This window comes from Acanthochromis polyacanthus, chromosome 9 (assembly GCF_021347895.1).
Source record: "Acanthochromis polyacanthus isolate Apoly-LR-REF ecotype Palm Island chromosome 9, KAUST_Apoly_ChrSc, whole genome shotgun sequence".
Taxonomy (NCBI): Eukaryota; Metazoa; Chordata; class Actinopteri; family Pomacentridae; genus Acanthochromis; species Acanthochromis polyacanthus.
The window spans coordinates 13,335,787-13,479,965 of NC_067121.1; the positions used below are offsets into that span (position 1 = coordinate 13,335,787).

General features: G+C 41.1%; 4 protein-coding genes across 7 annotated transcripts in view; 1 reads left to right on the forward strand and 3 right to left on the reverse strand.

Annotated features, from left to right (window-relative positions):
- Positions 1 to 1,846: 1,846 nt before the first annotated feature.
- On the reverse strand, positions 1,847 to 16,185 carry blvra (biliverdin reductase A). The gene is made up of 7 exons (XM_022220507.2): positions 15,991 to 16,185; positions 15,075 to 15,198; positions 13,464 to 13,583; positions 7,518 to 7,615; positions 7,042 to 7,149; positions 3,053 to 3,221; positions 1,847 to 2,488 (listed from the first exon to the last, which is right to left on the reverse strand). The coding sequence occupies exons 2-7, from the start codon at positions 15,191 to 15,193 to the stop codon at positions 2,233 to 2,235; spliced, it is 870 nt and encodes a 289-aa protein (XP_022076199.1). The 5' UTR covers positions 15,194 to 15,198; positions 15,991 to 16,185; the 3' UTR covers positions 1,847 to 2,232.
- Positions 16,186 to 18,646: 2,461 nt separating this feature from the next.
- Positions 18,647 to 25,905, forward strand: LOC110970251 (cytochrome c oxidase assembly factor 1 homolog). Its single transcript, XM_022220506.2, has 5 exons — positions 18,647 to 19,031; positions 22,239 to 22,345; positions 23,739 to 23,890; positions 24,947 to 25,023; positions 25,582 to 25,905. Exons 2-5 carry the CDS (start codon positions 22,252 to 22,254, stop codon positions 25,715 to 25,717), a joined length of 459 nt encoding a protein of 152 aa, XP_022076198.1. The 5' UTR covers positions 18,647 to 19,031; positions 22,239 to 22,251; the 3' UTR covers positions 25,718 to 25,905.
- A 448-nt stretch (positions 25,906 to 26,353) lies between these two features.
- Positions 26,354 to 115,626, reverse strand: LOC110971125 (E3 ubiquitin-protein ligase RNF31-like). Of its 4 annotated transcripts, XM_051953322.1 has the most exons (25): positions 115,402 to 115,626; positions 114,902 to 114,992; positions 111,519 to 111,719; positions 109,694 to 109,840; positions 106,815 to 106,970; positions 104,535 to 104,591; positions 102,836 to 103,034; positions 100,491 to 100,653; positions 94,836 to 94,969; positions 94,202 to 94,374; positions 93,538 to 93,771; positions 93,261 to 93,446; positions 92,971 to 93,135; positions 92,689 to 92,874; positions 83,880 to 84,086; positions 83,615 to 83,788; positions 77,690 to 77,788; positions 76,738 to 76,827; positions 74,977 to 75,091; positions 69,086 to 69,198; positions 50,859 to 50,969; positions 48,039 to 48,087; positions 32,625 to 32,721; positions 30,727 to 30,892; positions 26,354 to 28,221 (listed from the first exon to the last, which is right to left on the reverse strand). In XM_051953322.1, exons 3-25 carry the CDS (start codon positions 111,714 to 111,716, stop codon positions 28,171 to 28,173), a joined length of 3,270 nt encoding a protein of 1,089 aa, XP_051809282.1. In that variant the 5' UTR covers positions 111,717 to 111,719; positions 114,902 to 114,992; positions 115,402 to 115,626; the 3' UTR covers positions 26,354 to 28,170. The 4 variants fall into 4 exon arrangements, with proteins under 4 accessions (XP_051809282.1, XP_051809283.1, XP_051809281.1 ...); XM_051953323.1 differs by lacking the exon at positions 114,902 to 114,992 and having other exon boundaries at positions 30,727 to 30,823; XM_051953321.1 differs by lacking the exon at positions 114,902 to 114,992.
- A 17,262-nt stretch (positions 115,627 to 132,888) lies between these two features.
- Positions 132,889 to 144,179, reverse strand: part of LOC110972337 (potassium voltage-gated channel subfamily B member 2-like) — a 28,221-nt gene continuing 16,930 nt past the window's right edge. The window contains exon 2 of the mRNA XM_051953350.1: positions 132,889 to 140,188. Within this exon, the coding sequence (XP_051809310.1) occupies positions 138,170 to 140,188 (2,019 nt within the window). The 3' untranslated portion in view covers positions 132,889 to 138,169. The remainder of the gene's footprint in view (positions 140,189 to 144,179) is intronic.

Sequence of the window (144,179 nt, forward strand, 5' to 3'; positions counted from 1 at the left end):
GGTGCTGTCCCACCAACTGGTTCAATCTCCATCATGTCCACTGTGGGATGCTGCTGCTGCTGACTTTCCTCCAGCCCACTGCTTCCAGCTGCCCATTTCCACCAATCTACTCTGCATCACCCTTACTAGACTTGATATGCTCATCTGTGCACTGTTTGGGAATTTTTCTACCAGCTATATATGTAGTCTATTTAATGCCAGAGCTTTACACCATAACAGTATGAATCAGTTTCAGTGTTAGCTTGGACTTTGCATGTTCCTTGCCCCCCCCCCCAAAACTGTTGGAGAGATCCATCCATCCATTCTCTATACACTGCTTTATCCTCACTAGAGTCGCGGTGAGGCTGGAGCCTATCCCAGCTGACTCGGGTGAAGGCAGGGGACACCCTGGACATGTCTCCAGCCTGTCGCAGGGCTACGCATACAACAGTCACTCTCACATTCACACCTACAGGCAATCTAGAATAATCAATTAACCTCAGCATATTTTTGGACTGTGGGAGGAAGCCGGAGTACCCGGAGAAAACCCATGCATGCACAGGGAGAACATGCAAACTCCATGCAGACAGATCCCAGGCCCAGGGATTTGAACCAGGGATCTTCTTGCTGCAAGGCGAAAGTGCTAACCACTATGACACTGTGCAGCCCCTGTTGGAAAGATGCTGTGTTTAAGCTATGCTCTCTCTTCGTTGGTGCACATGCATGTGCATAGCCTCTTTGCACACAATCCTCCAATCAGGTCTTCCCAGATGCTGTAAAAAGCATCTCTCCCTATCATAATTCATATATTTCTTAGTTTATTGTCCCTTCATCATTAACTGCTGACTTCTGTCTCAGTCATATGATATTGTCACAGCTTCTAGCTGGCACACCAGCTCCAGTCATGAGTATTTTATCAGTTTTTGAACACAGCAGCTTTTCTTCTCACAAGACGTTTTCATGACATAGAGTGGCCTTCAGTACGAAGTGAGCGTGTGAGAACATGCAGTGCTCTTGCATGGATCTATGTGTGTCAGCAATGAGTGTTGGTGTGTAGTGAGTGTAAGCTGCTGCAGTTTGCCCTCTTTTGACCTGGTTCTTTCATCTTTGGTTCATCCTAATTCATAGTGTGGGATGATGTTTCATGACCTTCTTATTGGTCAAAACAGCTCTTTTTTTATCTTCAAAAAAATCCTGGATCCAGACGGTGATCTGGATCACCTCCAAAATCTAATCGATTGTTACTCTTGCTCTTCCGGACATCCTGTAAAAATTTGGTGAAAATCCGTCCACGACTTTTTGAGTTATGCTGTTAACAGACAAACAGACACACACACACACACACAGACGGACAGACAGACAAACGCCGGTGATGACATAACCTCCTGGCGGAGGTAATAAAATGTGCAACTTAATCAGGAATGGTGTACTATGTTTTTGTTAGTACTTCATTGTACGTGTTTTTGCAAAATTCTTAAAAACTACATTAAAAATCCCCACTGAAATGAATGGAAAGCTGGCCAGCCAACTGACAAAACCCCCTCCTTTGCCATCTTGTTCTGCTCCTGCTCTGGATTACTGTGCTCTGAGCCCTGAAACCAAAGCAGCTGTTCTTATCTGTGGAACAGAGCCTTCCAGCATAACCTTGAAACAAAGTCTTCATCATAACTTTTCACCTAGTGCACCTCTTGCATACCTCCCTTATCCAGTATTTTTTCATCATCAGACAGTGTAAAACATTAGGAATATGATTCTATAAAAGCAAGCAGTTTGTACAAAAACAGTATAAAAACTCAATTTAGAAATATCATGGATATCCCACAAAACAAATGTTACAGTGGCAGGACAGTAAAAAAAAATTCCAGCAGGCCATCAATATATTTTATTTAGAATGTAAAAACAGTTTCTCTCGGAAAAAGAAAAACATTAAATATAAGGCAGTTGTTTGATCAAGGTAATAATTACGGCCGAGATGGCACAGCAAGTGTAGCATCCTTGCTGGATGCTGGAGACCTGCTCTATATGATGGTAGTATGTATTATTCAATTAAATTGCTCCGCTTTAGATAAGTAATAAATAGTAACTATATTGCTCTGCTTTAAATGAGTAATACATTGCAATATTCACTAGTGTGATAAAGTAATAATTATTTTAAGCTTTCCACAGCCAGTACAAAACTTAAAGGCCACCGAGAGGAAAAACAAAGAAATTCAAGTTCAAAAAAGATGGTGGTCAGAAACTGGACAGACCCATTTAATGCTGGCAAAGTTGTTTTATCCTCTCTGCCAGTTCCAAGCAGTGCAGGATTCTGACTTTCTCTTTCCGTAGCTCCACAGGATTCACTTGGCCTGCCAGCTTGGCAGAGAAGTTAATCAGGTCTTGCATGAAAAGGCCCACAGCTCCTCTGGGTGCAGGAGGGATTTGAGTCAAAGTGCAAGAATCAAACTGAAAGTTGATGTTCTTAGCCCTGGGGAGGCCTGGTCCTCGTTCCTCAATCCACATCAGAGGTCTACATGGAAACAGGCAGAATTTGATTTCAATCATGTTTAAATCCTTCTTGTGTAATTTACTCGTTTCCTCCTCCATGCACTCATTTACTTTCATGATAGAGACCGGAACACACCCCTAATCAGGAGCCTTCAGAATGTCCCTAATCTGAAAACCCCCACTTAATATCTTACAAACTGAGTCCATTTCACAAAATTCAACAACAGAAGAATACAAAACTGCAAAGACATTGAGGCTGTACCCAAACATACAACATAGAAATGTTTCAGCTGGGGTAGAGTGGATTACAGAATTAGATCAGACATAGCTCCAAAGTTATTTTATTTACAAACAGAACATTTAAGTAGAACTGAATATTTTGTTTTTAGGGGTTGAGCAACAATGAAAAAGGACTGAGGGTGGGGCTGAAGAATTTAGCTGAGGCTTGGATTAAGGAGCAGTGTCTGCACTTCTGCAATCAACACACCCACTCATAGAGAGAGAAGGAGAGAATGGGGGCGGAGTGTCCCAACTAGGTAGGATGTCTCTATGGTAGACATACATACAAAGACATGTCCTCTCTTACCTGTTGTCAGAAGTTAGTAGTCTTGCCGTCATCTTGCTGTAACTATTAGGAATGTCCTCCTCCATGGTTGCGGCAGTTACAGACAGCTCACCAAACAAATCAACCAACCAGGTGAGGCGAGCAATACCACTGAATGCGAGGAAACCAAATCCAGGCTTCAGAGTGCCACCTTGAACAATAAAAAAGCAGTATACCTATTATTATTACATAATTACCTTCTGTCCTGTATCGGATTTGTAATTAAAATATATTCAATCAAATGAAACCACAATTAAACATATTTAAACACTGAACCATCTTTAGCATCTTTCAATGCTAAAGATGCTTTTTCACTAAAATTTCCAGAAATTTCCAGAAATAATCAGGGGCCTCATTTATAAAACATTGCGTAGGATCCATACTAAAGTTTGCGTACGCCGAAAATACGAAAAGGGCGTATGCCCTTCGCCCCTGATTTATAAAACTTTGCGTAAGCACAGCTGCATGCAATTTCTTGATAAATCAGACACCAGCTGGAAGATTGCACAGGTGGATCCACCTCACATTCCGCCCACAACACACCCACATTTTTACCATGAATGGTCAATGCAAAGTAACTCATGAATGTATCTGTATATAAATAAGCTGCTGATCCACGGCATTTCACGCAGCGCCGGCCGGCGTCTTTTCACTGCTGTGTGTCAGGATGAATGAATCATGTGTTGACCCAGGCCACCCTGCCACTAAATTTGTTATGATCATGTCCGATGTACAAATAATTTGTACACTGATTGAATGTACATTTTTTCGGTTCACATAGACAAATTCATTTTCACTCGGGGGTTGTGGTGTGAAGCATGTGTGCCTGTACAGGGCTGATTAATGGTTGGACGCTCATCCCATTCGGCCGCATATGGATAAATAAACAAAATTCTTTACTTTTTTTTTTTTTGCCTTTTTACTGTGATAGTTGCAGTGAAGAGTGACAGGAAATGGGGAGAAGACATGCATAAAAGTGCCGTGGGCAGGAATCGAACCCGGGCCACTGCGTCAGAGACCACCCCTACAAATGGGTCTTCTGCTTTCCCCGATGAGCCATACGGGCGCCGGGTGATTAGTAAGCAAAATTATTTAATAAAGATCACCGCACCGGCCCCAGATACCGGCCCTTCGGTTAAATGACCGAATGAAATAACGTTCAATCCGCCCCTGTTGATATATGAACATAGTTCTGCAAATACGGTCGTCGGCCGAATGACGCACTACAGGAACATCTACAACAATGAGGGTTTATGATTATCCGGCTCTACAAGTCTAATATGTGATAACAATAAAGGTTTGAGATCAATCTGGTTTCAATTCGCCACTTCACCCTCCGGCACTGCCGTTCCCTCTGTCTCCAAAATGTGCTTAAGCAAGCATCAAAGTTGGCGCACCGGTGCGCACATTCTCACGCCAAGTTTTTTTTAGAAATCACAACGAACACAGCGTACGCCACTTTCTACGCAAAGTTTGTGATTTACGCCCTGTTTTGTGCGTAAGGAAGCATCAAGAATTAAGGTTGGCGCACATTCTCACGCCAAGTTTGTTTTTATAAATCACAACCTTTGCGTAGAAAGTGGCGTACGCCACTTTCTAGCCCTGTTTTGTGCGTACGCAAGCTTTATAAATGAGGCCCCAGAACCTTCGGCTCATTAGGGCTGAATGTTTCAGGAAAAACATTAAATTTCTGCAGCTATTACATAATTAAATTTTAAAGTCAGGCTCCACTTTAAAGCTTGATTTCTACTACTGCCTTAAATCTATGCAGAGCCAACACAAGTGATCCATGCTGTTGGCAAGATGTATTTTATCTTAGTGTCAATCAATATGCTGTGCAAACATGACATATTTCTACTAAGAGGATGTTACGGCTACAGGTAATTGTGTGCCAACTTGTTTCTGTGGTGGATTCCTTTTGGACCTTTGTATGGGAACCCCAGCCGCCAGTCATCTCAGCTGATGAGTCTGGAGTAGAAGACCTGCATTCCAGCCCGTTATCCCCACCTCCCGACCTGTCTGATTGGGTCACCACCCAGTTCCCTCCACTTTCATCCAACCAGTCGCAGCCATCCTGAAGAGGATAAATCTGCAACCAAGCTCAGTCTGGGCGGCTGGGATTTAATCTGGTCAGTTTGCCACGGTGCCTCTTTGTGTTACTGTGTGGTCCGTACGTTCCGTAGCCACTGAGGGGTGACTATGGAAATTCAAACTTCTGTTAGTGGCTGCTATTTTGGTGAGGAGCTGGACTGCTTTGGGTACAAAGCTGGCCCTTCTCCTCTGTGGCAGTGGAGTAGTTGACCGTAAGGAAGCCACTCAAATGCGTAGAAGAGAGCATGTGAGGAGTCACGGGTGGTCCGGTTTGCCAGTCTACATGTCAACTGTTCATACACTGCAGACAGTGTTCTGAGAGGTAGTCCTATAATTTTTTGAGCTTACAGTGACAGTCCTCTGCAGGCGGTTTCTGTTTTGGAGTCTGATGGAGTAGAACCAGCAGGTGATGGAGAAGGTGACGGTGCTCTCTATGAAGGAGTAATAGAATGTCTTGAGAATGTTCTTATTTACTCCAAAAGAGTTGAGCATCCTTAGGAGATATTGCCTCTGGTGACATTTCCTGATAATCTCCTCTGTGTAAGAGGAGAATTTCAGCTGGCTGTCAAAGATGGTACCCAGATATTTGTACTCCTCCACAAGCTCAACGGGCATTCCATGGATGGTGGTGGTGACAGCTGTAGCCAGCACCATCTGCTTATTGGAAAAGGTCACAACTTTGGTTTTTTTGTTGTTGTTGTGGTTTTTTTTTTTTTTTTTTTTTACATTCAGCTCCAGACAAGAGGCATCACACTAGTCCACAAACTCCTGGAGGACTCAGCTGTGGGACTGAGAAGGTCCTGACAGCAGAGACAGGAGGACTGTCATCTGCATATTTGACCAGGTGGGAATTGAGCTGTGTGGATCTGCAGTCATCTGTATAGAGGATGAAGAGTAGCGGAGACAGGACACAGCCCTGAGGAGAGCCAGTGGAGGTGTGTTGTAGATTAGAGAAGATGTTGTTGACCTGCACCCTCTGTGATCTGTGGGTTAAAAAGTCCAGTATCCACAGGATGAGCTGATCTCTCGAGTTCTCCTCAGGGCTATTGTCACATCCTCTATGTTGAAGATGAGTGTGCAGTCAGTGGGTTGATGTGGTCAGCAGTCCTAATCTCTTCCAGCTGTGCGGTGTTGTCTCTTTCAAGTCTAAATTGCTCCTGATGACAAACACCTGCAGCTCTGTCACCATTGGTGTGTGAATGGATGAATGTGAAACACAAAGTGCTCTGAGCATCACTAAGGTAGGAAAGTGCCATATAAGTGCAGACCAATATTCATCAGTCCAAAAATCTTTTTGGCTGTCATTTTTCCCACAAATTACTAAAAGAACAATGAGTCTGCAGCAGCCGATTTTTAGAAATGGATGTGTGAGAAGTGCAAATGCAAAGTTCATGTTCTACAATGACACACGTAAGCTTAGTGAAACATGTAAGCAAGTCCAATTTTTAAAATTCCTCAACCTTAAAAATACTACCTCTCGAGCAGGGACCGTATTGGGGCTAATACTGTCTTTCAGAAATAATTTTAGATAATTGGTAAATTCCAAATATAATGCTAATTTTATATTATCTGGTTTTTGGGGCACCCGCTGAACACTTATTGCACTCTAGCTTTCACAGTGCAGAATAGAATGTCACTTTGTCTTTTCATAAATGCAGTGAGGGCCTCACATGCTTGCACAGCTGGACAGGGTGCCAAAACACAACAGAGAAGCTCAGATTCCAACACACACACAATAGGAGTTCTTATTTCAGTCCTTATTAAGGACATCATTATGCCACTGTACATTCACATAGCAAATACTTATATAGAAGATCAAAATCTTGTATATTTCACTTTTAAAACTCAGAAGTATCACAGGAAGCAATTCCATCACCTACCAGTAAAATGAAGACTTCCTTCCTGCAGGACTTTTCCATCTACTGTTTTCTTCAGTTCTTTGTAATCTTCTGTCAGCAGCTCTATGTGTTCTTCATGGAGAATCAAACCTGACAAACACACGTATACATGTTTAATGAGACACTAGAATTAGACACACAAATTCTTTTAGGTGCGATGTTTCTGCAAAATGTCACTGAACGAAGTGTTGATTTCAGTTTTAAGTTGTCATTTAAGAAATGCTATCAGACACCGTGAATCTTCAGTCCAAACAGTGGCCTTGGTGTTCCACGGTGTTCTTGCACCAAAATTATGTCAACAATATAAAGGAAACTGTAATTAAAACAAATTGATTAATTTCCAATTCTCAGAATATGTCGCACACCTGAATTGCTTCACCTTTTGAGTACTCTGAAAGCATTCCTCTGTACTTTACAAGGAACATGCATGCATGTGAGTACTTGTAACTTAAGATTACCTTTTTCCTCCGCTAAATCGTAGAGTTCCACAGCAGCCTTGTAGTTCATGGTCATGGGATACTCAACACAGACATGTTTCCCTGCCTGTAGAAACATTCTGAAGACGCAAGAGGGAGTGTTTTTGGTCAAAGTTAAGACAACAGATATTCAGTTCAATTCAATTTTATTAATATAGTCCCAATAACGGTTCAAATTGTCTTAGGACGCTTCTTGAACCCATTTGCCTGAACCCCCAGAGAAAGCCCTAAGGTGACAGTGGCAAGAAAAAACTCCCTTTTCACGGGAAGAACCTTTTGGACCCATCAGCTGCTGGGTTGAGAGGGACAGAAGAGGTAGAGAGGGTGGGGGAGCGGGAGGGGAGCGGGAGGGAGGGAGGGGTACAAGTAACATATAACACACAATTGGAATAGAAATACTGATTAGAAATTGTCAGTTGTGCATTCTGAATCAAATTACAAACGTATTCTTCCTAAGTAAATTCTGGAGAATAAAGCAGAGCAGAGTAGGGTTGACTCATAGTTTTAATCACACTCTTGACCTTGTCCTGACTTATGGCATAGAAATTGAAGAGTTAACAGTATTTCCCCAGAACCCTCTTCTTTCTGACCATTTTATGATAACGTTTCAATTTTATAGTAAAGGATTGTTTAGCAGCTGAGAACAAATATCATTACAGTAGGTGTTTGTCTGACAATTCAGTATCTAAATTTAAGGAAATAATACCCTCACTGTTTACTTCAGCAACATTTACTGATAAATCAGAAGGCAAATATTATTATTTTACCCCCACAGAAGTGGATTATTATGTTAATAATGCTTCAGCCTCACTGCGTACAACTCTTGATAGTGCTGCACCTGTAAAAAAGAAAGTTATATCTCAGAGAAGACTTGCTCCTTGGTATAATTCCCAGCTGCGGACTTTAAAGCAGGCATCCCGAAAGCTGGAAAGAAAGTGGTATTCCACTAATTCAGAGGTAGTGTATGTGGCTTGGAAAAATAGTCTAGTAATCTATAAAAAAGCTCTTCATAATGCCAGGACAACTTATTATTCATCTTTAACAGATGAGAACAAGAACAACCCTAGGTTTCTCTTTGGCACTGTAGCCAGGCTGACAAAGAGTCAGAGCTCTGTTGAACCTTGTATTCCTTTAGCTTTAACCAGTAACAACTTCATGAGCTTCTTTACACATAAAATAGTTATGATTAGAGATAAAATTAATCTGGCCCTTCCTACAAATGTCACAGATGCTTTTGAATTGGCTGTTAGACCTGATGAATCTTTAGAATTCTTCACTCCTATATGTCTCTCTGAACTAATTTCAACAGTTTCTACATCCAAACCATCAACATGTCTTTTAGATCCTATCCCAACTAGACTCTTCAAGGAGATTTTACATTTAATTAATTCTTCAATGTTAGATCTGATTAATCTCTCTCTAGTAACAGGCTATGTACCACAGGCTTTTAAGGTTGCTGTCATCAAACCTTTGCTTAAAAAGCCCACTTTAGATCCAGATGTGTTAGCTAACTATAGACCGATATCCAACCTACCATTTCTCTCTAAAATTCTGGAAAGAACAGTTGCAAATCAATTATGTGAACACTTACAAAGGAATAATTTGTTTGAAATGTTTCAGTCAGGCTTCAGAGTGCATCATAGCACAGAAACAGCTCTGGTGAAAGTTACTAATGACCTTCTCATAGCATCAGATAATGGACTAGTCTCTATACTTGTTTTGTTAGATCTTAGTGCAGCGTTTGACACAATCGACCACAACATTTTATTACAGCGTCTAGAACATTCAATTGGCATTAAAGGGACAGCATTGGACTGGTTTAAATCCTACTTATCAGATAGGTTCCAGTTTGTGCATGTCAACAATAACTCTTCTGAGCCTACTAAAGTTAATCATGGAGTTCCTCAGGGTTCTGTCTTAGGACCGATACTTTCCACATTATACATGCTTCCTTTAGGCAATATTATTAGGAAGCATTGTATTAACTTCCATTGTTATGCAGATGACACACAATTGTATTTATCTATGAAGCCAGATGAAACTGATCAGTTAGCTAGACTGCAAGATTGTCTTAAGGACATTAAAACCTGGATGACTTTTAACTTCCTACTGCTAAATTCAGACAAAACTGAAGTCATTGTATTTGGCCCCAAACATCTTAGAAACTCGCTTTCAAAGCAAATAGTTACTCTGGATGGCATCACATTGGCCTCCAGTACTACTGTGAGGAATCTTGGAGTTATTTTTGACCAGGACATGTCCTTTAACTCACACATAAAGCAAGTCTGTAGGACTTCCTTTTTTCACCTGCGTAATATTGTAAAAATCAGGAACATTCTGTCTCAGAGTGATGCAGAAAAATTAGTTCATGCTTTTGTTACTTCCAGGCTTGACTATTGCAATTCCTTATTATCGGGTTGTCCAAATAGCTCTCTCAAACATCTACAGTTGATCCAAAATGCTGCTGCGAGAGTACTGACAGGAGTTAGCAAAAGAGATCATATTTCCCCTATACTTGCTTCTCTTCACTGGCTTCCTGTTAAATCCAGAATAGAATTTAAAATCCTTCTTCTGACATATAAAGCTCTTAATAACCAATCTCCATCATATCTTAAAGATCTGATAGTACCTTATTATCCTAGTAGAACTCTTCGCTCTCAAGCTGCAGCTTACTTGTTGTTCCTAGAATTTCTAAAAGTAGAATGGGAGGCAGAGCCTTCAGTTATCAGGCGCCTCTCCTGTGGAACCTGCTCCCAGTTTGGGTTCGGGAGGCAGACACCCTCTCTATTTTTAAGACCAGGCTTAAAACGTTCCTTTTTGACAAATCTTATAGTTGGGGCTGACTGGGTGACCCACAGGGGTTCGGCTTGTGTCTTCATTTGCACAGCTGACTCCCTCTTGGACGTCCCTTCGTTCTGCCTCTAGTCATGCTGCTATAGGCCTAGGCTGCTGGGGGACTTTTCTTGACGCACTGAGCCCTTCTCTATCTACCTTTACATTTAATATGTATACCGTTATTGCAGTACATTCACTCTGTTTTCCCCTGTGCTATTTCTCCTAGTGTCCCTGGTCCCAGAGCTGGATGCTTCAGATCTGCGGTTGATGTTCCACCAGCTGGTCCAGTCTCCACCATGTCCACTGTGGGATGCGGCTGCTGACCTTCCTCCAGCCCTCTGCTTCCAACTCCCTTTTTCCACCAGTCAGCTCTGCATTGCCTTCACTATACTGTTATGCTAACTTACATACTGTTTGAATTTTACTGCTAGCTATATATGGAGTATATTTAATGTCAGAGCCGTACATCATAAGAGTAAATTATGAGTCAGTTTTCAATGTTAGCTTATACTTTGTCTGTGTCACATATCCTGTCAAGCATGTATCCAAATGTGTGTTGTGTTTTCCTTGCTTTCCCACCCCTCCCTCTTCTCCCATCCCTCCCCCTTGCCCTCTTCTGTCCTTCTCAACCCGCCCGGCCAGCAGGCAGATGGGTCCCCCCTATATAGAGCCGGGTTCTGCTCGAGGTTTTTTCCCTGTTAAAAGGGTGTTTTTCCTTGCCACTGTCGCCTTTGGGCTTGCTCTGGGGGTCAGGCATATGGGTTCTGTAAAGCGTCTTGAGACGATTTGACTGTAATTGACGCTATATAAATAAAATTGAATTGAATTGAATTGAATTGAATTGAATTGAAAATGATTCCTCAAATCGAGACCACGATCCAAGTCTGGACCCAGACTTCATCCTATACAGATCCAGACCTATAATCAATAAATTGTAAAGAGTTGTTAATTGTGACCGGACACTTCTATTTTAACTGGCACACCTTTTCTAGTGTTTATGGTGTTGGTTTAGTAGATCAGAGTTAACAGATATGAAGGTGATTTTCAACTTTCTTTGTGAACTCAGATTTTCTGCTTCAAACTCATCCACACAAACAGTAGCGTTGAACACATCATTTGACTCGTTTTCTGCACAAAATGAACCGAACTTGTGCGCTGCTGCAGTGTACAGGTTGTTTCAACGGAGAACAGTCAGGAATATAAAAATGTATGACAGTAATAAGTACTACTGCTGCTGCTGGAAATCCTGCAAGACAGGAAAGCTGGCAGAAAAATGTTAAATGTGTGTGATGTATTTAATTTACTTGTCTATGCCGCTGATTATTTGTAACTGACAGCTGTGCAATTAAACTATTAAACTTCATATATTGAAACATGATATTGTGTTGAAAGGCATTGAGGTCTGACACTTTCTCATATTGAAGGAAATCACTTTAATTTGTGGCCATATCAAAGTGAAACTAATGCTACTGATCAAATATTCTCTGTAATAAAAACTAATACACTAATCAGTTCTCTTATTTGTATTCTATCAGTGCCAGTACCACCAGCTTAAACAGACCAAACATAAAAGTATATTTTTTATACTATATATGTACAATACACCGCAGATCTCCGCCTGTGTTCCACCAGGACGGCTATATTTGTTGCACAGGTGCTCACTTCCGCTTTTGATGCTGTAACACATGTCAAGGGAAGACTTTGATTATTCTATTAATCGCCAACTTAATCGTAAGAATACTTAATTACTAAAATAATCGATTGCTGCAGCTCTAGAGCAGACTTATGCAGTGTTTTTTGACACACGGGCCAATATGTCCACGATGCTCCATTTTCCCGATTACCTTACACTACAGAGTTACAAACAGCTGAGTGTGCTACACATCCAATAGATACAGCACAACATTACTGGCAACCTCAACATTTGGCCTGTTGAAAGCTACTCTGTGTGGAGTATAACAAATCATCCAGTAGACTGAAGATCTGCTCCATTTTCCCTTTTCTCCAATACGTTATGTTATTTGGTAATTCAAACAGTGTGGTGGACAAATTAGAAATTCACCAATGATTTACTAAAAACAGTTTGTCTACTGCTGCTGAAAACCCGTAGTGTGTTAGATAAAGGGAGAAAAACAGGATTTATTCTGAAAGTAATGATGGCCAGCAGGTGGATTACAAGGTACAAAGTACTTGTGACATAAATTTTGTCTACCTGAATCCACAAGAGCCTGCATGAACCCCTATGAGGATGTTCAATTGCAACCCAAATTTGGGATCCATGGACTGTTCGCACGGCAAGCACACTTACTGTAACCCTGCCAGGACAACAAGTGGTGCTCAAAACAAATGTATGGTATGAGGAAAGACTGTGCAGGGTGATTCTCCATTATCCACACCTTTATAATTTATCATTAAAAGAGTTGGAATTGAAAGAGTCACTGTCAGACTTTGGAGGAGCATTGATTGGCTAGCTTTGATTTCTACATGCTTTCCATTGACAGAGCTGAAACACAGAAAGAATTCCTACTTTCTCTAGAAATCTGTGCTATGTCCTTTCACTGTGCTTGACACACCTCAAGAACAGTCACATTAAGACGATGCTACAGCATAATCTATAACCGGCTGCAATATCCATGTGTTTTTATGTGTTCAATATGAAGGGTATGAGCACATGCATGTAGCAGATTGTAGTATGAATAGAACTGCATCCAATTTTAGTTTTTAAAAGCCATATTGGTCTGTGCACATGGATGCAGAAAACATGGACTTGCCCCTATTTAAATTATCTGGCTACTATTAGCAGCTTTGTAGATGGAGGCAATTGATTCTCTGTGGTGACCCCTGAAAGGAAAAGCCGAAAGGAAAAGAAGAAGATTAGCAGCTTTGTGATCATGCTCATGTCTGAGTTCTGTGAGGTAGTAACTTACGTGCAGTGGTTCAACAATCATCTATCACACTTACTGCTGTTTTTTCTTTGTATCTTGAAATACCTTCATAAGCAATCATTCACAGATTGATTCGCTGCACAGGCTTGTTTAATGTGGCACAGATCCAGTGAAAAGACTACTTCTTGTTGCATATTAAAAGCATCACCTGACATTGTCTTCATGGGACACATTCTCAGTGCAGATGAACGCCACATGAATATCTCCTCTGCTTTTGGCCATGTCCTCTGAGATCTGGCTCACTCCCTGCTGATTGTCCAGGCTTCTCCTGTTGGCACAAACACATTGGGGAGAATGCTGCTTTAATTAAAAGCAGGTACAGCGAACCATGTCTGACAGAATACTTCATTTAAGCTTCAGGTTTCACGAACTTTATGTGAAAAAAATGGCTAAATTTAGAAAAGATCTGATCTATATGTAGTGCACTTTGGTTTGTACAAAGTTTTACCATGACAATGTAAATGTTTGAAGAATTGTATGTCTCAGTTAATCTACTGTGTTTTAGGACTATGAAATGCTATGAACAACAATAACGAAATTGTACAGTCAATGGCTCTATATAGCTAAACCTAGCACAGTCTAATTTCCATGCTCTGTAGTAATCTAGGTCTGCACTCAAATATGGTAAACAGTGCCTATAAAAAATATTCATTTTCCTTGCAAAAATTACTTAAGCCCTGTCAAGTTGCCAAGGTATATTAAGTAAACAGTCCTTTTCACGTCAACAGATTCTCAGGTGCATAGAGGTCTAAGCTCTAACTTGACCACTCCAAAACACTCACATTGCGGTCTTTAAACCATTTTTATTTAGCTTTGGCTGTATGCTTCAGGAGGCTGCACAGTGGAGTAGTGGTTAGCACCTTTGCCTTGCAGCAAGAAGATGCTCTGGGCCTGGGATCTTTCTGCATGGAGTTTGCATGTTCTCCCTGTGCATGCGTGGGTTTTCTCCGGGTACTCCGGCTTCCTCCCACAGTCCAAAAACATGCTGAGGTTAATTGATAACTCTAAATTGCCTGTAGTTGTGAATGTGAGTGTGATTGTTTGTCTGTATATGTAGCCCTGCGACAGACTGGCGACCTGTCCAGGGTGTCCCCTGCCTTCGCCCGAGTCAGATGGGATAGGCTCCAGCACCCCCCACGACCCTAGTGAGGACATCATAAACCCTGGACAGCTCGCCAGTCTGTCGCAGAGCTACATATACAGACAAACAAGCACACTTACATTCTCACCTATGGGCAATTTAGAGTCATCAATTAACCTCAGCATATTTTTGGACTGTGGGAGGAAGCCGGAGTACCCGGAGAAAACCCACACATGCACAGGGAGAACATGCAAACTCCATACAGAGGAGAAGATGCCAGGCCCAGGCCCAGATTTGAACTGGGAATCTTCTTGCTGCAAGGCAAAAGTGCTAACTACTACACCACTGTGCAGCCCTGATCAACACAATGTTAGTGTAAATATACATTTTAATTTAAATACAGTACATATGAGAAAATGAAGATCTTGACTTGTTTATTTTTCTCTTTAAAAAGAAAAACAATCACAAAGGATCGATAAGAATACAGTTGAAGTACTGGATTGATAAGCAGTATTGGTAAAAGTTATAGCACTGTTAAAATCTAAATAAAACACATGTATGGATACACATAAGACTATTTTCTCTTAATTTCAAGGAACAAAAAAAAAAAGAAAGATGTAATTTCCCCAAACTTCTGCATATGTGTGTTATCAGTGCTTTGGACCTTGTGTGTGTTACCTGGATATGAATCCTTTGACAGCAAGTTTCTCTGCAGGACTGCCAAAGGTTGGAGCCAACATGTCTCTAATCCTGACCCAACCTGCTGTGCCGATACCAACCACCACTGCTCCAAACATACTGACTAAGAGACAAAGAAATACAGTTTGAAAAACAGTTAAGTGACTCCACTTGGTCATGTGAAGTGAACCAGGTTTATGCAGGATCATAACAAGATTTGCTGAAATACTCTAGTTATAGGAAATCTAAGACCACACGCCCCAAACCAGCAGAGAAGTTTGTCGACAAAACTTTGAAAATAAATTTTTAATGTTGAGCTTATTCAATAGTTGGATAGTAGCCTAATCCAACATTAATAAACAGCTGTAAGTCAGAGTTTCTCAGGATCATGTTTTTAACTTCCTCCAGGAGTGAATGCATGCTGTTTTTTTCTTACTAATAAACATATTTGTACAGAAAACTTCTTTCAGTGACATTGTGCTGAACAGATTAGTCACAGTCCTGACTAAGGCTGCCATTGTACAGATAGGACGATGGCAGAGAGGAGTGGCCTTTCGTTTTATGTTTTTGAAATGTTAAAGTTGTGGGTCAGGTTAACAGCAAAAATCTTCCAGCATAGATTTTAAGATTCCGGGTATCAATGCAGTACCGTCAAAATGATTCATAACAAGCAAGCACACGTGTGATGTAACCTTCTTAAGTAACAGACGGAGAATCATAATGTTGACAGATTAACGTCAAAAACGGAACTTTGCTTCAATGCAGCTGCTTCTAATCTGATGTCCACTTTTCATCAGCAAGTCAAAGGTGGTTCCTGTACAGGAGATTAGAGCTGATCAACTGTTTACTGTGTTCAAGTCGTTCAGTAGCACCGAATCACTGATAGCAAGCTAACGACATGCTGCTGATTTCTTACCTCACTCAACGTAGCTCTGCCGTAACGCACACGAACAAATGCAGATATTATCTATGTTTGTCGATATAAATGACCAAGACTAAGATGAACGGCGTGAAGCTATCAACAGCCCACGAGGTTCTGTAGTTGAAAGTGACTGTCGTTCCACAAGGTGCGCTTGTTTTGTTGCGCAGTTCAACCCACGTGCAGGGGCGGAGCTAACGCTACAGCCCCCTTTGAATTTCAGTCTTGTGATACCAAACACGACTTACAAATGAGATGTAGTATACAGTGGATAGTGTACTTTTAAAAAAAACTGTTTTACTAGAAGCAATATGTCAAAATATATAATCCAGCTTTGTTTATCTTGATGCCTGCTGTAGATGTAATGTATCAAATATTTGTTTAAACCTATAGACTAAGTCAAACGCTTTGTTTGTTCTGAAAATGGAGCAGAAACTGCCATTAAGCCCTACTTATATAATCAGATTAGTTCAATGCTCAGCTCATTCACGCTATGTGTGCTCTAATTTGTCTTATGTTGGTTGGTTAAGGTAACTTACACAAGGGGAAATCAAACTATTTTAACCCAATTGCTCCTTTGGCAAGTCTGTGAAGACAACAGTGCTAAAACTTTGTAAGAGCTTTAATGCTGACAGTAGACTGCTTTAATGCTAAATAGTCCACAGTCATATAACAACTTTTAAAATTATCTAGGACCTTCAAATCATTAGCAAAGTGCTTGCCATTCACAAATTCATACACACTCCCACCATGGCAACAGAACTGCTCACCTGTCAGTGTCTTACACAAATACACCTCAGCATGTGGAGCTTCAACTATCAACCTTGGCTGCCTATAATAATTCTGTACACAGTGAATAGTCCTTCTATTTAATTGTGTGAGTCCTTTCTTCATGCTGTTGTCATTCAAATATATCAAGATTATTTCTCCTTCCTTTTAATTTCTTTCTTTCTTTCTTTCTTTTACCATAATTAAGCCATTTAGAAAAATTAAATTGTTCTTTAACAGCAAGGCAAGTCTGCCCTCCTTACTTACTTCATCATCTGCAATATTTAGAAAAATGGTGAAAATTCCACAAACAATTTCACTTCATTTAACAAGAAGACTGTAAATGACCTCCATTTACATAACACCTTTTAACAATAGGTGGACTGTATAAAGTGTGTTACACTATGTTTCTCATTCACCCACTTACACAAACACTCACACACTAATGGACCAACCAAATGAGACCAGAGATTTGCAATTCATTATCCATACTGAATTAACCTCTGGTATACTAGGAATGTAACAGGAGCATGTTAAATCAAGGTATGAATGTTTTCCTTAAAGACAAAAATTCGAGAATATGTGATGTGCAAATGTAGCACAAGTTAGGTGTTTTAATATCTACAGACCCCAGAATCAGTGTGAGACACACCCACAGGCATCTGGAGTGCAGATAAGACAAATAATGACTGCCTGTCCTTTACTGTGTGTTCCAGATAATTATGCAAATGCCATTTTTCGTTATTGTGAAGAGGCGTTTTGCTTAATTTTAGTAAAGCTGCTTTTTTACTATTGCAAAGGCCTATTGTGAGCATTATTTGGTAGTTTTGGAATATTTTTATTATTTAGAGGTGCAATAATCCAATTTTCTAGAATATGACTGTTCCAGATAATTATGCAAGTCAAATAAAAAATTACTTTTGCTAAATATTAAAATTACATTTACATCCATTTATACTGAAAAAAGATGATATGTGTTCATTTTTAATTTTTTTGCAGTGGTAGCCTGAAGTTTAGAGAAGTGGAAGGTCCTCGCTGCAATCCTCAAACCAGCAGGATAAAATTCTGAAGATTACAATATAAGTAAAAACCATAAATTAAGAATAGTAAGACACTAAATAACCTTTGACTAAAAAGACAGCAAGCAGACAATTTTCATGCCCGAGATTTAGAAATAGCTAAATAAATTCAAAAGCTTAACATGATACTGTGCAGCTAGTTAGAGATATTGGTCATCAACCTTTAATCTTGCTTTTTTTTTTTAAGAAGGCTAGATTAACTTAAAAATTGCCCACTCCATTGTTGTAACTTCAGTTGGTTATGGGACATTGTAAAAATCCTGGAAAATGATTTATTGAAAAGTGTGGGAACCCTGTTCTTATTTTTCTTTATTCATTCTTTATTTTTGTTCAAATGTCATTATTTGTTTTTTTTTCATTTTAGCATTAGTTTTTCTTATTTATTCATCATCATTTATTTATTTTGTCTATTTGAATATTGTAAATATTAAAGATTGACAGTATAATATCTGTGCGTGTATAGCTATTTCTTTATTACCTATCTACTTAATATAATTTTTATATGAGTTCAATGGTTTTAATTATTCTTAAGTAAGCAGTAAAAGAAGTACATCTCTGACGTTTATAACAAACCAAGCTGTTCTAAAATCGGTTGAAAATTGAGCAATCTACAGTGATTTTAAAATCCATGCGCCATTGACTTTAATGTTATGAGTGATCGAGCAGCCCTGTCCCAAGATGGCCGCCATGTGGCGACGTCGCACCTCATAGGCTGACAGCACTCATGAACCATCTAGTGTTTGTATCTATGCAGGGAACGCTGTGATGCTGTGAGATCGCGAGATTCAGTGAGAGTGACGAAATTCAACATGGCGGTCCCCAGCTGCTAGATCAGAATTAAACAAATCGCCCTTTTTTCCTAGACTTATTCAGATTGAAAAAACAACCTAACTCAGTAGCTGTCACACCACTTCCCGCTTCGGTGTTCTGGCTCGTCAAGCCAACGACGAGCGGCTGTTGAAACTGTTAAAAACATCACTTTCCACCGCGTCCACCGGCTCGGACCCCGAGGAGGAAACCATCACCGTCTCATCATCGCAAAGTTCGAGCACTTCCAGCAGAAAGTGCTCGTAAGGAGCAAAGGACGGGAGCTGAAAGACACGTCGTACGGGATGAACTACCAGTTTCTCAGGGAAATCAACGAGAGGCGCAAAGTTTTATACCCCTTCATGAAAGAACACAGGCAGAAAGGTAAACGAACTGCACTGGCTGTGGACAAACTGTACATAGATGGGCAGCTATTTCGGGAACCCTCCATTACCCCCTGGCTCTTCGAAAAAATAACGCAATAATGATAATAAGAAGGCTTAAATGCTTAATACATCACTGAGTAATTTATGCTAGAAAACGTAATAAAAAAATCACAGGTGTAAATGTCTCACTCTTCTTATCTACACACCCCACTGGAGAACTCCCTCCTGCTTTTCTCTATCTCCCTCTCTGTATGTCTCCCCTTACCCCTCTCCCCTCTCACACACTCTCTCTCACACCCTATGTACCCCTTATGTTTATTGTGCTTGTATGTTTTATAATGTGTTTGTTGTTATTTTTTAAGGCAATGTTGTGCTATTATATAATGCATATATAGATTCTGTCTTGCTGTATACATCTCTCTCCAACACCCACAGCTCACAGACAGCTCACAAGGACACACACAGACGTTATTTTATATTGCTACATACTCAATGACTGAACTTCTCTCTCTATGTTCAAGTTAAATATCATAGCCTGGAATGTTCATGGCATACGCTCACAAACAAAAGAGTTAAAATCATCAATTATGTCTCTATTTTAAAAGCAGATATTTTGCTCCTCCAAGAAGCACATTTACTACAATCGGAAGAAAAATCTCTATTAGATCCAAATTATGATATCATCTTTTCATCTTGTTATAACAGAAGACAAAGAGGGGTCTCCATTCTAGTGCATAAGAGATTACCATTCACTTTAAATAGCACAGTAACGGACTCAGAGGGCAGATATATTATTATCCAGGCAACAATCTTTCATAAATTATATTCAATTGCAAATCTGTACGCCCCGAATAATGATGATCCAGCCTTCTTTCACGCTGTATTCTCTTACTTACACTAGATCGATCTAATAGTCCAATTTTGGGGGTAGGGGTGGCAGATGGGTCCTCTTGCCCCGGGCTGCCTGGATCGGTCCTGGCGTGCTGTGGGTGTCGGTAGGTGCTCCCTCTTGTTCTCGGGGTCCGTGTGGTACACGGTGGCCCCGGTTGCTCTCTGGGGTTGCTGCCCTGTGGCTCCTGCTGCCCGGAGGGTGGGGCACCTTGTTAACTTGGCCCTGCCGTGCCGTGATAGAGGTTCAGGGCTTCGGGGTCCTTCACACTTGCATGTGCATGTTTGATCAGGTCTCACCAGCTCCTGTCGAGTTCCGCTGTTGAGCAGTGATGGGACCCACCAGAATGTGCTGAGACTCTCTCCAGAGTCTAAACTCACACTAAACCCATTCTCTCTTTCTCTACTATCTTCTTCTGGCCTATTCCACTCTATACTGCCAAGACATCCACAACTATGGTGTTCAATACTGTTTATTTATTTATGTTTGGCTTTTCTGTTTTTTGTTTGTTTTTTTTAACTGTTTTTTTTGTTCGTTTGTTTTATTGATGGGTAATTAATAGTCGGGAATAACACAGCACCTGACATTCTTCAGATGTAATAGCACCGCTTGCTAGTCCTTGTCCCTGTCCGTCCTGTTTCGTCCTGTCCACCCTTTGTTTCCCTGCACATCACCACTGAGGTGGAGCACTGCCCTCCCTGGCTCTTAATAGGGAATTCTAATAAAGAATATCAGCTTAGCTTTCAGGGAGGGCTGTGATGGTCACACGCATGCACTAAATAATAAAATATTTGGCTGCAAGACTAAAATATGCATTAATCTCATAAAATGTTGACACCCCTTCTGTGGAGAATTAGAATAAATGCAGACAAAAAAGTAGGTCATTTAGCTGGCAAAACTGGGAGAAGAAGCAGCTTCTGTGTAGGCCCAAATATCATCTAAAGAGGTTTTGTTAAAAGGTGATGCGATAGTGGTTGTTGAAGAATAGCAACTGGATTAGATGAATTGTCATGGAAAATAAAACAGGGACACATGATCCTCAGCGACTCAACACACATCCTCCACTCAGAATATGAACTCTTGTTAGCATGCAAATGCTTTCAGAGCCACCAGATACAAAAATAATAATTTTAAACTTTCATTTGTCCTTCATCCATAATACTCTTAAATAGACAGCAACAGCCATTGCATCCCTTGGTTGGAGTAGCAGACACCTCTTATCTTTTGACCTTCTTGTTTTATATCCTTGGTTTTTAGATTACTTTTTATTTTGTATTTCTTACCTCTAATCTTATGATCTGATTCAGTTTTATTTTATTGCATATTACCCTGTGCCATTTGGTCATATGTCATGTGCAATTTCATTCTGTGCAATAAATTCTGTAGCACTTTTTTGTTGACTGATGTGTCATGTATGGTTGTTTTGTGTTTTTTATGTGTTTGTTATGTATGTACAGCTGCACCCAGCAGTTTTAGCCTAAGCCAAATTTCCTCTGTGACAATCAAGTTCATCTCATCTCCTCTCATCTCCTCTCAAGAAAGAGCCCGTGCAACATGAATGTGGACTTGTGGAGTGATGTGCAAGGCAAATTCAGGACTAAGGTTTTTTTTTTCTTCCCCCTCCTGCTTTTTCAATGTTCAGCTGCAGAATTGGCTAAACAAATGGAAGAGTAGGAGCAGGTGTAGTTTGTCCTCCGGTAACTTGTAGACCTAGTAACCTTGAGCTGGAAGCTTCAATATGATATAGTTGTTCAAAACAACTGGATTAATCCCTCTTACTTTCAAGAGTCTCTGCAGAACTATTACAGTCCATTTTGACAGCAGAGTTTGTTGTCAACCCAACTGAAGCATGGCAGGAATGGTAGTTAAGAATATTGCATTGAGATGAGCTGGTGTTCTATGAGACTTTCCTTGACTGCTTGCTTTGATGCATGTGGAATTGAGACTTCTTTTTGAGGAGATGACTTGTACAAGGATTTGAACTTCTCAAAGAAATTTTGAAGGTTGGAATTACAAGGGAAAGGCTATACAGATTGGAGTTGTGAATGATAAATGAATGGAATGGAGAGGAGTTTGAGGAATAGACATGACTGCATTTTTGTATGTTGGTGAGTTTGGCTGCCTGATGGTTCCATGACTCTACTGGTGGTCAGTATGGCAGTTTTCCGGAATGCCATGAAAATCTGATGGGGTTGGGCTCTTTTTTTGTAGTTATGAAAACCATTTTGTTGGAAAAGACTCACAGTACCATATTACAAAATTCACATGAATGTTCCACATATATATGTATTTAACATTAATATCATTCTCTGTCAGGAACAAAGCAAAGATGAGGGTTTCAACCAGTCAGCTGCAGCAGCTCACCATCTTTACCACAGTGCTGACCGGTGGAGGGGTTGGCACCATGTACTATCTACTTCAGAGTAAGAACAAATGCAAATTTTTTGTTGTGGGTTTGGTTTTGTGTTCCACTTACTTCCTGTTTTATTTGTACCTTTTCTTCCACCTTTTTTCTGTGTTTCTGTCCATTTTTTTATTGTGCTTTTTAGTTTTGTCGTGGTTTCTCTTATACATCAAGAATATGTAGATGTTGAATAAAACGTCCAGTGACACTGTTGCGTTTTATGATAGACATGATATTTTATTATAAAAGGACAGCATCTGATCAGATACCATGGTGGAGAATTTCAGAGCAAATAAGAAATCCCGCAAGACAAAGGGCCGACAGTCATTTTATACCCTCTGGTAAAGGAGGATTACAACATTTGGTGTCTGTGAGAAGTCAAAGTACAGGATACCTCCTCCAATCAAGGCCCTGGGTTCTGTGGGCCTCAAAGACCCCCATCTTGGACATTCGAGCTCCTTGACTTTGTGCCATACCAGATAAGGAAGCAGGGAGCGTTTTCAAACCAATCCCCATAGACTCCCATCCATGAAGCTCCTGGAGTGGGAGCCCCAAAATCAACATAGTATAAGATTTCTTGAGCTGCAAAACACATTCCAATGAAATGAGCACCTTATGTCTTCAAGTTCCCTTTGTAGTAAACAACTCATGATAAGCTACTCATCTCAGATACTAGAACAGGCAAAACAGATTACATTCTACTAAAGTAATGCATGTCTCAGATCAGATACTACATTTTTCATCTGTGTGAACCATGTGTCTTTTGTTTCTTCCTTTGTCACTTTGTCCTGTTTTTCTACCCTCCTATTAGACCTCCTGTTGTCCTACCTGAATTCTTCCCTATGTTCATCATCTGTCTCTGGTGTGTACATGTAGTTCTTTGAACCCATTTGTGTTTTTTTGTTGTTTTTTTCTTGCTATAGTTTGTGGCTTTGTTTCTAGTCTGTATATGAAGTGAATGTGAGCTTTATCTGTGCTTTTGGAAAAAGTGGAGCTTTATAGATTTGAAAATAGCTCTGTATTTCCATGTGTCTTGCTTACAGCTCAACTGACATATTTACTCTATATTGATTTTTGAGTTCATTTGCTTACTGTTGTCATCTTGTAGAGAGCGTACTGTTATTTCTAATGTTCCTGTAGCACCGCTGGATGATGGCAGCAGCCCTGTCCTGCTGCTCCTTTAGCCTCCGACCCTTGTATCTATGGTTAAAATGCTTTTGGTACAATGTCAACACAGCCTGAGTAGCTAATGCAGTGATGTTGTCATGAGCCACACCAGTTGTGGCTTAGTTGCTTCTGCATATTGAGGTGCTGAAAAAAGGTTGTTAAAGCAACATTTTTTTTGTGGGCAAAACACAATAAAGTAACATTTTGTTCACACCCTTGTACCTTTCTGTCTCTTGTACAATTAGAAAAAATTGCTGAGTCAGGCTACCATAAACTGGCTTTGCAGGAGCTGGAATCATGTCCATTTGCCATGGAAAGTCTGGGGGCTCCACCTTTAAAAGTTCATAACATCCATCTGACTGACAGAAACAACCGTATAGCTCAACACACTGCACAGGTACTGTGTTTTAGAAAATCATCAAATGTTGTCGTTCAGTTTGTACAGTAAATATAAAAATGTATTATCCTACCTAGAGGAATGTTGGTAGAAGACTGTTGATCATGTAGGTTAAAACATTTATATTTATTTTACTACTCAAATCACTCTCTGATGCTTATTTCTAATGTGACAACTGCACGCTAGAGCTCTAAAACTTCAAACTTGATTCATTTAAATGTGATTTTTAAGAAAAGCATTTAGATCTGACACTGTCAATGGAGGATGTGACGAAATAACTTTAGTGAAATTAAAGATAATGATGAAATCTTTTCCGTAAGAAAAACCAATAGACTAATCTATTTCAAATAAGTGTCTTCTTAGTAGCTGGAGTAGAGGCAGTGTTTTTCTGCATTACCACCATAGAATGTATAAGAAAGATGGACATAGCAATCGGCCCTGAAAAGTGAAGCCAACCTGGAAGTGTCAAAACCTGCAATACAACCAAGTGGCTCAAAAAACGCTGACTCCACCACACACCAATTCAAAACCCCAACATAACAGACCAGAGAAAGATATTTTTTAAGTTGTAATACTAATGTTCTTCATGTAGATTAAAAGATTAAACACCCAGAATATGACCAAAGTTAAATTTCAATGTTTTGATTTCAATGTTATAATCAATTTCTGTTTCACTATTATATCACTCTACAAAGGAAGATAGAAATCACTTGCAGTTTAAAAAAACCCAACAAAAAACCTCTTATCTTCCCCCCTCACTATCTGCGTAACAAGCTCTGGAAAGTCTTTTATACATGCTGATGACATTTCCCATGAAAGGTTATTGGTCCGTATGCAGGATATTTGAATGCACTGATCTTAAACATAGCCTGGTCTGGAGCAGGGTAGGTGTATGACAAGTTACTGTGGACATATGCTGTGGTAAGATGTGAACCACCATTTTAGTACCAAAAACCAAGAATTAAACCAGAAGTTACCTCGCTAACCTCAAATGTGTACATGTCTGTCATTGTGTATAGGCAACTAAACTAGTTTCCCCCTTGCATTGTGTTGCAGATAAAGATCCCTGTAACTGGGTCAAAAACTGGGGGCTATTTGTATACTACTTCATTTAGAGACCCCGATACCAACAGGTGAGTACACTGCAGATGATGGTAGAAATTGATTTTTGTTCAGTTTATTGTAACAGCTGTGTATTACATAAATAACTGTGGCTCGATTTTCATAGAAATAGAGTGTGACATGTTAACATCTTTGTTCAGCAGATTGATGTGGCATACTGTCATTAGTGTGGCAGCCAATACTTAAAGAATTTGGTATTTTATGGAGATTGTAATTGGCTTTTCCCGCCTGTGTGGTCAGTGCTTGTGTCATACTGCTGTTTTATACTGTATGAAAAGCTTCTCCCTCAGCATCAGTATGAAACACACGTGAGAAAGTATGTCTCGTGGAAATTTGCTTTATTGGCACATATTGACAAGTAATCATTTGATCCTCTTTAAAACGGTGCATATTAACACAAGTGATGTATTGTAACAACACCACACAGAAAATTAGATTTTTCAGCCTTTTATTTCCATATATCACGGACAACCCTGGGATATGTGAAAATCTGATACACTCATAGCTTCTAATACAGCATTGCCAGTTGGTTTGCACCATTCCTGATGTGTGTTTGTCCCTCTCTGCAGTTGGAATCTGAAGCAGGCAGTTCTGAAGCTCAGGGAAGGACAGATCATTGACCTGCTGAATCCTTCACCAGTCGCATCACAAACCCAAGCAGCAGAGAATAGACAGGGTGTAGAGACAGGGGACTGGCATAAATAAGTAGTCATGCTCAAACAGGTCCTACAATACAGACATGTTCTTAAACCGACTCTTGTTTTGATGTTGAGTCATTGCTGTTTTAGTAAATACCTCATCTGAAGTTATGACATCTGTGAAAACTATGATGTGTCCAAGGTCTGGACATGCGAGACATTGCCAATAAAAATCACTTTGGTGTTGAACATAAACTACCCTCTAGTCAAAACCTTTTTTAGACCAACTGGCAGAAGAACGTTTGTATGTGTGTGCTAACAGCAGCATACAGACCTGGGGTTTCACTGACTGAACAACTCACTACTTCTTGTGCAAATGTACAGAAAGCACATACATGATGAAGGCGTTTTTGTGACACCCTGGTTCTTATATAGAACTACACAGACAATCTAGTTTATACTGCTGTGAGCTCATTGTTTTCAGACACAAGTGTTTTAATCTCTAAAAAGTTTCCAGAACAGAAAAGCATGATTTGTGTGTGTATTATGGTCTTCAAACTTTATGTAGCCACCAGGATTTCATAATGTAAAATGTAATGGCCTTTTCTTATTTATCTTATTTCCCACTATTTCACCTTATCAGGCCTCCGTTTCTTGACTCACATGTTCCTAGCAGTCCAAATCACAACACAGCAATCGCTGATTCTGTTGCCTTCATTTGGATGGTTTATTGTCACTCAAAACTGAATCACAAAACATTTGAAATTCTAAAGAGTGATCTAATGAAAGGTCAAAGACTGTATACATACGCATTTAAACATTTTTTTGTTTGTACAAACAAAACTCAGTCCCACACCTTCATTTGCTCACACCTATTCATCATTTAACTAATTGCAATACATCTCAAAATTATTCAAAATGTTATTACACACCAACTCAGAAGCAAAAGGATTGATTTACCTCACTTCAGTATTTTAGAAAACTGAAGACATAATTTGCAATTAGCACAAAAAAGTGGCTGCAACATAAGAAAAAAATGCTGTAAAGAAAACCCTGAAACAAGACAACAAAAACAATCTTAAATCTCCCTTTAGCTGTGTACTAATGAGCACAGGCCTACTGCTTTAGATGACTAGTTTAGAGCATATACTGTATGTAAAGATAAACATAGTCTTGGAGTCTGGAAAGTAAAGCCAAAGCAGAAATGTCTCCAAATCAGCATTCTTTCTGACAGCAAGCAGGGGTCAGAGTCCTCTGGTTGCAAAAATAAGTCAGATTTTATACTGTAGACATGTATAAGAAAAGGACAATGTTACTTATTTTAATACTTTGCAAGCATTTTCCTGATGAGGTTGTTATTACTGAAGTTATTTTAATCTCTACCTGCACAACATGGACACCTCCCACAAGAAGCCATTTGGCAGTATCTTGTTAAAAATGTGTAAGTCCTTTGTCTTTGAAAGAGAGTTTACTTTGAGCAGGCAGAAAAGAGCCGTTCAACCCTGGTGCCACGTTCATACTTTTTGTATATCAATACTTTGCATGTGAGAGACTGTGACTTTATTAGTATAATAGTTGATCTGCTGTGTCATTGTCAATAAAACAAAATGGTGATAAATGTGCATTACAGGCAAAATTCATGGCAATGTAATTTTTGGACTGCTGCAAGTATTGTGGTGTCACTGTTTCTTGAAGTGAAACTAGTGAGTTTGGCAGATATTTTACATTTAACTTAGGCTTCCTGGTTAGCTGCTGCAATGCAAATCTGCTCCAGCTCAATTGATGAGATCAAATTCTGTCAACAGCCCAACCACTGACCAATCGCATCCATGACCGTGCCTACAAGATCTTAACAGGGGCAAAAATAAAGAGTGTACAACGACAGAAAACATTTTCATTTATTACCACAGTTACTTGCCACCTCAATACTTTCCCTGATATTAGCATCAAGATTTAAACAACAGCTACAAACCAGTTGGACTAATCGTTGAACTGTACTGACTCGTACTGATTTCCCAGATTATTCAAAGTGCACATTTCTGACCAAATTGATCTCAAGAACAGGCAATTTCATGCTTTCCATGAAAACTCACACTATTTTTATTCATGTGCTAATATAATTGCACAAGGCTTTCCTAGTCATCAATTAGCCTTTCAATGCGAGTAGCTAACACAATGTACTTTTAGAACACAGGAGTGATGGTTGCTGGAAAAGGTTCTATTTTAAAACACTGGCTCATAATTTGAGAAAAAGGTAACAGCAAAGCCTCATTATGTTTAAAAACTACATTTTTTTAGTTTACTTTTTATCAGAGCTGCTACCACAGTCTATACATATCTCATTTGACAGTGAGTCACTGATCAAGTGAAACCAAAAATACTCAGGCAGAGAAATATTAGCTAACATTAATAAATACAAAACCTGGAGGGGTATCATTGCTATCTTGTCTTGTGCTGCTGGGTTTTAAGTTGAAAGATTAACATACTTGCAGCAGCAGGAAACAGGAAGTGAGGCATTTATTATTTCTTGCGTGGCACCTTTTCACCAAGTGGCACTTCATCCATGAGTTTCTGAAGGGAAACCACAGGGAAATATTACTGTATCAAAATGAAATATTTTCCATATAAATTCACACAGTTTTTTTCTAAACGTTCCCACCTCAACATTGTGATTTTTTTCTTTCTGTAGGTGGAAGACGAATTAGTATGATGGAGAAATTCCACATATGTGAGCCACAGGGAAGCTAAATAATACATTTGGCTGGTGACTTGTCCAGGGTGTCCCCTGTCTTCGCCCTAGGTCACCTGGGATAGGCTCCACCCCCTGTGACCCGAGAGAGGATTACGCGGTATATAGACAATGAATGGATTTAAAGGGCTCTGCTATTAATGACAGATTTTTATCCTGAGGAGAGGAATCTGGAAGTGTTTTTTAGGGCCGACTGTTGAACATAACTCACGGCCAGATATTTCATAGCTCCTAGTCTAAATCAAGTGTGGGGTAGTAATAGCCATACATAAAACTTAGCTTTAGCTGAGACAAAATTGAAAAATTAAGTTGAAGCAAGATAAAGATAATGAAAGTAGAATAAGATGTGTGAAACCCAAGACAAATGGAGTTAGGTTTAATGTGAGCGATGAATGTGTACCAAATTGGAAGGAACCTGACTTTTTCCACAGAGGAAATAAAATGATGGGAGACATAGTAAATCTGTTAGCATTGGCTGCCTGCACACTACAGCACAGAAGATGACAAATGATAATAAACATCTGCAGCATGGATCTGCATATGCTGAAAGATCTCAGTATAGTGAGAAAAAACGGGTCTGAACTTTCTTGTACAAAGCCTCCATATTATTAGTCCTGTCCAGCTTAATATCTATGTGGACACTGAGGTGCAAATAATTTTCAACAAAATCCACCTCTGTTCCCTTAAGGATGATGTGGTCTGGATTAATCCTGTAGCTCCTGAAATCCAACACTCTTTTTAACACTCCACAAACCTGTCTACCACACTCCTGTACTTTGAATCTTGTCCCCTGCTGATACAGCCCACCAAAGCAGAGTCATCAAAAACTTCTGCTGATGGTGGAACTGTGAGATGTATCCGAAGTCAGAGGTGTACAGAGTAAACAGAAAGGGAGACAGGATTATCCCCTGAGGTGCACTCATGCTGGTCATTGTGTCTGGTCAGGGTGTGTCCCTGGGATAGACTCCTACAGAGATCCCACAGAGAATTAAGCAGTGATGGATGTATTTCTGTACTTTTGTAATTTGGTAAATCATCTCCCAATGGCTCTAATATTTGGGATTTCTCCATTACATATGTAAACCTTAAAAACCTTAAAAAGTATTATAGATTGAATCAGGTGTAATGGGATGGAAATAATGATGATGCAAAAATGATGAATGAGAAGAAGTGTTCTAAAATCAGTAGCAGGGTTAGTATAATAACTATGATAATTGCGATCATACTATAATAACTGACATGAAGCTACTTATAGTTTGGTCTCTAATAACAAAAACACAACAGCTGGAAGTGCAGCAGGAACTGTGACACACAGCTCATGGAGGCAATGAGTTAGACTTACACCTTCCAAAGATATCACTGTATGGTAGTCAGGGGTGAAAGTAAGCCGGAACGGTCTGGTACTGTGTACCGGCAAAAGATCTGGTGGCGGTACGCCGCTCTTCCACCGGTATCTATGGGTACGCTGCCCGGCTGCCTGCTATCGACCATTCACTCGGCAGTGCGTGAGTGCGCATGTGTGTCTACTGTCCGCAACACAGCGAATGCTATGGACAATAGCAGCCAATAGCAAGTAGTATTTAAAAATGCATTAAGTTAGAGCGAGACGAGGGTTTTGGTAATAGTACCGGCAAGAATTTAAAACTACTTTCACCCCTGATTGTAATCATAGATCAATATCCATAATTGCCTCTTAACTCCTTAACTTGCCAGAGAATCACTGTACAAGTTTTCTTCAGCATTAGCGTGATAGCTGTCTGCACATCCATTGTTTTTATCTGAGTGGGGGCTCAAAGTGTAAGACTTTGTAAACTTTTGCTAAGGCCCTCTGGGAAATTTCAGCATAAATCTCAACATATGTATGAACAGGTAGCTTTAAAATCTGCTGATCATCGTCAAGTGAAAATGAATAATCCTGAGACGAATATAAATGTTTGAGCCAAATTGTATCATAATCCATTAAACAAATGTTGAGATATTATTAAATGAAGAAATTTGTGTCTTTTCTTTACAACTATATCAACTATACATTCAATCTTCTTGAAACCCAAGGAAGTACAATGTCAAGGTGGAAGTTGTTTGGATGAACGGCGACCAACATCTATGATGTGAAAAGCAAAGGGAACTGTATAATATACATGATGTATATCATGTTTGACAGTGGGTACTGTGCTATTTTAACGCAAATACACAATACTGGGACATAATCTGAACAACACCATTTGTACTTGACACACGACAAAAAAATGTGTACATCTGAACAAGAGGTGTCTAGCATTGTCAAAAACATAAGATCACATCAGTCATACATATGTATACACACTTACTTCGAGCAGTCTGCAGTAGTAGGTGAAAGCGTCCTCTCCGTCTCTGTGGGCATCATCCACTTTGTATCTCCTGCAAGCCAGCAGCAGCTCAGTTGAGCTGTAGAGGGGGGCAGGGTCAATGGAATAACTGTTGATCAAGCTGACCAGATACTCCCGGTAATGCTTCCTGGATATCGGTACAGCAAGCCGTTAGCATTGTCATACAGCAGTGTAACGGTTGAAAAGACAGCATGAGATTCTATGATGCTACCTGTTAATGGAAAATTGTGATTTATTTTACAGCCTAGTTCATTTTTTTTGTAGCTTTGGCTATGATTTTCACAGGATATGCAAACATCTCACATACTGTAAGATCATTCAGCACATTCATCTTCTGTCTAATTACAGTGACTGTAAAAAGTATTAACCCCTCCTTGGAAGTTTTTACCTTTTACAATTTTTCAACATTGAATCGTAGTCCATATAATTTTTTTTTTTTTTCTAAAAAAAAAAGAACCTACAAAAAGGTCATGTCATGTGAAAAGAGTTTTCTACAAAGCCAAGTGAATTGATTAAAAGCAGAAAAATTCAAATAAGTATTACTCCCTTCAAGTCAATGCTTAGGGTTGTATGGTGCACCATCGCCTCACAGCTAGAAGATCCATCCTGGGCCTACGGTCTTTCTGCATTCTGAGTTTGCATGAGTGAATGTGAGTGTACTTGGCTGTCTGTCTTCCTATGTAGCCCTGTGATAGACTGGTGGCTTGTCCAGGGTGATGGAAGTCAATACTTAGCAGATGCACCTTTGACTGCAGTTACAACACTGAGTCTGCATGGATAGAGCTCAATGAGCCTTGCATATCTGGACATTGACATTTCACCCTATTGTTCTTTTAAGTGCTCAAGTTCTGTATTACACAAGGATCATGAGTGAACTGCACTTTTGAGACCAACCAGAAATTTCCAGTTGGACTGAGGTCTTGTCTCTGACTCGGCCGCTCAAGAACATTTACCATGAAAAAATTCCTTTTGACTAAATGCTTTGGGTTATTGTCTTGCTGGCAAGCAGATATTTTCCAGAGTCTCAGTTCTCATCCCGACATCATGATTTTGCCAAACCATACTTCACAGTGGGAATGGGGTGTTTGTGAGGATGTGCAGTGTTTGGTGTCGTCAGCTTAGCATCTATTTCGAATTAGATGAATCACTCTGAAGAGAGCAAAATCCTATTTTACAATTTATATTTTAAATTTATTGATATTTGTAGAATTCTGTTTTTCATTTTTACATGAAAGAATCTTTTTCTTAGTACATTTTTTTTGTCAAAATGCCCAATTGAAAATGATTCCTTGCTAAAAAGCAACAAAAAAGGGGGAAACTTCCAGTGGAGTGCATGCTTTTTTATTGGTGCTGGTGCTTCCTTTCATGTATTTGTAATAGTTCACACAAGACTACACAGTGATGGCACTAAAGATGCTAGTCAATCCTGACAGGTTAAATGCTGGGCTACTAACACAACAGGTTTGGATCTCACACAGATTTCACCAGCTTTTGATGCAGGTTGTTTTCTGTGATGAATTTGTATGCTCTTTTAAAGGTCCAGAGTACCAAGTAGCTAGTTTAAACCAATTCTAATATAGTGATGTAGCTAGTCTGTTGGCTATATGTCATTTCACTAATAAATGAAGGAATCTGTATGTCTGTTCTTTGCCTTTCGCAACAACTATTTGTTGTTGTCACATCATTTGGCACATTGGGCAGGTGTATTGCTGGGATTCCTCGACATTCAGTATCTAGCTGGAAGTTACTTAGGTGAGTTGTTGGTCATTTCTTGGCTAAAAGTGGTTTTCTGTTAAGCCTCCACAGCAAACCTGTGGTGGATGGTAAGAGCAAATAACCCTGTAAGAAAGCCATCATACTCGCAGAGTCCAGCATGTCCAGGTTGGGTCTGAGCTCCACAGGCGGAATCTGGCTGCTGCCCTCCCTCATCCTTTTGTTCTATTACTCCACAAAGTCCTGAAAAAAGAAAGGGAAAAGGTTATAGTACAAGACACAAAAAAGAACAAAATGAGACCCATAAACTCTATAAACTCTTACAAAACCAAATGCTTGGGAAAGGATATTATGCATCTAATATTTTCGAGATATATTTTTACTGTCAGGGTTTATTCCACAGCTTAAGTTAAATTAGGCTAGTCTAATTAGGAATGAAAAGTAAAGGGAGGACCACTATTTTCACAAATGATGAGCTCTCTCAGAAAATGCTATAGAAGATAGTAAGTACAAAGAATAAAACAGAAGTCTAAGAAAAAAACTCAGTGATTAAAATTAGAATCAGAAAAATTGAATTCTGAGTTTGTAGTTAAAAACATGGTTAATGCAGGCAAAATGTTGATTTTACATGAGTTTTTGCAGGTTCAAAGGGTCCCAGAGGACACCACTTCATTAATTAAAGAATCAAATGCGAGATTAATTACTCAGGAGAGCTCTGCCTTGAAAGTGGCATCACGTCAAGCACCCAAGCATCATGTCAAAGTCAGAGGAGTGTCATCTGGGAAAATAGGGCAGCGACTTACTAGAGAAAAGGTAGACTTATTAGTGTTCTATTTGCACGAGATTAGTATTACCTCGGGACCAATAGTGATTTGTAATAACTGTGGAGAATGTCTGTGATCTTAATCCAGTACGAATGCGCCATGCCTGTCATTTGTAAAGTAAATATTCCACCACAAATTACGTACCATATTTCACCAAACACCGACGTCCTGTGATACTGAATACTAGTCCGTGCAAATCTGCATCTCAGTGATTGGGGGGGTATTTTAGTTGTACTTGTTTTTATTGTGCACCATTTTCCACCTCCATCCCAGTTGGACTATGGAGGCTGAGGTGGAAATTATTGACAGTATTTTAGGCCTATACACAACAGGCCTACAGACCACAACAGGCAGAAACCGCAAAATCTGATCAAGAAGAAGAAGGAAATTTCGGAGAATACTGAAATGAATGACATGCGTAGCAGCATGCGGTAAGAAACATTTTTCTAGCCGTATCATTCAACAGGCTTAATACGAATGCCCTGACAGCCCATTACCCCGACAACACAGCCCAATGTTCTGAAGTCACGTTGCTGCTTTGACTTATTATTGTTGCCATGATGACCATGATACCATAATAAAAGTGATCATTTTAGCCCAAACCACAAGCTTTCCATAAAACTAACCAAGTGATTTTTGTGCCTACACCTAAGGAGACCCTAACAATATGTCATGATCCCTCCCTTCTCTGTGCTGTGCCCTTGGCCCTCTGACGATCCAGGCCAATGGGACACAGCTGCTGACGGAACGCAGCTGTGCCGGATCATTAGTCAGTGGCAGTGAAAACCAGATTTGCCCCAGCAGCCACCACTGGTTCATTGCCTCTGCTGGCTCCCTGCCAGCCGCTTCGCCCAGGTCTACTTAGTCTCCGGACTCCCCCCTGCCTGCTCAGTCCTGCCTGGCTCAATCCCGGAGCTTGCCCCCTGTGTCCCTGCCTTGGCTTCGGCTGCAGGAGTGCAGCGATCTCCACTGCACTCCTGCAGCCCCTCCTTCTCCGCTGCACTTAGCAGCCGCCTGTCAGCAGCTCCGGCGTATGCCGACACAGACTGATGGCCTCTGAACCGATCTGCTGCATCCCTGTTTGGACTTTTTTGAGTGTGAGTCAAGCCGTTTGCTTTTGTGTTAGGTCTTAGCCCATGTAGTGGCCAGTTTTGTTGTGTATTCTTGGTTTCGTCGATTTCTGTATGGAGTTTGGTGTGCTTTTGTTTATCCAGCGGGTGTCTTGTGTTTCTTTAATAAACTCCTTGGTTTAAGAATCAGTTTTGCCTCCTGATTGCCTGCAAACACTGCATCTCATCCCAAACCTTCTGGATTGGGTTTAGGTCTGGTGACTGTGGAGGCCTGGTTATCTGACGCAGCACTCCATCACTCTCCTTCTTGGTCAAATAACTCTTACAAAGCCTGGAGGTGTGTTTGGGGTCTAGGGCTGGCCCGAATAGTGGTTTCTGGTCTCCGGATATTCGGGCCCTATTAAAGATGAATATCCGAATATTCGTTCCGCCCTGTAATGTCCGACGGGGGTTGGTACAAAATTTGCTTTGTACAGGCCATAAATTGATGAGGTGACTTTTATTCCTAAATAGACAAATCCAGATGGGGACCAACGAAAAGGGGCAGAGCAAGTGGGAGACCAGGGCAGGTCGGGGGTCAGGGGCATTGCCTCAGATTTAGAACAATTAATCTTATAGCCTGAAAACTGACTAGTCACTAATTATTTCCACAGCTCTCTGCTTTTTCTTAAGATTAGTGGAGAAAGAAATTGCAAATCCATGAATAACTGCTTTGGCAGTCTCCCACAGAAGGTTTGGGGATATGTCAGGGGTATTGTTCTCTGTAATAAAGTAATTGAACTGTTCTGTAAAATATCGTTTAAAGTCCGGGTTTTTAAAAAGATGATTTGGGAATCGCCACTGCATCCTAGGGCGTTGTACTCTGCTGGATAAGACCAGAAACACTGGCGTGTGATCACTAATAAGAATATTACCAATGGAGCAAGAAAGCACCTTCTTTTTTTTTTTTTTGAATTTTATTTATGAGCTTTTTGTTTTACAGAACAAGAGACATACAATATCAAACGAACAAACAAACGAACAAAACAAACAAACAAACAAAAAAATACATATACATATATATATACGCACTGCCACACAGTACAGTAAAGGAAGGCCAGAAGGCCAGAGTTCATGCCAGACCAAAAACAGAGTTCATAGGGGATGACAATAAAATATTATATGTCTTAGAATACGTTGAGGATCCAGGTGTAAAGTCCAGAAGATTGATTCCAGGCAGATTTGTGTTAAGGACAATGAATGAGGAGGAATATAGCCATTCCAAACTGAAAACAAAATATAAGTTACAGAGGTACAGTATGTAGGAAGACATACCTGTGCAGTCAACAGTTTATTTTTTCCTTCTTTATATAATCAATAAAGGGTCCCCAGATCTTCTGAAACTTAGGTTGTGAGTTAGACAAAGAGTATCGTATCTCCTCTAAGTATAGGCAAGAAACCACGTCATTTAGCCAGGCATTAAAGCAAGGAGGTGTAGCTGATTTCCACTCTCTCAGAATTGCTCTCTTTGCTATAACCAGGCCAAAACTTAAAGCTTGTTGAAGGGCTGGAGGAAGGGTTACCGAGTGTGCAGAACAGCCCAAAATAACAACAAGACAATCAGAACAAAGAGTTTTTTTATATATATATGACACTGTATAGTTGAAAATGTCTTTCCAAAAACTTTGAAGTAGGGGACATGACCAGAACAGATGAGCCAAAGTCCCATCTGCAGTTTTACATCTAGCAGATACACTGGGGTACATTTTATTTAATTTGGTCTTAGAATAGTGCAAGCGGTGAATGACTTTAAACTGAATCAGTTGAAGTCTAACATTAATTGAACAGTTTTTTATTACCTGCAATCCTTTTACCCATAAATCATCTGAGATGTTAGCACCAATATCTTTCATCCAGGCATCCTTTAAGAGAAAAGATGGGGCTGCAGTAGAAAAGAATTTGACCAAGTTTTTATCGACTGTTTTGAGGTGGGAGATTTTTTCATAAGATCATTAAAATTGTGCTGTTCATCGTGTCAAACTGAGGAATGGTGCATCTAATAAAATTTCTTATCTGGAGGTAACGAAAAAATGCCCTGGTGACAAATTAAATTTCAACTGCAGATGATCAAAAGATGCAAAGCGGTTGTTAATGTATAGATCTTTAATTGTTGTCAAACCTTTATCTGACCATTGGGCAAATGAAATGTCCATCAGACCTTCCAAAGCCATTTGGCCACATGCCTTCCCATTAGGGAATGAACAAATATCCATCTTAATTTCCTCTACTGTAAAATCTGCATCCAATTCCTGCCTGGCAGCCTCTTGAAGGATCGGTATTTCCAATGTATTGAGAAAATCTGCAACATCACTATCCGTTGCATTTGACTGAGAGGAGTACAACTGGCTGAAATGTTCAGCAAATATGTCATTAATTAGCTTTGGACTGGTTATTAGTTCTCTAGTAGAAGAGGATATTTTATGAATTGCTCTTTCAGCTTGTACAGCTTTTAGTTGCCTTGACAATAACTTATCGGCCTTATCCCCTAACTCAAAGTGCCTCTGTTTAAGTTTTTGAATTTGGATCCTAATCTGGTCCCCAAGAATTTCATTGTATTCCATTTTGATTTTTAAAATAGAATCAAGGGTGTCTGACACTTTAGATTGCCGGTATGAATCTTCTAAGGTGGATAATTCTGACTCAATGGCAGAAAGACGGCTCCGGGCTTGCTTTCTTTTTGATGATTGGTAAGAGATTATGTTACCCCTTTTTACAACTTTAAAGGTCTCCCAGAGTAATGAGTCTGAGACAGCGTTATTATCATTAGTCTGGAAAAAATCAGAAATTTTAGCTTTCATGTATACACAGAAGCTTTTATATAAAACAAGTGAAGGGTTAAATTTCCAGTTATATGTTCATAGGGGCTGATCAAAATTAATTTTAATGATAAGTGGAGCATGGTCTGAAATTAATATGCCACAATGGGATGAACCAACAACATTTGGGATGAGGTTAGAACTGATTAAGAAATAATCCAATCTGGAGAAACTATTGTGAACAACAGAAAAGAAAGAACACTGTTTGTCTAAAGGGTGCTGGTGCCTCCAAACATCAACCAGGTCGTGAGTTTCCATAAGATTATTAAGAATCTGAGTGGACTTTAAAGTAGCAGCAATTTTAGATGAAGATCTGTCTAGCTTCGGGTTTAAGTCACCGCCAATGATGATATAGTAATTATTATAGTTTGATATAAGATTGAAGACTCTGTGAAAAAAGTCTGGGTTATCAAAGTTAGGCGCATAAATGTTTAAAAGAACTAATTCGTAAGAATTTACTGTACCGGAAACAAGAAGAAACCTCCCGTTTAGATCACAAGTCACAGATTTAAACACAAATGGGATCGTTTTACGAATGAGTATGGCAACCCCTCTGGCTTTAGAAGAAAATGTTGATTGGTATACCTGTGATATCCAAATAGACCTTAACTTCCTCTGTTCTACTGGTCTAATGTGGGTTTCCTGAAGGAAGATTATATCTGATGACATTGATTTTAAGTGTGTAAATACCTTAGCTCTCTTAACAGCACTTCCAAGGCCTCTACAGTTCCAAGAAGATATGGTGATGGGACTTACATCTGACCTGGATGTGTCATCCTGCATTTAAAGTCTATGTTACAAAGGGTCAGGTCTGACATGGTATACAATACAATCGGCAGTGCGACACACAACAAATAAAAACAAGACCCAAAAACAAAGCACATGAACAGGCTGCACAACCCAATACTTACTTAGGAGGCTGCTGGGTAACGGAGCCCACTAACCCTAGAGTCTAAAGATACACACGTGGACAAAATTGTTGGTACCCCTCAGTTAAAGAAGGAAAAACCCACAATTCTCACTGAAATCACTTGAAACTCACAAAAGTAACAATAAATAAAAATTTATTGAAAATTAAATAATCAAAATCAGCCATCACTTTTGAATTGTTGATTAACATAATTATTTAAAAAAACAAACTAATGAAATAGGGCTGGACAAAAATGATGGTACCCATAACTTAATATTTTGTTGCACAACCTTTTGAGGCAATCACTGCAATTAAACGATTTCTGTATTTGTCAATGAGCGTTCTGCAGCTGTCAACAGGTATTTTGGCCCACTCCTCATGAGCAAACAGCTCCAGTTGTCTCAGGTTTGATGGGTGTCTTCTCCAAATGGCATGTTTCAGCTCCTTCCACATATGTTCAATGGGATTCAGATCTGGGCTCATAGAAGGCCACTTTAGAATAGTCCAACGCTTTTCTCTCAGCCATTCTTGGGTGTTTTTGGCTGTGTGTTTTGGATGGTTGTCCTGTTGGAAGACCCATGACCTGCGACTGAGACCAAGCTTTCTGACACTAGGCAGCACATTTCTCTCCAGAATGTCTTGATAGTCTTCAGATTTCATCGTACCTTGCACACTTTCAAGACACCCTGTGCCAGATGCAGCAAAGCAGCCCCAAAACATTACTGAGCCTCCTCCATGTTTCACCGTAGGGACAGTGTTCTTTTCTTCGTATGCTTGGTTTTTGAGTCTATGAACATAGAGTTGATGTGCCTTACCAAAAAGCTCCAGTTTGGTCTCATCTGTCCAAAGGACATTCTCCCAGAAGCTTTGTGGCTTGTCAACATGCATTTTTGCAAATTCCAGTCTCGCTTTTTTATGAGTTTTTTTCAGCAGTGGTGTCCTCCTTGGTCGTCTCCCATGAAGTCCACTTTGGCTCAAACAACGACGAATGGTGCGATCTGACACTGATGTACCTTGGCCTTGGAGTTCACCTTTAATTTCTTTGGAGGTTGCTCTGGGCTCTTTGGATACAATTCGAACGATCCGTCTCTTCAATTTGTCATCAATTTTCCTCTTGCGGCCACGTCCAGGGAGGTTAGCTACTGTCCCGTGGGTCTTGAACTTCTGAATAATATGAGCCACTGTTGTCACAGGAACTTCAAGCTGTTTAGAGATGGTCTTATAGCCTTTACCTTTAAGATGTTTGTCTATAATTTTTTTTCGGATGTCCTGGGACAATTCTCTCCTTCGCTTTCTGTTGTCCATGTTCAGTGTGGTACACACCTTTTCACCAAACAGCAGGGTGACTACTTGTCTCCCTTTAAATAGGCAGACTGACTGATTATGAGTTTGGAAACACCTGTGATGTCAATTAAATGACACACCTGAGTTAATCATGTCACTCTGGTCAAATAGTTTTCAATCTTTTATAGAGGTACCATCATTTTTGTCCAGGCCTGTTTCATTAGTTTGTTTTTTTAAATAATTATGTTAATCAACAATTCAAAAGTAATGGCTGTTTTTGATTATTTAATTTTCAATAAATTTTTATTTATTGTTACTTTTGTGAGTTTCAAGTGATTTCAGTGAGAATTGTGGGTTTTTCCTTCTTTAACTGAGGGGTACCAACAATTTTGTCCACGTGTGTAAAACTCTGCAGCCACTTCCACAACTCCTCCATAGTAGAAAGAAAAACATAGTTAAGTGTACCCAAATGAGAGGCCAATAATAGACGTAAGATGTCCCAGAACTTAAGGGAAAATATGAAAATAGATTAAGTCACTGAACAAAACTAATTAAATATACACCAGATGAAAGGATTATGCGCAAAATAAATATTATAAGTCAACTTAAAGAGCTGGTATTAATACTTTCACAAAGCATAAAGAAACAGTTCAGAGCACAGTTCACTGATATTTATCAGGTAATCGCAGTAAAAAAAAAAGAAAAAAAAAACATCTCCGAAAAACCGTCTGAGAATAGGAAAAAAAAAATTGGTACTTGAACAGCTTACTAGACACTCCAAGCAAGATGGTTTGGCAGAATACCAAATAGTGTATATTTACATTCTTTTAACTGTAATAGCAAGATCGAAAATAGTAATGTATTAATGAAGCTTGAGAAAGAAGACGTCAAAATTTTGTTACATGAGTCATATTAAATGTCCATAAGGGCGCTAACAAAACACGGTCAAAAGATAAGTGTCTTAATCAGAGATTAGAGAGTTGGCAAACCGTTTGGCGTCAGCTGAAGATTCGAAGATGATGGTTTTGTTGTTGTAAATGACTTGAAGTTTGGCTGGGAAGCGGAGCCTGCACCTGGCACCAGTGTCGGTAAGCCTCTTCCTCACAGTGTTGAAGGACTGGCGCTGGGATAAAATCTCGGTGGTGTAGTCCAGGTAAATGGAGATTCTCTGCCCCTGGTATTGTAGCGGTGCCTGTTGATGGGCGAGCCGAAAGATGTTACCCATGTCACGGTCATTATGTACTTCGGCAATTATGATTCGTGGACGCTCATTAGGAGATGGTTTAGGTCTTAAGGAGCGGTGTGCACGATCTATTATAACCGGCTTGCTGAAACTGTAGTTCGGGGATCAGACGTGACACAAACTCGGAGGGATTGCCATTTTCTTGACCCTCTTGAATACCAACGATCCTGATATTGAGTCTGCGGGAGCGCCCCTCCTTCACCTGTAAGTCGTTGCAAGTAGCTTCCAGTGCCGATATCCTAGCGTCATTTGCTGTTAATGCTTTGTCCATACCATCCATACGCCATTTAGTTTCACTGTGTTCCCTTTGAAATGTTGAAAGGGTAGAGTCAATGGAGTCGAGACGACCCTCCATGGACTTCTTTAAATCCGCCATGAGACAGGAAACTTTCTCCAGTTCAGCGCCTTGTTTAGCAATAGCGGCTAAGATAGCCTCGTTGCTAGCGGCCGATGAGTTAGGCTGAGACACTGTCTTGAGGCTGTCGTCTTTCTTCGGAGACATGATGCAAAAAACTACGGTCTAGAAGTTGTCCTGTATTTCAGTGGTTTAACCGGAGATGAAATAAAGCTGGATACAGTCTTTAAGGCATTAAATATAAAGAAGAGTGCAGAGCCACCACAAAACACGTCTACTCCATCACAGCGCACGAGCGCCCCACAAGAAAGCACCTTCTGAAGGCCATATTCAGAGATGAAAAAATAATCTATTCTTGAGGATGACTTATGAACTTTAGAATAAAATGTATAAGACTTATCATTAGGATGAAGAGTTCTCCATACAGCAACATAATGTATGTCCTTGCAGCAGCCAAGTAGAGATTGGGCTAGCCCTGTATTAGACTGTAATGATCAACTGGATTTATCTAAGAGTGGGTTCAAACAGCAGTTAAAATCCCCAGCTATCACAGAGGATTTGACCATCCACTTAGAGAAGGTAGAGAAAACTTTAGTGTAAAAATCTGGGGCGCGAATAGGCGGAGCATAAACATTTAAATAGGAGACAGGTTCTCCATATAGAGTCCCTTTAATCATATCTGCCTAATGTGTCAGCTTCGGCCTCCACTTCGGTTAAAGGGAAGAACTTATGAACTAGGATAGCTACTCCCCTGCTTTTTAAAGTGAAAGCGGAATAAAAGACCTGGCCTACCCAATCTGTCTTCAATTTTTTACAGTGTTCGCTATCATTTAAATGAGTCTCCTGAATCAATGCGAGCTGTATTGTCTCCTTTTTTAAGTAGTTAAGTATATTCTTGCGTTTTATTGGGTCCCAGATCCCATGGACATTCCAAGAGCACATTCTAATTGTTGTATCATCAGCCATTATTCCATTCAGTACATGTAATAGATCTGCCTGACTCCCTTGTCAACATGGTAGTGTCCAATACAAGCCTTCTGACCAGGAGGAAAGCAAAAAATACAAATACAAATACATACCTCTTAAGTGTGGGGAAAAACAAAACCTGAAAACACCCCCTCCCACTCCCCAGATGTCCCCCCAAACGGGACATCTAGAAAAATATGCATTGAGCATCTTACCTAACCTAAACCAGTGCTCCACTTAGCAACGTAAATAGATATACAAACATCAATATAAGCCTACACATATATAACTATACACATGTACACACATATATATTTGCATACTGTGCATAAAATCTGACAACAGATACTTAGCTGGGATGTTATGTGAACTCACCACTCAGTGCTTGAGTATAGTAATCAAAACGGAAAGACATTAGAACAAGTCCGAGAAGGTCTAAAGCCAATCTGTTAATCACCCCGCGCTACTGTAGTGTGAAAAAGGTCCAGTGAGCTATGGAGAAGTGGTCTTCATCTTTCATTTTCGTTGGTATCGAGCGCTCCACCTGCTTGGAGTGCCGGGGCTATGGTATCCATATAGAATTTCTCTGCATCCTCCGGTGTAGTAAAGCTGTACCTCCTGCCATTGAATGTGATCCGCAGCCGAGCTGGGAACAGCAGACTATATCGGATGTTTGCAACGCGGAGTTTTTGCTTAATATTGGTGAAAGATGCTCACCGCGAAGCGACGTCGGTTGTGAAGTTTGGAAAGATGTGTACCGCGTATCCTCGAAACGAGAGTGGGCCTTTCTCCCTAGCCAGCTGAAGGATGTGCTGCTTCATTCTGAAGTGATGTACCCAAACTATCATCGGTGTTGGGGGGGCATTTGGGCCGGAGATTGATCGGGAGGCAAGGCAGTTTGCCTGGTCCAACACCTCTGGGCCGTCTTTGATATTCATACCCAATGTCACGGCAAAGAAGTCAGTCACAAAATCCGTAATTCGTGATCCCTCCAAATTCTCTGGGATACCCAGTATGCGCAGATTCTGTCTCCTGCTCCGTGACTCGAGGTCCTCCGTCTTAGCTGTTAGCAACTTGTTGCATTTCTCCAATGTCTCACTTTTAGCTTCAAGAGCAGTTAGCCTGTCGTCACATTCTTGTAGTGAAGTTTCAACCACAACCAAACGTGAGGCATATGAATCGACAGTAAATTGTAAAGTGTCCAAAGACGAGCAAGTTTCAGCTCGAAAGGATTCGATAAGCTCAATTACTGCTGAGATGGAGCTGCCATCCTCAATGTCGCTGAGTCCAGCAGGCGATGCGGGGTTAGCTCTCTCGCTAACTTGTCGAGTAGTAGGGCCCATAGTACCTCGAGCTGAGCGTTCTTGACGAGAGTTTCCTTTCCCAGACATATTGTGCTGTGTCTCAATTTGTCCAGAGATTAACACTAGGAAGACTGCGAGGGGATCTACTGGTGTTTTATTACCTTTAAGGACTGAAGAGGGATCATTTAATCCTCCTGTCCTGCTCTGTCTGCCCCGGAATGTGCATTATGCTAATCATGTGGCAACTTCTTGCAGGGAGAACAGTGGAAGGTGTTAACGGTGTGTGTGGGCGGGGGGTGGGAGGAAATATGCTCCCCCTTCCCAGGGAGGATTCTCCTCCTGCCCTGGGATGTGGACTGATCATTACGCTAATTATGTGGCAGCTTCTGGTTTTACCCAGCACACATCTTTCAGCAAGCCTCCTTAGCATAAGCCTGAACCCTACTCAGGTTCCATACCTTATAGTTGTTGATCTGTGCTTGTTTACTGGTGACAATGCACTGGACATAAATTCTAAATTTTTTGTATTGTACTGTGCTTTCAATTTATTCCGATGTTGTAAAACACCCTGTGTACTCGTACTGTGAAGGGTGCTATGCAAATAAAACTTTACTTACTTACTAACCAAGAGAAATTAGCCAAAAAGGAAGAACTAGCTTTTACAGCAACTGAAACTTCATTGCTTCTGACTCTGCCCTTCTTCTTGAAAGCTTGAATGTTCCTGGGTTTTTCTGTAAATATTTTGCATTGCTTAGGATGGATAACCACATATTTATCTTTTTTGTTGAGTGCAAATAAGTAAGAGACACAAAAATAAGAGGATGAAAAATGCTTATTCTAATAGTTTATTTATATTTTTGAATCAACACTGTAGAAAGCACAAACAATATTTACACAATTTACACATTTACCGTGTGTGTGTCATCACACAACTTTTTCAAAACTGGTCTGCGCAGACCTGGCACTCCCATGGCACTTCTCTTTTGCATTTGCCACACGTTAACTTGTAGCAATGCACACATCGAACAGTAGCAGGGTTCTTTTTGCACCGGTGATGGACTTGGCACTTCTGCCTTTTGCCCGGTTCCACTGGTGTGGCGGCCTGTTTGCGAAGATGGTTTTCCTTTCCAATCTTCTTTGATGTCACATAAGACTCAGCCAACTCACAGGCAAGCCGCATCAGAAAATCTGGCCGCCTTTCCGTCCTTCCTGTGCAGGCTTGATATAGCACATGGGCATTCAGGGCTGCCATGTCAACCATATTATAAAACACACTGACAGGCCATCTTCTTGTTCCTGCCCGTACGCTGTACTGCCGCACCATCTGATCCATGGCGTCCACACCGCATTTAGTGGAGTTGTACTGGGTGATGGTGCTTGGCTTTCTTTTGCGGCTGTCCTCAGTCTGAATCACACTGTGCATGCTGCTCATAACGTAGACTGTCTTCTTCCGGCTGGCTGCGTACACTGTCAGTGTTGCATCAGTTGTTGAAAACACCTGAGTGCTGAACTCACTTTGCTTTATCTCTCGAGCTGAAGGGGGAATTTCTCTGCGAATTTTATTGAGTGTCCCAAGAATGGTAGTTTTCCGGCTGCGTAATTTTCTTGCAAGTGAAATTGATGTGAAAAAATTGTCCGTCGTGACAGTTCTGCCCTGATCAAGAAATGGTCCCATCAACTTCATTACCACACTCTCAGACAGTCTCTCCTCTTTGGGACGGCCAGGTTCTTTGCCAACATATGGAAAGACATTGCAAATATACTTTGATTTCAAGTCACACGCCACCCAAAACTTGATACCAAATTTATCCGGTTTTGTAGCAATATATTGCAGAAAAGGGCAACGTGTCTTTGATGGATAAAGTTGTTCATCGATTGTGATGTGCCGACCAGGTCTGTAGAATGTGACACAGTTCTGTCGAAATGATTCCCATAATTCGGAAATAGCTGCAAACTTGTCTGTCTGCACTCGCTCAGCCCGTGTGTTCTTGCTATCAAACCGTAGGTGCTGCATTATGTCTTTGAAGCGGTCGCTACTCATTGTTTCCATAATCCGTTTGTTTCCATACATCTCTGACCAGTTGTCAGACAATGATGGAACCTTAGTCACCCCTCGCCAGATGACAACTGCAATGAAAGCCATTAGTTCTGGAATAGCCATGAACCAATCCACAGTCTCTGTTTCCCTTGCATGCTCAATTGTGCATGCTTGAATGGTACGAAGCATCTGGAGAGTGAGAAAACAGAGGAAGCTTTGAAGGCGAGTTTTGATCCTTATTCTGGCTTCATGTGTTGGCTCTCCTTCTGCAGCGTAAGGTTCAATAGGAGCGAATTTCAGATGTCGTCCAACCTCTTCCTTGCACCACACTGTGCCATCTTTTGCGGTCTCCGTTAGTGCGGTATCCAGCCGTTTTGTCCTCTTCTGGGGAGGAGGAGCGTCTTCCTCTGCAAATTGAACAAATTTATATCGTTAGCAAAGACAAATGTACCAATGTAGAAAAGAGTCAAATTATATCACATCTTTTCATTGTTCTGTTTGTCTCTATTCTGAACTCTGTCAGTATTGTGGCCCTTGGTTCAGAAGTTCACATTTTTTGGGCTCCTTCTGTGAAAACATTGATGACCTCTGATCTAAAATGTGTCATTTTTTATCTAGAAATTTGTAAAAAATAAATAAATAAATAAATAAATAAAATAAAATAAAAATCTTGAAGTTAAAAAAATATTCCCCAAAAGAACAAAATCTTTGAAATTAAATGTGAAGTATTCTGAAACAGAAATTTGATGTTTGAGAAATCTTACCCGAAAACTGCTCCGAGTCAGAATCTGACTGAAGGTCTATGTCCTCTCCATCAGAGTCAAAAGCGCTTGTTTCAGTCAGAATCATTTGCAAAGCCTGCTCAGTAGTGAATCTTCTCTGCATCTTTTTTTTGGAGAGGTCTTGGAGCAGATGACGAACTGGCAGGTTGTCCACTGGGATCTTGTATGTCTCATATAGCTAATGTAGCTAATGACCACAAAAGTGTTTTTCAGACTTTTTATGCCAATCCCCCCTGGGAAGGGGGAGCATATTTCCTCCCACCCCCCGCCCACACACACCTTTCACACCTTCCACACCTTCCACTGTTCTCCCATCCAGAAGCTGCCACATAATTAGCGTAATGATCAGTCCACATCCCAGGGCAGGAGCAGAATCCCCCCTGGGAAGGGGGAGCATATTTCCTCCCACCCCCCGCCCACACACACCGTTCACACCTTCCACTGTTCTCCCTGCAAGAAGTTGCCACATGATTAGCATAATGCACATTCCGGGGCAGACAGAGCAGGACAGGAGGATTAAATGATCCCTCTTCAGTCCTTAAAGGAGTATCCTAAAAGCATAGTCTTGCGAGTGTTAAGTAAAGCCAGCTAAGAAAGTATAGTTGAAGTTTTCGCAATAATTAGAGAATAAATGTGCTGGAGCTGGTAAAGACATGTCTACCTCGTTGCCATGTTGCCTTTAGTTCTTAAAGTAATGATGGACTATTGTTTCTCTTTACTTAGCTGACTGGTTCTTGCCATATGGATTCTAAAAGTTGTCAAACAGGGCTGTCAACTGTGTGTACCAACCCTGTTAAGAAGGCAAGAAATTCCACAAATTAACCTTGACAAGGCACACAGTGAAAACCATTTCAGGTGACAAGCAACAAGCTCACTGAGAGAAGGCCAAAGGTTTGCAAAGCAGTAATGAAAGCTAAGGGTGGCTACTTTGAGGAATATTGATGCTCGGTTTGAGCTTCAGCAAGTTGTCTTGACCATGACCACATGCCTAAATACATCTTGTTAGTTGCTGACCAGTAAATGAAAATGATTTGAAACACAATATTTGCCATATCACATTATTATTTTGTTGCATACTCATTAGTGTGACACATGGTACCACGATTACCACCCAGCAGCATTTATTTAACTTAGCTGCAGTTCAACTCCAATGAAACTATCAGGTAATCACTCAACATAAAGATGTACTCATAAATGATAATGTATTATTATTATGGCACGTTAACACATAAATTAATTAACATCGACAATTATTTTTATAGCACATTAGTGCAGTTCTTTTATTATTATTATTATTATTATTATTATTGTGATGGACTGGTATGTTGCTGATGTTGACATTTCAATTTTTACTGCTTAGTTCGAGATTTACCTAATGTCAGTGAACATGCCATGTTTAGTTAGCTCACCTCTGACTGGTTCAGAGTCAGCAGTAGTATGTGTGTTGCTCCGTGTCGATGTGTGTTGAACGAGAAAATAGTATCTGTCTGCTGGCATAACCTTCTTGAGTGAGAGAGAGCTGGGAACAGCAGCTAATTTTGGAGCTCGGTTATATGGTTATTGTAGTTATTTTGTCATTGACTACGGCCCATAGTAGCCTGTGTGAAGGTTCAATAAATGACCAGAGAACGAGATAAAGTCTCACTCATTCAACACAGAGGGTCACTACAATATTATAGTGAAAGTCCGTTGCTCACTGGCTCTGAATACAGACAAACTATGGATCACAGGAGAGCTGAATGATGATCAGGACTTGGGGTGGACATCGTCATATTTCACACATACAGTGCACTAGAAATTTGATAAATGTTTTTGTACTCTGGTCTCTAAACATTTCAAAGTAAAGAAAATATTTTACATATCATGACAGGAATATAAAAAGTTAAAATGCAAAGTAGGGAAGGAGACGTGCGTGGGGTTTTTGCCTACCTGTCTGTGTTACAGGAGGAGGTTCAGAGTTGAAGGCTACTCCATTATTCTGTGTGACAAAGAAACATGATTTCTTATTACACTGGCCCTGAGGTGCAAAACACAACATTAAACAGAACTATAAATCAAAATAGAGAACATGTTTTTTTTAATAAACACATCACATTACAACATTAAATTCCCATTAAATTCCCATAGATAGATGTGGGGCTCAGAGCTCCACACAGTCCAACACTCCAGACAACCCCTGCCCAGAGACCCAGCTCACTATACAGGAGAGAGACGTTAACAGGCTATTCAAGAGGCAGAACCCCCGCAAAGCAGCAGGACCTGACTCTGTCTCCCCCTCCACCCTGAAACACTGTGCTGATCAGCTGTCTCCAGTCTTCACTGACATCTTTAATGAATTACTGGAGACATGCCATGTTCCAGCCTGTTTCAAGACCTCCACCATCATCCCTGTCCCAAAGAAGCCAAGACCCACTGGACTTAATGAGTCGCTCTGACCTCTGTGGTGATGAAGTCTTTTGAGCGCCTTGTGCTTCCCCACCTAAAAGCCATCACAGACCCTCTTCTGGACCCCCTGCAGTTCGCCTACAGAGCCAACAGGTCTGCAGACGACACCGTCAACCTGGCTCTCTACTTCATTCTGCGGCACCTGGACTCAGCAGGAACCTACACCAAGATCCTGTCTGTAGATTTCAGTTCTGCTTTTAACATGGTCATCCCTGCCCTGCTCCAGGACAAGCTCCTCCAGCTGAGTGTGCCTGCCTCCACCTGCAGATGGATCACAGACTTTCTGTCTGACATGAAGCAGCATGTGAAGCTGGGGAAGCAAGTCTCCGAGACCAGGACCATAAGCACTGGCTCCCCTCAAGGATGCGTTCTTTCCCCACTGCTGTTCTCCCTGTACACCAACAGCTGCACCTCCAGGCACCAGTCCGTCAAACTCCTGAAGTTTGCAGATGACACCACCCTCATCGGACTCATCTCTGATGGGGATAAGTCTGCTTACAGACTGGAGGTAGACAACCTGGTGACCTGGTGCAGCAGGAACAACCTGGAGCTCAACACCCAGAAGACAGTGGAGATGGTGGTGGACTTCAGGAGGAACACAGGCCCCCGTGCTCCCATCAAGCTCTCTGAATCCACAGTGCTCACCGTGGAGTCTTTCCGCTTTTTGGGATCCATCATCTCCCAGGACCTGAAGTGGGAGATGAACATCACCTCCATAACCAAAAAGGCACAGCAGAGGATGTACTTCCTGAGGCAGCTGAAGAAGTTCAACCTGCCAAAGACTATGATGGTCCACTTCTACACGGCCATCATAGAGTCCATCCTCTCCTCCTCCATCACCGTCTGGTACCCTGCGGCCACCGCTTGGGAAAAGAGCAGGCTGCAGCGCATCATCCGCTCTGCTGAGAAGGTGATCGGATGTAACCTGCCATCTCTCCAGGTTCTGTACACCTCTAGGCTTTTAAGGCGCACAACCAAGATCTTGGCCGACCTCTCTCACCCTGGACACAAACTTTTTGAACCCCTCCCCTCAGGGAGGAGGCTGCGGTCCGTCAGGACTAAAACCTCTCACCACAAGAACAGCTTCTTCCCCTCTGCTGCATCGCTGATAAACACTGCCCGTGCCACTTCAAATCAGCTCTGTTGACTATATTAATTACTACTGCGTAGGAACTGTATATACCTTGTCTATTTTATCCATGTTTCCTACATCTCTTTACTTACTATTTTATTTCATTTTATCTGTACTTGCACCAAGAGCACCAGAGAAAATTCCTTGTAAGTGTAAAAACCTACTTGGCAATAAAACCGATTCTGATTCTGATTTACAGCACACTATCCACAAATGTGTGCACTCATATTTCAATGCAGTGAACACCGTAAACTAAATTCCATCAACTCCATTAAGCTGGGTTGCGTGGAAAAGTCAAGTTTCACCATCTGGGGATTGACTATTTGTCACACCCTCTCCTGTGCCAGTGCGCTGACTCAGCTGATTAGGAGCAGCTGGGGAGAAGCACAGCTGAGTGCGATGAACAATCAAGAGCAATCTGCTCAGTATAAACCCTGGCACTTCCCTCAATTCCCCGCTGCATCATTGCCACATACCTGGATCACCTCGTCTGCCACCCCCGCTACATGCTGCATCCCGTCACCCGCACTCCGTCATCTGAACTCTATTCTCAGTGAGTCATCTTGCCGGCCCTGTCCTTCCGCTTCACCCCGGAATCCCTCGCCCACTCCGCCTCCCTTTTCCGTCTGCTCCCAGTCCGTCTACTACTGGGTCCTCACCCCGTCTCTGCCGCCATCTCCCTCAGCTCTGCTCTCCACCTGGTTTCCCGATTCCCATCCTGGACACCTTGTGAGTTTCCCCACTCACTGTTAGTTTGGCTTGGTTTTCATCACGGCTCTAATCCGTCGCTTTTAGTTTTGTTTGAATTAGTTAACCCTCCACCACAGTCCTGCACCATCGCCCTCAGTTTAATTAGTTTTGTTTTACCCTTTTCCTGTTAATTTCCCTGCACCTCCCTTATGGAGTGATTTCTTGTTTAATATTTTGTTTAATAAATTCTATTTAATTCATTCTGCCTGTCTGTCGCCTGCTGCATGGGTTCACACCTGCCCGTTCATGACACTATTATTATGTGAAACAAAGACCACTCATAGAAATAAATTGTGATATTAACTCCTTTATCTTGTATCCCTGAAGCTGGCGGTGCCTTAAGCAGCTGTTATGCTTTCCTATTTCTAAAACAGCCCAAGCAGATGATGGGTGTATGTATGTATCTGTGTATATGCACATACCTTCAGTAAAGCTTGCAATCTGGAAGGTTCCCAGTCTCTCAGATAGAAGAGACAGTCTCTGGGATGATGGGCATGGAGTCCTGTCACACTGCACTCATCCACTGCACAGGTCTGAGGAGGAGACACCTGTCACTTATTCAGGTCTATTAAATCATCTCTATGAGAAGTTTTATTCTGGTCGACTAAAATCTGCTGATGAGAAATGTTCAGAGCAGTATTTTTTTTCCTAAGACAAGGCTTACAATGTTTGCACACAGTATCCCTGCACATGGCACTTTCTTTGAGTCCTGAACTTGAGTCACCACTTAAGCCACCAAGTGGAATGCATATTTGCATAATTGGAAGACGAGTGTCGAAGAAAGCACAACACTTTAGGCTAAGGTTTGGCCATAATTGAGCTGGTGGAAAAATGTGCTTGAGATGGTGGTAAAAAGTGTGCGTGCAGGGAGCTTAGCACAAACTGCATAAGGATACAAGGTAGGTGGAGCAGGCAGGCGGAGAGCTTGTGGTGAAGCAAGGCAGAAGATCCAGTCAGCGAGTAGTTGAAAAGCCAGTGTTCATAAACTGCAGAAGTTAGGTAGTTAGGTAGGTTGCCATTTGCCCATCATGTAGGAGCAGAATGCCTGGCTGTGCCACACAAGCATCCAAACCCTGTGTAAAGCTATCATATATGTCTCCATTTTTAATCAATCCAAGTGAGAATCATCTTCGGAATTCCAGTCCACCGATTTTTGTAGGACTAATCTTTGTCGTTTCCCGTTGCACAGGAAGTCTTTGATAATTTGATCAAATTATCAAAGAATCTTAAGTATTATTTCACTAGCAAACACCACACCACAACAAACTGAGTTTAGAGATTTAAAGAGGGGGCTGCACATTTCCTTGGTGGTTAGCATTGTTGCCTTGCAGCTACCAAATTCCTGGCTCCTGTCCCAGTCTGGGCGTGGGATCTGTCTGTGTGGAGTTTACATGTTCTCCCTGAGTATGTGTGGATTTTCTTTGGGTACTCTGGCTTCCTCCCACAGTCCAAAAACATACTCAGGGTAATTGGTAATTCCAAACTGTCTGACTGGTGATCAGTCCAGGGTGTTCCCTGCCTTCACCCTAAGTCAGCTGGAATAAGCTCCAGCTCCCCTGCAACCCTAATGAGGATCAAGCAGTGTATAGATAATGGATGAATTTAAAGAGGTGCTGGTTGCTGCCTGATTCTGTGGACCCACTTCAGTTCGCTTATCAGCCAAACTGATCTACAGACGATGTCATCTCCCAGGTTTTGCATACAACTCTCACCCAGCTGGAATGGCAGGACGGGAACTATGTGAGTCTGCTGTTCACTGATTTTAATTCAGCCTTCAACACCATAGTCCCCACCAAATTCCACACCAAAAAGACCAGCCTGGGGCTCAGCACCTCCCTGTGTACCTGGGTCTTTCACTTTCTGCCAGATAGAACTCAGGTGGTCCATGTGGGCAGAAACACCTCATCAACCAGTGGTACGGAAACAGCACTGTTCGTGACCAATGAGCCAAGCAGAGGGTGCTGATGTCAGCAGAGCGTACCATGGGTACAACCAGAGCTCTAGAGATAGTAAGAGTTGCGACACTCATGCTCTCGCAGCGGGGCGGTCACGTGGTTCATGTAAGCCTGAATAGTTCCAAACAGGCAGCGCTGTCATTTCCTTCTATGGGACTGAGAGCGGCGATTTCACGGTAAAAAAAGGAATAAAATCACACCTCCAAGTATTTGTTTGATTATTAATTCATTGGAGTATGTATGTAAATGTCAGTTTTACATTTTGAGCCGTAAGGTGACATATTAAAGAGACTTTTGGGGTTTTGGAGGGAATGTTTCACATTCGTGTTAGCATGGAAAATCAACTTTTACACAGAAATGTAAGATGATTGAAGAGGTTAATTTTTGCCCAGCTGGATTATTGTATTTCCAGACAATGTCTATATTTCTCTGATTCACTTACCCGTAGTCTGGGAGTTATTGAAAAGCAGAGTAACAACAGTCCATTCAGCAGATAGTGTCCAGCCACTTCTGATGAGGCAGGAGTTGACTCACTATAACCATTTTAAGACATACACAAAATATATATTCAAGAATAACAACTCATTATGCTTTGATGAATGAAATAGTATGTTTTATTGACAATGGGAGAAACAATGAGGGTCTTCGTGTCTTCAGTGAGGGCTCTCGGGATACTGGCGGATAGATAGATACGATAGATATTAATAAATATATTTGTTAAATACTTACAAGTATAAGTTTATGCATTATAAAGGGTCTCATATAAAGGACGTAGTCTTGACAATTAAAAAGAGGTAGCGATGTAGCTAGGGAGCTTTCAAAGAAGAGCTAACAAGCACATGGCAATGCCTGAAAGTCGGTCATCTGCCAATATTCACAAATACAGATAAATGTATGCACCACAAAGGGCTTCTGATATAATATAAAGACGTTAAAATTAAAAAGAGGTAGCGACTCATCAACAATTAATCCATCAATATATCCCTGGAGATAACTTCACAGCTAACAGCAGAGTCGAGCTAAAAAAAGTAGCAGAAATTCGGTCGTCTACCAAGATAAAAAATATATATAATTACGCTGCACAAATACAAATAAAGCTCAGCATATGCATCATAAAGAGCCTCTGATAAAATATAGGCAGTTGACAATTCAAAAGAGGTAGGCATTTCATCAACTTACCTCCACATATACTCAACGACCTGCAGTGCAAATGAACTGTGGCTATCACTGTCGAAGCGGTGCTTGGAACTAAACAAGCCTCCACAACCCGGAAGTAGACCGAAAGAAAGCGTACAACGGCACCCTATGGGAGTGTCGCAACTCTTACTATCTCTAGGGCTCTGGGTACAACCATAGACTGTTTATAAAGATGGACGTAGCACCCTTGACGGCACCCGTTGGTTTCTGCACTGAGAAAATGAAACCTCCTCCTGGTTGAGATCTTGGATTTTTGGAGCCAGTGATGTCAACAACATTCTCAGAGGGCGGAACCGGCGAGCAAGCGATTGGTCAGACTAACTGAGAGCCAAGGACTCTCTGCCCCTCCCACATTTATGGCTTCTGTTTACTGACGCTGCTGCTAACAACGTTAACAAGTAGTGCTAAATTCTACAGGTAAGTATTAAAGTCATCTTTGTTGTACTCTTCTCTATATCGGGACAATATCACATATAAAGCAGTGAAGTTACAGACTGCCTAACAATATAGCCTCTGATATAAACATGTTCTAACATCCATCCATCCATTCTCTATACACTGCTCTATCCTCACTTGGGTTGCGGGGGGTGCTGGAGCCTATCCCAGCTGACCCGGGCAAAGGCAGGGACAGGTTGCCAGTCTGTCACAGGGCTACATATACAGACAAACAATCACTCTCACATTCACAGGGACATTTTAGAGTAACCAATTAACCTCAGCATATTTTTGGACTGTGGGAGGAAGCCGGAGTGCCTGGAGAAAACCCACAGGCAGAACATGCAAACTCCATGCAGAAAGATCCCAGGCCGGTGAACCGGGGGATCTTCTTGCTGCAAGGCGAGAGTGCTCACCACTACTCCACTGTGCAGCCATGTTCTAACATTGTGTTTTAAAATTGTTCTGTAAATCTGAGATTACGTTTCCTAATTGAGTGTTAACGCTGATGCTAAATCAGGTTAGTCAGTGCCATAAACTAGTTAACTGTAAGCTGCAGCTAAGTATCCTGCAGGTCACAGCTGATTAATCATAATGGATTGATAACTGCTGTTTTAATGATCAGCAGATAAATAAATCTGTTTATGTTCTTCCACAGAACTGTTACTGATGAATGTTAATCTCTGTTTAGTTCTGAGTTAATGTTCTTTGTTTAAGACATTTTTTCCTCTACAACAGTGTATGGTCAGATAACTGTGTGGAGTTCATGTTAATGCTCATGATACATTAAAAGAAACGAGAATAAACTGTATTGTCCATCTAATGCAGTAAAATGGTCTATAGCCTCAACCAGGAAAACAATCATTTCCAGAAGATCAAAAAAAGAACCAAAATACAACACTCCATCGTGTTCCATTCATATCCTGATGTGTTCACTCTGATATTAAATGTTCCAGCAGTTGGAGTGAAAGAACCTTGTAGATCTTTTCCTCACTCTTAGTGTATTTTCCTTCCAGCCTTGGTCTGGATCATTGTGAACATCTAGTCTGATGGACTGAGAGCTCCAAAGAACAGGAACATCCAGCTGTGGTTGTCTGAAGTCTTTTCTCCTTCATCGCTGTGAGGAATAGCAGCACTGATGTCCTCCTCATCCTTCCAGTAATAACAATAATGCTGCAGATTCAGCTCCTTTCATAATACATCTTGTCCTGTGACTGTTCAATTTTTTGTTACAGGCTGGGCTCGGCCCTGCCTCCTCTTTTGGCCGCCTGTTCCCCTGCCGGTCTGTCGCCGGTCTGTGGAGCTCTCTGCAGCTGTTAATCAGTGGATTGGTCGCAGCTGCGGGAGTTCCACACCTGTAGTGCATTTCCATCTGCTGCTATAAAGACCAGCTTCACATGGCAGGGGACGGCGGATCATACTACTCATTTCAAGGACAGCCTCGGGAGGCATGAGTCCTAGAGAGCCCACCAGCCACCAGAGCAACCAGTGTTCTCCCCCTGCCGTCCTTGAGTGAAGGACTGGACCCCTGCCGCCCTAGCCAACTAAGGGCGTGGACCCTTCACCACTCCCTGAACTGCCCTGACTGGCCGAAGAGGGCCACCTGGACTGCCGCTCTCTGGAGCCTGACCCAATTCCCTCCATTCTGCAGTGAGTGCTGGCGATTGTAAATAGGAGACTGTGCAATAAATGCTGTTGATCTGCTTTCCGCTGTTCTGAGTGGTCTCCCAGGGGTTCCCAAAAATTACTTACACTGTCACATTTTTCCATTTCACTGTCAGCAACACAATATTTATTTCATCCATTTATTACATGTGTCTACACATCTTTCAGTTCAGTATTGGTAAATAATGCAGTTTTTAAATGTGCAGTAAAGGTAATAATGAAGCTCTTGAAATGTGTTGTTTTAATACAACATATCTGCTTTAAGTATATGGACTTTTTATATTGTATTTCTGTAACAACAGCAGAGATGAAGCTAAAGGTGATAAATAGACCCTCTGAATTCTTAGAACAGAGAATAATGAACAGCTGAAAGAGTTAGTCTGTCCTTCTGTAAGTTAAAGCTAAACAGGAAGTGGTTCACTGAGGATGTGGTCCATTCAGTCTCCTTCTTTATCTTTCATAGTGAACATGAGACACCTGAGATGAAGAGAGACGTCACAGTATCAGCATCAACAGCAGAGGTTCATTTGAAAGTGACCCTGGAAAGATTTCCTGTGTCATAGTTATTGGAAAACTTTCCAAGTACTGAAAGACAGAAAGGCCTGTAGTCACTTCAGCTTTAGGAGAGAGGATTTTATTCTTCAGCTTCTCTGTTGTTTAAATGTAATAACTGTTGCGTTAATCATTACTTTCGTCATATTCTGGGAGTTTATTTTTCCAATCTACACTGCAGGAAGTACAACGTGAATCAATCATTAAACAACGTAAACAGCTAGAGAGTAGATTTACTGTTTTCTCCAGTTTAACTTCAGAGACTCAGCAGATATTCAGGACGACTGACAACACAGAACCTTAACGTTACGGTTTTAATCACATTTAGGTTTTCTAATTGTTACAGTCATGTGAACCAGCATCTCCACTGACAGTTTTATTACAATTTTTCACAATTGCTAAAACACTAAACCCCATTCTCTGAACCAAATTCTCAGTGGCCTAAACTCATTTTTCGAATCAAACACTCTTTTGGCAAAAATTTAAACACTGTTCAGGTCTTATGCTTAGTTTGCAAAACTCATCTGCTCTTTTTTGCAAAACCTTAGACACATTCTCAGTCACTAAACACATTTCACAACATTTTTGCAAAATTGTAATCACTGGCAGCAAAATGTGAACACAACTCCAACACAGCTGTCATCTTTTACACACAACAACTCAAAATTGAACACGTCTCTAATGATGTGATCAGACCAAGTGGGAAGGATAAAAACCAGTTCAGAGTGCACAGGTGGCACATGTGCTTCCATGGACAATGGATGGAAACATACAGAGAGGCAGAAGAGTTCGCGTGAGAGGTGGTGGACGAGGAGGAAGAGGCAGAGAAAGAGGACAAGGAAGGGGAAGACCTAGAACAGTCATCACGGATGAAATTCGGGCAACTATTGTCCACCATGTCCTGGTTCATGGGATGACAATGAGAGAGGCAGGACAAAGAGTCCAACCCAATTTGAGCAGGTTCTCTGTCGCCGGCATCATCAGGACATTCAGAGAAGACAACAGGTAATTGTGTCTTCGACATACATGTATTTACTGTATATGTTTTTGACATCAAGAATACTACTGTACTTTACTGTAAGTACTGTAATGCTCATTGCAATACTGTTTTTACTGGCTGGATATGTTTGTAAGTGCATTTTCCTCTTTGTAGAATTGAAAGATGACCACATGAGGGAGGAAGGCCTTCTATGTTCTCCAAACAGCAAGAATGACTCATTGTTGACATGGTCCTTCAACATAATGCCATCCGACTCTGGGATATCCAGCAAAGAGTGATTGAAGACCATGTCAACTTTGATGGAATCAATAGTGTGTCTCTGTCAACTATTGATCGTGCCCTCCAACGAAACAGACTCAGCATGAAACAAGTGTACAGGGTACCCTTTGAGCGCAACTCTGCAAGAGTCAAAGATCTGTGATATCAGTATGTGCAGGTAAGTGTAACCTACACACACTTTCCGCACTGATGCTTTCAGTACAACTCTCTGCTCAGAGGCCGACTGTTACTGTAGGCTAGTTGTTGCAGTTGCTCCTTTTACAGTACTGTAAACTATGTTGTATGTAAATCTGGAGTGCATACTGTAAATACACTACTGAAGTAGTCCATATTTCTGTATTACTTACTGTACTAAACTACTTTTTTAAAATCTATTTTTATAGAGAGTCTTTGAACTGGATTCCATGGAAAGGCCCCATGAATACATTTTTACAGATGAAGCAGGGTTCAATCTGGCAAAAAGGAGGCAGAGAGGCAGGAACATAATTGGTCAACGTGCCATTGTGGAAGTCCCTGGCCAGCGTGGTGGCAATGTCACCCTTTGTGCAGCCATAAGTAACTGGGGGGTGCTCCACTGTCATGCAAACCTGGGGCCATACAACACTGAATATCTCCTGGCATTTCTAGGTGGTCTACAGAACGTTATGACTGAACGTGAGCAGCAGAATCAGCAAGAAGTGCATCCCATATATGTCATAGTTTGGGACAATGTGAGGTTTCACCATGCTGTCCTGATTTGTGAGTGGTTCACTAACAACCAGCGCTTCATCAAGGTTTTCCTTCCACCCTACAGCCCCTTCCTGAATCCAATAGAGTTTTTCTCTGCATGGCGGTGGAAGGTCTATGACCTAGCCTAGCTGCGCTAGACCCAGTTCTTAAGACACAAGGGTCTAGGAACGCTCGACAGGGAGGGAGGCGGGCATAAAGGTTGTCTTTCAAATCACTCTGCAGCAATTGGGTAGGTATACAACCAATCAGCGCACCGAATAGGCTGACGTAGTTCCTAGAGCGCCGGATTGTGGCTAAGTCCCATTAGCTTCCCAACAAGCGGAGCCAACTGGTATATTAAGGATTTGCCATATCCCGTCGGCATAAGTCCAAATACGTCTTTCTTCTCAATGAAACACTTCAGTGCCGTCCTTTGTTTATCTTTCAAGTTGAATTTTAGCTTCAAATCTTTAAGGGCTGTGGCCAAAGCCGAGTCAAAAGATAACTGTTTATTGTGCACCGGTTGTTTCTGTCAGAATCGTCGCACCTCTGTCGTCACTTAGTTAAGCCCGCCTTCTGACTCTACACTTCATGGTGATTGGTCCGGCCAGTTTTAGGAGCATCCAACCTCGAGCCTTATGGAGGGTAACTAGACCCACCCTGGCAGAGAATTAAATTCATTGCCATGGGTTGTCTAGCATGGTTAGGCTATCTATGACCAACAGCCCTACACCAGGGAAAATTTATTGGAGGCAATGGAACAGGCCTGTGATAACTGCAGAGTCTTGTCAAGGCTGGGTTTGGCACACCAGAGGGTTCTTCCCCCATTGTCTGGCAAGGGAAAAAATTGCCTGCGATGTAGATGAAGTCCTCTGGCCAGACCCTGCACAAAGACAAGATGTTGGAGACTGAATCTCCATGACCATGACTATGCAGTAGTGTGCTTTAGTTTGTTTTGTATTTATTTTTGTTATGAAAGTGAATTTAGATATCACTTTGACTTCGATTTTTTTTTTTTTTGCTAAATGCATTTACAGTAAAATAAACATTTTCTGTTCACTACATGGACTGTGTGCTGTGTCATAAGTTATTTCATGTAGTGTCTAATGAATGATCTGAGGAAAACATGTTTTTACTTGCTGTGTGTAAGATCTGAATGCATAGTTTGGTTTTGAACACAGGAGAACTGGTTTTGAGGTGATAGTTTGATTTTGACAGAAAAGTCTGAGGTTTTGTGAATGTAGTTTGAATTTTTGGATTTGTGTTTAAGGTTTTGAGAAAATGGGTGGAAGTTTCAAGAAAAGTGTTTCAGCAATTGTGAAAAACTGTAACTAAATGCACCACATTACACTAACACAACGCACTTCAGCCGTTCACATGAAACTCAACACAAACATTGTTAGCTTAATGCTATGTTACTTTTAATCAGGCTACGACTGAGCAGCTAGCTCGGCTATCATCGTTAACTCACATTAAACCCTAATGTTTACTGGATACTAACTCTCTTCTCTGGTCAACACACACACACACAAATAAACTCCATCGACATCTGCAGTGCAAGGGACACATTATATCTGACACTACAGCTGCATATAAAATGCATTAAAAGTGACATGATAAGAAATAAACATTTACTTACCAAACTATCAGAGTCCTTTCAGTGTCTGCTGGTAGCATCAGCCGAAGTTAGAAAACTGGTTAAAACAACCCAACAGGCAGAAAAACTGTCTGTGGAAAAGGTTCTGCTGCTCCACCAATAAATAAACCAACAGTTATATCAGAATTAATCCAAACGAGGAGAGCAGAGTCTCCGCTGCCTCTTCCAGACAACCTGTCAATCATTCCAGACCAGACTGTCAATTAAGAAACCACTCCCCCTGGCTCCACAAAACTTTAAGGCTCTATAAAAACTTCAACACCAATTTATTTTAAGATCAGCCATCTGATCTCTCATTCTGACCATGAAAACTGACAAAAAAAAAAAAATCCTGAGCCATAGAAAAGCAGTCTATCAAATTTTAGTTTTTCCCGTGATGAATTGCGGTCCATGGAGCCAGAGCTTTTTGGAGCCAGCTCCTGGCGGACAGTTTGATATTGCAAGTTTCTGACACTACCGTGTTGGCTTCATTTTTGGAGCCAGGCCCTTTATATACAGTCTGAGTACAACACTCCCCTCCCTCCAGGATATTCACACCAGGAGGAGCGTGGCCAGGGTGAACAGGATCATGAAGGATTCTCTACATTGCCACAACAAACTGTTCGAGTGGCTGCACTCTAGCTGACAACTTCGGCTTATCAAGGTGAAAACAGAAATCCTCAGCAGGTGTCACGGACCGGTGAGCGAACCCAAGCAGCAGGCACAGACAGGTGGGTGAATGAATAATGATTTAATAAACAAATATAAATATATAAATAACAGAAACTCTTAATCAAGGAAGCGGGGGAAAGTAACGGAGTGGAGAAACTAAACTGAATTGAACTAAGGGTGGACTCGAAGGCTGAGGTAAAAGCTAAGCATAAACTAAACAAACAAAGGAGGAAACTCACTAAGAGTCCAGAGAACGGGAGACGAGGTCGAGGAGCAGAGCAGAGGGAGCCGGAGGTGGGGGACGTAATGATGGCTGAGGAGCAGAGAGTCCGGGAGCAGATGGAGGTGGAACGGCAGAGCTGGCAGGGTAATTCAACAGAGAAGCATGTGGTATGCAGCAATGTTCCAGCGTCTGTGTCTTGGCAGAGCCAGGCTTTTATCAGCCACTGATTGAAATTCGTGCCGGCTGTGCAGGAAGCACGGCCGCTCGTTGTTGGCTTGACGAGCCAGATCACTGGAGCAGGAGGGCCGTGACAGTCCCTGCCCCCCAATACCCCCCCACCCCCCACCCCTCCTGGCACACACTTGACCGGTTGTGGTGCCGGCGGGTGACCCCGGGACCGGCAGAGATCCAGCAGGAGGGACCGCTCCGGGTGGCAGCCCGAGGGACGGGCGGGCTGGGGACGGGTGGGTGGGAGGGACAATGTCAGAGGAAGGTTCAGGGGCTGGACAGGCCGGGACTGGACAGGCTGGAGCCGGACAGGCTAAAGGGACCACTCCGGAGGACGGCCCAGGGGCTGGACAGGCCGGGGCTGGACAGGCTGGAGTCAGACAGGCTGAAAGGACTGCTCCGGAAGACGGCCCGGGGGCTGGACAGGGAACTGATAGCCAGGCCGACGGAGGTCCTCCGGACTGGGAACCAGCTGCTGAGTCGGTTGAGGCCTTCTGGAGGCCGGGCTGGGAACCAGCAGCGGGCCCGACGGGGGCCTTCTGGAGGCTGGGCTGGGAACCCAGCAGCGGGCCCGACGGGGGCCTTCTGGAGGCTGGGCTGGGAACCCAGCAGCGGGCCCGACGGGGGCCTTCTGGAGGCTGGGCTGGGAACCCAGCAGCGGGCCCGACGGGGGCCTTCTGGAGGCCGGGCTGGGAACCGGCAGCGGACCCGACGGGGACCCTCTGGAGGCCGGGCTGGGAACCGGCAGCAGGCCCTCCGGGGACCCTCCGGGGATCAGGCCGGTGGCAGGACTGGAAACTGGCGACGTTGGGACACCTCTGGGGATCGGGCTGGGGGTGGAGCTGGAGCCGGTGGCCCCTCTGGTGGCCCCTCCAGGGGTGGAGCCGGAGCAGGAGCCGGAGCCGGCGGCCCCTCCGGGAGCGGAGCCGAAACAGGCGGCCCCTCCGGGGGCGGAGCCGGAGCCCCCTCCAGGGACAGGACTGGAGCCAGAAGTTCCTCCCAAGGTAGGGACTTAACTGAAGGCCCCTCCTGGAACAGGGCTGGACTGGACTGGAAAGGGACTGAAAGGGCTGGAGGGACAGGAGGGACTGACAGGACTGGAGGGACTGGAAGGACTAAAAGACCTGGAGGGACAGAAGGAACTGAAAGGTCAGGAGGGACTAAAAGGACTGGAGGGACAGAAGGAACTGAAAGGTCAGGAGGGACAGGAGGGACTAAAAGGACTGGAGGGACCGAGAGGACAGAAGGGACAGGAGGGAAAAAAAAAAGGACTGGAGGGACAGGACAGGAGAGACCACTCCTGCAGGGGAACCACAGGGTTTTGAAGAGGCACAAAGTCTCAGCAGGTGTTGGGGAGAGGTACTACGCCCCCTCAAGGCTGCCGAGGAGGAGCTATGTCCCCCCAAGGCTGCCGAGGAGGCGCTACGCCTCTTCAAGGAAACGGAGGAGGCGGACGCCTCCTTAAGGCTACAGAGGAGGCGGAGCGCCTCCCTAAGGCTGCAGAGGAGGCGGAGCACCTCTCTAAGGCTGCAGAGGAGGCGGAGCGCCTCTTTAAGGCTGCAGAGGAGGCGGAGCGCCTCTTGGCGGCAGATGGAGCTTTTAGCTCTTTGAAGACTGCAGCGGGAGCCTGTTGCTCCTTAGACGCTGCAGCGGGAGCCTGTAGCTCTTCCAAGGCCGCGGGGGGGGCGTTAAGCTCCTCTAAGGCCGCGGGGGGAGCGTTAAGCTCCTCTAAGGCCGCGGGGCCCGTAAGGGCCGGAGACGGGGCGATGGCCCCCACAAGGACAGGAGACGGGGCGATGGGCCCCTCAGGAACCGAAGACGGGGCGATGGGCCCCACAGGAACCGAAGACGGGGCAATGGGCCCCACAGGCACCGAAGACGGGGCAATGGGCCCCACAGGCACCGAAGACGGGGCAATGGGCCCCACAGGCACCGAAGACGGGGCAATGGGCCCCTCTGGAGTCGAAAGGAGTGAGGCGGCTCGGGGCCTCTCCTCAGCCGGAGGGAGTGGAACGGCACGGGATCTCTCCTCAGCCGGAGGGAGTGCAATGGCATGGGACCTCTCCTCAGCCGGAGGGAGTGGAACAGCACTGGGCCTCTCCTCAGCCGGAAGGAGTGAGGCGGCACGGGGCCGGTCCTCAGGTGCAGGGAGTGAGGCGGCTCAGGGCCTATCCTTAGCTGGAGGGAGTGAGATGGCTCGGGACCTCTCCTCAGCCAGAGGGAGTCAGGCGGCACGGGGCCCCTCCTCAGATGAAGGGAAAGGGCGTCAAGCCCCTCCAGGACAGCAGAGGAATTGTTCAGAGCCTCCAGGAATGAACCCAACACCCTGGGATCTACCAAGGTGGCTAAAGCCTCCCCATGGGCCCCATAGGCAGCCTTGAGCCCCTCCACTCCCTCGATGGCGGCGTTAAGCGCCTCATGGATGGGGAAGGCAGCCTCGGACCCCCCAAGCCGGGGTAAAGCTGCCGCTAGCCTCTCTGCGATTGCAGAGGCCGCTCTCAGTGCCTCTGAAAGTGAGGGAATGACACTAGGTCCTCCTAACACGGGGGCGTCCTTGGTGTCGCCCCGCTCAGGAGCCAAGGAGGCGCAGGGCCCCTCCGGAGCTGGGACCGGAGCACCACGGCACCTCCTGGCATTTCGCCTACGGCAACCAGGCTCCTTTGCAGGTGGCACTGTGTCTAGCGGGGAAGCAGGATCGGGTTAGGTGGTGAGCTGGGGGCAGATATGGTGAGAAGCAGGAACAGGAAGGGTCAGGTAGGGTAGGGGAGTGTCTAAATACTCCTTAATATATTCTGGCAGGTGGCACATTAGCCAGAGCCTCTGGGAAGCCAACCTCCGACCCAAGGTCACTGTAATGTTCTTCCTGTCTTCCTGCCATTCCCTCCATAGCTTGAGCAGGGTGTTAAAATAAACGGTATTTTCTTTGCATGAAAAGAAAATGTCCAGGAGGGAACTTAGGGTCCAGGTCTGGGCGCCTGCTGGGTTCATGGGTGGCTGGAACATCCTGTCACGGACCGGTGAGCGAACCCAAGCAGCAGGCACAGACAGGCGGGTGAATGAATAATGATTTAATAAACAAATATAAATTTATAAATAACAGAAACTCTTAATCAAGGAAGCGGGGGGAAATAACGGAGTGGAGAAACTAAACTGAATTGAACTAAGGGCGGACCCGAAGGCCGAGGTAAAAACTAAACATAAACTAAACTAACAAAGGAGGAAACTCACTAAGAGTCCGGAGAACGTGAGACGAGGTCGGGGAGTAGAACAGAGGGAGCCGGAGGTGGGGGGCATAATGATGGCTGAGGAGCAGAGAGTCCGGGAGCAGGCGGAGGTGGAAAGGCAGAGATGGCATTGTAATTCAACAGAGAAGCATGTGGTATGCAGCAATGTTCCAGCGTCTGAGTCTTGGCAGAGCCAGGCTTTTATCAGCCACTGATTGAAATTCGTGCCGGCTGTGCAGGAAGCACAGCCGCTCGTTGTTGGCTTGACGAGCCAGATCACTGGAGCAGGAGGGCCGTGACAGCAGGAGCTTTTTCTCTCAATCCAAGCCAATCCAAGCCAATCCAGCTTTGTTTGTATAGCAATTTTAACAATCATTGATTGAACCAAAGTGCTGTACATACATGTACACAGAACAAGGCAAATAAAATCAGCACTAAAAGCAAATAAAATATAAAAATACACAATCAAAGCACTAAAAACAAATAAAATCAGAGATACATAATAGAAGCACTAAAAACAAATAGAATCACAAAATAAAAGGCACTAAAAACAAATAAAATCCGAAATACACAATAAAGGCACTGAAAATAAATAAAATCGGTGTTTCACGCTGGACGGAAAGCCAGTGCGTTTTAAGATGGGTCCTAAAAATGGACAGGGAAAGGGCCTGTCTAAGGTGCAAGGGCAATTTGTTCCATAAAATTGGGGCAACCATACAGAAGGCTCTGTCCCCTCTGAGCTTCTGCTTAGATTCGGGTGTGTATAGGAGCAGCTGATCAGCTGACCTAAGAGACTGGGCAGGAGTGTAAAGATGAAGCAGCTCAGAGAAGTACGGCAGGGCAAGACCATTTAACGATTTAAAAACAAATAAAAGAATTTTAAAATGAACTCTGAAGTGCACAGGCAGCCAGTGAAGAGAGGCCAAAAGATGTGTGATATGTTCTCTTCTCCGTGCTCCAGTTAGGTGTGCAGCAGCATTTTGAACCATCTGGAGATGTGACAGGGAAGACTGGCTGACTCCAACATTAAGTGCATTACAATAGTCCAGCTGAGATGAAATAAAGGCATGGACTACTGTCTCAAGATTTCAATTTTGCCAACTGCCTTGAATGAAAAAAACTAGACTTCACGACTGACCGAATTTGACTGTCCAGTTTAAAATCAACATACGTTGCCAAAAGGCCCAAGTCACCACAGAAGGACTCACAGGATCCACTGAGCCCAAACACCATCACTTCTGTTTTCTTTTCATTAAAATGTAAGAATTTTGTAGCCATCCAAGCTTTGATGTCATCAAGACATGCCAGGAAGGGCATGTCTTAATGACAGAGAAGGCATCCCTCCGCTTTAGAGGAACAAGTATCTGACTGTCATCAGCATAACAACGGAAGGAGATGCTTGCTAAGAATGGATCCCAGAGGAAGTAAGTATAGTGAAAAAAGCAGGAGTCCTAAAATTGAGCCCCGTGGGACCCACATGACAGGGAAGCAGGGGGGGATTCAAAATCCTCAAGGCTTACACTAAAGCAGTTTTTTCTGCAGGGCCCCCTTTGGAAGAAAAAAATATTTTCTGGCCCCCTTACCTGTATGCAGTCACGTCAACAACACACTCTCAGACACATCTTTTGCTTGCAAACTCTTGTAGAATTTATATGAAGTATAGTTTGTAACGCCTTACTGAAAACTCTTAAAAGGAACACATAATTTTTAAGAGCTGAAGCATTACAAGTGACTTAGCAGCAAACATATCTCAATTTTGTATTTGAACTTAACAGAGAAAACTGCAAAACTGTGACATCTTCCAAAAAAATAAATGAATAAGTCACTGGAATGGAAGCAGTTACTTTGGAACATGAATCTCATATTTTTACTATCAGTATTAATTCCTTTCAAGACTCAGAATTTACTCTGCACAAAAATGGCACGTTAACAATTCTCTGGTAATAAACAAAAACTTGCAAATATTCTCTGCAAAAACAACATTTCTAGTCACACTTCAAGTCCCACAATCCTTTCAGTGACTGATGTGGGCTTGCTTTGTGCTGCAGATTTTCTCAAATCGAGGCTGCAGCTGTGAGACCGCCACTCTTAGCTTATTTTCAATGTCCAGCTTTGATCTGTATTTTGTCTTGATTGAGGCAACTGCAGAGAAACCTATCTCACACAGGTAAGATGTGGCAAAAGGAAGAAGTGTGGTCAGGGCTCTCCTGCCCAGCAGTGAGTAGTCCTTTTGTACTCCAATCCAAAATACAGCCAATGTCTTTGAGTTAAAGTGCAGTTTCATTGTTGAATCAGCAGTGACATCAATGAACTGTTCCTCTTCTGCAGCGCTGAAGTCAGCTGCTGGTGCTGAAATGAAGGGGTCACAGATCCAGTCATATCCAGTAGGATCCTCCACTGGGAAATACCTCAGAAACTGTTTCTGTAGGGTAGAGATGTGGCTTATCATGCATGGCATGAATGTGTTCTGCAGCTTGTTGTCCACAATGAACGATTTCAGGCTCTCAAATGAGTCTATATTCCCTTCTTTCACTCGTTTCTCCTACATCTCCAGTTTTCTTGTAAACGATGTGATTTTATCTGCCAGCTGTGAAAGATGTGTTTTAGTGCCCTGCATCTGGAGATTTAGTTCATTGAGTTTCTGAAACTTGTCACTGAGGTTTGCAAAGTTGCTATTGCTAAACTTGTGAGCAAGTTCATTACCTTCCTCCTTCAAAAAGATTCTGATTTCATCGCGCAATTCAAACACCCTGAAAAGAACCTTCCCACGTGACAACAATAATAATAATAATAATAATAATAATAATAATAATAATAATAATAATAATATGTTCAATTTATATAGCGCCTTTCACAAACCCAAGGTCGCTTTAAAATCATCGGGACTCACTGTGAAACAAAAATGGTCGGATCCCATTTCCTCGCAGAGAGCTGCAAAAATCCGGGCTTTGATGGGTCTTGTTTTGATGTCGTTCCCTGTGGCAATGATGTCTATCATTACGTTGTTCAGCTCAGGACTCAGCTGTTTAGACGCCAGTGCCTCTCTGTGTATCATACAGTGTGTCCACTGCACATTGGGGGAGACGCGCCTGATGAGCGCTCGCAGCCCTCCACATTTCCCAGATATAGCCTGAGCCCCATCAGTGCAGATCCCCACACATTCCTCCCATTTTAGATCAGCCTCTTTCAAATAAGTGTCAATGATTTTGAATAATTCCTCTGCAGTGGCTGTTTGAAGAAGAGCAAATCCTCCTTCAAATCATCGGCATCAATGAATCTGACATATGTTATCAATAAACAGTCTTTGTTACTATCAGTCGCTTCATCCACCTGCAGGGCAAAACAATTGTCTCTCATCTTATCATTAAGCTGCTCCTCTATGTCTTTTGAAATGTCATAAATGCACCTCCCGATAGTATTGACAGAGGAATTGCCTTTAGTTTGTTTGCTGCTGATTCATCAATCATGGTTGAAACCATGTCAATAGCAGAAGGAAGTAATTCCTCGGCAATAGCGTGCTGCTTTTTACACTGAGCAACTCTGTAGGTGACCTTATATGAGGCGAGTTGATCATTTCCAGGTACAGATGCTGCTTTAGTGAAGCGACTCCGATGTTCATGACAGTCGAGTAGTTTCTTTCTGAAGAAATCAGCTGGCTTTTCTCTGTGTTCGGGATGTGCAGTCTCCAAGTGGGGCCTTAACTTATTTGGCTTCATACTGTCAGAAGCTAATATTTTGAGACATAAGACACACTGCAGCCTCTCTTCATTACCCACAGTTGTACTTGTGAAGCCGAGGGCGAGATATGCTTCGTCATATTTTCTTGCCTTTGTTTTACTTGTTGTGAGGTTTGGTGTAGATTCATTTGCTTTCTGTTTACCTGGCCGTCCTCCTGTCACAAACTTCTCCATGCTCTGCTAGCTTGCGCTGCAGCATACATCGTTCGTGTATGTTTAGTCTAGCCAGGCAGGGTTGCCAGGTCTGCATTTTTCCAGCAGAATTTCAAATGTTGCTGCTGGATGATTTAGTTTGGTTGATTGGGTTGAGGAGTTTGCATGTTCTCCCTGAGCATGTGTGGGTTTTCTCCGGGCACTCCGGCTTCCTCCCACAGTCCAAAAACATGCTGAGGTTAATTGATAACTCTAAATTGCCCGTAGGTGTGAATGCGAGTGTGATTGTTCGTCAATGTATGTAGCCCTGTGACAGACTGGCGACCTGTCCAGGGTGTCCCCTGCCTTTGCCCGAGTCAGCTGGGATAGGCTCCAGCACCCCCCGCGACCCTAGTGAGGATAAAGCGGTGTATAGAGGATGGATGGATGGATGGATGATTGGGCTGGCCTCTATTGCATGCAAATTGTATCAATAATATATATCCACGATTGAAGTGAGATCATTTATTTCTACTTCAACAATACCAAACTCCAGATAAGTACATATGTGCACACACACACAGACCTGGCCATCTTGTCACCGAGCCCCCCCTGCTATAACTCCCCGCCCCCCTTAGGGGGCACGCCCCCCAGTTTGGGAACCACTGCCCTAGGGCAACAGTGGAAAGAAAAAACTCCCTTTTAATGGGAAAAAACACGAAGAAGAATTGAAATTGAATGTAAAAATTGAATCTTCATCGAAAGAAAAAAATGAAATCTAATTTAACAAAACATAAATAATTAAAGAAATACAGGCATGTATACATGCATGTACTCTAACTCCTAAATCTATACAACAGCCCATACAGTCACGCAATAATCTGAAATTATAAATATATACTAGGGGTAGCAAAACTGTCTTGTGGATCAACATTTCATCAAACAAAACGTAATAACTTCTCCAACACACTTTCAGAATAATTAGAACAATACATGCTAGACTTACTGTGTGGAAAGGGTTGTTGCAGCCACTGCAGAACTGGTAGCGACACTGTGAGCAGCAGAAATGCATGCAGCCTCCTTTAGACAGTGCATACTGAAAGCGACAGTTAGGACAGGCTAGAAAGAAGGAGAAGAAGAGAAATGACAGGCATGATGTGAATAGTGGGAAAGCAGAGAGAGAAGGAAGCAAGTGTCAGTACATTTAGGAATATTGTCTCAATCTAATGCACAAATAAGTAGACTTAAGACAGTGTCTAAAGGTTAATTACTGAATTGATGTATTTCAGCATTGCGACTCCTGTGGTAGGGTCAAATTGAAGGCAGGCTGCCTCACGAGAAATCTGATCTGAGTGACACTGTGGGCTTAGCACATGTTTGGGAAATGATAGAGTGCAGGAGAAATGGAAGAGATTGGAAACTGGAAATGTGGCGGCGGGTCCACAGGCTGCAATATTTGGTCAACTGGGAGGGCTACAGACCTGTAGAACATTTGTGGGTTCCCCGACGGCAGATCCTTTAAAACCTTTCGTAGTGTGTGTTTGTATAGTTTTCCAATTATTTGTTTTATTTTGATTAAGGATTTAGTTTAATTCGTAATTCTGTAGCTGCAGTTTGGTTACTTCGTTCTTTTCCTCCTTAGCCAGTTTATCATTTATATTATTGTTGATTTAATAAATCCTTTTGTAAAACTTGATTGGTCGTCACCTGCTGCTGTGTGCTCTGCATTTGGGTTCAGAACCTCCATCATGACATAATTGCAAGTCTACCCCTTCTTCTTCTTCTTTTCCTTTCGGCTTTTCCCTTCAGGGGTCGCCACAGCGAATCAATTGCCTCCATCTAACCCTGTCTTCTGCATCCTCTTCTCTCACACCAACTACCTTCATGTCCTCTTTAACCACATCCATAAACCTCCTCTTTGGTTTTCCTCTAGGCCTCCTGCCTGGCAGTGGGAAACTCAGCATCCTTCTACCAATATATTCACTCTCTCTCCTCTGGACATGTCTGAACCATCTCAGTCTGGCCTCTCTGACTTTATCTCCAAAGCCCCTAACATGTGCTGTCCCTCTGATGTACTCATTCCTGATCCTATCTATCCTGGTCACTCCCAAAGAGAACCTCAGCATCTTCAGTTCTGCTACCTCCAGCTCTGCCTCATGTCTTTTCCTCAGGGACACTGTCTCCAGACCAAACAACATGGCTGGTCTCACCTCAGTTTTGTAAACCTTTCCTTTCATTTTAGCTGAAACTCTTCTATCACACATCACACCTGACACTTTTTTCCAGCCGTTCCAGCCTGCCTGTACACGCTTCTTCACCTCTTTTCCACACTCTCCATTGCTCTGGATTGTTGACCCTAAGTACTTAAAATCCTCCACCTTCTTGATCTCTTCTCCCTGTAACCTCACTCTTCCACTTGGGTCCCTCTCATTCACACACAGATACTCCGTCTCGCTGCGGCTAACCTTCATTCCTCTCCTTTCCAGGGCAAACCTCCACGCCTCTAGCTTCTCCTCCACCTGTTCTCTGCTCTCACTACAGATCACAATGTCATCTGCAAACATCATAGTCCATGGAGACTCCTGTCTAACCTCGTCTGTCATCCTGTCCATCACCATAGCAAACAAGAAGGAACTCAGAGCTCATCCCTGATGTAGTCCCACCTCCACCTTTAACTCCTCTGTCACACCAACAGCACACCTCACTACTGTCTTACAGTCCTCATACATGTCCTGCACCACTCTAACATACTTCTCTGCCACTCTAGACTTCTTCATACAAAACCACAGTTCTTCTCTGGGCACCCTGTCATAAGCTTTCGCCAGATCTACAAAGAGACAATGCAGCTCCTTCTGACCTTCTCTGTACTTGTCCCTCCACCTCCACTACTCATTTCCCCAGCAATAAAACTCATTTCATTTCACCCTGCCTTGGTAGTGTGGCTCTCTGCTCGGGTCCAGGCCCCTAAATTTGTGACAGTACTTCTCTATCAACATCCTCAAAGCAAATATTGCATCTGTTGTACTCTTTCTTGGCATGAAACCATACTGCTGCTCACAGATGTTACCTCTGCCCTTAGTCTAGCTTCAACTACTCTTTCCCATAGCTTCATTGTGTGGCTCATCAGCTTTATTCCTCTGTAGTTGCCACAACTCTGCACATCTCCCTTGTTCTTAAAGATGGGCACCAGCACACTTCTCCTCCATTCCTCGGGCATCTTCTCATTATCTAAGATCCTGTTGAACAACCCAGTCAGAAACTCTACTGCTACCTCTCCGAGACACTTCCATACCTCCACAGGTATATCATCAGGACCAAGTGCCTTTCCACTCTTCATCCTCTTCAATGCCCTCCTCACTTCATCCTTACTAATCTTTGCTACTTCCTGGTCCACAACAGTCACCTCTTCTACTCTTCGTTCTCTCTCATTTTCCTCATTCATCAACTCTTCAAAGTACTCTTTCCATCTTCCCATCACACTATTGGCACCTGCCAACACACTTCCATCCTTATCCTTTATCACCCTAACCTCCCTCCTTACTGTCCAACCCAGCATACAAGTCATCGTAAGCCCCTTGTTTGGCCTTTGCACCTCTACTTTCACCTTACGCTGCATCTCCCTGTACTCCTGTCTACTCTCTTCAGTCCTCTCAGTGTCCCACTTCTTCTTAGCTAACCTCTTTCTCTGGATCCACTCCTGCACCTCCTCATTCCACCACCAAGTTTCTTAATATCCTTTCCTTCCAGATGACACACCAAGTACTCTCCGACCTGTCTCCCTGATCACATTTGCTGTAGTTGTCCAGTCATCTGGAAGCACCTCCTGACCATCCAAAGCCTGTCCCAACTCTTTCCTGAAAGTCATACAACACTCTTCCTTTTTCAGCTTCCACCATTTGGTCCTCTGCTCTGTCTTTGCCCTCTTCATCTTCTTCACCACCAGGGTCATCCTACACACCACCATCCTATGCTGTCTGGCTACACTCTCACCTACCACTACGTTACAGTCACTGATCTCTTCAGATTACACCGCCTACACAAGATGTAGTCTACCTGTGTGCTCCTACCTCCACTCTTATAGGTCACCCTATGTTCCTGCCTCTTCTGGAAGAAAGTATTCACTACAGCCATTTCCATCCTTTTTGCAAAGTCAACCACCATCTGTCCTTCTGTGTTCCTCTCCTGGATACCAAACCTGCCCATGACCTCCTCATCATCTCTGTTTCCTGCACCAACATGTCCATTGAAGTCTGCACCAATGACAACTCTCTCACTTCTCGGGATGCTCTGCATCACTTCATCAAGGTCCAACCAGAATTTTTCCTTCTCCTCCAGCTCACATCCTACCAGTGGAGCATACCCACTAACAACACTGAACATCACACCTTCGATTTCTAGCTTCAGGCTCATCACTCGATCTGACACTCTTTCTACCTCCAGGACATTCCTAACAAACTCCTCCTTCAAGATAACTCTTACTCCATTTCTCTTCCTATCAACACCATGATAGAACAACTTGAACCCTGCTCCTAAACTTCTAGCTTTACTACCTTTCCACCTGGTCTCCTGGACACACAGTATGTCCACCTTCCTCCTCTGCATCATGTCAACCAGCTCTCTACCTTTTTCTGTCATAGTTCCAACATTCAAAGTCCCTACTCTCAGTCCTAGACTCTTGGTGTTCCTCTTCTCTCTCTTCCTATGAGCACACCTTCCTCCCCTCCTTCTTCGACCAACAGTCGTCCAGTTTCCACGGGCACCCTGTAGGTCGACAGCACCGATGGCGGTCGTTGTTAACCTTTCCCTCGAACGATTTGGTATGGAAGTCATATATTTGATTAGCATGTTTGATTTGGCCAAAGTTTTACGTTGGATGCCCTTCCTGACACAACCCTCTGTATTTATTCGGGCTTGGGACCAGCACAGTAAGACACTGGCTTGTGTCCCCTTGCGGCTACATTAATTGCAAGTCTACCCCTACCTAAAGCAAAAACACATATTACTTTCAACAACTGCTGCTGAGAAACAAGACTGGAGAAATGTGTGCATGTGTGTACTTGTGTAAAACCATACTGATGAAAACATAATTACAAGGAAACACATTAAGGCATTTTTCAATTAAGTCTTGAGAAAAAAAGAGTTGCTTGGTTCAGAAGTTGGAATATTCATATTTGAGGATGAGACAATTACATGTTGACAACATCAGATATAGCTGAATTACAAAAGTAACAGTGACATTATATGTTGTCACTGTATGTTCTGAGACTGGGGAGAATTTTCAATCTGTCTTTGGAGTCTTTCACTCAGCCCTAAAATCCTGTTGTTATCCCAGTTTTATCTGCAGTAGCTTTTTCAGAGAAAATAATTAATGACTACTGAAAACTAACTTAAAGGATCTCCATATGTTTTAACTGGCTGTCTCAGAGAGAATCATGCAGGGCTGTACACATGACCAACTCAGATTTTTTTTATAATTTGACACATGCAGAGGTCCAACCCCTAAACCATCATAGCTGCAATCAGAAATGTCATATCTCTTTTATATTTTCTTTTACAGACTTTAGAAGATAGGGTGATTTTGAGCTGAGATCAGCAAAAAATATACATGCTTTCTGGGGCAAAAATTGTACTTTTTCCAACTCCTAGAAAAGCTGTATGTTGTATTTGCAAGCATGATATCTGGCAATATTGTGGAAATTTAGTCCCTCCCCGACTGAAAAAAGGTAAAGTTTGCTTGGATATACTACTTCATGGAATATCTGGCACCATGCCAAAAATATGATATCTCCCAATATTGCAAATCATGGAAAATAGCTACAAATATGAGACGATATATTTCCGATGTGGTCACCTTTATTTCAAATATCTCAGTTCAAACCACTAACAGTACTGATATTGTTCACAGAAAAAGGGTATTTACCCAAGGATGTTGGGACAGAGAAATTTTTTTTGATTTTCTAAATTTAATATTTTCATGGCAGATACATTTGAAAACTTGAGTTTTGAAGTCAATGATATTCCAATGAAACAGCCTAGTTTGAATAAATTCCAATGAAAATCTTATATTTATCAAATTTTGTCAATATCTATATATTTATGTAGAAGTTATTATATATATTATATATCATATATCATTATATATCCACATGTATACATACATATGCCATCTACGCCATGGTAGTCCTGTACTATAGCAGCATGAACAAAGAAATTGAGAAGAAAGATACTGCATGTTCTGTAATTACTAAGTGTACATGACAACATGGTTATGTTTTCCATATCCAAGGAAGATGAATTCAGTGCAAAACATATCCCGGGCTTTGCAAAAGTTCTGTTACACTCGGTTTCATGATCTTTAGAGACGTTTACATGTCAGAGTGAAAAATTCCATTCAATAAACTGAAAGTTCTACCTTGTAGGCAGGTGTCCTTAATACAAATTTTTTTCTCCAGTGAAGTTGTATCAAGATGGAAGTCAAAAGAGTTGAGATATCTGCTCTCCTTTGTGCTGAACATCAGCCGGATGACCGTCCACAGAGTGGCGGAGAGGCTAAAGAATGGTGAAGATCTTTCAGGTCTTAGAACAGTTTAGAACAAAATCGATGATGGTCATGTGAACAATTTTCTGGGTTCTGCATGATTCTCTCTTAGACAGCTAGTTAATAATGAAATATTAATGAAATAGGGAGAGTCAAACTGCCAAAAATCACTGCTGTCAAGGATAATACTATAAGAGAAGAAAAGGTTTTTGAGCATCAAACACGTAACAAGAGTGTGAGAATCTGTGGCTGATAGATAAGTGGAAAGTGTGTGTGTGTGTGTGTGTGTGTGTGTGTGTGTGTGTGTGTGTGTGTGTGTGTGTGTGTGTGTGTGTGTGTGTGTGTGTGTGTGCGCTCACTGATGCCGTTATCTCTGAGGTATCCAGCCAAGCCCTGTCTCTGATACTCTGGATCATTCTTTCTCTTCCATGACTGGTACTGTTCACAGGATAGTCCTCCATGCTGAGATTCCCACTACACAGAAAATAGAGAAACAAACAGCCACTGTGTAGTTCACTAACAACAACCAGTCATTACCCTGATGACAAAAAAACCCTTTAACTTAACACATGAAATGTGAGTATTTTTCTGTGTAGTTAAATTTACAAAACTCACAATGTTTAACACTGACAGGCTGAACTAGGACTGTAATGGTAATGGGCTGTTGAACATGATGTAGTGATGTTGAATGACTACAAAAAGTTTACTTTTTGAATAGTGAACTGATTCAATGTGAACTAACTGAGGGATGAAGTCATTGCTCAAGTTAATTTAGTATGAATTTATTGCTATGTTAATTAAGGGTGCAGTCAGCGCATATGCAAAAGCTTCAGTTCACTATAAATTACACCTGATCGAGATGCAAGTTGGGAGTCGTTGGGTGGTCGTCGCTCGATGCAAGTCAGGGTAGAAATGCCCTGGCCAAAGGGGATTTTATCATGCAACTCCAGACGGGGGATTCAACATGATCTGCAATGTAATAACTGTTCTATTGGAATTATGGGCAAAAGTACTGTTTTTTCTGCACTGGTTGAGGATTACGAAACTGTGATCTAAAAATAATGCTGACCGAAGGAACAATACTGAATTCTATTTTCCCCATGAGGAACAACACCAGAATGGAATTACAAAGTTTTTATCTGGCCCAAACAACAAAATTGGATACATGCAGATCTAAATCTGGTCCGGACCCCCGTCCACTTCCCCCTGGACCCCGCGAGTCTCAAAGACTTGTCAGGTTTCAGGTGAGCAGTCGACTACGGCCAAGCCGGCTGCTCTCTCCCTCCAAATTACATAATCTGGGTGATTATTACTTCTCTTTTATGAAGGCATAGTTCCACTTATGAGTCGTGTTAAGCCATTGAAAGAATCGTGATGTTTGATTAATTGTCTGATGGAGCTATTGGTACGCCCTTGCTAAAATATTACAATAAACATTTTTCCTGCAATTAAAGTTAACAGATAGGAAATTCACTTTATCCCTATCACAATGATTAATTCTGAATATTTTCTCTGGTGGTAAAAAGTCAGGTTATTGTGTGCATTACATCTAAAAAGGTTCTGAAAGATTACTAGTCTTTGGGGCCGTGGGTGACCTATTATAAAACTTTTCCTTGGGGTTTATTCCTAACCTCTAAACTTTAACCTAGCAACTTACCAAGTGCCAAACCCATGAGAGGAAAAGCTGCCTTTAACAGATGTGACTGGTAGTTAATTTGACCATTCGAAAGTGGCTACTCAGTTAAATTAATTATCAGAGGAAGCAGGATAGGCGGCTGGATGGAGGCAGTTAGAAGCTAGGCGAATTTTCCTCAAATACCAGCTTAAATGTTCTTCAGAACAGTGGGTCAGACCCCACTGGGCTGTAGAACCGGACCCGTTAGATGGAGAGCTGAGAGTTGGAGGGGTCCAGTAGTTCTCTGAAGATCAATTACTAATTTAGTTGGTCTAAGGGGATTTACTGGGCTCCCCTTTTGGGTTTTCTCACAATGCATATCGTTTTCTTTTTTACTTTGATACTAACTGTAAGGGGACTGAAGTAAAGGTTACCCTCATTGCATAAGTATCACTGAAAGAAGAAGAAAAGGAAACCAAGGCAATGCAGAGAGTCTAGTACTTACAGGCTTTTTACACTGAGCACAGAAACTGTTTCGACACTGAAAACAGGTGACTTTCAGCTGATCTCCATCATAGATGAACCCATATGAACACTGAGGAGAGAAGACCAAAGGACAGGAAGCAGGAAACAGCAAATGAGAAGAGAGTGTTGAAAATAAATTTTCAAATAATGAAATCTAAAATATAAAAACTGAATTAAATATGATAATTATAAGTCCATGACACAATAATGGTAAAAATAATAACCACAATTGTATTGATCAGTATTGAGATTTTTGATTTTTGATTGATTTATTTCTGTATTGTGTGGTGAACGGTGTTTTCTATAAGCAGAGAAGAGATTTTAAATGTCAAAATCACAGATAAATAGATTTATGTCATTATGGGAGTCAAAAATTATGATTAATATTTGATGAAGGTGCAGTTTTAATGTCTTCAGGTATGGAAAATGAGTGATCATATTTATAGTGCATACAACAATTTTTCAGGCTCTTCAAGTTTTCTACATTAATTTGTTTAATATATTGACTTCACTCAGATGATGTCAATTTCACTTATTGCATGAGTTGCAGCACCAACTACCTGCACCTGTTAATTGAGACATTCTACATGGGGTGAAAATTCACTTATTTTGCATTTTATATTTGTCATTATTTTTCACATTACTTTGAAAAACAATCTGACTTCATATTGACATCAGAGTCTTTCTGTGTAAATTTCTGTCAAAAAAGCACGATCAAATTGACCATTATTCATTTTTGACTCATTGTCTTTAAGCTTGCACTTGAACTGTGGAAATGTTGTAAAGCACTTTGTGTTGCATTTTTATTGTATATAAAGTGCTATACAAATAAAGTTTGATTGACTGATCAATTGAATAAAATCACAAATAAAAGAGTAACTGTTCATGAACTAATTAGTTTGCATAGTTTTTGCTGACAAAACTGTACTCACATGGCAGCACCAGAGGAACTTAGGATCTTTGATCAGTGCCTGCTCTGTCAGCTTCTTATGGAACAGCTCATAGACGTCTGGCTCCAGACACTCTCGCAGCTGAAATATAGAACACACAGTGGTGAATATCAGTATTTGATCACTATACACATTCCACATTACATGTTTGTAATTTTAATAGTGGGTTTATTTTAACTGCAAGAGACAAAATATGAACCAAAAAACTTCAGAGAAACACATTATCTAACAGTTACTAATTCATTTCCAGTTGATCAAGTGAAATGAGTATTTGATCCCCTTTCTACCAGCAAGAATTCTGTCTCCCACAGACTGACTATGTGGTCAAGATGAGCTAATGCCCATTCTGCTTCAGAAACTACTCCCGTAATTGTGGAGTTCTGGTTTTACTTATTTGGGAATAAAAGTGTCCTCAGAGCTTGGAGAACTACAAAAATTTAATTTTACCCCCAGTATGTAGCTCAGTCAAAAGAGACCTTGAGCGCTGGCAGAATTTACCCCTGTCTCTGTTTGGACAAATCAATCTCATCAAAATGAATGTGCTCCCTCGGCTTCTATATCCTTTGCAAATGCTTCCTTTGTACTTATCCAAAAAAATTAACCTTGATCTGGAGAAGGTTTTTTCAAAATTTATCTGGCAGGACAGAAAACCGAGGCAGAGAAAGAAGAGGCCTGTATTGACTCTTGGGCATGTCATCCTCATTCCCCTTGGAGCTTAGTCACATGTGAGGCAAAGAAAATACATCCAGAAAAAAAACAAATTCCTATTATTTACAATAGTATCAGGATACTGATACTGATATGATACAGTGGGTACGGCAAGTATTCAGACCCCTTGAAATTTTTCACTCTCTGTGTCATTGCAGCCATTTGCCAAAATCAAGTCCCCATCTTGACAGAAAAAAACAGAAATGTAGAAATTTTTGCAAATTTATTAAAAAAGAATGACTGAAATATCACATGGTCATACGTATTCAGACCCTTTGCAGCGACATTCATATTTAACTCGCATGCTGTCCATTTCTTCTGATCCTCCTCGAGATGGTTCTGCTTCTTTATTGGAGTCCAGCTGTGTTTAATTAAACTGATTGGACTTGATTAGGAAAGGCACACACCTGTCTATATAAGACCTTACAGCTCACAGTGCATGTCAGAGCAAATGAGAATCATGAGGTCAAAGGAACTGCCCAAGGAGCTCAGAGACAGAATTGTGGCAAGGCACAGATCTGGCCAAGGTTACAAAAGAATTTCTGCAGCACTCAAGGTTCCTAAGAGCACAGTGGCCTCCATAATCCTCAAATGGAAGAAGTTTGGGACGTCCACAACTCTTCCTAGACCTGGCCTGCTCCAGCCAAACTGAGCAATCGTGGGAGAAGAGCCTTGGTGAGAGAGGTAAAGAAGAACCCAAAGATCCCTGTGGCTGAGCTCCAGAGATGCAGTCGGGAGATAGGAGAAAGTTCCACAAAGACAACTAGCAGCCCTCCACCAGTCGGGGCTTTATGGCAGAGTGGTCCGACGGAAGCCTCTCCTCAGTGCAAGACACATGAAAGCGCGCATAGAGTTTGCCAAAAAACACTTGAAGGACTCCCAGACTGTTCTGTTCTGTTCAAAATTCTAAGATCTTTAACTTACTATGTGAAGTGCAATGAGATTGCATATGTTGTGAATTGGCACTATATAAATGAAACTGAACTGAATTTAATAGAACTAAGGTCATGGAATGGCCTAGCCAGTCTCCAGACCTTAATCCTATAGAACAGTGGTCGGCAACTGGCGGCCCGTGGACCAAAACTGGCCTGTCAGATGATTATGAAAATTTGATTTGGCACGGAGCCAAGCCAGTCCGTCACCGCAACACGAAACTCGCGTGGTCGGCTGCTGCCGAGCATTTCTACGTTTGCGCTACTGGTCGGACACGGTGGTACCAGCCAGATTTCACTGCGCAACAGTGTGTGTAAAATGTGTGTGTGTCTCGGGAGTCATTTTTAATACATCTGTGATCAGAATTGAGACGTGTGTCCCAAGCAGCAGCGATCAGCTGTAGAAGCGCCGCTGCTCGCGGTATCGCCCCCCCGCTCGCGGTATCGCCCCCCCGCTCGCGGAATCGGAGCGCACCCCCTCGCAGGTTGGCCCGCTGTTCGATTGTTTACAAACATTTTGTCCCGAAGCCACATCTACTTGCTGACCCCTGCTATAGAAAGTCTACAGAGGAAGCTAATGTTTCATGTTTCTAAGCAACAGTCTCAAAACCTTACAAATTTGGAGAATTTGCAAAGAGGAGTGATCCAAAGTACAAGAAACATCTGATGTCTGTGCTTGCCAATGCTGGTTACTTCGCCAAAAACTAAGTGATGGTTGGGTTTGGAATCAAATACTTATTTTCCATGATCAGCTGGAAATTCATTTATAACTGTTAGATCATGTGTTTTTCTTGATTTTTTTGTTTGCTGATATTTTCTCTCTTATAATTAAAATAAACCTATTATTAAAATTATAGACCACACATTTTTTTGTATGTGGCCAGAATCATGAAAATACTTTCCTCCACTGTATACAACCTGTAAATCAGAGAGTCTGAATGAAATTTTTCAGTGTAAACTGCCAGTACCTGAGGCAGTGAAGCACCATGACATTCCTAACACCTGATTCTACAGTTGTTATGATATTTTCTTCCATGCAGCTACTTTCATTCAGAAAGTGATATATTCTGGTGACTGGACACTGATATAGCTTCTTTTTCCACTACATTAAGCTTTCAGCATTCAGTCTTTGGCCATTGTTCTGTTAGCTATGGTCCCATGGACAATAAACATCTGATAATATTTGTAGCTTCCACAGAAACATTGGGGTACTTGGAGATGGCCTTGGAGTCTTTGCCTAGAATATTGCTGCCAGTTTTTCCTCACCTCCTCAGATGAGAACTGTCTTTTTCTTTTTCTCGTACATGCTTTGTGTGGTGCACAAATCACAGGTTCATTTGAAATGAGCCAGACCAATGCATAGTCAATCACCAGTGGTAATCACATACTGCATACCAGTCAGATTTCAGTCCTGCTAGATTCTGCTTTACTCTGACATCATGTGTTCAGTCATGTAGGAAACAACAATCTCAAAAGATACGTGTTCCTGCAGATGCTAGAGCAGACATCACAGTTCCCTCAGGACATGATAATAAATGTCTGGCCCTCACCTGATCTAAGAGATGACTGACTTAGATGTTGGGTCAATTTTATATACACTGTGGAAACTTCATTTAGTTGAATTGGAAAGATTTGCACTTTGTCTGATTATGATAGTTTGTTCTGTGAACATTATACATTTGTCATGGTTGACTCTGATGTTTCAGTCAGAGCGGATGAACAAATTCAGATTACACACCATAAAGTGTGTTCAATATATTACAGTCCTGATTGACAGAGTGACCTTTTATGGTGGGCAGTCTAAGGCACACCTGTGCACTAATCATGGTGTCTAATCAGCATCTTGATATGACACACCTGTGAGGTGGGATGGATTATCTCAGCAAAGGAGAAGTGCTCACTATCAGAGATTTAGACAGATTTGTGAACAATATTTGAGAGAAATGGTGATATTGTGTATGTGGAAAAAGTTTCAGATCTTTGAGTTCATCTCATAAAAAATGGGAGCAAAAAAAAAGTGTTGTGTTTATATTTTTGTTGAGTGTAAATTAGATGCCCAGATTAGTGCTGTTGTGAGATCAAGTTTTTATCATTTGAGGCAACTTGCCAAAGTAAAGCCTTTCTTATCACCTCACAACTTTGATATTTTGATTCACGCTTTTATCTCCACTCGTTTAGATTACTGCAATTCACTTTACTCAGGACTCAGCAAAACCTCACTGTCGAGACTACAGCTGGTTCAAAATGCTGCCGCACGCCTCAGAACGGGATCACGAAAATTTGTTCACATAACTCCCATCCTCCAATCCCTCCACTGGCTCCCCATGCACCTCCGTATTGATTTTAAAATTAATTAATTTGTTTTAATTTGTTTTTAAATGTTTTCATGGTCTGGCACCCCTGTACTTGTGTGATCTGCTGACTCCCCACATCCCATCTTGGTCACTGAGGTCAGCAGATCAGGCTTTACTGGTGGTGCCAAAGACTAAAAAGAAATTGAGAGGGGATCGTGCTTTTTCTGTGGCTGCTCCGAGATTGTGGAATGAGCTCCTACTACATATTAGATTGGCCGACTCTCTCTCTACTTTTAAATCTCTTTTAAAAATGCATTTTTTTTAACTTGGCATATAGCTCAGCTTAGAGCTAGCTTTTATTGTACAACCTGTGTTTTATGTCGTATTTTTATGCTCACACTATTTTATTTGTATTTTATTTATTTAATTTGTTTTAACATGTACAGCACTTTAGTCGACAGTGTCGTTTTTTAAAGTGCTTTAGAAATAAAGTTGATTGATTGACTGATCTTGCCAACAAAGGGACCAAATGGCCACCAATACGCATTCTGATGGATTCCTGAGCCATGGAAAGCAGGTTCAGGAAACTAGATGACGATATCAAAGACATTCCACTTACTGACAAGGAACTCTAAACTAAAGTCAAAACCAACAAAGATAATCATTCCACAATTCTGGACAAAACTCCTTTTATGTATATCCATTTCACCAAACAAGTGAACTTTTCAATGACTTCATGATTAATCTACCTCTTGCTTTACTTTTAATATTTTATTCCTCCTGGTTGGTCTCAATGTCATAATTTCAACATGTAATGCACCTAGATACATCCTGTTCACCAATTTACAACATTTTTGAAGTTACAGACATCACCAAGAATCACCTGAAAATGTAACTCTGTAGAGGACATCTGGACATCAGCCCTCCCTGACGGAGGATGTACCAGACTCCTGCTGAGTTAATGATATGCAAAGGCCCACTATAAAAGACCACATCTGAAAGCACCATTTTGAGACCTCTTTTACCACCCTGAGTCTCTTTTACCACTGGAAGTCCTATGTAACATCAGGAGTCCTGCTTGCAAAGAGTCCTCCGCTCGAAGAATCCTCTTTTACCATCAGAGTTCTCCTACCTGAGAACAATTCAGACTCCGAGGCTCCACTCTGTCCACTGTTGTTCTAACCCACATCAACAAAGGCCGACCGGACCATCCACCGAGGCAGCATCATCATCCTCATCATCCTCATCATCATCATCATCATCATGGGCACGCAAGTACCTTTCAGTTACTCGAACTTGGTGCAACTTTCTCAAATTATCTTTCCAAAGCTAAAATTCAAAGGCTAACAAATTAGCCTACTATCAAATAGACGGCTGCTTTCAGGTGTGGTCTATTTATCCCTTTTTCCTCAGAACATCATATGTCAACCCCAGTGTTACGCTGAAATATTTTGCTCTCTTCCTTCCTTTCCCCATCATTCACATCTCACCATCTTATTTGTTTTGTGTTGTTGTTGTTGTTCGTCTTAATGTGTGCTATTGTTGTTGTTGTTATTGTTTAATTTAGTTTTGTTTAATAAATGTACATAAATATAAGTTCAGTGCCTCAATTGTTTTGTTGTACACATTTTGGTCTCTAACTTGTATAGATTCCAGCTACCTCAATTTTATACATAACTTGTCAAGATAAATAATTCCCCTTATAATTCCCGAAGCTCTTCTTGACAGTGCAACAAGAAGTGTTTCATATGCTAATTATTATATTTGTCTAATTTAAATACTTTGCTGGTCGAATATCAGGTAGACTATATAACAATTCTGTAAAAAAAAAAAAAAAAACCTTAACCCCATTTGAGCAAACATTAACCCTACATTAATATTGGTGGAGAAACATTATTATAATCTTACGGTTATAATTAGTGGAGAAAACCCTTACAAACATATTTTAAGAAATCCTACATCTGCTTCCCTACCTGGATGTCCAGGGTAGAGAAGTAGCTGTTAAGGTGTTCAGGGTCGTTGATGTCGGGCTCCCAGCAGACTGGACACACCATGTCTCTAATGTGTTTGTCCCTTACAGCAATGGTGAAGTGCTGCTGGAAACAACCACAACACACAGAACACTGGCACGATGTCAAGGACTGCATCTGAGAAAGGAGAGAGGGTGAGAGAAAGTATTAAGCTACTTAATATATGCTTTATTGATGCAAAAGTCGTAAACATTCACTGCCTATATACCTTGCTATGGGGGAAAATAGAAAGGCAGATGGGACACTCTTTAGCAAGCACTCTCTTGATAAACTCCCTGTCATGGGACTCTTGTACAGCCTGCACTACATCTTCTAGTGAGTAAGGAGCACTGTGTTCCAGAAGCAGGGACAGAGCCAACTCACAGCGACCCCAGCTGGGAAGATCATACACTGCTAGGAGCCTCCGACATATGCGCTGAAAGAAAAGAATGAAATCATGTACAGACAGATTTCACAAATCCTACAGCAATGTCAGACAAATGTATGCTCTCCAAGGTCCTTCTCATCGTCAATGGTGAACGTACTAGCAAAGTTTTACATTTACATCAGACAGGGCAATATTAGTGGTAAGATGGGTGTCAGATAATTACATAAAAGCATAGATGAAACAAAACTAAAGCTGAAATAGTAGTGCTTGATTCAGCATTCTGACTTTCTGTTCTCTACATAGACTTTCGCACAAACCTAGCTATACAGAGATGCCTAGTGGAGTTATTATGGAATGAACTTCATGCAATATTTCCCTCATTTAATTAGCATAAAAATACATGCTTAAACTTTGGAATTGCATATGCAGCCATGTATAAAAGCACAAGAAATCAATTTGAACAAGCAACCATTTTGTCCTCTTTGACACAGTGCCCGCAGACAAAGGAGATATAAAACTGTGAACACATTTACAACAAATTACAACAACAAATTTAATTGAATTCCTCGAATTTTGTTGGGAGGAATGGTAAAAATTCAACCAAAAACTTTCTAGAAGCTTGTGGATGGCAACCAAAAGTGCTTTGTTGTGGTAAAATGGGAAATGACACTACCATTCAAAGGTTTGGGGTCACTTAGAAATGTCCTTATTTTTGAAAGAAAAGCAGATTTTTTTCAATGAAGATAACATTAAATTTATCAGAAATACAGTCTAGACATTGTTAATGTGGTCAATGCTATTCTACCTAGACATGACTGATTTTTAATGGAATACCTACATAGGGCTACTGAGGAACATTTCCAGCAACCATCACTCCTGTGTTCTAATGGTACGTTGTGTTACCTAATTGTGTTGAAAGGTAACTGATAATTAGAAAACCCTTGTGCTAATGTGTTAGCACATGAATAAAAGTGTGAGTTTTCATGGAAAACATGAAATTGCCTGGGTGACCCCAAACTTTTGAACGGTATGTCACCTGTTTTACTAGACTTGACAAGATACTGGATCGCTGTTACGGGTCGGTAAAGGATGCCTACAAGTCATTTCCACTTGCCCAGCTTGGTTCCGCTGATCATAACTGTGTTTACTTGCTTCCCTCATACAAGACTGTTTTAAAGAGGGAGAAAACGAGGACCGAGGACGTTAAAGTCTGGTCAGAGGATTCAGTACTTTCTCTTCAGGAGTGCTTCAACTGTACTGACTGGAACATCTTTGCTCAGTCTTGTGGAGATGACTTGGACGCATTAGTGGATGTCACCTGCGCATATATGGCATTTTGCAGGGACATGATTATCCCTTGCAAGCGTGTGAAAATATACCCGAACAATAAACCATGGGTCTCAGCGTCTGTTAAATCCTGCATACAGAGGAAAACTATGGCTTTTAAAAATGGATCAGCATCTGACTTGTGTTCAGCAACAAAAGAATTAAAGATGGAAATTCTAAAATCAAAACACAAATGCAACTCAGACTTGGAAAGCAAGATGGCTGCTAATAATCTTGGCTCAGCTTGGGCAAGCATGAAAATTTTAACAGGGCTTCAGAGCACAGAGCATGGCACTCGTGTTATTTTAAATGGTTTTAACACAGATGTGGATTTAGCCACTGCTCTTAACTGTTATTTCTGTAATTTTGATACTTCTGATTTTAGCACAGAATTACAGGAACTGAGTCACAAACTAAAGGATGATCAGCACTTTAACATTCAACTGGACCAAGTTGAGAAAGCTTTTCTTGCTGTTAGAATCAACAAACAGCATGGCCCAGATAATATCTGTGGTCGTCTACTAAAGTCCTGTGCTAAAGAACTGAGCCCGGTCTTTCATTTTATTTTCAATAAGTCCTTACAGACACAGCAAGTCCCAAACATTTGGAAAAATGCTGTAGTGGTCCCAGTCCCCAAATGCAGCTGTCCTAAGACTTTAACTAGCTGTCTCAGAGAGAATCATGCAGAACCCAGAAAATTGTTCACATGACCATCATCGATTTTGTTCTAAACTTCCCCAAATGTTCAGTTGACCAAAAAAATAGATTCTATGCAAAAAAAGAGTGTTGTGTTTTGGTTATTCTTTGACTTTTGTCACTTTGAAAATTGAGCCTTCTGAAGTCAGTTCAGGCTGTTCAACATTGAAATAATAGGGAAAAACCTTTCACTTTGACAATCAAAATCTCTCATGGGGACGCTTCCTATTTTTTTAAAACTAAGCTGAACTTACCGCTAAGACAGTTTGAAGTTGCCTTCTGCTAATTTTACCCAAGGATATGACGCAAAATATACCAAAAATTGATATTTTTTTCATACAGATTTGGATGCGCGTAGTGTCACCATTTCTCACCAGAGGGTGACAGCTGCAAGGAGAGATCGAGCACAAGACAGAAAACTGAATGCTATATAAATACATTTATTCATTTTTAAAATTGCACGTTTTTAGAACCAAACATAAAATACGAACAACTTCCTGTCTCCCATGGAGGGCACGTGTTTCCTGTCACCCGTGGAGGTTGGAGGTCTGCAGCCAGGTACTCTTGGCTGCAAGTCCTAATTCATAACATATGGTGCGAAATATCTGCTATGCTTGGGCAGAAAATTGTGATAAACTCTTTAATCGTAAAAATATATACTACCTTGATAGCAGTAAATAAGCATGGGGAAAAAAATTATTGTTTGCTATTTTGGTGTGGCCCTGTTCCTTCAGCTGCAGACAGACCTCAAGATCAGCTGTCAACTGTCAACAAATTTTCAGACAACTCCTAATCGTTTTTTTTTTTGGTGAAGATCAGAAGATGGCCTGTATTTTTGAAGGGGTTTATGGGAAAGACTGTGGTGGGCATACAGTTTCACTTTCTTCATGTGATGCTGACACCTCCGGACACCTGTTCACTTTGAAGGTCTGTTTGTTAGTGGATGTCTAACTCTCACTACTTGATATATACATATATATGTTTTGCACTGAACATAACCATGTTGTCATGTACACTTAGTTATTACAGAACATGCAATATCTTTCTTCTCAATTTCTTTGTTCATGCTGCTATAGTACAGGACTACCATGGCGTAGATGGCATATGTAAATGTAAATATGTATAAATATAAGATTTTCATTGGAATTTATTCAAACTAGGCTGTTTCATTGGAATATCATTGACTTCAAAACTCAAGTTTTCAAACGCATGTGCCATGAAAATATTAAATTTAGAAAATCAAAAAAATTTTCTCTGTCCCAACATCCTTGGGTAAATACCCTTTTTCTGTGAACAATATCAGTACTGTTAGTGGTTTGAACTGAGATATTTGAAATAAAGGTGACCACATCGGAAATATATCGTCTCATATTTGTAGCTATTTTCCATGATTTGCAATTGTGATCAAGCAGCTCGAGCGGTGGAAGAACAGTGGTACAAAGGCAGGCGGAGACAGCATTTGAGTGGTCGACTTCTTTTCTTTTTTTCCTTCTTTATTTTCCAAATGTGCAAAAATACAAAGTAATCAAAGTGCAAGTGCAAAAAGTGCAAGTGCAAGTGCAAAAAAGTGCAGGTGCGTTGGAGGGTAGGAGCAATGGCTTCTCCAGCAGCAGAACGCAAAACAACCAGACAGACAAACCGTTTCTCTCTAATAAGGGGAACAGCCTCCTCTAATACTGGTCTGCTCAACAGGAATAAACCAATAAAACTCTGCAGGTAGATCACCTTATCCTTAGCTGTTAAAACCTAAGTTAAAACTCTCCAACATAAACCAAAACCCAGAATAACGTAAACGAAAAATAACTAATGCAAACTAACCCAACTAAACCCACCAAACTTAATCCAACAACACAATATAAAGTTAAAACTATTGCAGCCACCCCTTCCGTATCCCTCCCCTTGGTTCAGTCCGGAACAGTCTTTTGGGCGTCTGGCTCCCTGGGGACTCTTTTGGCCAGACGCACCTGGACACAAGAGGAAACGGTAGGTTAACTGCACAGACCACTCATTCACACACACACCTCCACGACACTCAATACATTCACCGCATGCACCACACTTAGAGAACCACCAATTTAAATTATCTCACAATATTGTACATTCCAATCTAAATTATCACGTTGCCTCCGCAGACCCGGCCGCCGCCATCACCCGAGGTGACGCCACCGGACCGGACCCACGGCCAACCTCAATAAAAATGTTTGGTTAATAAAATATTTAAAACCGACAATCGTGTACAAATTATTTACCAATTAGCTTCTCACAGTGTTGGGTGCATTAACACGCTAACTGAATGCATAAAGTGTCATGTGCAATGTGCAAACATACGTGACGGACGGCCCTGTTCGTCACACTTCCCCCTCCCTCTCCAAGGCGAAGCCTCCATCTCCATCCTCATTTCTTCTGGAGAGGCAGTCCGCTACCACATTTGACTTCCCAGGGCGGTACCGGACTGTGAAGTCGTACGGCTGGAGAGAGAGGTACCATCCAGTGATACGATTGTTGGCATCCTTCATCTTGTGCAGCCATTGAAGAGCACGGTGGTCCGTCTCCAGGACAAAGTGGCGACCAAGCAGGTAGTATCTGAGAGAGTCAACAGCCCATTTTACTGCCAAGCACTCCTTTTTAACAGTTGAGTACCTGGTTTCACGGTCCAACAGCTTCCGACTGAGGAAAACAACTGGTCTCCTCTCCCCCTCCTTCTCCTGGATCAGGACGGCCCCCAGCCCACTCCGAGAAGCGTCCGTCTGAAGGATGAAGGGCTGACTGAAGTTGGGGCTGTGGAGGACTGGCTCTGAACAGATAGCATCCTTGAGATCTTTAAATGCTCGCTCGCACTCCTCTGACCAGTGCACTTTATTGGGTGCTGCCTTCTTCGTCAAGTCCGTTAAAACTGCAGTTCTTTCAGAGAAGTTTGGTACAAATTTCCTGTACCAACCCGCTAGTCCGATGAATCCCCGCACCTGCCTTTTTGTGGTGGGGACCGGGAATGAGCGGATGGCATCCATCTTCTCCACCTGTGGCTTTATCTTCCCAAAGCCGATTGTGAAGCCCAGATACTGGACTTCGCGGTGGGCCACAAAGCATTTGCGAGGGTTAATGGTCAGTCCAGCTGCTCTGATCCTCTTCAAGACCTCCTGGAGGTGGTACAGATGTTCTTCCCAGCAACTGCTGTACACGATCACATCATCCAGATAGGCCGCAGCAAAATCTGTCACATCCCTCAACACGTAATCCATCAGGCGCTGGAAGGTTGCTGGAGCTCCCTGCAGACCGAATGGCATCACTTTGAACTGGTACATACCAAATGGTGTCCTGAAAGCAGTCAGTTCCTTTGCTTCAGGGGCCAGTGCCACTTGCCAGTAGCCTTTACTGAGGTCAACGGTCGTAACATATGCTGCTCCTCCCACTCTCTCCAACAGGTCATCGATCCGTGGCATTGGGTACGGGTCGAAATTGGACACAGCATTCAGATACCCGAAATCAATGCAAAAGCGCAGAGAACCATCCTTCTTGGGCACCAGCACGATAGGACTGCACCACTCACTACTGGACACTTCTATGATTCCCAGCTCAAGCATTAGCATAATTTCTTTTTTCAGAACAGACACCAAACGTTCAGGCACCCTGTAACTCCTCTGCCGGACCGGGGCATCCTTCTTCAGCCTAATTTTGTGCTGGACCAAAGAAGTAAAGCCCGGCGTCTCTTTGAATAGAGCCGGATCAAGCAACGGCCGGACAGCCCTGTTCGTCACAGCAATATTGGGAGATATCATATTTTTGGCATGGTGCCAAATATTCCATGAAGTAGTATATCCAAGCAAACTTTACCTTTTTTCAGTCGGGGAGGGACTAAATTTCCACAATATTGCCAGATATCATGCTTGCAAATACAACATACAGCTTTTCTAGGAGTTGGAAAAAGTACAATTTTTGCCCCAGAAAGCATGTTTTTTTTGCTGATCTCAGCTCAAAATCACCCTATCTTCTAAAGTCTGTAAAAGAAAATATAAAAGAGATATGACATTTCTGATTGCAGCTATGATGGTTTAGGGGTTGGACTTCTGCATGTGCCAAATTATAAAAAAATCTGAGTTGGTCATGTGTACAGCCCTGCATGATTCTCTCTGAGAGAGCTAGTTAAATGATTTTAGACCTGTTGCTCTTACCTCAATTTTAATGAAGACTTTTGAGAAATTGGTTAGGTCTGAGATCCTAGGGACAACAGAAGGTGCCCTGGACCCAATGCCGTTTGCTTATAGACCCAGTAGAAGAGTGGAGGATGCAACTCTAACACTGCTGAACATGCTTTTTAAATACTTGGACGAGAATGGGACTCATGCCAGGCTCTTATTTGTGGACTTTTCTTCTGCTTTTAACACCATCCAGCCCCACATCTTGATAGAAAGGCTTTTACTACAGTTCAATTTAAGTAACAACTTGGTGGGCTGGATCCTTATTTTTTTAACTGACAGGACACAAAGGGTCAGGGTTAACAATGTTCTGTCTGACCTAAAACACACATCCACAGGGTCACCACAAGGGTGTGTGCTTTCCCCTTTACTGTTTATTCTGTACACAAATGCGTGTCAGAGCATATACGAAAACAGAACAATCATAAAGTATGCGGACGACTCTGTTATTGTAAGTTTACTTAAAAAAGGAGAGTCCAGCCATGGTCCAATTGTTGATGATTTTGTTGCTTGGTGTGAAGAGTCAAACCTTCAGCTAAACACAACAAAAACGAAAGACATATTGATAGATTTTAGGAAAAGTCCTCAACAGAACTGCTTATCCTCAATCAAAGGTCAGACAATTGAGTGTGTACAGTCATATAAATACCTTGGTACAATCATTGATTCAAAACTGTGCTTTGAAGCTAACTGTGAAGCGGTGTGTAAGAAGGCTCACCAGCGTTTATATTGTTTAAGGAAACTGTCGCACTTTCATGTTGATAGAAAACTTATGATTATGTTCTATCACGCTTTTATTGAGTCAGTCCTGTCTTTTTCCTTGGTGGCTTGGTTCAATCAAACGTCTATAAAAGACAAAAATTCCTTGAGTCTGGTAGTAAAGTGGGCGAGTCGTGTCATTGGGGAGCCTCTGCTCTATCCAGCATCCCTGTACATTAACCAGTTGCAGAGGACTGCAAACTCTGCTTTAAATGATGACTCCCACCCTCTTCACGGTGAATTCCAGCTTCTCCCCTCTGGACGGAGGTACCTCATTCCAAAGTGTAGAGCGAAGCATTATAAGACTAGTTTTGTCCCTGCCGCCATTGCTGAGCTAAATAAATCGTAGTCTATTTGCACACAAGTATTTATCTGCTCATGCATTTGCACTTTGTTTTACTTGCAATTTTACTTACCTTTTTAGATTTTTTTAATTCTTTTAATTTTGATCTTAATGGAGGTTGCCTCTGCAACCAATATGTGTACGTGTACCCCACCTTTTTATGTTTTTTATGTTCTTTATGCTTATGTTTGCTGTGATGATAGAACCTGGAGCACTTTAAATATTTTAATACTTTTATATTTAATATTTCACATTTAATGTTTATTGTTAAATGTTTGCCTCAATTGTTAAACTTTGTTTTTATCTTGTTTTTATTGTTTTATGTATGGGCGGTGTAATCTCATGGACTGCAAAACAAATCTACCTATGGGTACAAATAAAGTAACCTGACCTGACCTGTATAACCAAATATTAGCATTGCTGTCTATATATTTTTTAACCCTGCAGATTTTGTCATATTTCAGAACACCTATAATATATCTTTGAAAGAAAGAAATAAAATGTATGATTGTATTTGTCTGACAAAGACACATATGCTTCAGTCATTCAATGACAAAAAACTAAGAGTTGTTCACAATTGTCTCCCATCGCCACACTGACCAAGATGAAGAATGCTCTGACAGAAAGAGGAACATCTTTTTTGTTTCAGTTGGAACTAGAAAGTTTCAACTAAATAGGAATGCTCCTAAACAAGGAGACACTATCCAAAACCCAGTAGCAGAGGAGAGTAGTGCCAACAAACCTGATGCCACCCCACCACCAGGCATGACACTTGTATCTGCAGGACTAAGTTTTGAAAATTGTGGACAGGCTAAGCAAAGTTAACCCCTGAATAAGACTACACTGGCTCACTGACAATGTCCCTTCATAAGAGATGCTTGCAGGTGTTGACACAGCTCTACTCAAAATCCCTATTACCAATATCAAACAAACAAATGAACTGGAAGAGAAGAGAAGCTGGAAGAGAAGGCTAGACGCCAAATCAAGGAATGAGGGACAGTGCTGATAGACAAGAATAACACACTCCTGGCATTGTCTCAAGTTAAGGAGTGGCTTGAAATTAGGCACACAGCAGTTGTGGCCTCTTTCCTGAAGATGTCTGTGATCATATTCTGGACATCTTTTAAGTCAGTTGTCCACATTGGTTGTGTCTACTGAACTAGACCAAGAGATACACAGTGTTTATGCTGTTCGAACAGTAATTCTCTCAAAAGTGGAATTAATTGTTCTAATATTTTAAGAGGGCATAAACTAGAGCTCTCTGCTTCAAGATGGCCTCAGTGTAAATCAGTGGGTGGCATCACAAATTGCTACTTACAGTCTGTGGTCTTACCTGTCTGTCAGGAAGATTGATATCTATGGGAGGTTCAGGCTTGTCACTCCAAATGCATTTGTGAAAAGATTCTAGGAGGGGTCGCTGCAGTAGGGCTAAAGCCCCTCTCACCTCACCACCACTCTGCCTCAAAACATCATGACACTGAGCTTCATCACTGAAGCCCAATGAAAAGAGTTCTTTCACCTGAGGGGATAGGTTAAAAGATGACAACATTTTTAGTCAAATGGAAGATATATCTTTTACACATCTCGAAACATATTATATAGTCATATTTGTCACCTTGGCAAGTCTGTCTCTCAGAGCTTGTCTGGCAGCTCTTTCAGTGTCACCTCCTGCTATTAGCCATGCCTGCTTGGCTTCTGCTCTGGACAGCTGGACACTTTCTGTTTCTGTCAGGTCTAACTCTTTCCCAGCATCTTCAGCAGGAGCTTCAGATGACTTGGTCTGTTTGAGCACAGCAAATCACTAACAGAAAACACCCCTCACAGTGACAGTGAAAGGAGTACATGCAAAGGTTTGATTTTCATGATTAAACATACTTTAATTTGCAATAAGAGAAGCATACTGACTGTGTGTTCCGTTACAGTCTTGTCAGAAACAGACTGAATGGATGATGTTGCCACCAACATCCTGATCTGGTCTAAAAGCAGAGGAAGCTCCGTCTTTAACCAATTGCAGGGTAGGGTGCTGTGGTCCCCTGCAACCCTCATGCTTGTGTACACCTCCTCTGGGCTCACTCCTTTCTTCTCCCCATCCTGACACAGATTTAAAGGACATACAGATTTAAATACAGATGCTAATGAAGTCTAGATCTAGGGGTAAAGAGAGGTGATGAAGGCGACTTGCTCTAATTAGCTGAATTAGCTTCAGCCCTTCCTCCTTCATCAGTTTTTGCCTCCAGGAATCCAGGTCTGCAGGGACCACCTCTTTGCGTTTGATTGGTAGGGCAGGGACCCGTCTGACAGGAGAGGGAGGGCGGAGCTTCACAGGCAGTGGTGCAGGCTCTGGACGAGCCAGGTCACACATCTCACACACTGTTGCAGGAGAGTAGTTAAGATAGGTACAGAACTGGCACACCCACTGGAGCAAAACGACACACAGACATACAGAGAGAAAGAGAAGAAGAGTGTCAGGAACTACACCAAAGTTAAAACTGTTTTGCAACACCTGCTATATAACATTGCTAATATCTTAAAGAATGGACCACAATTTTTCAAGTCTGGATTAAAACCCCAGTCAGATACCCATGTGAAAATTATAATAGGTTTTCCTTGCTCTAAACTTTCCTCTAGGATCATGCTGGTCATTGAGACATCCATCCCATATGCAATTCTCTTCTATGCTGGATAGAAAAAACATTATCTGTCTGACTATTAAGAGCAAGAAGTGCAGAAATCTGACATGCTCTTTTAGCTGGCTATCTTGCAATCTCACTGCTGAGAATAAGACAATACATTTTCTCTTACCTACAATATTGATACACACACACAGACTTAACTGACCTACTGACCTGACTGTCAGGATCCCCGGGCATTCCAAGTACTGGTGCTGGTGGTCTCGGTGGGGTGATTGGTGGGTGTGAAGGGGTCACTGGAGGGCGTGTGGCCAAGCGAGGTCTTTCACACACTTCACATAAAATACTGCTGGCTGCATTCACCATGGTACAGCTCTTACACTGCCATTCTGAGAAAAATCCATACATCAGTTCATTCTGTTCATGTGACTGAAATGAAGCTCCCTGCAGGTATTTCACAGATTCACTGTCTTTACACAAGAGTAAAGACAGTGATTAAGCTCCTGAGAGGTTTATAACTTGGCCTGAAATCAAGACAGTCTAAACAGTTTAATAAACACGTATTATTCATTTCAATTGCAAAAAAACACAGGAATTATCATAACACACTGCATAAATTGCATTCTTTTATTATATGGATTTTTAAATGACAAAGTGGAGAAAGTTGTTAAACTTTCTCCACTTTGTCAGCAGCAGTGGTGACTAAAGATAAATGTCAGATTTACAGATTGACTTGTTTTTATTTATTTATTTTTTTATGTTAAGGAAGAAACCCAAAAGTAGAATTAAAAAATGTAGATAATGATTGGGATGATTGCAGCTGTGGGAAGCACAAAAAAACAGCACAGACCAGAGACAGTGGCAGGCTGACATTCATCTCCTTTAAAGCTGGTGGATTCTAGTCGAGGGCGCTCACACTGCTCACATAGCACATCCTGGACAGAGTTGACTTTAGTACAGTGAAGGCAACGCCATGTGGAAGACCTGAAACAGAGGAAGAGGGACTGCTATACTGTTCACATACTTCTGATAGTTATGCTAGCTCTCATTTGTAATTATTTTAATTTATTTATGTTTAAACTGTCACAAAATTTGGCTGTGATCAGCTACCTGTAAAATGAAATCCATCTCCTTACATGACCAAGCCCCACTATGTTAAAGACCTTATTGGACCATATTGTCCCAATAAAGCACGTTGCACTCAGATGACAGGTTCATTTGTGTTTCCCAGAGATTCCAGAAGTAGATTGGCAGAGCCTTCAGTTATCAGGCTTCTCCGTTGTGAAATCAACTCTTATTCTCTCTCCATACAATTATATGCCACCATTGCATGTTATTAACTTTGTGTCTTCTCTCTCCTTCAGTTTGTGTTTGTTCTCTCTGCAGCTATCTTTGGATCTGGGGCAACAGGTTTCTGGTCAGCAGTTACTGGTCTCACTGGCTTTCAAGGTATTTTTGTTCTCTTATGCAATGCTTGTCTCTTCTCTATCTGCTATTGTGTTCTCTCTACCCCCTAACCTCACTCTAACCACTTGGGGAAAATGTCTTCCCTGAGCCTCGTTCTATCTCACATTGAGTCATCAGCAACCCATGGTTCTGATTTTAGCTCCAGGATTTCTTCCCTGGATAAACAAGGAAGTATGGAGTATAAAGAGTCATTGTAAGAAGGCAGAGAGAATGTGAAAAAAAACATCTGACCAGCATAAAATCAAAGAAGCAAGAAATGCATATTTTTTCCAAACTCAACATAAATCATGGTCATAATCCCAGAATCCTCTTTATAACAGTTAAATCTGTATTACAGTTTTTCTCAATTGATAAGACACTAAATTCCATTCACTACACACAGCCATCAACTGACTGCACACATTTCTCAAAAACAGGACTCTGCTGTCCTAATTTTCGACACTATTCATGGCTTGCACACAGTTTCAAAAACTCTTGCACTCTTTTTTGCAAAAGACTGAACATGTTTTTTGCTCATTTGAACACACTTTTTCACTCATAGCACAGATTTTTCAAAAGGTGAACACTCGGAACCAGAATTGGGACACTGTTCCAACACTGCTGTCACAATTAGTTTTCCTCAATTGCTAAAACACTAAACTCTATTGTCTGAACCAAATTCTCAGTTGCCTGAACCCACTTATTGAATCAGTCAGTCTTTTGGCAAAACCATAAGCACTTTTCACCTGTTTAGACGCATCTTGTTAACACATTGTCATTGTGCTGCACCTGTGTTGCATAATGGTGAGCACAGGTTGTCATGGTACCACTCCAGCTTCTTGCCCTGTTGTCCTCTCCTTCTCTATCTCTCTCCCGGCCGCTCGCCCTCTGGCTGACAGCTGAGTGCTGCATGGGCTTCAGCTGGGATTAATCAGTCAAACTCCACTCACCTGCTCCCCTCCTCTGCCTTAAAAGCCCTCTGCTCCCCTCACTCTGCGCTGGAACATTGCCTTACAGACCCCTATGCCGTCCTTGACTACCCTTCTGGATTACTTCAGTTTTTGGACTCTTTTGGTTTCCCCCTTCATGGATCTTTCCCCATGGACTCTGGATTAATCTCAGCCTGTTTTGTTCCTTTGGTTTGCAGTTTCCCCTAGTTTGTGAGTACCTCCCCTCAGTTGTGGTTATGTTGAGCTTTCTGTGCTACAGCCTTTGTTAGTTTGGTTTCTGTCCTGCCTTCCCCAGTTCTAGTCACAATATTTGAGTTTTGGAGTTTTTGTAATAAAAGCCCTTTTTTCATTATAACCACTGAAACTGTCTGTCAGTGCCAGGGTTCTCCGCCCCCCAAATCGTAACGCAGGTGGCAAAAGTCAAACACCGTTAAAAGCTCAGGCGTCACCGGTTGAACACAACTCAAAATTGATCACATTTGTGGCTAATGATGTGAGGGTACATACAAGCCAGAGCACTGGTTTGTGAGACACTAAAATGGACAGAAATGTAAGAAGAGGAGCATGGATACGGCATGCCAGGGGCTTTTTCTCCCGTTGCCTGGCCAGAGAAAATGTGTCCTGTGATGTAGTTGAAGTCCTGTGGCCTGACCCAGTATGGAGAAATGATGCTGTGGCAGAGTAATGCACTTCTTTTCTTTGTGCTTCATTTGTATATTTCTGTGTTTTATTTTTACATACAAGTGCTACATGTAAATGCACAGGATTTCTGTTTTTTTGCAAATTCTTTTTTTCTATGTACAAGTGTTCCAAATGCCCAAGTATCTTGTTTTGCAACATGGATTTAGCCTAAATAAACATTTATTTCTACCGCTTCATGTCCTGAGCATTGTGTTTTTTTTTCTATGTAGTGTTTAGTGACTACTCGGAGTATTTAATTTAGATTGACTTGAGGCATGATTTGACAGCATAGATCAGTTTTGAGCACAGATTGAACTGTTTTGGGGTGAAAGTTTGGTTTTGCAAGAAGAGTCAGAGGTTTTGTGAATGTACCTTGAAAATTGGGTTTTGTGTTCACAGTTTAGGGAAAAGGAGAGCAGCTTTCCAGGAATGTGTCTTAGCAATAGAGGAAAAACTGTGACACAACAGGTCAAAACTGAAAACACTTTTGCCAATGAACTGCACACTATAAAACCTGCTGGGCAACAGTATTAGCTGTTCAGAATGCAATCTGTTGTTGAAATCAGCAGATGGTTAGGATGGTGCCCAAAGTAAATTGTTTCAGGTTTATTGTGGCTTACTTTACATGGTATGGAAATGTTTCTCTTCGGTGACAATTACTGGAACAATACAAGCAGTCAGAAATGTTCTGAGAATACTGTAAAAATCTAATGTATAATTATGCTTCACAAGTGCTCATAAAATTACAGAAGGAGTCCATGATTGACTTTTTCTGTGTTTTGTGTTTGTTCCAGAGAGTTTTTCAGTTCAATTCTGATAACAGGCCACATGAATACATCTGGGACAATGTTAGTTTTCATAGAGGACTATTGATATGGGAATGGTTCAATATAAACATTTGGGTGTCAAGGCCCCTCCCTCTTCTGCTCCACACTCAGACTGATAACGAGCAGATGCGGAGGAGCATGGCTGCTCTCAATCAGCCATCAACGGAGAATAAAGCCTGGCTCTCTCCTCGGCTCCATGCTGGGTCATTTCCTGCGGTTCCCCGTCGTATGCACACCTCTGGTCAAGCTCTGTCTCTCTTCCCCGGACCTTGGACTTCCTCGCCTGCTCCGTCTTCCCCTGCTTCATCCTGGAACCCCGTCTGCTCGTCTCCCCGCCTCCGCTCTGCACCCCCACCCCCCCACCCCATCTGCTCTGTTTCTGCTTGCCCCACCGTCTCTGCCACAGCTCCGCCACCGGCTCTCCTCAGCCCCATCCCCGCGTCGTCTCCCGATTCCCCCTGGATAACGTGAGCCACCTCTCCCCGCTTTAGTTGTTCCCGTCTCACCTGCAGCTTTAAAGAGGCAAAAAGCCTCCCCTGGATCCTTAAAGAGGCGTAAAGCCCTCCTTGGATCCTTGAAGAGCCATAAAGCCTCCTCGGCAGTCTTAAGGGTGCGTAACACCTCCTCGGCAGCCTTGATGAGGCATAACGGCTCCCCCGAGTCCTTGATGAGGCATAGCGCCTCCCCCGAGTCCTTGATGAGGCATAATGCCTCCCTTGAATCCGTGAAGGGGCATAGAGCCTTCTCGGCAGCCTTGAAGGGGCGTGACCTATCCCCTATCCCGAGTCCAGTCCTGTCTCTATTCCAGCCCCCCGAGAGGTCCCCAGTCCCGTGTCCAGTCTCACCCCCGGAGGGGTCCCCAATCCCGAGTCCAGTCCTGTCTCTAGTCCAGCCCCCGAGAGGTCCCCAGTCCTGTGTCCAGTCTCACCCCGTGCCTCCCGTTTGGATTATTCTCTGTTCATTTAACATATATTAAACCTTTCATAATTCACTCACCTGTCTGTCTGCCTCACCAAAACACCGCGTTCCTAACATTGGGTTATTGTGGTTTTTCTGCCGCCATATCCCTTTCTGAATCCTATAGAAGAAATTCTTCTCTATGTGGAGGTGGAAGGTATATGAGCAGCAGCCATACTTTGGGAAAATCTCTTGCAATCAATGGTCTTGGCATGTGGTGTTGTTTCTGCTGATGCAGGTCAGGGCTGGCTCAGACACACTAGGTCTTTCTTTCCAGAGAAAACACAGCTTGTGATGTTGATGAGGTATTGTGGCCTGACCAGACTGAAAGAATTGATGCAGACATGGTGTAAATATTTGCATAGTGTACTGTGTACAATACAGTGCTGTATTTTATTTTGTTTAACATTATTTTTATTTTGAAATTTACAGTCAAGCACTGTAGTGGCCCCTTCCAATTTTTTATAGGATGCATTTGTCTTTAAGTTGTCATTTCTGAGGACTGTATTATTTTTTTACACTTCATGTGAAAACACAGTGAGAGAAGAATGTTCTGTATTTAGCAGTGCAGTGTCCTGGGTTTGCTTTGTGTGTCTTAATTTTGAAAAAAAAGTTCAGATTTTGACAATAAAGTGTGCTTCTGACACAAGTGTGCAGTGCTTTGTGAATTCTGTTCAAATAAAAAAAAAAAGTGTGCAGTGTGTTGAGACGTGTGCTATTTTTCAGGAACAGTGTCTTATCAATTGAGAAAAACTGTAGTCAGGCTAATCAGCCAACTGAACTCACCCATTGTGTAAAGATATTAGACCCATCTTGAAGTTACCATTGTTCATCTAAGATTTTAGAATAAATTGTGGCACTCAGCTAATTGCTTTTACGAATGAGAGCCAGGTTTTTGAAAAGTTGAAAGGTTTTCGTAGCCTCCGTAGCACAGAGAAGGCTGTAGTCAAAATTTCTGACAATCTGTTTTCCGCCAATTCTAGCTTGTCTTAAATTTTAATGCTCCTTGACCTCAGCTCAGCATTTGATACAGTGGTCCACAACACTGTAATCAGTTTCTGAAGCAGAAGCATCAGTGAAGGTGTTATTTTTGATCCAGAGCTTTCTTTCGATGCACAGGTGATCAAAGTTGTACAATCTGGCTTCACTCAACTGAGACAATTAACAAAAATCCAAGCTGTCCTTTCTCCTCCACTTTTCAAAACAATTTTTTATGCTTTTATTTCCACCAGGCTCGACTATTGCAATGCACTTTACTCTGGTATCAGCAAACGCAATATTCAAAGGCTGTAACTAATCCACGATGCTTCCAGGCTAGTCCTTGCTGCCCTTCACTGGCTACCTGTGAGATTTAGAATTGATTTTACCTCCTTTTCAAAGCCTTGAATAACCTGGCTCCTGCCTCGACTAAGGAACTGCTAATTCCTCATGAGCCTGATCGCAGCCTGAGATCCACCAGCAGGAAAAGTAAGGATCTCAGTGAGGCAAACTCAGTATCCTCTTCTCAGTATCTTCTTAAAACTCACTTTTATCACATGACCACAGTCACACCTGTAGTGAACCATTATCTTAGTCAGTGCCATGAGCAGGACTACTGGGATACGAGTTGTATTAGCTTACATTGCTAGAACAACTGGTCCTGACCTGTGACTGTTCTTGTTTTTGGATGATGCTGTGACAGCTGTTCGACGGTGGCTGGCCCTTTCAGGGTACAAGTGATACAGTCTGTCACACTCTGAGCAGAGCCCCTGCAGGCAGGTGAGGCAGTGGGCAGAGATACGGAATAGTCCACAAATAGTGCAGTTCTCTGAAGTAAAGACAACAACATTGTCACATTCCTTTGTCACTATAATCTGTACTAATTCATTGCAAAATCAACACTACCTTGCAAAGTGTCACATATTGTATGGCTACAATGTGCAAAACATACACTGAACAAATACAATATACAAATTCAGTGTCCATACACAATGCCTTTAAAAGCACTTACCCCACTGGAAGTTTCTCCCGTTCATTGCTATTAGACATTTAATGATGGCCAATTGAATTTTTCTTTTCTGACAAGAATCTGAAAAAAACTATGTCAGGTAAAATACACACGTGGACAAAATTGTTGGTACCCCTCAGTTAAAGAAGGAAAAACCCACAATTCTCACTGAAATCACTTGAAACTCACAAAAGTAACAATATATATATATACATTACTGAGCCTCCTCCATGTTTCACCGTAGGGACAGTGTTCTTTTCTTCGTATGCTTGCTTTTTGAGTCTATGAACATAGAGTTGATGTGCCTTACCAAAAAGCTCCAGTTTGGTCTCATCTGTCCAAAGGACATTCTCCCAGAAGCTTTGTGGCTTGTCAACATGCATTTTTGCAAATTCCAGTCTGGCTTTTTTATGAGTTTTTTCAGCAGTGGTGTCCTCCTTGGTCGTCTCCCATGAAGTCCACTTTGGCTCAAACAACGACGAATGGTGCGATCTGACACTGATGTACCTTGGCCTTGGAGTTCACCTTTAATTTCTTTGGAGGTTGCTCTGGGCTCTTTGGATACAATTCCAACGATCCGTCTCTTCAATTTGTCATCAATTTTCCTCTTGCGGCCACGTCCAGGGAGGTTGGCTACTGTCCCGTGGGTCTTGAACTTCTGAATAATATGAGTCACTGTTGTCACAGGAACTTCAAGCTGTTTAGAGATGGTCTTATAGCCTTTACCTTTAAGATGTTTGTCTATAATTTTTTTTCGGATGTCCTGGGACAATTCTCTCCTTCGCTTTCTGTTGTCCATGTTCAGTGTGGTACACACCTTTTCACCAAACAGCAGGGTGACTACTTGTCTCCCTTTAAATAGGCAGACTGACTGATTATGAGTTTGGAAACACCTGTGATGTCAATTAAATGACACACCTGAGTTAATCATGTCACTCTGGTCAAATAGTTTTCAATCTTTTATAGAGGTACCATCATTTTTGTCCAGGCCTGTTTCATTAGTTTGTTTTTTTAAATAATTATGTTAATCAACAATTCAAAAGTAATGGCTGTTTTTGATTATTTAATTTTCAATAAATTTTTATTTATTGTTACTTTTGTGAGTTTCAAGTGATTTCAGTGAGAATTGTGGGTTTTTCCTTCTTTAACTGAGGGGTACCAACAATTTTGTCCACGTGTGTAAGTGATTGCTTAAGTATTCACCCCCTAGAAGTCCGTATTTAGTAGATGCATCTTTGGGCACAATTTTGGCATTGAGACAAAGTGCATAGTTCTGAATCAACTTTGCACATCTGGACTCGGCAGTTTTACTGCAATTTTTAATTGTTTGTCTCAGGCTGCCCTGGGAGTAAAGAGGCCTGTTAAAGTCCAGCTACAAATTCTCAACTGGACTGAGGTTCTATCTCTGGCTTGGCCACTTCAAGACATTCATTATGTTGTCTTTAAACTATTTCTGTAACATAAATGGTTGCATTTATATAGCGCTTTTATCCAAAGCGCTATACATGATACATCACATTCACCCATTCACACACACATTCACACACTGATGGTGGGAGTTGCCATGCAAGGTGCTAACCACGACCCATCAGTAGCAACTGGAGGTTAGGTGTCTTGCTCAGGGACACCTTGACATGAGCACGACAGGCCGGGGGAATCGAACCGCAACCCTCCGGTTGCGAGACGGCCACTCTACCCACTGAGTTATGCCGCCCCTAACATGCTGAATGTTTTTGTCTTACTGGAAACAAATCTTCTTCCAAGTTGCAGTGGTATTTAAGACTACATCAGGTAAAGTTGTCCTCCTGTATTTACTTACACTTTGCTGCATTCTTTTTACCCACTATCTTTATGAGCCAAGAAGCAGATACATGTAACTATGGATGTTAAGTGATCCATCCCCTGACCATTTCTTCTCCTTCTTCTTCTTCTTCTTCACAGCATGTACACATACATGCCTCAGAAGTTGTCTGTGCAGAAAAACAATAATTTCTCTCCTCACCTGGATGCTTAGCTGAGGAGGTGGGAAAGACCTGTATGGACCTCAGACCTTGGTAGTTGGTGGTTAGGGAGTGGCCATGTCTGCTCTCTTTGAAGGAGCGATGGTGGAGGGGGAGGGCTAAAGACTTGGTCTGGCTGTCTGAATGACCTGAACTGGAGTTAGTGGTGTAGACCATAGCGTCAGTGTTGAGACCCACATCCTAAGAGGGGAAAGGAGTAGCAAAAACTTGACTTGTAGAACTGGCACTACAGGGTATTGTAAAATTCAAAATAAGAGACAGTTCACTCAGTGTGGTGAATTAATACCAGCATTTTATCAAACAAGATAAAGAGCTTGCCTTATCAACCCACAGTATGACAACAACAGGAAGAAAATTAAAGGTATGTAGTATTTGTAGTAATAATACTAGTCTCAGATTCCATTCATATTTAAAGACAGAGCCACAACAAAAGAACTTTAACAATTTTGGTTCTAAAATTTAATAAATACAAAACTATAAAGCCTAAAAAATTTCTGCACAAGCCTGAAAATCCCAAAAATTGAAAAATAATTGCCCAGAATTGACTTTGTAGCCATCTGAATCAAGGACACTTGACATGTCAAAGTGAATGTCGTTTGCTTTCTTATTTTACTCAGAGCACTGAAACTCTTTCTAACACACTCTGTTTTTTTATTAACTTGGGTAGGTGTTTGGTGTGCACTGTGTTCTGACTTTAAGATTAAATCACATTATGGGTAGCAGAACAATTAATTAAATGTGTTCGGCCATGTGTCTTTCATTTGCTGTGCATTCACAGGAAAGAGTAGTGTTAAATCATCTTATCATGTCCAATTAATATGAAAGACTTTTTGGCCAGTCCGACAATCAATATTCAAGCCATTTGTGTGGTTGGGCATACATGACACAGCAGTTACAATAATGAAAAATGAATCTTTGGGACAACATTATAATAAAATATTTTGTTTCATGTCTGTCTCATTTGCCGCATTTGGAGAAGGGAATGGACAGATTTACTTGACTAATAGATGTTGGGTTTATTATTCCAGGCATTTATGTACCTCTTCCTGTTATATCCTGTTCTCCTGAGACAGTCAGTTAATAGTATGATTTCCCCATCGGTGCTCACAAATGCCAATGTGTGCCCAGAAATGAAATAAGTGCCTAACTGGCCAAAAAGTTGCCCACATTTTCATAAGCTAGCAAAGGTGACTTTTAGCCACTGGTGTAGTAGCGTGGGTCTATTACACCACAAAACTTTTCCTTATACACACATTCATGAATAAGCACAAATTTTGCTGAAATTGTTTCATTTTCAAAATATATTCAGGTTATAACCACAATTTGAATGATGACAACTTAAAACTATTGTTCTCAGTAAACTAATAAAAAGTCATGTCAGTAAAACATTTTCCTGCAATGTGTCAAGAGGGAGTTGCACAATCCAGCAAAACTGTATGTGGCCAAAAATGTGCAAACCTTGGAAAGTAATTTTGGCAGATGTAACCTGTTATCAATTTTCACTGGAATCAAAAAGGTATTATGGTCTTCAAACCCACCCTTATTGCTGCTTCAAATCTTTAGTGAGCACTAGAGCAGACAGTCAGTACTGATTTATCCCTTAATGTTGTCTGCTAATGTTTTAAAATTCACATGAAATAGACTAGCTAACAGATATGACAGTTGTCTGATAGATTTTACCTTGTGTCTCAGTGTAGGAATAATTCTCTCATAGAACTCAGGGTGTGGATGAGCCTCCTGGGATAAAACAAGATAAGTTATCATAAATTCTTTACATTTTAAGTCAGGTAATAGTTACAATGCAGCATGCATACACTAATGCCAGAGTAGTGCATTAAAATGGAGCAGGTTCAAACTACAATGGTATACAATGATACTGCCACTTGGCACCAGTGTCAAAAGCATGCACGTTTCTCTTTTACATATATCTGGTTCAAGCCAACCTTTTAACCCATTAGCATTCATTGTACACATACTGTCACTGTGGAAGGGGGAACTGCTGTTGGCTTGTTGACTCCATATAAATGCATCTTTGTAGCCTATGCATTACTTGATTTCCCATACTCCTCACTCTGCATATGTGGACAGCTATTGAAACTGACGCTAATGTAGAGCCATAAATCTACCTTTAAGTGTTTATTGTACTGCTAAACCCTAAAAGTTAATGCTTTGAAAAATCATACCTTTGATCTTATTTTAATTTGTTTGACTCTTTTGGTCAAGAGTGAACCAAAAATCAGCAAAACACAGTTCTGCAATGAATTAAAAGCTACTGGAACACAAGTATCAGTGTCCACAATCAAGCATGTTTTAAACTGCCATGGCAGTGTCTGTCCTTCAAGAAGGAAGCCCTTCCTGTGGAAGCAGCACATAAAGTCTCAAGTGAAGTTTGCTGCTGATGACATGGACAAAGAAAATGTCTTCTGGAGGAAAATTCTGGAGTCAAATGAAGCAAAAAGAAAAAAAATTTGTTGGTTACACTGACCAGGAGTATGTTGGGGAAAGAGAATGTGAGGGCTTAGTCTATGTGATACGCAGGTATACGGCGTATACCCACTAGAAAAGGTCCCGAATTTCCGTATAACCACTTAAAAATAAATAAAAAGGTGCAAAGATACGTATCAGTATGTTTTTTGACATAACGTTTACTTTCCTGTTCATAAATTTGCTTTCTCTGTGTTAGGAAGCCATGAAGTTGTATGGGGCTGGGGAAGATGTATGGCTTAGAACAGGGGTCACTAAATGGCGGACCAGAGCCGGACCCAGATGCCATCTTAAGCCTGTTTTATGCTTTCCATGTCCGCGAGGTCCGTGGGGCTTCATGCGGAAAATTGCGTCATTTTAGAACCCACGCCCCCTCGAGCGGTCCTTCTCATGCGGAAATATTCCGCGCAATGCACTGCCACATTTTTCAAACTACACAGATGGAGCCGTGTGGAAAAAAATGGCAGAGGACCAGGACCTACTCGTAGCTGAAGTCTAGAAATCCGGGAACTTATACGATTCATCACACAGAGATCAGCGTCACAACTGGGTTATGAGCAATTCATAGTGTGAAATTAAAACTAACTTCTGAAATGTTTTTATTCTGTAAAATGCCATGTTGTAAGTGGTGTAAACAATGGCAAACTTCTTCTTCTCTAGTTTAGTACTGGAGGAGACCAGGTAGACATGTGTTTGAGATACACCGCCCCCTGCAGTTCGGGAACAGATGCCACACGGAGTATAAATGCAAGCACGTTCTCTCTTACGGATTTCCGTGCCGCTCATTTCTGCATGGCTCGTTCATGTGGAAAGTATAACCTAGCCTTTCGGGGTCTAAAATTGACAGGTCGCTTCTATGTTACCGGCGCAGCTTTCCAGGATTTATCATTGGTTTATATCAACTCAGGAAACACACAGACCAATTACATATGAGTTCAGTCATCCCACATGACACTACTCAACCAATGAAGTCGCTGCATTGCATCGCAGTACTGCCTTCAAAAAAAAGAGTGGAGAGGTGAGGGACAGAGAGGAGGACAGTAGTGATGGGAAGCTGGTTCTTTGGCATGGCTTCCAAAGAACAGCCGGTTCTTTCGGGTCCCAAACGGCTCCTAGTTTAGTATTATTTCTTGCCTTAATATTTTAGTCTGACCATGCAAATATGAATGATTTGTGTATTGACAAACTCTTTTGCATTCAGTGTTTTTATGAGAAGCCTTATAATTGCCTCATTTTGTGCATTTGTTCTGTTACAAAAACAGGCATTCTTACTTTTTTTTAACATTTCAATTTTTTTGCACAAAAAAAGAAAACAAATGAACAAAACACTGCACAGAAAGCAATAGAACCAGAACAGAAACAGAACCAAACTCTGTCGCAAAGTGGGGAAAGTCTGGCAAGCAAGAACTCTGCTGAATGAAGATGTGCTAGAGGGCTAGTTAAACTAACATATGTAGAAATACTAAACACTCGCACCTTGATAAGCATTTCTAGTTCCATCCTCAGGCTCATCACTTCTAGTGTTACTGCAGCAACTCGGCCCACATCAGGATCTGTGACATCATCAGGGAAGCTGAGTCCATCTGGTTGCTGATTGGAGTAACCATAGAGATAAAGCACTGCTCGTCCTCCCTAGGAGCAGAAAGTACAGACATGATGCAGCATGAACTAAAAGCTTTTTTTTTTTTTTTTTGATTTATCACATGGTTGATTACCAGATTAGACCTCCCTGGGTTCTTTATAGTCCTTTCAGTCAACATGAAGAATCACTTTCTTAGTATAGAGCAAAAGGGACAGGATGAGGGCAATAAGATCACAACTCTTCAAATGTGTTTCCCATAGTATTTCAAACTAAAAACTAAATTAATGTAGAATAAAAATTGGGGCATAATTGGTGAAAAATTCCATAGTAAGCTTTCAGTATACTGTCAACCAGACTTTAGCACTTCCTCTTAGCTTTGTTTTCAGGGTTGAGAAATTAGTCTGTGGTGAGACACTTTGGCCAATCACAAGTATTTTTATACAGAGGCTGTCATTGCTATATATCTCTTCAGATGGTGGAATGCCTGAGTCAGAGGGAGAAAAACCTTCAGGAAAAGTTGCTGTTGCGGCATTGCTAACAACTGCCTACACTGTAAAGCAAAAACAAAGTCCCAGAGAGAGTCTGATGATAAACGCAGTAAAACACATTTATCATGATGATCAGCTTAAATTTATATGTTTTATGGTGGCTGTTACATTCTGTAGGTAGATTTCCTGGAAATCGCATCTCACCACCCAGTCGCGATATGGTCCACATACAGGCTTGTCAACTATCATTAGGCAATGTAGACTAATCCTGGCTGGACATGTGGTGAGACACAGCGAAGCAGCTAGTCGAGTACTGCTATGGAAGCCTGATGCACAACATTAAGGAAGGTACTAAAAGAAGACACTGTTCTGGAAGGCAAGAACTTTTGACTGCAATGTTGGACAGAGGGAGCTGGATGAAGAACCTTATTCATGTCACCGATACCATGAATGCAACTGACTGACTAGCTAGATTTAATATGCAAGCTGGTGAAAAATGGCTAGGTGAAATGTTAATAGTTAAGCATTTTTCGCAAGTGTAACCACTGGGTGTATTGGCTACGGCTAATTCATTTATATGTACATGTTCAGATCAAGCCTGTGTCACGCATGAAATGTATCCATATGCTGTGCTCATCTGCAGGAGGAGCAGAGATTCTGCTCTGTCAAATTCTCCTCACCTCACACAAAAGAGCATCTTATAATTCAGTGGATCTATAGGATGGACCCCGACCTATGGATTTCATTCAAGTTCTTATGGATGTTCTTTGTTCAGTAACATTTAATGTATGCTGATGCTGTTTATACTTTAAAATAAAACTTCCCTGACATATACAAATTAACCTAACAACTTAAAACCTTTTATTACTGCCTACAATAAAATGTAATGCAGGAGGGTTGACAGATATAGTAAATGGAAAGAAATTGCATGAATTTGAAGTATTATTACTCCACCAAGGAACGAGTTATGTGACGGTCAGTTTGTCTGTGAATCTGTCTGTCTGTCCATATAAAACATTACTAATAAACGGACTATCGGATTCGGATGAAATTTTCAGGAAAAGTCAGAAATGACACAAGGACCACCTCATCAAATTTTGACAGTGATTTTTTTAAGGATTTCCCATTGCAATATATAGCTGCCGACACTGTAACCATGACACGAAGACTGTCAGCTACCTGCTGACGATCACATAATTGTGATCCTACGACAAATTGACTGTGATTTATCCGTTGGAAATCATACAAGGAACAATTGATTAAATTGTGGGGGTTTTTCTGTGTTTCTGAGTCCCATCAATTTCCGCCACCCTGGACAGGTCGCCAGTCTGTCGCAGGGCTACACAGACAGACGAACAATCACACTCATATTCACACCTACGGGCAATTTAGAGTCATCAATTAACCTCAGCATATTTTTGGACTCTGGGAGGAAGCTGGAGTACCCGGAGAAATCCCAGGCATGCACAGGGAGAACATGCAAACTCCATGCAGAAAGATCCCAGGCCCATCCCGGGATTTGAACCGGGGATCTTCTTGCTGCAAGGCGAAAGTGCAGCGAAAGCACAAGGTCATTTTTATTAAAAATTCCCTACGTTGTAAATGATATGTCATCTGAGCAACCTTGGCGGAGTACTGTGCTCTCTGAGTGCTTTTCTTGTTCGTCAAGTAATGATTTTTTTTAAACGATGAAAGATAAATTAAGACGAAATTTGGTGTATGCTGTGAAAAGTAATTGCATTGTTAGATGTGACTTGGATGGTACAACAGTACAGGTACTGTTTACATCCCTGTATTTTACTTTTTATTATACTATTATTAAAATGACAAGTTAATACAATGTTCAAAACTGTCTTTCCCGACTCTGATAGCATAAACTGTAACATCACACACAAAATACATTGTATTAAGTTCATGGTTATTTATGACAGGATGGTATTAATATAATTGTAAATTCAGTGCTGTTGCAATACTTTAGCGGATTCTCTAACTTTACAGTTTGTGATTCATGTCTTTTTAACATACCGTACAGCCATACAGACAGTTATATCCATTTAATATAAGTTGTCCTGTTAAATGTACACATATTTCTCTTCAACACCACACACACCTGTACTTAAGGTGATAATGTCATGCATGCACCTGCTCCTTAGTGCAGTTTTTGGAAGAACATATGTAAGTGGTATTCAAAGTAATGCTCTTAGAAAATCACCTTAATTTATAATTCAGAATTTCATTAAATAAAAATCACATGCCAGTGTGGTACAAGTTCTATGTGCTGTTACCTGAATAGCATCAACAGTGGCCCTAAACACTGGGTTGTTGTGTTTCACGGTCCTCCAGTATTTTGGCCTGTTGGGATTAGTTAAGTTACATCCATACTTTTCTAGGATGTTTAATGCAGTAGACAAGCGCTGAAGAGATGCAAGGGTCTGTCAAGGAAATAGAAAAGTTAAATAATTTTTGGTGTCAAGTTTAATCAGAAATAGAAACATGCAATAACTCACACTCAACTCAACTGACTCATTTAGATTTCGGAGTGAGAAGCAGGTATATTAAAAAACTGAACTCTATTTCCATCTACCCACCTCCCTCTCCATCTTATCATCGAGTTCTCAGCAGATACATACATGTTCTATAATGTGAAATTATTCTCACAAATGTGATACCAAGTTATTTTTTAAATATGGTATATAAAGTGTATGTGTGTGCTGGAGTCTATCTCAGCTGACTTAGGATGAAGGCAGAGTTCACCCTGGACAGGTCACTAGTTTATCACAGGACTACAGATAGAGACAGAAAACCAAGAACACATACACATTCACACCTACACACAATTTAGAATCATCAGTTAATTTCATTAGGATCAGTGGACTCCTCCTCGCTTCCCTCTGCCTGATAGAGATGCTAAGTCTCTATTTTACGCTGATTACCTTGATCTCTTGTCTCCTACTGAACAAGGACTACCGCAGCAGTTGGACATAATAGAAATGGGCCCTAGCAGTAAATATATAACTCTAAGTCCATGATTTTTCAAAAATGGACCAAATGTCAATAGAACAAATACTAGTTAACAGTTCGTAGTCAGATAATTAAACGTACAGTACTAGAACTTTGGAATAATCATAACAGTGTCATACATTGCAGAGAACCCACTAAAGAACTAATTTGATATTCTCTAAATTCCAATTAAAACTGTGCTGAAAATATTTGTATATAAGGTAGCAAGGTCTGACCACCCTAGGATTTAAAACTGCCAACAAGTGCATGTCAAGAAAAATAGGAAGAAACACACTGATCAACATTCAGTGAACATTCAAAAGAAATCACATACATTATTTCCAAAGACAAACCAGAATAGACCAAATAATAACACAATGTTAATAAACCAATTTGGACCAGTGGAAAGCATAAAATAAAAACCCATAGCAGATTGCAGTTCTATCTGGCCCTATAAAGAGATTATGATTTAGCAGTGACAGATTAAAATACAGGCTCATTGGGCAGAAACGGGCAACAGAAAAAGGATGACACAAAAATCAAAGAATATGTGGCAAACTTCCTCCTGAAATGTGAAATAACAAACAAAATGGGGAAATATAGCTGAACACAAAATGAAAAATACTTGTAGGAGAAGGAAACTGGGCTTATCTTGCATGAGCAAGACATACAAGACACACACACACACACACACACACACACACACACACACACACACACACACACACACACACACACACACACACACACACACACACACACACACACACACACACACACACACACACACACACACACACACACACACACACACACACACACACACACACACACACACACACGACCCAGCTCAAAATGGCCACAACAATAGGGGAGACACACGAAGTAATACAATTAAAGACTGGCTTAATTAACGTAAATCCAGCAGACAGACAGACAGACAGAGAGACAGATAGAACATGGTGTATGGATGGATGACTGAAATGGATGGATGGATGACTGGAAAACACTGAAAATAGCTTTAAGTGCCACTAAGGTCGGCATTAATGGTATAGTGCCGACCATTTGCCATTGTCGGTGGGTATATTACACATTTCTCTGTTCTCTCACCTCCTTTCTGTTGTTGCCAAAGCTGTTCTCTATGACCATGGTCTCTGCAGCAATGTGGCGGTACTTGGAACAAGGTGGCAAGGGCAGATTAGCCAAAGCCATCACCCCGGTCCGCACCTCCACCACTCTGCCCCCAGAGTACAGGCACACTTCAGCACGACTCCGTGCATCCTGCAGCTGCTCTGACAGGGATGGCATAGTCTACACAGACAGATATTATTATGAATAATGTATTCTGCATTGGTTCATGGTGGTGATCAATGATGTTTTAGGACAGGGGTGCTGTATTGAGAGTGTACTTCCCATTTACAACTCTGTGTTGTCTACCCACATACATATCCAACTGATGACACTTGTCATACTTAAACATTATCAGCAAATGCTGTTGATCACAACTAATGAAGTTCCATAATTTAAGTTTAGGAAACAAGACTTTTTTTCCTGGTCCAAACCTCCAGTCATGGAAAAAATTATTAGACCACCCTTGTTTTCTTCAATTTCTTGTTCATTTTAATGCCTGGTACAGCTACAAGTACATTTGTTTGGACAAATATAATGATAACAATATAAATAGCTCATAAGAGTTCAATTTAAGAATTGATATTTAGCCATTTTTCAAGGTTTTCTTGATACTAACCAAAATCACTTAAGTTCTTACATCAGTAGCTATGGCATTGTACTGCCAAAAACACTGCTTTTAGGCATTCCATCTTTTCTGTCTGTTTTAGTCACATGAAACACACAGGAGTTAGTACTTGGTTGCAATACCATTGTCTTTGATAACTGCAGCCATGTGTCTTGGCATGCTCTCCACCAGCTTCTGACATTGCTCTGCTGTCACAGCAGCTCATTCCTGTTGTACAAATTTTAACAAACTTGCTTTGTTTCATGGGCTTGTGGTTCTCCATTTTGCATTAGATGATTTTCCACAGGGTTTAATTGAATTTAAATCTTGTGATTGAGCAGAGCAAGGCATGGTTCCAATGTTCTGGTTCTCTATTCAGGCTTTAACTGACCTTGCCGTGTGGCAAGGGGCAATGTCTTGTTGGAAAATCCAAGGGGCAATGTCTTGTTGGAAAATCCAGTCATTTGAAACAGGAAAGAGTTTTCCAGCTGATGGAAGAAGACTGTTTTCAAGAGTAGCCCTGTACATGACCTGGTTCATTCACCCGTCACAAAACTGCATTTGCCCTGTTCCACCTATACTGAAACAACCCCAGATCATCACTGATCACACACCATCGTGGAGACTGTATACAAGAACAACATTGTTTTGATCCTGCTCCAGCCCCTGCCCTTCTTACCCCTTCTTCCTCCTTTCTCCCTTGGTTCCTGATCTGTTTCTGCTTTGACCTGTTTGTCTTTTTGGCAACCTGTTTGTCAACTCTCCCTCCTGTCTCTCGCTCCCTGTCACTCACCCTCTTCCTCTCACTGATTCACCTGCCTGCGCTCAACTAATTACTGCAATGCGTGTCACCTGCAATAATCAGCTCACCTGCGCACTGTCTAAGCCTTGTTCATTCACATACTCTCCGCTCGATCATAAAGAGTCACACCCTGTCTTTTCATTTTTTTCGGCAATTCTGTTTGAGTTTTATGTTGAATTACGATTGTTTGATAGCCAGCTTACTTTTGTTCTCCCCTGCTGCTCAGGTTTTCCTTGTCTGCATCTGCTTTTGTTCTCGTTAGTAAAATAAATCCAGTATTCCCTCGTTCCCTCATGTCTGTCAGTTTCTGTGCCTGCACTTGGGTTCTCTGAGTGCCCCTCATAACAAACATAGATCAAATGACCCAACAAACCTGATATGCTGTTCATTTTTCTAAGTACATCGAGATTTAATGATTGACTTCATTGCAATAACTATGTTCATATACCAAGAAGACAATGAACCCAAGCATATCTCAAAACTGCACAGAGACTACTTGAACAAGAAAAAGGAATCTGGAGTACTAGAACTGATGGACTGTCAAAGTCCAGACAAAAACAGGAAGGTCAGATGAGAGTATTCCAAAACACATCTAAAATAGCCTATGCAGTTCGGAACAACATCCTGTTGTAACACATCCTATGAACAAATGAGACAATGATGAACTTGTACCAGAATGATGGGAAGAGAAGAGTCTAGAGAAGAAGGGAACTGCTCAATAACGTTTATGGCTGCCAATGGAACTAGTTTCTCTTATTTATCGATTTGACAGCTGACAAAAGCTGCAGGATGAATTCTGAAGTGTTTCAAACAGTTTGTTTTTTTTGTTGTTTTTTTAAAGGCAAAGAAATGAAATGTTAATCAATGGCCAAGTCAATCATCTGACCTGAATCAAATTGAACTGCATTTGACTTGCTGAAGACAAACCTGAAGGGAAAATGCCAAAAGAACAAGGAGGAAGTGAAGACAGCAGCAGCAGAGGCCTGGCAGAGCATCACCAGGGACCAAACCCAGTGTCTGGTGATGGCTATGGGTTCCAGACTTAATTAAGAACTATTAAGAGCGACAATTTGATTCATGATTGTTTGTTTGTCCAGTTACCTTTTGTCCCTTACCTCCTACACTGATTTGGATGTAAATATTGTCAAATTAAAGCTGAAGCTCTGCATTTAAAGCACATTCTTTCATTTCAAATCGTTTGTGGTGGTATACAGAGCTGAAATGCTGAAAATTGTGTCAATGTCCAAATATTTAGGGACCTGCCTATATAAATGTGTTCTTTCCTTTTGGATGTGATGTGTTTAGTGCACCATCTTTGATAGCAGATTGTTGTACATGCAAGAAAAAGTTGTTTTTTTTTTACTCAAAACATATATTATGTACCAGTGTTTATAATAGTAATTGCATAGGGGCTTAAGAATTGCAAACATCAAATAAAAATAACTCATTTATTTGCAACAAGTTGCCTGAGACGTGTTTCATGATGGTGTTGCTGCTAATCCATTGACTGCTTCTTCTTCTGTCCTATCTGAAAGTCATTAAGATTACATTGGTCTCCATATCATTTAGATCATCTACACCCTAAAAATTACATGGGATTACTGATAATATTTGTGTAGAAAATTAATTTAATCTGAATTTTAGAACAACCGTTCCCTTCCCCACCCTCTGAATAAATCACTAAACCTTAAACTGTGATTACCCTTAACTATCATACAAGTTCAAGAACATATTTTTTTTTAAATCTACACAAACCATGTTAACTTAGTATGTCAATAACATTAGCTGCTCACACTAATCATCTAATTCTCGTGAAGTTCAAGGAATTAAACAAACAAAAAAACACTAATTAGCTTCATGCATGTCAGTCATATACTGTACATTTACTTATTTATTGAATACTACTTGCTAAATGGCAGTTCTGTCCATACTTACAGATTCAAATTATTTACTTACAGCTTCTGGAAAATGATCTCAAGTCTCTATGAATCTGGTGATCATCAAGCATTTGCGACTTTTGCTGCAGGGACTCTCTCTGTCAAAGACTCTGGAATAGAGAAGGAATGTGTTGCTGTCCCCCTATCGGCCAATACATGGATGAGCATGAAGCATTAACTGACGATTACACTCCCAGCCTACAAAATCAGACATCGGGTGGCCAGACTCTAGCCGCTCCTTGTCTCCACCCCTGATTTCCGTTTTATATTGCAATGTAATTATGTGAATTCACTCATCTTTTCTGTCTTAGTGGAAGATGTTTTATATTTGAACACTGACTGTCAAGCTGTCCGTACAAATAACCCAGACACGAATCTATGGCCAAATGACATTTTACATTATATATATTGCATATAATGCTTCTGAAACAATATGTACATATAATCCACCAAAGTAGACATGTAAACCTGCATGCAGCAAACGCCAAATCAGACAGGCATGCCGCTGTGGTTTCCTACCTCTGCTTCACAAGAACACGGTGGTGAATTCTTCCTCGAGTCCGCTGACCTCATTCACATAAAGCTGCAGAGTTGCGCTCTTCTAAATACCCCCAATCATTGATACAGAATAAATACAATGTACAACCTACTGGAAGCACAAAAAGCTACGGCATACAGACTGCTTCTTTCTCCCAGTGATAACTGAACGGGCTGGAGGACAACATGGACGCAGCGCAAATGACGTCATCCATAGGTTTCTAAGCAGACGCTTTATGGCAGTTGGTTATTAGCTATTAATTATCAGAAGTTATTTGTCAATGATCAGTTTGACAGAGGTGAGTCACACTTGTGCAGAGTGATTCCCTGAAAAATTTAAATAGTTTTTTAGGTGAAGTTATGTTTGCAAAATGAGGGACCGAGTGAGCAGTATTTGTGGATGAAAAGTGTGTGTATATATATATATATATATATATATATATATATATATATATATATATATATATATATATATATATATAGTATATAGTATATAGTATATACATACATATATACATACATACATACATACATATATACATATACATATATATATATATATATATATATTTAGAAATTTAGAAATTTTGGGGAAATCCTTCCATGCACATTAGATAAATTTAAGACAACCTAAATGCATAGAATTCCTCCACATACAAGGTTATGAAATCAATGTGGGATTGTCTTGAAATTTTTAAATCCAATTATCTTTGAATGTACTACAAAGGGTGGCAAAGTTAAGGATATTTAAACCTCCTGATTGGTATGTATTCGTATGCACAGATTTTTTTTTTAAATTATAGGTTTTCTAAATAAATCTATAAAGCATGTTATCCGTTATTTTAGAGATCTTACTATTAACATAAAGTGGAATGGCTACAGGCTGGATAAGAAATATGTGCCTTTGTCAACAAATCTTTACAGTCCATTGATAAATCCCTCTCCAGCAATCAATCCATCCATTCATTCATCCATCCATCCTCTATACGCTGCTTCATTCTCTGTAGGGTCACGAGGGGGCTGGAGTCTATCCCAACTGACTTTGAAGACAGGGTTGTGTCTATCACAGGGCCCTACAGAAAGAAAGACAACCAAAGGGCAACCTACAAAGAAACATCATATCTTGCAGGGCTTTGGCATATCTGAAACACCTACTAAGCATTGAGCAATTGAGCATGGTTAAATACTGCACCATGTCACAAAGCTCCAAGTTTCTTGAATATGTCAGTGAGTTCTGTTCTGCCCCAACAATGTTACAGTGCCATCTGGTGGTGATTTATGTGCAAGCACCTTCTTTGCTGTGTGCGCTCCATGTCATGTGATCAGAAGTATTATTCAGTTTCATTGCCAACAGCATGGTCAGCAATCTGCAGCTCCTGATATCCTTTTCCTCCTAGCTAAAGCCATGTCTGTAAGTATGTTTGCCCATAAATGTAATTTGGCAACATGTTGAGTCATGACTCAACATGTTGAATCTTACACTGCCAGTAAGATTGAAAGTTCAATGTTTGTATTTTCGCTTTGAATTCAACATTTTTCAATGCCAAAACTTACTGTCAGCATTATGGCTCCGCGAAAACACTGCCAGTAAGATTGAAACTTCAATGTTTGTATTTTCGCTTTCAATTCAACATTTTTCAATGCCAAAACTTACTGTCACCATTATGGCTCCATACATAAGTCAATAATCTCCTGGTTTCACAGGGTGATCAAACTCTTCTGTATGCCATACATGATATTAGTCAATAGTGTAAGACACATTTCGATGACATAAACCTTTCAGGTTATGCCTCCCCCTTCCATTTTCCATTACGTTTTAAATATATACATTCTTGAACCAAAAAACAAATGAACAAAGAAGCTGTAATTCTCACTCTTCTACTCATGAAGACACACTCACGACACAATCTTTTGGTGACCCTGCAAAATCAATATTTTATAGAAGGGTAGTTAAAGTAAGTCTGGTCTCTGTGGACCCATATACCTGACCCATTTTGTCCACCATCTCAAAAATTTCTCTGATTGCATCTTTATAGAAAATGTCAGTCTTTCCATAATGTAAATGTCATGTATAATTTTATACTAATCATCTAATGTTGGAGCATCTTGTAACCATTTCTTAATTAAGGCCTTCTTCCCTCCCACAAGTTATACTCTCATTAGGTATTTGTCTGCTGCAGATTGAGTATGCAGTATTGCAGTTCCCAAATACAGTGTGAAAACATCAAATGGAATAATTATTTGAAATACAGTTTCCAAAAATTATGCTCTTCTTGTCAAAAAGATGTGAACTTCGGGCAGACCCAGAATATGTGATAATGATTGGCTGCAGTTGAACCACACAGTCTCTTTTGTGCAGGGGTAATAAAAAACTTCATGATATTTTTCCACCCAAATTCCCTCTAGCTGTGGGAATGAGTAGTTTATAAATATTCTCGCATTCTTCTTATTATTATTAGCACTCCTCCTTCTCTTTCCCATTTACTTTTAACATGTTGAGTGTTTGTGTTTGAGGCGACATGAAAACTTTTGTATAGTCTGCTGTTGTGTTAACTCCAAGTCAAACTCAACCGAGTTGAATAAACCAACTCAAATCAGCCGTTGTGAAACCGAAAACTCAGAGTTTCCTATCTCAGAGTAGATCAGCTCAGAGTTGAGGATTAAACTCAGAGTTTATTAAACCTGCTTCATGAAACAGACCCCTGGATACATAGGCTGTCACAAAAACATTTAGTATGTCACTGCCCAATTTTCCTGATCCCTCAGCCATGGTCACATTCAACCGATGCCATATCTGTCAATACCTGAAGAGGTCTTTGTTCTCCAATTCATATTCTCTATTGCACATTTAAAAACTTTTTACAACTCCCACCTGTATGAAACAACAGTAAGCAGTTACCCCTGTTCTCCTCAATGTTTTGAATCTAGAGTCTGTTCTGTTTGGTATTATATCTGCATCATATGCACACCACCATAATCTTCTCTGCACCCTTCAGGTTATGGCTTTTGACTATTTTCCGTCATGTTTTCAGAGTTACTTTTATCCGAGGGTTGTCTTTATTGTTTAGATTATTTATTAATTTACTATCTGCTATTGTGGCTTGTAGTGGTGGTCCTGTGGGTTCTGCCTCTTCCATTTTCCTTCCAACTTGCCCTAAATTGCTCAACAAAGACACACCAGTGGTCTTAGTTGCGCTGCATAGTAGCAGTCCCTTAAAATTGGCAACGCCATACCCCCTTTCTCTTTTGGTATCTGCATCGTTGTGTATCTTATTCTGGGTTTCTTACCCTTCCAAATGGAATGAGAAATCAACTTATCCCATTCAATGAATTGCTGATCATTTATTTCAATTGGTAGAGCCTGGAAAAGATATAATAGGCGAGGCAGAATAACCATTTTGACTGAGTCAATCCTTGAAGTTAAATTAAGGCAGGGTAGGAGGTTCCATCTAGAAATGTTTGATTTTAATTTCAAGTTTAGAAGGGCATAGTTAGCTTCAAATAATTTTGTAATAGCTTGGGTGAGGTTAACTCCTAAGTACTTCATTAACTTTGTGTCACATCTCAGACCATATTTATTTAGAAGCTGCTTTGGTGGATCAAAGTTGAGGGTCAAAATTAGTTTTTTTTAAACATTTAACTTGTAGCCTGATAATTGACCAAATTTTCCCAAAGATGACATTAGTGTTGGTAGGAACCCTGATGGTTGGGTCAAAAAACTAATACATCATCTGCAAATAATGATAATTTACGTTCCTCTCCTGCTATATTTACTCCAGTAATCTCTGTATGTTGTCAAATAAATTGACTGAGAGGCTCAATAAAAAGGGTGAAGAGAAGTGGTGAACAGGGGCACTCCTGCCTGCATGAACATTCTGATATAAAAGGCTTTGAGAGGCTGCCATTGATTTTAATCCTTGCTGTAGGAGTATTATATACTGCTTGAAAAGCCTGAATAAGAGTTTTGTGAAAACCAAACTTATCCAGTACTTCATACAGGAAGGTCCATCTGACTGAATCTAATGCCTTCTCTGCATCTAAATCCCATAAGGGTCAGGGGCCAAAAGTATAATCTGTTTTTCTGACCAAACCAACAAACGAAAAAGGGAAAAACGGCTCAATTTTCCTTTTTTCGTTTTCAACCAAAAACGAAAAAACGTTTTTTTCCTTTCTCAATTCAAAACCAAAAACGAAACCAACACAAGCAAATTACGGCCGAATTTCGTTTGATGGATTTCAATTTTCCGTTTTTTCGTTTCAGGTCTCAAAACGAAAAAACGGAAGCACGTGACCCCTGACCGTCACGGGTCAAATGGACTCCCTACCAAAATAAAAGCCTTACTGATAAATGGGTAATAAAAGATAAATTACGTTAAATAGCGTTTTTATTTTTGCACAGTATTTATTATATACACTACTAGGCTTGTGATAATGTTAGAAAATAATAATTATGATTATTATTAACAACAATAGTACTACTACTACTATAATAATAATAATAATAATAATAATAATGATAATGATAATAATAATAATTACAGGTCTGCTGCCCGGCCTGTATACATCTAATGCGCGGACGCGAGATCGTTAAGTGTTCACCTTTGCCATAAGTGTGACATCAGTCGGCACTCCGGTTGATGCTATGTCTGTTGATCATAAAATACATGGGTCATTTTAACTTTGTGACATGTCAGCTGCATGGCGTGTGCTGATGAGAAACTCGGTCGTCCGGGAGGAGCTTGGAGTAGAACTGCTGCTCCTCCATGCCGCTTTACGCGTTGAGAACAGCTGGATGAGGCAACTCGAAAAGAACCGTTTCCCTTAACTTACTAGGCTACCATTCAGACAGTTATTCCCTGTAATATTATTACGATTACAAAGGAATACATTTAAAGTTACGCATTGGAGTGTTCTCCACGTCATCTCCCTCTCTTTTGCAGCTGCAGCGGTGTTGCACTTCTTTCTAAAAACGTGTTCAAACTTGCCATATGAGCGCGTTAAAAACTTCCAGTTCAAAAACGCAGACTTTCGCTTCCCCGTTTCCATGGTGACTCGTCGAATCGGGGTTCCATTGATGCTGTCTTTTCAGAGTTGCGGTGCACGCGCTTATCTCCGGGTCAAACTACTCCGAGTTGATTAAACCAACTCAAATCAGCCGTTGTGAAACCGAAAACTCAGAGTTTTCTATCTCAGAGTAGATCAACTCAGAGTTGAGGATGAAACTCAGAGTTTCTTCAACCTGCTTCGTGAAACAGGCCCCTGGACGACCGAGTTTCTCATCAGCACAGGCCATGCAGCTGACATGTCACAAAGTTAAAATGACCCATGTATTTTATGATCAACAGACATAGCATCAACCGGAGTGCCGGTTGATGTCACACTTATCGCAAAGGTGAACATTTAACGATCTCGCGTCCTCGCATTAGATGTATCCAGGTCAGGCAGCAGACCTGTAATTATTATTATTATTATTATTATTATAGTAGTAGTAGTAGTATTGTTGTTAATAATAATAATTATTATTATTTTCTAACATTAAAACAAGCCTAGTAGTGTATATAATAAATACTGTGCAAAAATAAAAACGCTATTTAACGTAATTTATCTTTTATTACCCATTTATTAGTAAGGCTTTTATTTTGGTAGGGAGTCCATTTGACCCGTGACGGTCAGGGGTCACGTGCTTCCGTTTTTTCGTTTTGAGACCTGAAACGAAAAAACGGAAAATTGAAATCCAAAAAACGAAATTCGGCCGTAATTTGCTTGTGTTGGTTTCGTTTTTGGTTTTGAATTGAGAAAGAAAAAAACCATTTTTTCGTTTTTGGTTGAAAACGAAAAAGGAAAATTGAGCCGTTTTTCCCTTTTTCGTTTGTTGGTTTGGTCAGAAAAACAGACTATACTTTTGGTCCCGGACAAGGTACGTTTTATCCGTTTGATTCCTGGCTATAAAAGACACAAGCAGAAACAAAAAATCAAGCCGTTTTTTCGTTTTTTCGTTTTGAGCAAAAAACAAAAAAAGCAGGAAACGGTTCGTTTTTTCGTTTTTTCGTTTTGAACAAAAAACAATAAAAGAGGAAACGGTTGGTTTTTTCGTTTTTTCGTTTTCACCCCCAAAATGAAAATACGACTCCATATTCCGTTTCATTGGTGGGCGGGGCTTCGGAGCCTGCCAGTGCACAATAAACACACACACACACACACACACACACACACACACACACACACACACACACACACACACACAGCAGCAGCAGCAGCAGCAGCAGCAGCAGCTCCTTTGTTTCAAACTACCAATTAGATACTTATAGACATTATAGCGTCAGCAGCTCCTCCTCCTGCCATCAGGTAGACCTGATGTTTCCTCTTCGTCAGGTAGACCTGATGTTTCCTCTTCATCAGGTAGAGCTGATGTTTCCGCTTCATCAGGCTCCCTTTCCTAAATGTTAACCTTATCTCCAGCTGTAGTGTTCCCTAAAGTGGCAGTATTCACAGGATTATATAAACAGGCTTATTAAAACACTGAAATGGTTTCATTTAGCTTTGCTTTCTTTTTCTTATTTTTTCTCCACTGACTAATGTTGGGTCATTAGAAGTTCTACACTCATGTCCCTCTTCTTCTAAGCCAGGGGTATTCAGCTAAAATTCAGAGTGGTCCAGTCAGCAAAGGTCCAGAACATCATAATGTCTAACTTGAGTTACTGTGATATATGCTGATGTAACCTGGTAGTTTTATTAGAGTCTGCCTGTAATCAAAAACTGACCCTCAAATAAATTCAGTACGGTTCAAAAACATTTTGACATTTATTAATAAATAACTTATATATAACTGTATATCTTAGAATAAAGTGCAGAACTTAAAAAAGCATGACTGAACAACCTGAATCAACTTCTATACATCTTTAACAATAATTAAATCTCATAAATGGAAACATGTGAACACGTTTACATTTTTGTCTGTCTCATATCACTCCCCTAATATCTCTGCAGCTTAATGGGAGAACTGAGCTGCTGCTTGTTTGAGCCGTTCTCAAAACATATTTTGATTATGTTCATAGTTGAGAAAGCTGCCTTACAGCTGGACAACCAAATACCAGATGATTATTAGTAGCTGTAGTATAGCTGTACAAGCAGTAGTAGTAGTAATACTAAAAGTACACGCAGCAGTAATAGTAATACCACAAGTTCAAGCAGCAGTAGTAGTATAAATAGCCGTTAGAGTAGTAGAAGTGTCAGCATTTGTAATAGTATTACAAGTTGTAGTAGCAGTGACAGTATCAGCAGCAGTAGTTGGTGTATTACTACTACTACTAGTAGTCGCATTACTATTAATACCACCAATACTACCAATAGTAGTTATAAAGCCTAACTCATATATATCCAGATTAGCATCTATGTTCTTCCTCCAAACCCATTTTATGATTGGGATTTCAGGCAATTCTTTAGGACTGCTCTCACATAATTGAAATGTTACCAAACAATGTTATACTGATCAAATTAAATAACTTTGGTCTCCAGAATATTGGCTACTTCTGTTCTTTGTCCTTAATTTAGTAGCATGATTTATTTTTAGATATGCTGTTGTGTACAGACTTACATACTTTTTTGTCTATTGTTTTTACTCCATGTAGGTTTCCCAAAGACTTTAGGCTGAGGAGGAAGTCACATAGTGTCATACCCACCCACTTACTTAGAAATACAGACAACTGAACATCTGACTGTAGAATAGTTTGCAAACAAGGTTATTCACAGTTTAAGCAGTTTTGGTGCATTATCAACAGATATGCATCAAAAGGAGTTTTGTTGAAGAAAGGTTGTAAGAAATTTGAAGGAAGAAAACCTCTTGACCTCTTTTTCCGTTTTGATTTTGAAGGTGATGTGATGTGTGCCATTCAAGCTTGGTCAGAGATGCTGTATCATCATTTAACGAAAACTCCCACCTTCTAGCTCTGAAAAACAATGGCGGCCTACTGATTCCATCACAAGGCACAGTGAAGGTTTGATTTTATAATCTTGTTTATTTTTTTATCTTTGCATGTTAAAGTTGCTTTGTTCTTTATTATTTTCTCTGTACTGTAAACTGTCTTTTAGCACTGTGTAAAGCGCTATATAATTATAAATATAATTATTTTTATTATTATTATTATTATAATTATTATTATAAGGTGCTGAAAGTTGCAGAGAGGGTGATTCGCCAGGCATCAACAAAACAAGCTCCAAAGGTGTCAACAGTCACACACATCGTCCGGGAGGAGATTGGAACGGAGGATGTTTTTCTGCTTGGGGAGCACATTGAAGAAACACATCATTCCAGCTTGTTGTCATTGGTTGTGTTTGCCAAACTTACCTGTACCTTGACCTGCAGAAAGGGAGCACGAGAAAGAAGCTCTGCAAAACAGTCCTCTTTCATCGGTTTTAGCTGTAAAACGTTTGTACATGTGTAAATGTGGTTTGGGGCAGGGATGTCATGTTCTTAATACAATAACATCATCATCAAACAACAAAGCCATAAAAATTTCAGACTTGTTTATTAAAGTACTGTTTGAGTTCATTTTCATAGTATTTTCCATTTGGTTTTTCTTTGCCCATTTCGTTTTGTGAATATGAAATTTGCCCAGCATGATGATAGTCTGCAACAAAAGGGAAAGACTGTAAGGTATGAAGGGATTTTCAAACTGAAAGAGGATGTGGCTCTCCTGGAGGCTGATCCTGTGTCTGGTTTTGTTATGGATTAGGTTTTGTATATGATTCCAGAGGTTTTTACTGTATGAGCATTGATAAAAGAGGTGAATGACGGTGTCTGGTTCTGTTTGGCAAAAGTCGCAGTTGTAGTCTATATTTAATTTAAACCTCTCCAGGGTTTTTTTGCCGGATATACATTGTGACAGATTTTGTATGATATTTCTTTGACCTTATTGTGAATGAGCAGCTTCTCTCCAACCAGCCATGCTTCTCTCCAGTTTATTTCCCCATACAGTGAACTCCAGTAAGAGTTGGCTGCCGGTCGATTTGAAGGTTGAATGAGATTCCTGATAAATTTGTTTGAGCAGACTTTAGTTGTTATGTCTATGTTATGGATGAATAATTTGGCATCATTTTTCTGAGTAAGAGGGTGGAATCAGGAACCTTTCAGGAGCTGCAGACTTTCTATTGGTATTGCGTTGGAAATTGTAGTGTATTCTATTTGTGAGATGGTATTTGTTAATAAATTGGTTGTAAGGTAAGATTTGCCCTTGTTCATCGATTAACTGATTGACCCATAATACTACCTGATCAAACCAAGATTTGTAAAATATGGTTTTGTTTCTGTGCTGTATATGTTGGTTGTTCCATATGTAGCAGCTGGATGGCGAGAAGCCGCGATTGTCGATCAGCCCCCAGGAGAGCAACGCCTGTTTATGGAAGTTTGATAACTGAATTGGTATTTTGTCAATTTTATAATTACATTTAAGTAAAAAATGAATTCCTCCTAATTTTCTGAATAAATAATTTGGTATTGCATTCCACATATTAACATTTTCTCTTATGAGGCGACATAACCAATTAATTTTGAACATATTATTCATAGTTTCAAAACTTAAAACTTCCAGCCCTCTATTTCCCCTCTGGGTACAGAGAATCTCTTTTTTTTTAGATTATATATATATATATATATATATATATATATATATATATATATACATATAACAAGGAGCCAGACTAGAACGGGATAGAGTTTATTTACATTTACAATAAGCACAATTATTATTAATATTAACTATTTATTTTTTATACCTCTCTTTAGGATGATATATGCATATAACAATGAGAGTCTAGAACAGGATTGTTTAACTTTTACAATAAACAACTTAAGTAATAATATTAATCAATTATTTAATTATTTCTTTCTCTCTCTCTCTCGGCTGTTATATACATATAAGAAGGAGATTAGAACAAGATAGAGGCAGATTGGAACAGAATACAGTTTATTTACATTTACCATACACAGGTACATTGTTGTGTGTTTCCCTGAGTAAGTAACACTTCACACCCCACCCTGTCAAACTCATCAGGTTTAAAATGTTTGCTGCAGAGCACTGACTCATCACTTGCAGCAAACCCCACTCTCCTCAAAGCTGCTTCCCACTTTCTCCTCAGCCGAAAGTCTTTGGGAAACCTACATGGAGTAAAAACAATAGACAAAAAAGTATGTAAGTCTGTACACAACAGCATATCTAAAAATAAATCATGCTACTAAATTAAGGACAAAGAACAGAAGTAGCCAATATTCTGGAGACCAAAGTTATTTAATTTGATCAGTATAACATTGTTTGGTAACATTTCAATTATGTGAGAGCAGTCCTAAAGAATTGCCTGAAATCCCAATCATAAAATGGGTTTGGAGGAAGAACATAGATGCTAATCTGGATATATATGAGTTAGGCTTTATAACTACTATTGGTAGTATTGGTGGTATTAATAGTAATGCGACTACTAGTAGTAGTAGTAATACACCAACTACTGCTGCTGATACTGTCACTGCTACTACAACTTGTAATACTATTACAAATGCTGACACTTCTACTACTCTAACGGCTATTTATACTACTACTGCTGCTTGAACTTGTGGTATTACTATTACTGCTGCGTGTACTTTTAGTATTACTACTACTACTGCTTGTACAGCTATACTACAGCTACTAATAATCATCTGGTGTTTGGTTGTCCAGCTGTTAGCTTGCGTTAGTGTTTTGCTAGCGGCTAACTGGTTAGCTCTCATAGACTCTGAACAAGATTTAACAATGAAAAAAGAACCAAAAAAAATTCTTACCTATGGAAAGTTATTCCAAGTTTCCTTGTCTCCAACGTTTGACGTAGTGTGCAATTAAATGCAGCGCAATGAGCCGGCATTGTTTAAAATGCCGTAAAATGCAGAAGGGGCCAGAACGAGGGGGGGGGGGGGGGGGGGGGGTCCGTGACGTCACTTTCCTGCATGCAGTCTCCTGTGTTTTACTGAGACCTGGTTGAATCAAAGCAACTCAGACTCAACTGTGGTTCTACCTGGCTTCACCCTCATAAGGTCAGAAAGAGATGCTAAAGCTAGTGGCAAGAAGAAAGGAGGAGGTCTGGCTTTATTTGTTAACCAGAGATGGTGTAACTCCTCACATATAACGGTTAAGGAGAAGTTGTGTTGTCCAGATATTGAACTTTTGGCAGTTGGACTTCGGCCATATTATGTCCCAAGGGAGTTCAGTCACATCATAACAATACTTGTATACATTCCACCCAAAGCAACTGACTTGGTTCCATGTGATGTGTTGCATGATACTGTTGCTAGGATACAGACTCAACATCCTGAGGCACTTGTAATAATATCAGGAGATTTCAATCATGTCAGCCTCTCCTCTCACCTGACTGGATTTACAGAGTTTGTTAACTGCCCTACCAGAGAGAATAAAACCCTAGACCTGCTGTATGCCAATGTCAAAGAAGCTTACAGAGCTACTGCCTTACCACCACTGGGCAGGTCAGATCATAACCTGGTTTACCTGCAGACCTGTTACAAACCTTGTGTGCTGAGACAGCCTGCAACTAAAGTCCAAATCAGAAAATGGACCCCTCAAGCTAGTGAAGCTCTAAGAGACTGCTTTGAATCAACAGACTGGAATGTACTCCTGGAAACAGATGAGGACAGTATGAACATTGACATAAAGGTTGATTGTTTTACTGAATACATCAACTTCTGTAGAGACACAGTCATACCTGCAAAGACTGTTCGCTGTTTCCCCAATAACAAACCATGGATCACAAGCGACATAAAGGCAATCCTCAACCAGAAAAAACAAGCTTTTAGAGATGGTGACAAAGAACGGCTCAAAGAAGTGCAACATGAGTTGAAGAGGAGACTGAAAGTGGCAAAGATGGAATACAAAAGGAAGATAGAGAGGAATTTTCAACACAGTAACATCCGTGATGTGTGGAAAGGACTCAATACCACCTCTGGACACAACAATAAAAAGAGGAGGGAGCCAATAGTGGGTAATGTAGAAAGAGCTGACGAACTCAACTTGTTCTTCAACAGATTTGACACTGTGGACACACCTACTTCCACTGCTACTCCTCCTTCTTCTCCTCAACATATGGAAATCCCCACTATAGGTCCTCCTTCTTCTCCTCCATCTCCTACACGTCTCCACAGCTGCAGCCACTTCCGTTCCAGCACCTGTATCCGTCTCTGTCACAGACACAGGGGTGATGCTGGAGCTTCAGAGACTTTGCTCTGGGAAGGCAGCTGGCCCAGATGGTGTATGTCCAAGACTGCTTAAAGACTGTGCTGCACAACTGTGTCAACCTCTCCACAGGATCTTCAACCTGAGTCTACAGCTGGGGCGGGTGCCTGCTCTATGGAAAACATCCTGTATTGTACCGGTACCAAAAATCAAATGTCCGACTGAACTATTGCTCTGACCTCACACATCATGAAAACTCTGGAGCGACTGGTTTTACGTCTCCTGAGGCTTGAGGTCAAAGACAAACTCGATTCCTTGCAGTTTGCATACAAAGAACACATTGGAGTGGATGATGCCATCCTCTTCATGCTTCACCGTGCCCTGTCACATCTGGAGGAACCTGGAGTTTATGTGAGAATCATGTTCTTTGATTTTTCAAACGCATTCAACTCCATCCAACCCACCATCCTCAAAGACAAGCTCACAGAGATGGGAGTGGATCCTTCCTGTGTTTCATGGATCACAGATTACCTGACAGGAAGGCCACAGTTTGTCAGGCTGGGGAACTGTGTTTCTGGGACATTACTGAGTAGTACTGGGGCTCCACAAGGAACAGTCCTGGCTCCATTCCTGTTCACTCTGTATACATCTGACTTCAAATACAGAACTGAGTCCTGCCACATTCAGAAATACTCTGATGACACTGCTATCGTGGCATGTATCAGAAATGGACATGAAGCTGAATACAGAGATCTGATAAATGCCTTCAGTGACTGGAGTGACAAAAACTGCCTGCTACTCAACGCCTCAAAGACAAAGGAAATGATCATCGATTTCTGCAGATCAAAACCCCCCCTCTTCTTCCAGTGAACACTTGTGGCGTGGACATCGAGATGGTGACATCATATAAATATTTAGGTGTCCACCTTGATAATAAGTTGGACTGGTCTACAAACGTAGACTTCATCTACAAAAAGGGCCAGAGCCGACTTTTTGCCTAAGAAGACCTAGATCACTAGGCTTCTGCAGTAAGATGCTGCAGATGTTTTATCAGTCTGTGGTAGCAAGTGTCCTGTTTTATGCTGCAGTCTGCTGGAGAGGCAGCATAAAACAGAAGGATGCAAGGCGTCTGAACAAACTGATTAAAAAAGCTGGCTCTGTGGTTGGAATCAGATTGAACACATTGGAGGATGAGGTGGAGAGATGGGCACTGAGCAAGATGGAGGCCATTCTGACCAACATGGATCATCCACTTCACATCTGCCTCAACGAACAACGAAACATCAGTGGACGGCTCCTATCCCTGCGCTGCAAGACCGAAAGATTTAGGAAATCTTTCTTGCCATCAGCAGTCACGCTATTCAATTCAAAATTAAACAGATAAGAACCCTGACAACTGAATTTCCCTTCGGGGATGAATAAAGTGATTCTGATTCTGATTCTGATTCTAAAACATAACTGTTTAAGTAAAACTGAAAATTCAACCACACATAAGTGCTACTGGACATATAATCAATTTTAGACATTAAATGACTTTTATTTAATATTTAATCCTTATCTCCTGTATAAGAGCATTGTTTTTTTTTTAATGACGGTATTGAGACTGATACCGTTGCTATTTTTAAACACCGACAGTATACGGTATTACCGTAATCCCGCCCAAGCCTAAGTCTACCTGATATTTGACCAGTGAAGTATTTAGATATGACAAATAAAATAATGCAGCATAGGAAACACTTCTTGCTGCGCTGTCAAGAAGAGCTTCGGAAATTGTAAGGGGAATTATTTAGCTTGACAGGTTATGTATAAAATTGAGGTAGCTGGAATCTATACAAGTTAGGGACCAAAATGTGAACAACAAAACAATTGAGGCACTGAATCTATATTTCTGTACATTTATTAAATTAAGCTAAACAATAACAACAACAATAACACACATTAAGACAAACAACATCAACATCACAAAACAAATAAGAGGGTTAAATGTGAATGATGAGAATAGGAAGGAAGAGATCACAATATTTTAACATAACACTGGGATTAAAATTATGCTTGAAATATGGTGTTCTGAGGGATAAAGGATGAATAGACCACACCTGAAAGCAGCCATCAATTTGGTAGGAGCCTAATATCTTAGCCTGTAAACTTTATCTTTGAAAAGATCATTTGGGAAAGTTGCACCAAGTTCCAGTGACTGAAAGGTAGTAGCATGCCCATGATGATGATTCTGATGATGATGATGATTCTGATGATGATTCTGATGATGCTGCCTCAGTGGATGGTCCGGTTGGCCTTTGTTGATGTGGCTCAGAACAGTGGTGGACATAGTGGAGTCTCGGAACAATAGATTGCTCTAATGGTAAACAAGAGTTCTTTCTTCGAACAGAGGATCCTGATGGTGCAGGAGGACTCCTGGGTTGGAAGACTCCGATGACAACGGAGGACTCTTGGAGGACTTGTAGAAAGGAGGACTCAAAGTGGTGCTTTCAGATGTGGTCTTTCAAAGTGGACCTTTTGCATACCATTTACTCAGCAGGGGTCTGGTACATCCTTTGTCAGGAAGGGCTGATGTCCAGATGTCCCTCACAGAGTTAAATTTTCAGGTATTTTCTCAAAAATATTGAAATTTGGTGAGCATGATTTATCTAGGAGCATTACTGACAGTTAGCTGATTAAACGAAGACCAAGCATGATCATATGTGACTGGCAGACATGTTAGAATTATGACGTTGGTACCAAAACAAACGAAACAGACTATTAAAGACAAGGCAAGATATAGATTGACCTTGAAGTTATTGGAAAGTTAATTTGTTCTGTGAAATGGATATCAAATGAGTTTAGTCCAGAATTGTGGGATGGTTGTCTTTGTTGGTCCTGTCACAAGGTGTTGGTTTGGACTCGAGCGGAGAACCATGCTACTGAGGCAGAGTAGAGGCAAAAACGGGTTTTATTGTAGGAGGGGGGAGTGAGTATGGTCGAGGTGAAGGTCCAGAAGTGCAGCGGAGGCGGATGGAGGGTTCCGGCTGTGGAGGTGGAGGGAAGCCGGGGATCGGCAGCTGTGGAGGGCTCCAGAGGGGAGCAGAGTGCGACGGCAGGTGTTATGGGGATCCCTGGTGGCTGGTGGTTCCGGGAGGTTTGTGGTAGGGAGGGGTTCGTGGAGGTCTGGCGGGGCCGAGGGGCACCAGGAGGCAAGGAGGGGGGAAACCAAGGGAGGGGATCCAGAACGGCAGGGTCGGAGAGGTTCTGAGAGGGAGCAAACGGATCTCGGCGGGGACAGGAACCCGGACAGCTGATCCTAGACAGGCAGAAGAGAATATACGTTAGAAGCGTACAAAAACACAGCGGAGTCTAGTATCGGCAAGAAGTCGACTGACTGAAGTGTCTAGTGCAATAATCTGGCGGGGAATGGATGAGTGAACCAGTCTTTTATTGTCGTGGCGGTGATTAGTGGAATGATCGTCAGCTGTCCGGGCTCCAGAGCGGCGGCTGATTGTTTGAGTGGACACAGCTGTGACTGCCGAGCTTCACACCGAGCTCTGCTGGGGAGGAAACAATGAGAGGGAGAGAGAGAGAGAGAGCAGGAGGGAGAAAGGAGGGGGGAGAAAAAGGAGGGAGAGGGCTTTGGGATGACAGGTGGGTGAGGGTGAGGAGGGAGCCCTGACAGGTCCTGACTTGAGTTCAGAGTTCCTTGTCAGTAAGTGGAATGTCTTTGAAGTTGTCATGCAGGTTTCTGAGCCTCTCCCGTTCAATGGCTCAGGAATCAATCGGAATGCATATTGGTGGTCATTTGGTCCTGATAGTGGCTGGGGGTTTAAACCAGTCTGTATATTGAAATCCTTTAAAGTTTGATCTGGTACTCTCCTGCTGATTTGTCACTTTCCACCAGATCTGGAAAGTGTCTTGCTTGTAGTGTCTTGGTGTCTCAGCTCCACTGATTAAAGCAAGCCTTGTCTCCACTGTGGCTGTGAAGGTGTTAAATTTGTTCTTGTCCTGTTTCACTGTGTAATAATGGCTGGTGGATCCTACAGAACCAAGAACTGAAGAGTAAAGGAGGCTGATCAGTTAGTTCCCTCCTATGAGTCATCAGAAGAAAACCGTTCAGCTGAGCTTATTGCCCAATTTTTTTTTATTAGACTGAGCCTATTTAGAGTGTTTTAATAATTTTGTTGCACTACGTTACCTCATATAGTTTATTTGTACAGGGTATTTATAGCTTTAGATGACTGTAGTGCCTATCAGCCTCCTCCCGAAGGATCTCTTGATGTTCTCAGACAAGGAGGATATGTAGTCCCTCCAGAGTAATCTTAGTCTGCTCCACAGCCTCCTCCCATTTGGAAGCACCTTGAATACCTCCCTAGGGAAATGTTTGAGTGTCATCCAGATGTGTGAATTAAATCCTTTGGCTTCTTTCAACAGAGAGTATTGACTCTACCATAGGGGTCGCTCCCTGTTTCTTATGTGAGCCCACAGACCAAGGAGGAAACTCACTTTGTCTTTTAGCATCCACACTCTGGTTCTTTCGATCATTACACAGAGGTCATGGTCATAGGTGAGGGTTAGAACGTAAATCAACTTTGAGAGCATTGGTTTGAGGCTCAGTTCCCTGTTCACCAAAACTGACCAGAACAGGGTCTACATCACTGCAGATGCTGCACCAATTCGCCTGCAAATCTTTCATTCCTACTTGCATTCACTTTTATACAGGATCCTAAGATACTTGAACTCTTTCATTTGGGACAGCAACTCTCTCTACACCAGCAGGGGGAATTTCATTATTTTTCCTGCAGGGGATCTAAACTTTGGAGGCACTGATTCTCATACTAGTCACTTCACATTCAGCTGCAAACATCAGTACTCCAGTATTTGTCATCCTTAATATATGGCAGTATGAGCATACCTCATTATTATTAACCAAACTACCAAATCCTAAGCCATTCTTGGCTTCATACTGGGTTTAGATTATGTCAAGAAAAAAAAAACACAATAATGCAAATACAAAGTACTCCTAAATGTAGTTGAGTATAATGAATTAATGTAAACTAATGTGTGTAAGTGGATATGTTTATAGTACTTTTCACTGAGCATGTTTTAGCAGTGCACATATAACACATTTGTAATAATTATTTTACCAACACTTTCACAGTGAAACTAGCACTTCTGAGCTCTGCTTGCCACAACTGGAATTTCAGACTTGCCTGCACTTTCTTCCATAAATGTACACATGCATACACATAGCAAAAACACACACACACACACAAGAAAAAAAGGTCACATGAACACATTTATTTGTCTTGCATTTTGATGACAGTCAAAAGTACTTATCATTTGCTATCATTATGTTGACTTACATATGATGAGTCTTGCTAATCATCACACAGGCTACTGTTAAAGAAAGTAGATGATGACAGAAGGACATTAAACAATTAAAGATGTTGAGCAGGCAGGATAATGAAAAAGCAGGTTTTAGTATCTGTCTTGTGAAAAGTTTGCCTCACTGTACAAAACCTATATGTTTACAACACAAGTAGAAATGATAGTTTGACATTTTTTAGATAAAATGCGAAAATTAGAGTATTAGTGTATTGGAGCCATAACACTGTTCTTATGGTTTCTGTTCAGCAGAAATGATAAACCAGTATTTTTTTTGCCACAGAACCCCATCTGATCAAATAATCCAGGCAGAGCTGAAAGGTTCTGTAGTGAAGCAATTTCTTCCACAGATAGACAGAGGTGAAGCAAGGATTTACAGTATTTATTTCACCATTGGGTCATTCTCACCTATATAGTGCATGCTGACCTAGCTCTTTTCCAAGTTTCAGTTTGTAGATTTCTTTTACATATATATTATTGTTAGTTGTTAAAGGTTCGCCATGGCCATTATATTGGAAGTTTTCCTCCTGGTTATTTTAAATGAATCTGTGAATGTAGACAAGGGACAAGTATTTCTCTTTGCTTTAGCTCTATTGTGCATGCAGTGTGCATCAGCCACTGTTTAACATTATTTTTTATTGTCCCATTTAGTCAACCAATTGGTAAGCAGGCACATTGTTGGTGTTGCATATGAAAATGGTTTTATGTTAGCAACACATTTTTTAAAAAATACCTTTTGCAGTTTGAGGTTTTTCTTTATAAGTTACAGCCCCGAATTGCATGACTGTAGTGCAACTTTTTCATTTTTTGGCTAATCTCTCAGATGAGCAAAAAGCATAATAACAAGTAAAACAAAGCTAGTTATTCCAATCTACATAATTTTGTATTTTAAGCTTCTGTTATTTTGCTTCATGTTACGATGACCTTATTAGGGTGGCTTTCTTATTTGTGAGATGAGTTTGTTAAGATACAATTCTGGTCACTGTGTTGCCTACCTAAAAAAAACGTTCTGCTTGAGTGTCCAGCTTGGGGTACTGGCCCCTAAACACAAGGTAAATACAGTAAGATAATGTTCAAAACTACTATAGTGAAATTTATGTTGACTGACACATGTCCTAGCTGTAATAATTTTACCAGCTGTGGAAACTTTGATGTTCACTGAGTGGAGTTCTTCAGTTCAGTTATACAGGTAAACTGCTGCAGCACCAATGTGATCTGAGCTGAACTCATTTCTGAACTTTACAGAAGCCTCTGCTTTCTACAAAACTTTCAACTGGTAAAATAAAATGACAGTGTGGCACAGTCAGGTCAAACTGTGAACTATGGTGCATAAAAACTAGATGATTGACACTGAAGTTGATCATTTTACCCAAAGCCAGGAATCAAAGCAAAACCTGAAAATGTGAGGATGCTGTGTTTTAAGTTATCCACTACACAAGAACAAGAAATGAAATAAGAAGAAAAAAAGAGAAAAAATGGCAATATTTTACACGTTTTTTTTTTTTTTTTTTTTACCTTCTCATAAATTGTCTGTTTATGAAAAGGCACCATTTTTAAAAAACATATACTGAGATGTTAAAAACAATACATAGCTCCAAGGTCATCTTAAAAAATTCCAATAAATGAGTTTTAACTGACAACAAAAGATATGATGTCTTGACCTAGAAAGAGTGAGCAAATATATTTGGGGACACAGCTATAATTCACATTTCACCATATCTTCACTCCCATCAGTACACACTCACTCTGTAGTCTGTGTGAATCATCTACTTAGCACAAAATGAAATTTGCATTTGAATGTGTCAGCATGCATTGAAATTAATGCACAGCTGGTCTAATAAAAAGATAACCATTCAATAAGATGACATAGAGTGCTAAAGAGGCATCAGGTCTTTTCAGGTACTATGAGAATGCCTGTGGAGGGCACTCTTACTCCATCCATCAATTATCTATACACTGCTTAATCCTCATTAGGATCGTGGAAGGGCTGGAGCCTATCCCAGCTGACTAGGGTGAAAGCAGCAAAAATACTGGACAGGTCACCAGTCTATCATAGGGCTACATATAGAGACAAGCAAGCACACTCACATTCACACCCATAAACAATTTAGATTTGTCTCTGCATGTTTTTGGACTGTGGGAGGAAGCTGGAGTACCCAGAGAAAACCCATGCAGGCACAGGGAGAACATGCAGATTCCATGCATGATCTCAGGCCCAGGCCAGGACGCGATCCAGGGACCTTCTAGCTGCAATGCTACAGGGCCACTGTGCAACCCTCACTTTTTTACCTTTACAATACCATCCTTGCAAAACAAGTCACAGAATCAGTTTGTCTCTTGATCTCTTTCCAGTCATTACTTATCAATACTCTCGGGTTTGAACAGAACGAACAGTGCATGGAGTCACAGAAATTTAGGGATAACTTCCTATATTTTGCTTGCATAACGGAAGGCCAGAAGAATGAACCTGCACCTCCTCCCTGAGAGGAAAATTTATTAGTTTAAAACCACTATGTCATATTTTGGTAGTAGGTAGTACAACAAAGGCCAGTGAGTTCAACACAACCAGTCAGGTGATCAGACAATTGGGAACAAGTTAGCAGCTTATCCAGATTATCTAAATCACATTGAATGATGATGACACCAAATAAGAAACAGCTGAACAAAAAAATGGAAAACTGTAAGTGAAGAGTGCTGTATGCAATAAAAAACTGTGTGTACCACAAAAATGCCTTCTCCTGTTCTGAATGCGCACACTCAAGGAATTTTGTAAAGCTTGTCTGTCATAAAATAATTTGTTGTTAGAGTGTAGTCAATCCATTTTCTATACACCGTTTAATCCTCCCAAGAGTTGCAGAGGGTTGCAGTCTATTTCAGCCAAGTTAGGTCGAAGACAATGTTCGCTCTGGACAGGTTGCCAGTCTATCACAGGGCTATATATAGATAAACAAGCAGACTCACTTTCAGACCTATGGACAATTTAGAATTACTTATTAACCTCAGCATGTCTTTGGACTGTGGGAGGAAGCTGAAGAACCCAATGACAACCCACTCAGGCACAGGGAGAACATGCAGACTCCACACAGAACAACCTCAGGCTGGGATTCAAAACAAGGACCTTCTAAGCTGTAAGTGCTAACAGCGCTAACCACCGCATCACAGTGCTGTGCGTGTTTGCAGTCTCCATGCAATAAATTATACAACCTGGAATGATGATGTACACTTCAAAAGCATTCTCTGTACGGCATGCAGTTATTCACATGAAAGGTGAGGGCCAGTCTACATAGTAAGACTGAAAAGTTTAAACCTTCTCTGCTCTCACACTTCCCATACAACTAGCCAGTCACTGTGGTAGCAATTGTCAGGTTGTGAGTTGGAAAGCTGGTGGAATCTATTTGATGATGTCCCCTTTAAATCAGACAGGTAAATTGTTTGAAGTACACTAAGCCCTTGTATTGTATAGCAATGTGTATAAAATGATGAATGATGGTACTACAATTTTATTTCATTCTCTCTTCCAGATAGATTTAATTAATGTGTTGTTTTGTTTTGTTTTTAGTACTCAGGCTTGGATGTCTGAGTACTAATGTGTAATATGCTGAGTCACCATGTTCTGAGATCTTAGGTATTAATTTAATGAGTACAGTGATATTATTACTGATAAAAATTATCAAAATAATAACTATAAAAATAACTACAAAATAAGACTGAAGTTACAACAAACTGGAATGTGCCTTCAAAAAATCACAAGTCTCATAGAGACCAAAACAGATGGTGTGCATGGGTGCTCTTTGTCATCTCAAGTACTACATTCACACTTCAAGTTCATGAATTTAGGAGGGCTGCTTGAGCATAGTATTAAACACAGGGCCAACCATTTTCTTGATGGATCTGAAAAGAAAGATCGAACTCTGCTATATTGGAAGCTCTATTGGTCTACTGTAACACATTTAGGATGGCAATGCATAACACTGCAGGAGAAGCCGTTGGGCTTGGTCATAAGCAGAGCCTATGACCCACAGTGAATGATCTCAGAACTTGTTCATAGTCCTTGTGCACTTTCCGTTCTGTCTTTATGTCTTCATATACACTCAGTTCTCCTCTCTCATTATGAGTATAAAGTGTTGTTTCCTAAATGGTTTTGTTTTGTTGTTTTTTTTAAAGAATATTTTCTTCTAGAAATGTATGTGAAAAGAGCTATAGTAATTAGCCATTACATCTCTGCTCTTTTCCCTTGTCATATTCAAGATGCTGCTTCCATTTCAGGTATTATAGAAAACTGAGGGACAGAAATTAAAAATAAAACAAAAAGCAAACAATCAAAAAACAGAAACATACATAAATAAGAACATATATTGTTGAAGCACTGTGACAAATATCATTGTTCTGGACTAAGCAGTTGCATAGGTCCTCTTGCACTTCACAGTACCACTTCTTAAGTGTCAATAGTGGAACCTCTTGTACTGTATTATGTGCTTGTGTTTGTTACATTACAAGAATGTAATACCTGGACTTATAGAACAATGTGTACGTAAGATCCATATACAATGTAATGACTGATCATTGTTTTTGCATGTCTTGTAAAAGATTCATTTTCAAATTCAAAATCAGACAAATATAAAAAATAAAATTTGCTTCCACCTGTCATTGCTTGGTGTAATTAGTCTATTAGAATAAATAGATCTATATAGCAAACAATAGGAAACCGTAAATTACTCCTGCTGAGGTGTACACAAAAACGTGAGGATGGTCATAAATATATCATTCAGACAAGGCTTTGTTTTTGCTCACATCTGAGCCCTACAAGATGAGTCAGTTGTAACAGTTTTGCTCTGCAGCACATCAGTTTTATCTTCAAAGAATAAGTAAATAACACCAACAGGAGACACTGACAATTCAAATTCACATTGTACCTAGACAAGTGGGCATGTGCTTTTGAATTTCCTCCAGTAATGAAGTTATGTGACAATACCAGAGCAAAGTCTGTCTCTGGACAGTAGCACTTGTCAAAAAAAGAAGAGAGTCCAAAAGTCTTGTGGTATATGACAAGTGCAAAGCCCAAACCATGTATTAGTTGTTATGTTTTTTTCGAGTTCTTCCTGACATCCCATCAGTCTTTTCCTCAACCCAACCTTTTTTTGTTCCTGTCTGTGAATCTCTCTTTACCTTTCAGCTTACATACTTGTTTCACAGGGTGGTGTCAGGCTTCCATCTAGAACAATGTGATTTTCTTGATTTTCTCCACTTTTTTCTGGCCCCTCCCCTCCTCCCCTGTCACCAACTCCTTCCATAGTTACTAGCTCCTGAGTGCAGTTGAGCTGGCTACCTTTCGATGACAGTGGGCTAGCATCACTGCCTGAGCTGACAACAGACTTCTCCATGTGATTCCTCCCCTGGTGGCTTAAGCTTGTGAGCTGCCCTTCACCTTCTAAGCTCTTGGCTGTTGAGCCCTCACCTCCCCCCTGGGAGTTGCTAGGACTGACAGATTGCTGGGCCAGGGATGGAGATTGTAGGATTGGCAGCGAAGACTTAGCTCCTTGTATTGCAGGACAAGGAGAAGGAGAAAACCTGGAGACCATGTCATCAGAAAGTAGTTGAGCAAACCTGGTTGAGCCAGTAGAGGCTGGTGTTGCCACAGGTGTCATCACTGCCATAAGAATGTCATCCTGGGATCCAATGAAGTCGACCTTCAGGGCTCTCGTCTTTTGTGGACTGCTATTGTCTTGCAAGGAGCCACAGATGCTGTCACAGATCATCCCAAAACTTTCCACATTTTCTGGTACCAACTCAGTATCTCCAGTAGTACTTTCTCTGGGACTAGACATGAACTCATACAAACCCTCTTTGATGATGGTCATTGGCTGGATGCTGTCAGGGCCCTTTTTCAACTCCAAGGTACTGATTTGACTTAGATCCAAGGGAGGGGGAATACGCTGCTGTCTCGCTCCAGTTTGGCCTTTTTCAACATTGGGGAGCAGTGAGCTTCTTTCTCCTCTTTCCACTAAAAAATCATCACCCACACTGGAGAATTTCGTAGACATACTGACTTGAGATGAAGTTTGCTGGGCTTGGGTGGATGCAATTGCGTTCTTCTCTGTCTGTTCCTGTACATTTTTTTCTTGCTGCTCATGGATGGCTGCTGTCTTGTTGTAGACATCTTCTAGTCGCTTTGCACTGAGGTGTTGAGGAGTGGTTTTGTTAGGTGAGGGTTTGACTTGTTCAGGGGAGCCCAGATGAGCACCTCCTTGATACTTTTGGGACCTCTCTGGGCTGTCCAGCTCTATATTAGAGTAGCGTTTGTGATAGCTCCAGCGACTGGGTGATAGGTGATTATCCACAGGACACTTACTGTCCTCCCTTTTGTCCACCAACACATCTGTGAGTTCCATACTACGGGCAAAAGCATCCTTTAGGTTAATAGAAATAATACTTCCACTCCGTTTGGCTCTTTCAAGAGCTTCCCTCCTCTTGATTGCCTTCTCTTGCCGCTTCTGCTCTCGGTAGAACTCCGAGAAATTATTGACAATGATTGGGATAGGAAGGGCAATGACCAACACACCTGCTATGCAGCAGAGTCCTCCTACAATCTTGCCCAACAAAGTTTGTGGGTAAATATCTCCATAACCAACGGTTGTCATAGTAATAGTAGCCCACCAGAAGGAAGCAGGGATACTGGTGAATTTGGTTGCATCCTCGTCCTTTTCAGCAAAGAACACCAAACTAGAGAAGATCATAATACCCATGGCTAAGAAGAGGATGAGCAGACCTAACTCATTATAGCTCCTTCGCAAAGTGAAGCCCAAAGATTGGAGTCCTGTCGAGTGCCTAGCCAGTTTGAGGATCCTCAGGATCCTCATAATACGGAAGATCTGGACCACACGGCGTACGTTCTGGAACTGCATCACATTTTTGTTAGATTCCGTGAGGCAGAGTGTCACATAATAAGGCAGTATAGCCAGCAAATCAATGATATTCAGAGGTGCTTTGATGAAATTCCACTTGTTGGGTGCTGAAAGTAGGCGCAGCATGTACTCCATGGTGAACCAGGCAATACAGACAGCTTCCACATGGGCTAGACTGGGATTGTCATTGAACTGGCCAAATTCATCTACAACCTGCAGCTCTGGTAAGGTGTTGAGGGACAATGAAATAGTGGAAATGATGATGAAGAGGATGGAGATCATGGCCAGGATCTGCAAGACATAAACAGATAACTGTGTTAGCTGTGCTTATTATTATTTTCATACATACTTCTGTAGCTACACAGACAAATTAAAAATCTAGAATTTGTGATCAGATGTGGTTGATAGTTGCAGTTTGGTCCAGTTATTGCTTATTCGCAACTGCATTGTTGTATGTCAACTTTGGATCAGATGTTTCCCAGAGTCCAAATGACTAATTATTCATTGACTTACTGTAGTCCAGTTAATGCTGTTATCTTTTTTTTTTTTTAATTCTTTGCATGTGATGCTAATGCTTTGCTTATGGTAATTCATTTGTAAGAGTGTGTTGATAGAAAATAGTTTAGCAGAAGTCTTGCTGTGTACTTGAAGAGAAAATTTCAAACACAAAGTTGCAGAATACAGTCATAACTGCAAAGAAATCATTAAAAGTATTAAGTCTAAATCTGCTGACTGTGCAGCTGCCACAAGATTGTTATGTTTTATGAAATTTTTATTTCCCAGAGAGTCAAATTGAGTTTTTCCCCCCCATGCATATCGAACCCTTGAAACTACATTTGACCCCAGCCCCTATTCACTCTCTCTCCTGGCTAATTAGAAGCACAGTCGTCCAACTTCTCACAGCATGACCTCATGAAAAAAAATGACTGAAGAGATGCAACACTATTACCTACAGCCTCGATTCAAAAAAGTCATGGGGAACTCTAACATTCAAGGAATTAGAGTAGCTGAAGCATCATGGTCTGTGTCTTCTCTCTGCAGCTCTAGGACATTTCAGGATAATTGTAATAGGATTATGTTGCTATCTATGGAAAATCCTTTCCACAGATAGCAACATAAGAGAGGTTAGAAGTGGTTACTCATTCTTTCCGCCCCCACAACAGGAAGAATCAAGCATTTGGAATTGAGCAATAGATTGACATCCCAGAAAAGCTTTAAAACAAAGTGAGAAAAAAATCTGTGTCTATATATATATTAAATTTCCCTTCGGGGATGAATTAAGTGATTCTATTCTATTCTATTCTATTCTATTCTATTCTATTCTATTCTATTCTATTCTATTCTATTCTATTCTATAATGATATAGCGAATGCTGCTGCCTAATGCTTAATTACAACAGGGAGAACAACACCCTGTGAGCAAATAGATGAACTAATACTCTGGATTTATTATGCCTGAGTGTGAAAGGGTGAAAGGTGCTCTTTCTGATATATATATATATATATATATATATACACACACACTCGCACACACACAGACACACACACACAGACACACACGCAGTAATGAATACATGCAATAATAATAAACCTTGAGTGAAAGTGAAATGACTGATGTGACACAACTGGTCCATTCTGTAGAAATAACCAAATTTTTTAGTTCTTGGACAGTAAGGACAGGAAGAGTTCCTCTGAAATCATGCGATGGATTGTCTAAGCTATTTCCGGTGAGAGATCGTCTGGTCTATCAGAGTCATGGCAAAGAACACTGAGCATTAGAGCATTGCAAAATGTATAGTATACACACGTGGACAAAATTGTTGGTACCCCTCAGTTAAAGAAGGAAAAACCCACAATTCTCACTGAAATCACTTGAAACTCACAAAAGTAACAATAAATAAAAATTTATTGAAAATTAAATAATCAAAAACAGCCATTACTTTTGAATTGTTGATTAACATAATTATTTAAAAAAACAAACTAATGAAACAGGCCTGGACAAAAATGATGGTACCTCTATAAAAGATTGAAAACTATTTGACCAGAGTGACATGATTAACTCAGGTGTGTCATTTAATTGACATCACAGGTGTTTCCAAACTCATAATCAGTCAGTCTGCCTATTTAAAGGGAGACAAGTAGTCACCCTGCTGTTTGGTGAAAAGGTGTGTACCACACTGAACATGGACAACAGAAAGCGAAGGAGAGAATTGTCCCAGGACATCCGAAAAAAAATTATAGACAAAAATCTTAAAGGTAAAGGCTATAAGACCATCTCTAAACAGCTTGAAGTTCCTGTGACAACAGTGGCTCATATTATTCAGAAGTTCAAGACCCACGGGACAGTAGCCAACCTCCCTGGACGTGGCCGCAAGAGGAAAATTGATGACAAATTGAAGAGACGGATCGTTGGAATTGTATCCAAAGAGCCCAGAGCAACCTCCAAAGAAATTAAAGGTGAACTCCAAGGCCAAGGTACATCAGTGTCAGATCGCACCATTCGTCGTTGTTTGAGCCAAAGTGGACTTCATGGGAGACGACCAAGGAGGACACCACTGCTGAAAAAAACTCATAAAAAAGCCAGACTGGAATTTGCAAAAATGCATGTTGACAAGCCACAAAGCTTCTGGGAGAATGTCCTTTGGACAGATGAGACCAAACTGGAGCTTTTTGGTAAGGCGCATCAACTCTATGTTCATAGACTCAAAAACCAAGCATACGAAGAAAAGAACACTGTCCCTACGGTGAAACATGGAGGAGGCTCAGTAATGTTTTGGGGCTGCTTTGCTGCATCTGGCACAGGGTGTCTTGAAAGTGTGCAAGGTACGATGAAATCTGAAGACTATCAAGGCATTCTGGAGAGAAATGTGCTGCCTAGTGTCAGAAAGCTTGGTCTCAGTCGCAGGTCATGGGTCTTCCAACAGGACAACGATCCAAAACACACAGCCAAAAACACCCAAGAATGGCTGAGAGAAAAGCGTTGGACTATTCTAAAGTGGCCTTCTATGAGCCCAGATCTGAATCCCATTGAACATATGTGGAAGGAGCTGAAACATGCCATTTGGAGAAGACACCCATCAAACCTGAGACAACTGGAGCTGTTTGCTCATGAGGAGTGTTCCAAAATACCTGTTGACAGCTGCAGAACGCTCATTGACAAATACAGAAATTGTTTAATTGCAGTGATTGCCTCAAAAGGTTGTGCAACAAAATATTAAGTTATGGGTACCATCATTTTTGTCCAGCCCTATTTCATTAGTTTGTTTTTTTTAAATAATTATGTTAATCAACAATTCAAAAGTGATGGCTGATTTTGATTATTTAATTTTCAATAAATTTTTATTTATTGTTACTTTTGTGAGTTTCAAGTGATTTCAGTGAGAATTGTGGGTTTTTCCTTCTTTAACTGAGGGGTACCAACAATTTTGTCCACGTGTGTATGTACAGGGTTTTTAGTCAAAATTCTATGGAACACAAGGAAGAGGACCTGGGAGAAACAAGGAAAGAGATAAGAGAGAAATTTGAGGGAGATGAGAAGATAGATAGACAGAAAGCCAAAGAAAGACAGGGCAAAGGGACATAGAGGGTAGGTGTATGGTGTGGTCATCCTACAGCTTCTTAATGGCTTAATGGCTGCCAAATGCTGTGACCTTGGCACCCAGGGCAGATTTTAATCAGTACCAGGAACACACAAGCTGCTTTAGAAGCTGTGCAGTGAAGGAAGAATTAATTGATGCTCCACATTTAAGATTCAGCTACTCAGTAACACTTTTAGTGTATTTACAAAGAAATGAAACTCACTCAGTTCAAAAATATTTATCACAGTAAAACAGTTCTTCAGTCATTGAATTGTTATGATTCTAATTATAGTTAGTTCCATATATTTTTAGTTTCTGACAAGCTTTTGACACTTTTCTTTTAGTATTTTTGGTATTTTAGTAATTAGAACATTGTTGTATTGATGGAGTGATCAGAATAAACTATAAATGTTTGGGATCAGGGTATGCACGTCCTTTACAGGCTCATGCATGCACAACACTCCAACCCCATGAGGCACACACTCATCCATGGCACACCAGCACTATACATTATATAAATTGAATCATGAGTGTCAAAAGGGGAAAGTTTGCTATTGCTTATGCAGAAGGGGAAAATTAGCTCCCTCAGTGATGCCAGAGATGCGACAAGTGAGACAGGTGTTCAAACTAGCCAATCTCTTTCTTTTGATGAAGATTTTGTAAGGAACAGTTTCTAAATTAACTTTCTATTGAGATTGTTTTCTA

Coding starts and splice junctions, on each gene's coding strand:
- LOC110971125 (XM_051953321.1), bottom strand. CDS start 115,455: ATGAGGTCAGCGGACTCGAGGAAGAATTCACCACCGTGTTCTTGTGAA. Junction 93,136..93,260: donor AGACTGTAACGGAACACACA/GTCAGTATGCTT, acceptor GTGCTCAAACAG/ACCAAGTCATCTGAAGCTCC. Junction 30,893..32,624: donor GGACATGCTGGACTCTGCGA/GTATGATGGCTT, acceptor ACCGATATCCAG/GAAGCATTACCGGGAGTATC.
- LOC110970251 (XM_022220506.2), top strand. CDS start 22,252: ATGAGGGTTTCAACCAGTCAGCTGCAGCAGCTCACCATCTTTACCACA. Junction 22,346..23,738: donor CATGTACTATCTACTTCAGA/GTAAGAACAAAT, acceptor TTGTACAATTAG/AAAAAATTGCTGAGTCAGGC. Junction 25,024..25,581: donor AGAGACCCCGATACCAACAG/GTGAGTACACTG, acceptor CCCTCTCTGCAG/TTGGAATCTGAAGCAGGCAG.
- blvra (XM_022220507.2), bottom strand. CDS start 15,193: ATGTTTGGAGCAGTGGTGGTTGGTATCGGCACAGCAGGTTGGGTCAGG. Junction 7,616..13,463: donor TCCCATGAAGACAATGTCAG/GTGATGCTTTTA, acceptor TTGCGTCTTCAG/AATGTTTCTACAGGCAGGGA. Junction 7,150..7,517: donor CGATTTAGCGGAGGAAAAAG/GTAATCTTAAGT, acceptor TGTGTTTGTCAG/GTTTGATTCTCCATGAAGAA.